Source organism: Coloeus monedula, assembly GCF_965178545.1.
Source record: "Coloeus monedula genome assembly, chromosome: 5".
NCBI lineage: Eukaryota > Metazoa > Chordata > Aves > Passeriformes > Corvidae > Coloeus > Coloeus monedula.
Window position 1 is genome coordinate 61,998,022 of NC_138785.1, and position 144,179 is coordinate 62,142,200.

Here is a 144,179-nt window from a genome sequence, read left to right on the forward strand (position 1 = left end):
AAAAAATTTATTAACAATTGCATTGTGACAAACAAAGTACCTGAATTGTCAGGAGTTGGCATAAATCAGAAAAAAAATTATTTTTCCCCTCAGAAGAGCAATAGTACATTATGAAGATAGGAACAAAGAAAGTAGATGTTAACAAAGAAAAGAGTATATCTTGCAGAAGAAGACTTTGGTGAGAGAGATTAAAAATAATAGAGGGCTTGGTTCTCAGCCAGACAAAAGTTCAGTGGAGAATTAAGGTGTACTTACAGCAGCCTGATAAAGGAGTGAGCCCTGGCTTTTCTGGGCTTCTAAAAAGGAATCAGATGTGAAGGGTGAACAGAAAGATCGTTGCATTTTGGAAAGGGAACCATTTCTAAATGATCTTTACTTTCTTGTTCCTATCCTGAGAATAAAAATAAATAGAATATTAAAAACTCCATCCAAAGTCTGTTTCTGTTCATCTGCTTGTTTACATCAGTCATCTCTGAACCCAAGATCATCAATAAATGAGAAAATTCAAATTTTAAAGAAGACAGTGTCAGTTTGAGGGGTTGCTAGTAGACCTGGGGATGGGTAATTGGCTCAAGGACTCTTGTGCCTCAGGTGGAATCTGGAGGCAGGATTGTTATTTGGTAAAACAAGTGCTCTGAGCCTGAGGGGTCTGAAATTTTCTGAGGGGTTGGTGGTAGTATCTTCTTAAGGAATATTCAGCTGGGAAGCTCATCCAGAATATTGAAAGGCTTACCTGGAGACCTGACATAACAGTAATCTCCTTGTAATATTTTCAATGACTTGGAGAAATGTTACACTGTCCCATTAGGCTGAAAAGTATAGTTCCTAAATATTTTTCATTTTTATCTTGATGTTTTCAGAGCCAAATGAAGTTAAAGTAACAGGCAGGAAATTGTAGGACTCAACCATAATTTGAATTCTGCAAATGAAAACTGAAGTTATATTTCCCAGAATAAATTGTAACACTTATATAATGCAAAATCTAAAAATCCATTATATAATGTAATATATAAGTGAATTGTATACTTTAATATTGATTAGACTTGCAACACATGATTGCAATTATATATTAAAATATGAAATTTATTGCCATATACAAAATATAATGAAGTATTAAGCCATAGAAAATTATAAATCTAGAGAATCTGACATGCTAAAATGCTGTACCCAACTGCCACAACTTGCAGGCTATTCCACAAGGGATTTTTTACCTTAATTGATAAAAACCCAATGAGAATGAATTAGATACTTTATTAATCAGTAATTTGCAAAATCTAGAGGGGAAGTCTATTATCCGCTATTTAATAAGACCTTGATGATAACTGTGACCTCCATAAAGTTCCAGTCCCAAAACACTCTCAGACAAAGTCCTGATATCTTCCCTCAAAGGTGAAGGACTGTGCTTAGTTTTAATCTGGAAATAGGAGATGAAGGCCAGCTACAGTCTGTATTTGTTATCTCATGGAAAAGTACAATTGAGGAATCACTTTTTATGAAGTAGAAGCTCAAGTGTAATTTGAGTGTATGGCTGTTGATGTCAAAGGGAAGAATTTCATATAAAAGGAAGTCATGACACTGCAAGCAAATTTTATGGTTTTATTGTCCATAAAATGGGGCCAAAATATTTACATAAAAACAAAGCACTAACTCTTTTTATATACATTTCAATGTATAAATGTTGTCATTTCCTATTTTTCTCACCTTGAGCTCTATTACATGAATGTTTTGTTGGACAATTTATAATATTAAGTATATTTTATGTTCTGGCAAAATCTTTTGATCCCACAGCAATTAGTCATACACCTTGTATCTTAACCTGTTATCTAGAATATTTCATCTACTAATAGCTGTGTTTGGAAGGCTGTTACCAGAAGGACAATAGATGACATAGAAATCTAGCTTTATACAAAAGAGATGTGTGTTATTCTTGTTATGCAATAACAGCAAGCAAGACTTGACTCAACTAAAACTGTTTTGCTTGCATGGTGACTATAATTCTGAAGTGATACATTTGACGATCAAAGGGCTGGAAAATCTGACCTGTGAGGAAAGACTGAAGGAGTTAGACCTTTTCTCCCTGGAAAAGGGAAGATTCAGGGAAGAGCTTCCCCACAGAATTTCAGTTTTAAAGCATGGCTACAAAGAGGGCAGAGGATCTCCCTTCTCAAGGACGCACACAGAGAAGAAAAGGGGCAAGGTATACCAGTTATTCCAGAGCAGGTTTCCATATAAGAAAGAAATCTTTTACGGCAAGTACAATCAATCATGGGAACAACTTCCCCATGTGGTAGAGTTCTCTTCACTGGAGGTTTTCAAGGTGCAAATGAGCAGGATGCTAGACAATCTGATCACAGCTCCCTTTTCCATGAAAGGCTGCATCAGACAGTGTTCTGATGTCCCTTCCAGCCTGGGCTGTTCTGTGATTCTCAAAAATTACCTTTTTGTAAAAAAAACCTCCTGGTGTTCAATTTAATTTTCAATGTGTTTGAAAGTTCCTGGGCAATACGAGTGAAAGATACATATCTACAGGTATTTTTATTTCCAAAACTGTCATTCAGAAAAATGTAACAGACTAAAAAGATCAGAGATTCATAAAGCCAAAAGGCACTATGAATAAAGACATATTAAGACTACTAATGCAAAGTCAAGGCTGGAGGGAAACTGAATATTTGTACTGTAGAATTGAAGCAGTATATGATTTTACAGCTGAAGACTAAAACATAGTACATATATAAAAACATCACCCAGGAATGTAAGTGGTACATTACCTTCTGAGGCTGAGTAATTGAGTATTTTACCTTGCAATCATAAGGTATAGGTGAGGTGAGGGAGAGAATGGACAGTCCTTATTCTTCTACATCAATGCTTCTTCTGTATGGGCAATTTCTTCCAAATCTTTGCGTTTATCATCCAGGAAAGATAAAAGAAAAAGGGAGAGAGTGGTTCCCTTGGATCCTCGTCCTCCTGTGCATTTTGGACATTAAAATGAGTGAATGCACCACTAACACTGTCAGCTCTGACTTCACCAGGCAAGTAGCCCAGCCAGCCCATAGCAACAGCATGGGGGTTTTAGGGAACTGCAGGTATTTCCAGCCTGATAATCACATTAACTTGTGCCTATATTTTCTTAGAAACATCTAAGATTATGTGCAACATAAGAACAATTACATTTCTAGTAAACATGTTTTCTTATATCTTTACAGATGCTGAGTCTGACTAACCAGTCTGAGTTCTAGAAGGAAGTGAATACCACGACAGATGTGCTTACAAAGTGCCCTAATATCCAATGAGTCACATGTACAGATCATCATGGGAAATTATCACCTCTCAATCATGGCTCTTAAACACAAAAACTATGCCACTTGGCCTGTATGGATAAGAAGTGCATTTAAAGAATGAAGGAGATCCATGTGTAAGCAAGACACTGAAGTAAGTCGAAGGATGACTATGATTTACTCATAGATGGAAGCAGCCTGCACAGACTGAAAACACAGGTGTGTGAAGTTTAGACAATGTTTCCTAGCATAATCTTCCACAGTTTTCCTACTTTGCCTCTATTGTTAAGGGAAAAATCAGATGTGTTACTCTGCATGCTGCATGAGAAGAGATCTCTCCCTGGAGCAGAAAACAGATCTTCATGAAACAGAGACATCCCTTTCTGAGAGGAAAACAAAGGAAAAAAAATAGCGTATGTGCACTGACAGCACCAAAGAAAATTAATGTGTGTTCACAAGAGGCCGAGGAAGGATGCCAAGGATTTCTCTAGTTTGTGCAGACACCAATACTCTGAGGCTTCAAGTGAACCACCCAAGCTATTTTCTGACAAACCAGGAGAAATCCAACATACACAAACCAGAGGAGCAGGATTTGAAAAGAGCCCAAATGGAAACTCAGAATCTCTGTTATTTTCTCACGTTTTAAGAGTTCATGGTATGCTGTTACATTTCCACATGACACTCTTCTCAAGAGGTGTTAGGGTGGTCTTTAATGAATAGTAGGCATTTATTCTGGCTTATACTTCAAATTTGAACAAAAGCCTATTTCTTAATCTGAGGGTCATATTTCCACCTTTGGCTTTCATTTCGCTTTTTTTTCACATGTTGAATTTTACTCTTTTTTTTTGAGAGACTCTGATTTTGAGGTTGAACTTTTTTTTTTTATGCGCCCAAAAGAGACACTTTGAGCTAGAAATGCATGAGAGGTCAGTTAAGTGCTCATAGCCTTTAAGCCTCTGTCCAGTTAGTCCAGTATGGCATGATAGTGAATATTAGAATTATGGACTTTCCAATTTCTATTCCTCAGTTTCCTCATCTCTAAACAAGGTTTGTTGATAAGGGTACAATTATTCATGTACTTAAATTACACATAAATAAGTGTCTAATATATGCATAATCTCTCAGCCTGTATATTTCTTGAATTTAAAAGGTACTTGGAGGTTCACTATAAGTTCGTTTCTGTCAGACGGAGAAGTCTCCCCTCAATTCTGCATTGTTATACACAAAATCAAAATATTGGTGCTGGCAAGCTGCTGGCTGAAAAGCACAGTGCTGTAAGGTAGCTGAGACACCAGGGACCTCAGCTGCTCTGCAGTACAGAGGAGAAATGAGCATTTTCAAATTACAGAGCAGTTTGGGGATGGCAGTAGAAGGAACGGAGCCTCTGAAGGCAAGAAAGCTGCCTGTGGGCAGAGAGGGAAGGAAAGGGGAGATGGGTAATTAAGAACCAAGTGAGAAAGATTAGAGAACCATGGGAGTCCTCCTGAGCAGAGGGCATTGGGCAGCCAAGAGGGCCATCATCCCAGCTTCTTGCTTGTCACAGAATCAGGTAAGTTGGAAAAGACCCTTAAGATCGTTGGGATCAAGGATTGCTGGGTAATACTATATTAGAAAAGTCAGGAATTCAGTGGATAGGACTCTTCCTACACATTTGTGATATGTTGGTGCCCAGATCCAGGGAAGGATAGAGATGAAGATATGAAAGAAATATTAAAAGTAGCTGGACTAGACAGAGAAGACTAAAAACACAAATAGCAGGAAAGAAAAGATAATGACTAATAACCTTCCAATTGAGTAAGCTAGATAATCACAAGAGTAAACCAGAAATAGGCTTGTATTAGGGTGGAAAAGATCTTGTCTTTCTTTCTGTGAGCTGCTCCAGCTTGTCATCTATATAGTCAAAATAACTTTTAATATTAAAAGAATTAATCGTCATTATCTAACTCCAACATTCAGACCATTTCTAACCCTTTACCACAGGCTACCTTTACAGACTGTACCAATAGCTGACTTTATCTGCAATGCAGCCACGCTACAAAATGGAGCAGAAACAAAGCATTACTTAAGGTCATGGAATGCATGTCGTGTTTAAAATTTATCAAAAACATGTCAAACACAGTTAAATCTATAGGAACTGGTAACTCTAATCTTCAGTCCCCTTTTGCCCAAACCCAATTGGGCTGAAGTTTGTTGGCAGAGGATTGTATTTTTGTGGTTTGTCTAATAAATAGACGAACTGATACTTCTGTCTTTTGGATTACAAAATCATGTGGAAAATAAATATCAGCTTGAGATAAACATCCTGATCCTTCGTCTCCTACATTTTAAAGAGCTTTCTAGTTCAAACATATGATTGAATCACTTACTACTAGAATAATTTTGTGAGTTGCCTGGAATTAACTCCTCAAACTACTGACTTGATGATGGCTATGGTGGCTAAAAGAGAGTTCTGAAATTTTCACTTCGTCTTGGCAAAGTTCAAGATAAAAAGAAAATATCACCAGGAGACTACTTGTTTTAGGCAAATCATGTATGACAGAAAAAAACAAAACAAAGTATGATAGGCAGAATATGTTTCGAAGAATGGAACCTGGGAATAGACAATAAATTAACCACTTCTTGCAAATGTGGGAAGTTCCTATGACATTGAGCTTTACGTATGTATTAGCCAGAAATCCAGCTGCTCAAAGTCCAATGGAGAATGACAAATAGCCTGAAGTACTCTGTGGCTGTAATGTGTTTTCCTCAATACTGGACTTGACTTCTACACTTAATCAAAAATAGTTAAGATTTGCTTATGTTTTATCCTCATGCTAATCACTGACTAGAGATTTGGACTGGAACTACAGGAGGCAGTTGTCAATATGAAAATGTCTTCATTGGTTTTATTAGTCTCAATGCTTTTTTGGTCTCTATATACAGGAAAAGACCTAGAATAAAGTGAAGTACACCCATCAGACAGCACTTTTGGTAGTATAATTTATTTCCTTAAGGGAATTTGTATAATTTATTTAAAGGCTAGGTCTATTAAAATTGTTTTGTCATACAATCATGGAAAAATTTAGGCTGGAAGGGACCTCTGGGCTTCACCTAGGCCAGATTTCTGGAGTAGCAGTATGAAACTAACTTCAATGCTAAAATAGGTTTCTCAGAATCTTCACTGGGTACATCTTTAAATCAACCATTGTGAATATTATCTATACAACCAGAATTTCCCTTTCTGCTTCAGAGAAGAGATTGTTCATGTCCTTTCTTGCCTCCCCCTACATCATGAAGTGGAAGACAGTGTTTAAATTCACTCCTAAGCCTCTGCTTCTCCAGAATGAACTCCCTCAGGCTCTGCCTCTGTGTTGGATGTTCCAATACCCCGAGCAGCTTCTGAGCTTCCATCCATCTGCACATCCCTCTCTCATCCCAGGGGACCCACAGCTTGACAGGGTATTGCAGAGGCAGCACTGCAAATGCCAAATCATCCATTATCATGTCCCTTTGACTTACTGCCGAGGCTGCCACTAGTGTTTCTCCTGTAATCACTTTTTAAGACCTACATTCGCTCATATAGAAATCTCTTTGAATTCTAAAGAATTAAACTAAAAAATTATTTAGAAGATCTCAGAGATAAAATTTTTCTTGGGAATCTAATTTGGGAATTTCTCTAGATTGTGTGAGTTTAAAGATCTGTATTTCTATCTCAGAGTAGCTAAATCCCTACCCTAAACTAATGCTGAAATATAAGCGGTATTATGAAAGAAATCAGGAATAACTTATCATGTTTCTAAAGACAAATGACAAACCATTTCTTATACCGCTTTTCTTGCCTAATTTTGTTTTGTTTGGAATCAGAGAATTTTTGAATAAAAGGCAAAATCTTATGTTGTTTTTTCTTTAAATTGAATTTAATTCATATGATATTGTAATTTTTTTTTCGATAGCAATATGTGTAGGAAAATGCTCAAGGAAATTGTTCCATTTTTCCCAACAGCCACAAAAGTGTGAATGTTTCCCTTAGAGTGGGGTTGAGTTCTTCCCCTTCCAGGAACAACTGAGCAGAGGAATGCAGCTGAACAGCTTTACTTAATTAGTCAGTTTATCTGAACTAAGGATGGACTAACACTCTTAGAACAAACAGTATAAAAGAGGGTTGGCAGTGATGAAGAAGAAAAACTGAAGACTTGTTGAAAGAATGAGCAAGAAAATAAATTTCAGCCTGAATTAACACCTTAGTAAGTAGAATAATATATATTTTAAAACCCTTGCTTTTTACCCATATATCTGTGTATTTTACAAGCTGGGATGTTGAATTGGGGCATTCTGAGCTAGTTAAGAGAAGAGTGTAAGTGTGTCAGGGGAGGTGGGTGGTTTGTGCCCTCTTCACCTGTATACATGTGCATAGATACACGTTGCATAGATAGTGATCTGTTTAAAGCTTGTATGACCAGACTCCTTATGAGTTGACTAATACTGCCTTCTTACAATAACTTGGATGTCTCCATATATATATTTTTGTCTCATATTTTAATTTTAATTTTATTGGATTAATTTATTTGATTTGTGTATTTTTTTTAACATATGTACTATAATTATCTTGGCGCACATCAGATTCCAGGTCTTTCTCCCATTTGTACGTCCATCTTCAGATCCATTAATCCATTATTCATTCTGTTCAGATAACTCAGGATATATCTTCTAGGCCAAAAAAAGCAACATTTCTAAGTGATGGTAAACTACTTTTTTAATTTTTATTTCATTTTATTTTATTTATAACATACCTTAAAACTATGAAAAGTTTAAGTTCCTTTACCTGCCTACAGCACTCGCACAACTTCCAGAAATATTCTTTTCCTTTGGATATCTTTCTAATTACTATCACTGCTGAATAACCAATACTATGGTTGTTTGAATTAGTCATAAGAACCCCAGAAGTGCCATCCTTTGAGAGAGATAAATAACCACAATTTATTCTTGAATAAAACTTAGCATTTGCCATAAATTCCCAGAGGCATATTTGTATTTCACAAAATCTTAGTACATCACACGGTGCAAAATGGAACATATTTATTAGCATAGTCTAGTCTAGTACTGCTACCTCTTACATTAGCATGTATTTAGTAGGATCAGAGAAGACTGTTAGAAAGGAATTTCTCATGCAAGACTAAACTCTGGTTTAGGGGTAGATATGTTTCCTAAGAAGTAGAATGAACAACAAACAGTGCAAATACTAATAGGAGCAGAAATATCTGTTAAATGGATGTTGCATTATGAAATAATGGATGTAGCTTGTGCTTTTTACATTTTCAAGTAAATATTTGTGCACAGTTCATATGGTTCTTGAAATAGAAAACAAGTTAATTTTAAAGGCCAGGTCTTCAATTGTTCAAAAGGTAACCATTATACACTGAAAACAAGTTTAGGCTTTTACTTATCTTCCAGGGTTCCTAGTTATCTTCTTCTCCTTGGTCTGTACTCCAGGATTAAGTATGTCTTGTTCTGGTTCAGCATTAAGTTTGGATATATACAGAAAAAGATTCCCTGTGGAAAATAAGAACACATGGTTGGACTGCAGATATACGTGAGTGAATATTGAAGCCCATGAATGTCTTCATTTCTTCAAAGTTTTTTTCTCTGGATTAAATTCTTGTGCGTTTCCACAGAGAAGTCATTCTGGTACAGGAGTCATCAAGTGCACCAGCACACTGTCTCTGGAGAGCAGAGATTAATCACTGGGTTGAATACCTGATATTTTTTTCAGCTGTGGCTTGTGTCCTCCTAGGATATACCTAAGCTCAGTTTACTTGACCAGTGAGGTTTTAGGAGCCCTTGATCCTTACCCTACTAGCTCAAGATTTTCACCACATTGTCTTGTCAGTAGGAAAACTCCTTAAGACTTATTTCAGTGCAGTCTGTCCACAGCCTATTTTTTCCAATCTGCAGCTACTTCTGCAGTGACTGTAGGAGCACAGTGGTGAGACTCCTGCACCCGCACAGAGAGCTGCTACAAACCCCCAGCCCAGTGTGGTGGGTGAGGTCTCAGGTCTGGTTGTGTCCTGTGCCCTGCCCCACATGCAGCTCTGTGGACACTGGGCTGCTGTGGGCTGCTATGCCTAGCACTGGCTTTTGTCTCTGAGCCAGCTTGGAGACTCTCCACTCTAATCTCCTCTAAATCCGGCTCCAGGGTGGAATGACGATCACTTGGTGGCTGCAGATTAACAAGATTATATAGGGGGTTATTAGGCATATTGGGTTAAATTCAACACAGGACTTGAATGGAATTGGAAGATTCAAAATTGACTTTATAAAGTTAAGCTAAACTTTATTTTAAACTCAGTTGTGTGAACTGTATAGCCCTAAACACTGTAGGCAACTCTGTAATTGTCTGCTGTTTCTGCAGTGACCATAGTGCTTGGTTTGGGCTGAGGTGATAGAAATAGTCTCAACTAGGAATCTGCTCTGAGCACACTGAAAAGGTCTCTAAGCAGGTGCATTTACTGCATGCCTCAATGCAGCAGCTAGGACTAGACCTGACAAAAAGAGGCAGCCATGGGCCTGAGCTGGAGGAGTGGCTTCAGTGACCTCTTCACTCCAGTGACTTCCAAAGGCTTGCTGACCCCAAGACGCAGGTTGTCGGCTGCTCTTGAGTGGCTGAAGGGATTAAGACTGCATCAAGCTGCAAAAATCACACTTTCTTTAACCCTGTGTGGTGAGGGTGACTCCAAGACTCTGAACCTTGCTCTGTACTGGAGTGCCGAGAGCACTTATGCCACAGCCTCAGGCTTTCTCTTGGCTATACTTTTTTCCCTAGCAAACCTCATGTTCATTGCTGCACACTCAGTACCATTTTTCAGGACAGGTTACGGCAGTGCCTTTCCAAGTCTCCACTAGTCTGAGCCTGATCTATAGAAACTAGAGGAATGGGACTGATTCTCCTTATGCTACCTAAGAGACTGAAGCAGTTTCCTACTTCCTAATGCTGTTACAGGGGATTAGAGTTGCATTGCTAGAAATGTTAACACCGTAAATTCATAGGGGAAAAACAAATAGGCAGTGGGTGTTAGTCTGTTCCCACAAAGAATGGCTGCTGGTATTGTCTTCACAGCAGGTTTCTGAGCTGTAAATCTCTGAAGCTATAAGTATGTCGTGGTTACAAGGGACAAACTCATCAGCACACCCCGTGACTCACTGTCCATGTTATATGTCTTTCTTTAAAGCATTTTCATAGTACTGAGATGAAAACTCCTCAGAAAACTCCTCATGGGTCAGCCCTAGTCTTGAAAACTAACTGTTCAGTACTTTCTGAAACACCTCACTGATGTTTTAGAATGACCCCGTACTGTGGTAGTCAGAAAGTTGCAGCAGAAGAAGATGCAAGTGTATTGCATGACTGACTAACTAGGACTTACCCTTTCTTCTTTTGTTTGTTTTTCTCATGTTATTTTCTTCACCCCAAGTGTGCGGTTAACTCCCTACTCTTTATCTACTGGATAGTGAAGCAGAATGCCAAACCTGAGTTTTGTAGTCACTACTGTGTAAATATTTAATATCAATGATAATGGTTCTTTGGGAAAAAAGGGTGTATCACCCATAAGTGTTACTGGCACTGCTATTACAGTCTCCTGGATCCAAGCCAGGAGGTCTGGCAGATGGTAGAGGAAGCAGACTTAGACCCTTAAGTGAGGTACTAATGTAAATACAACAGTGTGTCCTCTGTCAGTGCCTATTCAAGCACTGTGTGGTCACTTTGACTGGGTGGTGCTGTGTCTGAGGATGCTGCTGTGATAATTGTGAACCCAAGGCTGAGTGCCAGTAAAGTTCATGTGGAGAAAGATACTGGTTTGAAAAGAGTTCTGAGAAAAACAACTAGATTCTGGAGTCAGCTTCAAATTTACTTAATTTATTATCATCCATGTGACCAAAGATGAAAAATGCAGAATTTCTTAGACGTGTTAATTCTTTAAATATTCAGCTCATGTGTTCTTCAGAATGCTCTGTAAGGTAAGAGCGAATGAAAAACAGCAAGTACTGGACTGGGTATTTCAATAAATAATAATTCTGTACTAATGTATTAAAACTTAATTTAAAATACCTGTTCCTTTTTTTTCTTAGCCTAAAGGCCCTCTTAAGACAGGTGTTATTGTCTTTTACAGGGTTTTGTTGCAGTAAAACAGACTGTCTGACATGAAAACTGATGAAATGAAGAAAATAAATGCTTGTTTCTCTGAGGACTAACCTCACTGATCTTTCTTCTTTCAACTTTATTCTAGTACAATTAGTGGCTTAATATTCAGGCAACAGATTAGCTTATCTGCTGTGTATTCCTTCCACCATCAGCTGAATTTGTTCCTTATGTACTATTCAGCGTCTTCCCTCCTGAGGAAGTTAAGGCTAAGTACTTATCACCCCAATGCAGGGAGTGAATGTGCAGGGCATAGGAAGAGCCTTCTTGAGGAACAGAGAGGTGTGTCTCATGATGCATTTGGTTACTGTACACAGGAGGGACAGAGTGAGCCCTGAGCAGCCTCTACCCCATTAGGAGGGCAATCATGCTTCCCATCAGCCATGCACTGACTGAAATTCCACTTGCAGACAGAGGGGTTGGCTGTTTTCACTAAGACTGGCCAGAGCCCTTTCTGCTCACTGGGAGGGAAGGAAGAGGTTCTTCACTTTCTCACCCTTAGTCTTGAGTGCCAGCACAGCAGAGGATGCCCAGCAACCTCCCCTCTCTTTACTGATTCACAGAAGGTTTGTTTCTATGGGGAATCTTCTGATTGAGAGGAGTGTGTGTGTGTATCGCAGCTTTTATCTTCTGGAGGAACAGTTCTGTAACTATGGCATTCCTTGGAGGCAAAAAAATTCTTTAGTGCTTTCTTTAATTGATGTAAGTGTAGATTAATCATATGCTAACTTGGCAAGTGACTTTATTAAAAACCATTTCTGTCTTCAAGCACAGTAAAAAGCTCATTTAAAAAAGGAAACAAAAATTCATGGGGAATTTCAGCTCCTTGTGTTGTAAACTTGGGGTCTGGCATAAGTGTTCTAACCAATATACGAGGGAAAAGTCTTGCAACAGTAAGATCTAAAGAAAAGGTATAGTGGTTTCTTAGAGTGTGTAGTAATTTATGTGGAAACTTGTAACAGATAGATAGGGACTCTTGTACCCCTGTTTGTGTATAAGAGGGATGATCAAATATTTATGTTAATGGGAATTTTTCAGTTGATCTTATGGCATCTACTCTGAGTCTAAATACATTCTGAAAACTGTGAAGGATGTTTTCTTTGCACCATATCCTTCTTAACAAAATAAATTAAGGCATTCCTTACTCAGCCAAGGGTCCTAGTTCTGTTTTACATATGTTACTTATGGTGATGCAATTCCGGGGGCAAAGAATTACGCTGATCTCCTGAAAACAGTGGAAAGTACTGTAGGCTTAAGTTGAGGTTGTAATCTTGTATCTTTTTTTATCCATTATCTTTTTGAGTCCAAAGGTAGAAAAAAGCCATTCACAGAAAGCACCCTTTGCTTAGATACACAGTGTGAAAGGCAAACAAAGATCACAGACTGCCTCAAGTCTTTCAAGAACATCAGAAAAACAAACACATCCATTTTTAATAACCTTCAGAGTTAACTTATTTGGAATAAATTTTCACTTCAAGATTTTTGAGAAGAACAATACCCAACACCTGTAAAATACTCTCCTCCTGCAAGCACTTTTTGGATCATCCATCCTCAGAGGTAGGAGACAATAACTGGCAATACCGTAGACTTTCTTACCTGCTTGCTTTGAATTTTGTTTCTATGTTTCTGTTCTAATGGTTCTAACATTCTGTGGTCTAACTGGTTGTCCCCAGACTTCTGGAGAGCTACATTATGACTAAATCACCAAAATACTTTATTTGGAAGAGCTAAAAATTCCCCTTCCACTAAATCATAGAATTCAAAACTCTAAGGCTGAAAAAATGGAAGTTAGGAAGGTCAAGAACCTATTTTGACAGTGAGTACTTCCCTCTTGTACAGGTAGACTATTCTAGTGAATGTATTTAATGATAATTATAGGAGGATGAATCAAAATATATATAAAATATGTATAAAATCCAAATCCTTTAGTCTCAAATACTGTGATGGTTGGTCTGACTTGCTCAGTCTCACTGTCAGGGAACTGGAGAGCCAGCTGATGTCAGGGTCTGCATGCAGCCCTGTTTGCTCCTGAAGCAACTTGATACTTCCCAGGCTCCTAGTCCAGACTGGACTGATTCTCTCCCTATAAGCCCCTGTTCTTCTCTCACTAACCTCATATTTCTCATTCTTCCCTTCCTTTATTCCTACACAGATAAAGGGTTCTGTTCCTCTGCCTGAAGGTGAGACTTGCTCTGTGTTGCTCAATCACAGTGCTGAGAGGGTAGGGGTAAAAGAGGAGGAAGCAGGTGGCTGTATGGAGAAAACAAACAATGGGGGAAAATCTGCTTCTCAGTTTTCATAATCCGGGGTATGTGTGGTGGTGTAGTGGGTTTTGTTTTTTTCTGTTTTGTTCTCCAAAACAAAACTTTCTAAATAGCACTATGCTGAAACATGGAGCAGACCCGCCTATCCATCGCCACATCCTAAACACCTGGTTATCTCTGGGTACTGCAGGGATGTATGCTTCCCTGTGAGCATCATGTCATAGTAACAAAAAGTCAGATTAGAGGTTCTATAATTTCTGTATATGTATAGGTACAGCAAGTCACTGAAGACTAATCTTCAGTCCTTCTTCATATTAAAAAAGTGGCTGATAAGAAATAGGAATTAACTTCCTATCTCTGCTGCAGGCTATAATCCAAACTGCTTAAAGACAGTCTCTATTTCTGGATTTCCAGTCAGACAAAACTAGTCCATGAATGAGAAAGAAGAAAATGGACAAGTAATGGAACAAGGGGTTTTCCTTCTTTTCCCCAGTGCACTGGAACAGAGGAATCCTACCAAGGGATACGGCTCTCTCAGAGCTTTGTCTTAGCAGACAGAAGTTGTTCCTCATTCCTAAATTGTGTGTTATGGTAGAGGGGGCAATGAGGCTTTTGGCTCTTATTAGACTTTTACTAGGAAGAAATTTTATGAACAAACATCATAGACAATAGGTAGAAGGAAAAAAAGTAGAGATTTGTTTAGAAAGGGAGTTGTCAAATCAGTTTTCTCTAATTGAGAAAGGATTTTGAGGTGCGCCACAGAGTTCAGAGAAGATGTTTATTACTGTTCCATTACTTTATTACTGCCTCTTAGTTTACAAACTGGCAAGGTTTTTTGTGGTCATACAACAATGATACATTTTAATTTAAGTTTAAAAGAAAGAACAAATAGGTAATATTGGAAGCTACCTGGATTTCCAGCTGAAAAAAACCCCTTCAGATTCTGTAATAGGAAGCTATTCCAGTACAAATCTTTTTGATTGCAAACTGTTTTTAAAAGGATTTAAAAAAACCCTATTTGAGCTCTTGAGCAAGTGAAGCAGATAAAATGAGATCATAACAAAGAGCCAGGAAAATTTGAAGTGAATGGTATCAACTCCTAGACTTGGACAAGGGGTTTGGAGTTATTTTACACTGCCACAGAAACCAAGTCATTTAATTTCATGCAAAACCACCTAACAGTAACCTTGAGGAGACGAAACTGTAGTTAAAAGCTGTCAGTATTTCAAGGCAATACCTGCAAACATGAAAGAACATGTAGAGAAGAGGGCAACTTGAAAGAAAGTCACAGCTGGATTCCTCTCTCCTTGAATTTTTGAAAAAAAAGTTAAGCCACATGTGATCAAAAGCTGTGAGATCTTCTCAGTCTCCTTGCCACTCTCATGGTATCCCTTGCATTGCTTTTATATCTACAAGATCCCTCACTGTGAACTCCAAGTATTTCCTTGGGAATTTGGATAGAACAATAAGCATCAGTAGTTCAGATCACTTCAGCTTAGAGACAACAGAGAATTAGGATAGGTTTGGATGGTCACTGTCCAAATGCAGTAGAAGTCTTCTCCTCCATGTTTGCTTTCATGTACAGCTTACCACAACAGAAGTGTAGATCCAAGGAGTAAGATCCAAGAAGTAATATCACATGTAATCTGCTGTCTCTAAAATCTGTGGTCAGTCAGAGATTGACAAACAAAACACAAACAAGTCTTGATTTGTCCAGTGAGGGCTGTGGTTTCTGTGTAACAATCTGCCTAGGTAACTATGAGTCAGAGCAAAGGTGTACACATAAATGTGGTGCAATCTAACCTCTGATTTGAGAGATTACCTTGTCCTTGGTATATCCTATCCCACAAAGGATATTAGATCTTAATCAGCTGATGTAGGTCAGGACAGAGGTCACTTAATGAGGTCTGAATGCCGTAGAGCCTGGTATGGTACACAGCCTTTGGCTGTTGTATCTGTTGTAGATTTTGGGGTGAAGAATGAGCATAAGGTAATGTCCCCATAAAGAGACGAGGAACAGCATAGTCTGTATTAATTCCAAGGAATTAAATTACTTACACACAGAGAAAGGAGTTGAAGAGTTAAAACTAGGGTTTCAACCAAAATTGAAGCTGGGATAATTGCAAACAGCAGGATATTGCAGCAGTGCTTTGCACCTGGAGGGAAACAAATATTAATCAAAATGATCAAGAGACAAATCCAGCCATGAGGATGGGGGGGGCCATGAGGCAGAACCGAGCCTCAGATGACTTGTTATGGCCTTGCACAAATAGGAGGAAAGGCAAGATGGGGACAGCAGCTTAATGAGGTCATGAATGAATTTCATGCTTTAACTAAATCATTTGAGGGGAAGTTATAGAAAAAGAAGAACAGGAGAATGAATGAAGAAGATCACAAAAATTTTCCAAATTTCTGCTTCAAGAGAACAGCAAAATCTCTTATATCTGCAGAACGTAGCATTTACCCTACTTTGCTGCCTTGAGGACTGTTGAGAGCATATCAAACTAGAGCTGACACCAGCATTTAACCATTTCAAGCAGTTAGATATATTGAGGGTACTCCATGAAAATAGCATATATGTTCGTAGTGTATGAGCTTATGTGTCCACCCAATGCAGCTTTGATGGCAGCTACTGTGGAGAGAAAAGTTGCTATGGTATGTCATCATTTTCCTTCCTTTGAGAGAGTAAGAATTCATACAGGAGTAAGAGAAGCTACATTAAATATTTGCCTATCTTATTCTGGCACACCAGCTGTTTCTTACAGCCTGGAGAGAAGCTGTAAGCCTCTTTTGCAACAGTGATTACACAAGTCAGTTTTTTACTGTTCCTGCTTCCCTGCATTACGCTTTTGCAGTCTAATGAAACAATCAGGTAAGTTTCCAGCTGTTAATTAACTGCATGTGAATTGATTTTTTCCCTTTTAGGGAAGAAGTGGAAATATCAAACAGAGTCTGTACTAACTAGGAAAACACCGCCATGAGTTTCAGTTTAGACAAATTCATGGTGTTTCCATCTTCTGTGGTGATTCTTCTCTCAACATCTGTTAAAATCTTGAGTACAAAGTTGGAAAAACTGAATGCAGTGGCATTATTATCATGTTTGCTTGCAGATTATCAGTTTGCTCTCATGCAGCTGATAAAACAGTAATGGTTCTATTTAAATGTCATACCATTTGTTGATAATCAGTTATTAAACCACACGGTGGATATTTGCTCTACGTATTTCTGCAGAACACCATATTACACCTATTAAACTGTTTAGTCTGAAGCTTAAGTGCCGCACAGAAGATTCTATCAGGGACAGGATTAATTATGTTGTCTTCATCTCGCTAATTGATATATGACGTTTTATGGAACATCAATAAACTGTTTTAGAATTAACTATCTATGGAGTAGACCTCATTGATGCATTTCATACTGGAGAGTTTTATGTTCACAGTTTAGCTGTCATGAGGGTGGGGAGAAGAAGAAGAGAAAATGTACATAAGACCAGAGGAGGATTTTACTATACCTATTGCTAAAAGCTCTCAGTTCCTATAAGACACATCTGTTTCTGCTGCTACAGTTATCTGCCTGGCTGACCTCTTGTTTTTGACCAGACCTAGTTCTCACTAATTGAGAATCCACTCTATTTTATAAAATAAATGAGAGGGAAAAGGTTAATCAGTTTGCCTATTTTCCTTGCGCCCCTCCGTAGTGAGATTTGTGAATAATGGCGTTACAGCAGATTGTGGGGGTCCAGAGCACACTCAGCATTTATGACGTGCACAAACCTTTGCTGTGCAATGTCAGTGAACAAAAAACACTCTCAAAGCCTGATGTGCACACTCTCCTCTTGGAGAGAGGTTGGGCAGGGGGAAAAAGGGAGCAGGCATGCCAGACACTGGTGATATGTAACACCCTGAGGGATTGTATTCCTCAACCACAAAGACCAGGCAAGTAAAAAATCTCTATATTTTTCTCAATTACAATATTTATTTTTCCAGGACTTTAGGCATAGATGGTCAGAAACATGTGGCCCTCTCCTCCAAAGACTCTACAAACCTGTTGTATCACAACTGAAGTAGAAACAGCATAAGCAATCATCAAATAAGATGGGAGTGAAGGGGAGAGAATTTTAATCAAATGTTTTATGAAGTGGAAATAAACAACTGATCAAGGAATTTCATTTCAGGAATCTTGAGGGGATGAAAAATATGCAGAAAAAAGAAATTAATTAAATATTGTCCCAAAGGCAAACTAATAACTCAAAGTAGTCTGATAAAAGTCCAGTCTTCTTCAAGATGTTCTTGGCTTCCTCCGCTCTTCACTTCCTATTCTCAGCTTCTTGCTCTAAGAGGATATTTACATTGAGGACTCTACCAGCAAGAGGCTGCCTTTGTAGGCTGTAGTGCTCCATTATGTTGATAATTCCCCTTTGCTGGCTCTGATGCCCTGCTTCTCCCTGTCCTGGAGCATCTGGCTCCAGCTCGGGTTTGTCTCTGCACTGAGTGTCTCTTGCACCAGTTCCTGACACTACTGCTCAGGGAAAAAAGGTGAAGAATTTTACCGAAACAGACATTTCCTGTCCGGAACAATTCCTTTCTAAAATAAACACACCACAACATTACTGATGGAGGACAAACCTAAGGCTGAGGTTGCCTGTTACAGCATTAGATGAGGGGAGATTCCTTGAGCACTTTGGGGAGATTATGGCACTCAACCACACTGGTGTTTTTGTTTGAATTTTAGTAAACTGGGATTGTGTTCTGGCTTGTAAAGCAGAGTAGTTTTGGAGCATGTGAACTGGATGTCTTGTAAAGTTTAGGAAAACAAGAACTGTTTTAGTGACTAATATAGATACAACCTGTGAGGTATAATTGCTTGATGCAGCACAGTAGGAGTGTGCTCAGGGAACCAAGCCGAAAATGTAGGAATGTACATGTAAACCAGCACAATTTCACTTGGGAAGGGTATGGTTGATAAGTCTCACAATGAAAGAATTAGGGAAATTCCAGGTGAATAATCAGAAAATAAAATTGACAACCTGACATATGGACCCTGTCAAACTCATCACCACAGGAAGCTGGAACAAAAAGTATAAATAAATGGAGAAGTGACACAGGAAAATGGAAAGTGGACCCAAATACATACTCTAAACTAGGAAGTTGTTAAAAAACCCATTAGTAGAATCTGGATGCATAAACTTTCTTTGTTTCTCATTGCTTGACTAGTCAGCACTAGCCATTATAAGATGTGGCTCTGGGGCTGGACCCAAGTGAGTGCTGGCAAGTTTCATGGAAGTGAGGCTGTTTGTGTAATTGTCTACCCCTTGCAAAGGTTCTCCAAGGAAAGGACAACTTGAGGAAAAGGACACATGTCCTTTCTAAGTTAGCATACTTAGTCCAACATCCATAATTTCTGTCCTTCTCTGCATCTGCTGTGAGAGTAAATGTCCATTAGAGGATCTACTGCTAGTCGCAGTCTGAAACAGTATCAGTATGAGGACTCCTTTATCAAGATTCATTTTAATGTTTTTCTTGTTTTGTCTGCCTCAGAGAACTCAACTGTCAGCTTTCTAAGACTATTCACAATGGTTTCAGGATCTTCAAAAAAACCCCTACATGTTAGTCCATTACTGTGCATTTATTAAGGGTTTTTCTACTTTAATATGCATGTATAAGGAATTCATTTTTTCTGTCAATTAATGCACAAAGTGACCTTCTACAGCTCTTTGCAATCAGCTTCAGATTTGAGTGTCCCTAGTACGCTGTAATGCAAACTTTCTGCTCGCATTTGCCCTCCTTTTCGAAATAACTCAAAAATAGGTAGAGAAATACAATTCTCAGATAGCCATATTGTAATGCATTGCTCTTTCATTTAATGGAATTAATTTGACACAGAAGTAGCTCAATTCAGCAGTATGACCAAGATCCTGTTTAGCATGGTGCTTTAGCACCTGCATAACTTGTTTTTGTGCTTAGAGAGCATTTACTCGTATCCTATACTGGTCTGGAACAGTGAATTACCTTTCAAGTAACAAAGTCACAGGAAGTAATTAACCACTGATTTTCATTACAACCATAAATGGGAGGTAAGGGGATCTATAACCAAAACTCTGCTCTGAAGTTACCAATTATTTTAATAATATCTTGTGGAATAAGATGATGACTTTGAATATTCTTCTCAATGGCTTAGTATGTGCTACCTATAGATTCCTGCTTCTGTTCTCAGGTTAATGTTTTATTAATTGACAACATAAGTCTTAACATGAAAGTAATGCCCCTTGAACCAACAGCAAAGTGGAATGCAATAACAGTGTCATTACAGGACTTTTTAGCCATACATGGCATGAGTCATGCACTTGGACATAATTCAGTCACTATCACACCCATTTCATATACTTGGAAATAAAACTAGGAACAGTCTCACTGTTAGTGACTAACCTTATGTCAGTGTTCTTGCTTTCACGTACTAGTTTACACCATGAAATTACAGTTGCTTGTTCAGTTTTCAAACCTTTAACAGCAAGAGTGGGCAGAGGTCAACTCTGACAGAACTTTTAAGACAGTATTTAAGACTGAAGAGACCAAAAGGTTCCTACAATGGGAAATGCTTGAGTACATGGGAAGCAGAAAAGCTGGAATGCAGTAGCTGTCAGTAGCAACCCAAACAGAGGATATTGGGCTATATAAGATGTTATACAAATTTATGGCTTGGGAGGTTTGTGTTGCCCAAGAAGCTGTGCACACATCTGTCTGGACGCTTGTGCGGTTCCAGAGTAGACTATCATAGTATCATAGAATCATTTAGGTTGGAAAAGACCTAAGAGTCATAAGGTCCCTCCTAAGCCTCCTTTTCTCCAGGATAAACAACGTCTGTTCCCTCAGCCACTCCTCATGAGAGGAGCTCCTGTCTCTTCATCAGCTCTGTTGCCCTCCTCTGATTTTGCTCCAGCCCCTCAATGTCCTTCCTGAACTGAGGGTCCTGGAACTGAACATAGGATTCCAGATGTGGCCTCACCAGTGCTGAGTACAGGGAGAGGATCCCTGCTCTAGCCCTATTCTTTCTCTCCATAGGAATATCTGGACCCAAAATTATGGTTTTCAGTCAATGTCCTTTTATTTCATAAAATGAGAAAAAGGATATTTTATTCACTCAAAATTACAGTGACTTTAATTTAATTTCTAATATCTTCCTAGGATATGCTGTTCTGCATACATAAACAGTGACGTTTACTGCAGAAAACTTGTTTTACAATTTGACCACAACTGAAGCAAAGATGATCTTCCTTTATGGAGAATTCCTTTTGCTGTCACTAGTGCTAACCAGCTGAGAGAGCACTACTTTTGACAAGTAAAGATACTGTACTAAATGTTTGCAGTATCTTCTACCTCCCTTTCTAGACATCCCAGCTCAAATGACTCCAGTTTTCAGAGAAGGAAAACATGGAACAGAAACATTGCTCAAAGTATTGTTTATTGACAAAGAGGAAATACACCTTAGATCCACTAAGAATTTACTGTTAACTGTGAGCCTGTTTCTATAACTGAGATTTTAAGACTCTCACTATTAGTCCAGATGTACTTATTACAGAGAAAGAGAGAACAACAACACAGTCAGCAGTGTTACCTGTACACTGCTCAGATCCTCCTCCTCTCCCTAGCATTGCATTTGTCCATCCCCTGCTCCTACCAAGGCTGACAGTTTCACCCTGGTGGGGGGTAGGTTATGACAATCACCTGCACCTCAAAGTCCTTTGGGGTTTTTTGCCTGCAACTCCACAGCTTCTGAATTTACTATATAATGGTATCTTTTATGCATGTTTGATATTATTTCTTTGACAATTTCTTTGTTTGACTGGCAGTCACCTGGTAGCTGTGATCAGGCTCAGCCAGAAGCCCAACCTTCCCTGGTGATGAGGCAGGTCTGGGGTTCAGGTGTGAACTGAAGTCACCAAGTCAGGGGCAGATACAGCCTGTCATCAACAGGCAAGTCCACAGTAACAAGGCAGGTCTGAGTCTGAACCGCAAAGTCAGACCCATAGTCAGGGTAAAGGTCTGGATCAGTTTTACCTGGACTGAGGACAGCAGCTGAGAACATCCCTTAGCGTGGAGGGAAGGTGGAGGGGAGTCCCTGCTGTTCCCAGAGGCTCTCCTCCCTGCTGGCTGCTGTGAGCTGCTGATAATGGTAATAACTAACAGACTTTGATCCCAGTATCTTTTGAAATGCAAAGCAGGCACTTCAGCCACCAGCCTTTCCAGGGTTTCATAAGCCTTGGCAACGTAAGGGAGTTTCGTATATTTACGTTCATGTAATTGAAACTTACTGAGTGTGACAAAGCATTTTTGTACCATTTCTTAAACTACAAAAAAAAAGACATTTAAATGCCCCTGGAAAGCACAGCTAAAGCTGAGAGAGGAGGGAGGACCTACCTTGCTAGCTTTTTCTTTCATTCCCCAGTTCCTCAAAGTGGGAGAAAAGCACATATGTCCAAAACATGCAGAATATTACTATATTTACATATCAAGATTTAATTACACAAACTAAGGTAGTGCTACATGAAAGCCAATTTTTGTATTACATTACCTACCCCTACTTTTAGAGGGGAATATTTTGATAAAATCTCCCTGCCTTCAAGAGAATAAATGGCAAACCACTGCTTGCCAGGTTTCATGAATCTGAGAATGGGACAATAACTTTTTACATAAATATCTCTGATTATTTTTAGTCCCTAAATGAAGAAAAATGAAATATCAAACCTAAAATGACAGCTAGACAAACTAAAAGGGTTTTGTACCCTGAAGCAAAGCTGGAATTGGGGTTGTTTAAAATAGCTGGACAGGTTGGATAGGGCAAAGTCTGGCAAAGTTTATTTTCCTAGCTTGATTTCCAGGACTGACTTTCACAAGAAAGTAACATGAGTGTATATTTCTACCCTGGGCTTGCTCTGCATCCTTTTTAGGCACATTCAGCCTTGCAAGGAATGTGTGTACTCCAGGCTCAAGCAGTGCTTGCTGCTCTCAGGGGACTGGAGCCTTGCAACTCAAGTTTTGAGCAAGCTAGTGACTGGCTGAGATTGCAATGTATGCAAAGGCATTTTGATTCTTTCCTCTCCACAGAGATCAAGAGTAATGTCTAAGGTTAGAAGAAGTCATTATACAAATGAGGATGATCTTTGAGTTGGAACACAGCTTTGTCTGTAGGGTTGGCAATTCAACTGATCTTTCAAAAAGATCACCAGTTCTCCTCTGAAGATTTCAAGAGAAGTAGTAAACAATTCCTGCGTGTAATAACACTGCTCAAATATATTTGCCTCGGAAATTTTGAAATATTCTTAAGTGTTCAACCAAAAGGAACTCAGATGCTGGGTACTCTGCCTTCAGGATTGAGTCCAAATTTCCCAGCCAAGGAGGGCTTCATTTTGTGGCATCACCCTTCTTTATAACACAAATTACTTTAAAAATATTTCCTTTCCACCTGGCGTGAACCTGTACAAAGCAGTGGCTCTGGTCTTACCTCAGGGCATGACCTTACAACATAAAAGTCTCCACTTGTCAATATTTAATTCAACATTTACTAAATGGTACATAGATGCTAGGATGATTTCACTGGAAATAACTTTGCAAAGATTTAACTAGCTTTACTCTACATGGAGGGTAGTGTTGGAAATAACCCTAACATAATAAAAACATTAAACTCATGGCTCATAAGACTTTTCCTCAATGATGACGTACCAGACTTGCATGTGTACATAGGAAAAAATGGTTAAAACAACACTAGTGGCCATCACAGCAAAGGGTAATTATTAACCACTTTTTCTTGCAAAATACCTGGAAAATACTTTGCTGTAGCTGATCCAATGAACTGTTATATAAAATCAACAAAACCTACTTTTATTTATTCAATATTCTTGTTCTGTTCCCCCCAAATCTGTTTGAACTCCTTGTACTGATACCTAAGTATTTGGAACTCTGAGGTTTTTAGGATGAAAGGACTGCTAAATAAAAATGGTCAGTGTCCTGGCTTTTCTCTCAGAACCGTGGTTTTAGCAGTGCAGGAAGCAGTGCATTTTCATAAAGGACATGCAGCCATAAAAAGACACCAAATTCCAGTTTTGGTGATTTGACTAAATGAGAAGCTAGATGTTTTCATTTTCACTAGCAAAATATTTATGCACATGGTCAATTTTCCTATGGAATTAGCTTTAAAACTGCTTTGCCAGATCAGAACATTTTTATAGACCAAAATCTTAGCATCAGTTTGAGCCTGCATTTCCAAAGGGGCTTATCTGCATACAAACCAACTACATCTTTATGTGTGAATGAGCATTCACACATACAGCTGCAGAACATTCTCTGGTTATCACGTTTTCTGTAGCATTTGTGATTCCAGCTACCTAAAATTAAAAAAATCGTGGCAAACATTAAATTAAAATTTCACAAACCTCTGTCTGAATAGTTGCTTTGTAAGCTTTAACATAGGCTTGCTTGTAAATATTCTATTTTTTCTGTTCTGTTTATGAATTCTGTCTTGTGTGGTACCTAACAAAGAAATTAATATTTTGTTTGTGCTATTTCTTGGTCATGTCTGTGTAAGTTGCCCTTGAGATGGTTTTTTTGTATTCTGGCTCAGGATGAAACAGGCCAAACTAATAAACCTGAATCTAAATCTTGGGAAAACTTGGATCAAAGTTGTCTAGTCTGAAAGGATTAGTTTTATCATAGAATGAGCTGCTCTTCAATGATCATTGAATTAATGCTCTTTGAAGATGCGCGTGTCCAAAGCATACATAACTAAATAAAATTTGATTTATAATGTAGCAGTGCCAACCTTATAGCCCTTCTTGCTATTTTCCTGTCCTTATGTTAATCATGGAACATGCTGAGTAACAAGTCCTTCCCGCAAATGACAGATGCTACAAGGAAGTAGCGCATCTTGGTTTTAGTTTTCGTAACCTAATCGCCTGGGATTAATTAAAAAGTGATAAAGATTTCAGTTAAAATGTATATTATTTGAAATGCAAATTTAATGTATATAGGTCTGGAAGGTATCATGTCTCACTTGTACCTGAGATACAAGATTTGCTTGAAATTCACCTGTCTGCTCCCTCATTCTCACTCCAGAGAATGAATCTCCTATTTTCTTTTAGTCACCATGTTACAGAGGGCTAAAGTAGAAGACTGTATTTCCTGTTAACTGTAAGATATTGGATTCCAAGTCTAAAGACACTTTTACATAAAATGTGCTAGGGGAGACATCTTAAGGAGAACATCTTTCTTGTTGTTCAGAAGTGGTGTTTTCATGGATTAGCATCTTGTAACTGAAGAAGAATGTCTACGTTAAGATGAAGTAAATCTGATGCTAATATCTTTTGAGAACCTCAGCAAGGTTTATGTAACAGGGCCAGAGGTGATCCGTAGGAGCTGCCAGAACAATCACAACCTGAAACAAAAACCAAGCTCCACATGCTCAATAATCCCACTGCCCCCAAAAGAACAAGGTTACTTCAAATCCCAGCCAGAGTTTACATTTTCAGCCAACTCACATCGGTACAGCTCCTTCTCTACCTAACACATCTTGGATACCTCAGCGTCTGCAAGTTTAGGAATAGTCCAACTAAATTACCTATCAAGGTCCTTAGGAAAATACAGATGAGACTGATTTAACATACCTTGAATTTTCAAAGAAAGCAATACCTGTATGAGCAGGGAAAAGCCAAAGTTGATAGCACCTTTTCATAATGGAGTGTTCTTATCTCTCTTAGCTTTGGGATATAAGAAACTTATAACAAAGTCAGAACTGCTACACCCTTGTCCTGTCCCATATTTTGTTCAATTTTTAAACTAACACTGATATGGAGCTCCTCTCTATGGCACAAAGCCAGAAGAGCAGACAAGGTAAATCTTTTTTATTAACTACTGAGAGGTCAAATACTGTACAGTATGTTCTGTGCAGTACTGTCCCAGCCTTCTATAATCTTGCAAAGGGGTGACTCCTTGCAAGTACCACACATCATCTCGCTCAGGTATTGGCCCAAGACATCACTGTTAAAAGCTATTTACATCTCAGGTATTGGCCCAAGACATCACTGTTAAAAGCTATTTACAGCACATGGAATGCTGTGGGTGTTCCTCAGTATGGTCACTTGTAATCAGGTAAAAGTATAAGAATGCAAGTCTTAGCCTTAGGCACTTGCATTTCAAATGTCTAATGGTTCAAATACGGGAAGCAAAGCTTTTTCACGGTTTGTGGCATCTGAAACAAAGACTTCTTGTAGGGTATCATAGCCATACAAGGCAGTTTGTTTTCTATTGGGTAAAAAGAGACATTGGACAAATTCCAGCTGAAGTGTCATACTATTCTTTGTTTTTACTGTTAATTATTTATTACTTCTGAAAATGTATAAAAGAGTCAAATCTGCCTTTACATTTAATTCAATGGCTTACTTGTCCCTGTTATAGAGAAGAAAGCAGCAGTACCAATTCTGAAGAGGGCTGCTTCTGAACTGCACTGAACTTCACTGCAAGCAAAGAATACTTCAGATAAGCGGTGAGTAGCATCTAGAAGTTGGACTTGACACTTTGCAGCAAATTTGGCAATGTTCTCAAGGGGCTGACTTGGGGAGGGAAGAATAGATTTATCTCGGTATAAACCAATGTTGTGAAATTTATAAACAAATAATTTCCTGTGCTAGCCAAGTACTCAGCTTCTATGTAAGTAGTCATTAAATCTGAAATCTGTCTTCCTCTCCTAGAGTAACACATTTCTATGGAAAATAGCTTTAATTTTCACCAGAATTCATAGAAGGAAATCCACCAAAACTCAACAATAACCCACAACAGAACACTTCACTTTAAGATAGAAACTCAATCTTTCCGCTTCTCAGTATAAGAGACCAGATTGTGACTTGTATGAAATATTGAAAGGCAGACACAATAACTCATCATTTTGTAAAGGCACTTTAGGATGGATACTACAGGTACAGGAAAAAAATAGACATATATATTTTTTACCACTATGTTAACTGATTACTTACTAGACAGGTATTTATGGAAGCTGGGGTGTCTACAGTATTTGGGAATAACTTTTTCTAAATAGTTCAGTACCATAGGAATGCTCTGTGTCAAGCTAGTGTCACACCCCACCTGATTCCATCAAAGGTATTTTAATATTGGGGCTGCTAGACATTTTTCATAAACAGTATAGGAAACATTGACTTGTACAGTCTCATTTGAATCAGAAGAAATCTAGTTTAACAAAACTACTTGAGAAGAAAAGAATCCCTCCAGTGTTTAATGGAGTTCCAGTGTACCTATTTTCACCATATAGTTATGTCACTTATCAGGATCTAACACATAAACTGTTACTGTTTTGGGAACACAGAAACTCAAAATAAGTTCTTCACTTTGGATGCTCTAATTAATAGATCTTTTAATTAATCAGTGGTGGATTTCTTCTATGTGAGTGTGTATGTGTGCTTTACAGTACCAGGGAGAGGAGCACATTCATTGCAGTACACACCATAAACTAGTCACAGAAGCATTTGGCTTGAAACACAGGGAAGTCCTCAGCTTCAGTCATTTCAGCCCCATTTTTGAAAGGCACAAGCAAGCAGCCATAGAAAACTTCTGCTATAGTTGAGTAGAAAAAAGATAGCAGCACACAGCCTATGGGTTAGAAGTGAGATGCAAAACTTTTCTCCTCCATGCTCTTTTACCAGAGTTTTATTGCTGAATCAAAAAAAAAAAAAAAAAAAAAAGAGTCTTTTGAAACACGGACTTATTTCCAGCACACAGCCTAGCAAACCAAGGTAGTTAGATTGGGCACTTTTGCTTCCTAAAGGCAAAAATGACTAGATGTCAGTCTATCATGGATGATAAGACTTACTGAGTCTGTCTGGGTTATTTTTACATAGATGTGCTTTCCAAAGCTTTGCCATTCACACCTTACCGTGATGTTGTCCCTCTTGGTACTTCCTGCTTTTAAAAGAAGGCAAACTATTCTGTGCTACAGTTGAAAGAGGTGTGCCCTGAGGGGTCAAAAGTCCTTTCCATCCCTGAGAGGTCGTACTAGTTATAATTACAAGCAAATTTTGTCACCTGGAGGCTGCTCTTCCACATTTTCCCTCTCCATAGTAGTGCAATGTTGACATAGACATTACTTTTCTATGGAGATAATATGATTTTGTAGTTGGGAGACAGATAGGGAAGCTGTGCATGCCCATCATGAGGAATTTGTGACAGCAGAATCTTTTATATCACAGATAAACTGCTTCAAGCTTGTTTGTGTTTTGCTTTGGGTGGAGTGACCAGGGCTTTGATGTAAGTCCACACTCACCTGATCAAGATGGCAAATGGGCCCTCACTGGCCACTGAACCTTATGCTCAGACTGGACAGCAATAATGAATCTAGTCCAGGTTTTATACACTTGTTAGTCTGGCTTGGTGTTATCAGCTTTTCTGAGGTGGTTATCTCCTTGGTGATGCAACACTTCAAAGTTGCTGCATCATAAACTGCTTTCCAGCCTGCATTGCTCAATGGCATCATCATATTAGCAAATATGGCTGTTTAAAATCTTAGTTCACCTGAACTTTGCATATTTGCTTCTTCTGAACATGACAGCTTTCCAACAGCTTTTCTTTTTTCTGACTCGCAGTCAGTAAATGAAAGCTGAATGTTCAATAGAAGTTCAGAACTAAACCTGGATTACAGTAGGTTTATTCATACCTCTCCCAAGTCAGTTTGCTACGTCAGTCAAAATGTTCCTTTTTTTGTGAGCTGCTGAGCCTTCCTTGCCAAGGCTAACAATTCACAGGACTCAGCTGGACTGCATGTCCTACCAATGAACTCAACCCATACATTGCTAAATAAACTGTTGGATAAGTAGATAAGCAAATTGTAGCTGAAATGGAAGATGCCCCCTGGCCTGACATAAATGAGCCTTTCCTGGTTTGTGAGTTGCCTCCTGACTAACTGTACAAGCTATGGAGCAGAAAAATCTAATCCTCTGTGACAAAGAAAAAATAATGAATTAATATCATTGGATCGACAGCTTGAGTAACTTTACCTAGTACTTCCTTCAGAGGGAAGGAATACACTTTTTCACACTATCTATTAAAATTTTTCAGTGAATGGTAAACAACTGCATCAGAGCAAATGTGAGCCTTTCATTCCCCTAAGTGGATCATCACTTCCTTAGATTTTGTCAAACACTGCAATCCAAAGATCAGGTTTCTGCTTGCTGTAATCATGTCTCTCTTCCCTGCACACAAGTCAATAAGATGCAAAAATAACACTGAAAAATCCATGTGGGATTTCAGTCACTTCTCTTCCATTCCCAGTCTGGATTTCTTATTTTTTGAATCAACTAGAATGTCTGTTCTGGATATGGCAACATTCCTTTTGCTACAGTCAAGTCAATGTATTAAAAAAGTAAAAGAGTAAAATAGTAAGACCTGAACTATAGGAAGGATAGATCAGTCTGAACACTTCCACTGATGGTGCACTGCTAGCAATTAAACTTTCCAGACACATCTTAAAATGTTTTAAAGATGTTCTGAAAAAAACTCAGCCACATAAAAATAAGAGCAGTGAGGGAAGGCAGACACAAGTTATCCCTGCCGATGATTAGCTGTGAGGTTATGTCTCCTTAGATGCTTAGCAGATTGTTTCTGACTGTGTTGTTTCTCTTTCAGTGCTATGACCCATATACTCTTTATCTTGTCAGCTCTTAAATTCCAGTTTGATGATGCTTTGTTTGTGCTCTGTCAGAACCTTCATTAATTTAATTATCCACATTACCCATGTATGAAATCTGTATGGGATGTGGGAGCTTCAGTGAACAGGTCATGACATTATTTTTCATATACTTGTTAAATGTGGATAGGACAGGAGAACTGCTTGATAAGACTAACCCTCTCTCCTATAAAGTGAAATACATTTCCATGAAAGCTCTTTTTGAAGAATAATTTAGCAGGCATTGACTAAGGCCCTTTGAAGTGGAGGAAAAAGATGTTGTTTGCAGGTTGTTAGTATTGACTGCACTGGTAAGTAGAGAGGGAAGAAGGTAACTTTTCTGGTACTTCTAGGACGCTGTTACATCTCTAGTTTCTCTCACTTGAAAGCTCAGACTGATTACTTGGAACCACCTGATATAATGGCCCCAGTACTGCCAAAGTCTCATAGAACTGATTTAATCTTAAAAACCTCTTGTGTGTGTGATGGACTCAACACTCCAGTGTGCTGTTTCACCAAACTGCCTGTTACCCCCCATGTCTTATAGCTCACTGTGTTGTGTACTCTTGCCTGGAAGACAGCTTGTATTCAGGACTGGATCTATCATTATCATAATGGCCATGTCAGCAAAAAATCTTGAAATGTGCTGTCATCTCAAGATGCCAAAGCAGAAGAACACAGTAACTCATGCTCCAAATTAACTGAACAAATGGGCAGACTGCCCAAGAACATACAATGAAACACCGTGTAAATATCAGATCCTCTCTGAAACACCAGAATACAGTTTAGTTTCTTAATAAATTAAAATGCCCTTTAAAATTATTAAAGTACATACGGTGACGTATAGGCAAGAATTTGCTTGACACAACAGTAAATAACTGGACGACTCCTTCACAAATGTGCAATGACCTAGCTAGTATAAGGTCTAATATTCATTAGAATCACACCAACAATTAATCCAAATGCCCTGCCTGGAACCCAGCCATAGTAATGTAGTTCCACCTGACTGACTAAACTTCTTTTGTAGTTGCAGTGGGTCTGTTGTTCCTGCTCTAATAGTGACAGCATGCCTACCAAAGAGCCTGTATATTTATCCCCTCCTGAACAGTAGCACAACTTTCTCTTCTTTTCTTCCAGCTATTAGTTAACAAGGTAACAGAATGGAGAACAAACAGCAAAGCAATGGCGTGATGAAAGCAAATAATGCAGTGAAGAAGAAAGTGGTGAGTGAATTAATCAAATCTTCTGTCAAGACATTTGTTTGCTATTTGGGGACTGGAGGTAGAAAATAATTATTTGGAACCTATATGAATACTTACCTCTTATTTTGAGTAGCATATGTTTAGTTTCTATAAGTTACCAAGAGTGATTGCAAAGGGTCAAAAATGGTGAGTGGGTTAAGGTGAGAAATTATGTACATCTTAATCACATCTAGCCATATTATCACATCTTATTTGTATTTGAGTATGAACTGAACTACTCACACTTATTTAACATGAAATGAAACAAAAGAAAACAGAGGTATCTGATTCATCTCAAATACAGTCTGGGTATTCCAGGGCTTGATTCTCCTGACTTGACTCTTTTACTTCTTATGACAATTCAAATAGATTATAAATGTTGTACGGATCATCCATCAACATCCACAATAATTTAACACGTTAATGAGTAGCATCTGGCTTTCTATTCAAACATCGGTCATCTTGATCTGAGCCAACACTGCAAAGTTGCTGCATCATAAACTGCCTTCCAGCCTGCATTGCTCAATGGCATTTACTATGTCTTTGGGAGCTCTAAGCTAGTTCTGGGGTATGTAGCATATCAGATGTGAAAACAGCTCAGATTTACACCAGTATTAGCTACAGTCACCTGGGAACAATTCCCAGATGCACTTAATACTCTTCATTGCCAATTAGAAGGTGTCATTTAACTCTTAGTATTTCAAAATTCCCTGCTTGTAAGTAGGTACCTTCAAACATAATAGCTGAAAGCTTTTATCTTCCCCAGGTGGCATGTCTAATCCCCATCCCTTACACGGCAGTAGTGTGGCATGTCAGATCTAAACCTCCTAAGGCTGTGGAAACATCCTTAACATCTTAATTGGCTACAAGTCTTGTGGTAACTTGACTTTCCAGCCTCGGCATCACGGGAAAAGTCTTCCCCACCTCAGTCTAGAGTCTTGCTCATAGAAAGGATGCCCAGGTCTCCAGTCGGGACTGCGGCAGTGCCCTCCCGCAAGCCGTGGTCCCCCAGCCCCAGTGCCGTTCGGCGGGAGGGTCACGATGGACACCGAGTCGTGACATTCCCCTGCCCTACCTACGCTGCTGGGTAAACCCCTGAGGAGGGACGGGGCCTGTCGGGCAGCCCCAGGCACGGCGGCGGGCGGGTACATTCTCCTAAGTTATGTGCGAGCACGCACAGAAGTGAGCTCGTGTTCCCCCACCACCCGAGCCCTGCCCGCAGCCCCGGGCACAGGCTCCGTCCCCTCCCGGGAGCCGCGTCCTCCCGCGGCCGGGGCAGGGGCAGGGGCAGGGCGGCCGCGCCCCCGGCCACCCCCGAGCGCCCGGCACGGCCCCGCCGCCCCCCGGCCGCGCCCCCGCGGAGCCCCGCGCTGCCCCGGAGATGCGCGGCTGCTGCGCGCGTGCGGCGGCGGCGGCATGGACGGAGCGGCCGAGCCCGAGGCGGACACGCTGGTCAAGCGGGGAGCGGGGAGCGGCGGCCGCGCCCGCCGGGGCGTAAGTAGCGCGGGGCATCTTTCCGCGCTGCGGGAATGCCCGCAGCCCTTTCCGCGGAGCGGGAGCGAGCCCGGCAGCGCGGGCGGGGAAGCTTGGCCTGCGCTGCCCGCGCCTCGGGGAGGATTAACGGGAGAGGGGGTGATTCGGATCCTCTCTGGCGTAGTGGGGAGGGAGGGACGCGGGGCTGGTGCACGAAGGCTGCGGGAGCCGGAGTAACAGCCCGGGGCTCCTCCGAGAGCCAGGCGGATCTCAGGTTGCACAGCCCTTCCCCGCTCGGAAAGTTGTTGGTGCAGATGCCGGGGAGGCCGGCGGTGGGCAGAGCTAAAAATACGGCAGCCGCCGAGCCGGGACCCGGAGGATGGGCGGGGGGCAGCGCGGGGCCGGTGTGCCCGGCCGGGGAGCGCAGCCGCCGCCGCCGCGGGTGAAGCGCCGGCCGGCGGGAGCAGAGCAAGGAGAGGGCGCGGCTGCTGCTTCCTCGCTGCTCCCCAGGACCACCCGTATTGGCGAGCTCTCAGGGGAAGGGCAGAGCCGGGGAGAGAGGGACGGAGGTTTTCCTTCATCTCCCGCAGCCCCGAGGGCAGAGCAGCCGGAGGGCGCCGGGTACGCGGGCACCTGCCGGGAGCGCCCGGGTTGGGCGGGACCTGGGTCCCATTAAGGATATCCCCGGTAAGGTGCTCCAGAGTCCACCTTTCCTGTGTCAATAGAAAGTCTTAGCAATATCTATTTTAAAAGATTAAACTTCCTTATGCATGCATGCAGTATTTACCACTAACAATTGTGTTTCATTTTAGTCTGAGGAGGGGGCTATAACTACCCAAAGTACAGTACTCTAAACTGTGTTTTGAAAACTGAAGTGCAAACTGAAATGAAAACTGTCATGCATTAAATAAAAAAAATAAAAAAAGACAATTTAGACAATTTGAGACTCATGGTAGCCAGCTCAAATATTGCATTGCATACTGAACAAGGACTGGAGTTGAGAAAAGCATCTGCAAAGCACAGTGCCCTGGGATCTGTGATTAGACCAAAAATGTGGGCTTTGACAAGTAAGCAGTCCTCGGGTATCTGCAGATCTTTTTTGTGAACTGACATGCAGCTTTCCTGACTGAACACTTATTGCTGTGGTGATGGCCACAAATTCCTGCCCTTGGGCTGACAGCAGTGACACATGAGCACTCTCATGGCCGTGAAGCCAAGGAGCACCTATGAAGGAGGCATGGTTGCCTTCTTGTTTCCTGGCAATTGTAAAAGACACTGTGGGGTTGTGCTTCTCTTTCCTTTCCTTTTACTAGTGTTGCCACAGTGTTAATATTTTTTTGAGCAACAGTTTGAATTTTTTTTCACATTCTTTCTTCATTGTGCTTTCATCTTTATCTGGTGTTGCTGATGCCTGAGCAAATATTTAAAATAGTGAATGAGGAGACAGGTCATGGAGAAGTTGAAGTTTATGTTCCAAGTTCCAAAACCTCTGAATTGAGTGAGCCTGAGGTTTTCTGCAGCAGCCCATATACTTAAAAATTTCATGGTATTGAATAAGTTTCTAAACCCAGCTATTACAGTTTGAGGTTTCCTAAGCACTTCTGTGATTTGCCCTGCATTGTCTTCCACTTAGCCTCATGCACATATAATGCCTGTGCTGAAAGGTTTATGCATTCATTAATGTTTTTAATAACAATTAGGCTATATGTTCCAAATAATTTTGCTTGCAGAATTTTTCTGATGGGTCTAATGTTGTTAGAGTAGAAGCCTTTAGAAATATTGCATCAAGATTACTGCATAACACTTAGGAACTCACGCGTATTGTTTGTGAGCCCTTTGGGAGCAGCCTGGTAGACCACCAGCAATATTCCCCCTAGCATCATTCATTCAGAGTAGTAGGAATTTCTTCTAAGTGCAGGAATGCTTGTGCATAGCAGAGAAATAATAAGCACCTAACATGAAGTATTATCATCGGAGGTTAAATAAAGCTTTATGTCAAGTTTCTATGTTTTGCTAACAAAGTAATGGTGCAAACTGTGTGTGTGTGGCAGGCTGATTTTAAGAAGCTGGCTAATAATAATAAATTGTGTTTGGCTTATGTAATGATCTCAACGGGATATATTTCTTACACAAGGCTTTTCGCCTGCTGCACACTTTCTCCTGGCTTGACCAAAAACAGGCTGGTTAATGAACTGTGTAATCTCTTAAAAGGTTCCCACATCATGTGGAAGAAGTTAAAAACACTCAGCCATCCCACAGGCTGCATTTTGAATGTTCAGGGCTGGCAGCTACGAGCATGGCAGACCCCACATGTGCTGGGTTGTACAGAGTGATCCCCACCCTGGCACCTGGGTATCTTATCCTTTCTCCACGGGTCACAGTGAGTCTATGCCAACAGTGTGGCACAGGAGCTCTGGCACATGCCAGTAGCCACGGTGTGTTCTCCTGCCCTGCTGAGCCTGCAGGGCTGGTGGAGCTCGTTCCAGTCTACTGTCACTGCTGCTATTCCATGTGCCAGCTACACAAACCTCCCTCATGCCCCAGACCTTTACTTTCCAAAGCGAACACACAGTTTCGTGCAGTTGACAGAAAGCATTGACTCATTAACCTGTTGTGGTCTGGAGTGATATAACTGAAGCTGAATTTCTTAGGCCTGCTTAAGCAGGTCTTCCTCCTTTTGAAAAGATTGAGGCTTCAGTGAATGAGGAGGCTGAGCATAAATGGCAGTGAGCTGTGCTTGAAATTCTAAATTCTTATCATGGTTGTATTTTACATTGAAAACATTAAAAAGACATCAATTTTAACCCATTCCGAGTTGTCTTTCATTATCTACAAAGTGATGTTTGCAATTGACCAGCCATCAAAACACTAACTTCAATGTCTCTTGGGAATGGCTGGCAGTGGTCTCTTCTGCCACAATCTGTAACCCAGCAGGAGAACCGAGTCACAGAAGGTAATACTGGAGAAGGTGGAAAGGACCCTGAAATGCAAAATCTCTTAAATCAAAGCAGTTCTACCTTTCATTCAACAGCTGATGTGGAAGAAGAAATTGCTTGCAGAGGTGGGCTGAAAAAGCCTATGAGGAGAATGAGGGGAGGAGACCTGAGGAGGGAGAGGTACAGGTGTGTCAGCGGGAAAAAGTGCAAAAGTGTCTCCACTGGAGAGTGTGTGTGTCAACAAGTTACTGTTGGAAACTTGCATTTGGGTTACAAAACCTAGTTTGTGGGCATCATTTTAATTTTTTTGTCACAATTTCATTAATCCTTATGGCAGTGGGGGGCACACCATCTCATGAGTTTTTATTCAAGTCAGATCTATCCACAGACCTATTGTATCACATATATGCTACTTCTTACTTCACTGTGTTAGTGATATACTGTCAACAATTTCCTTGGCTGAGATTATGCTTCCCCCCCAGCATTTTACTTTTTGGTGTGGGGGCAGGCAGAATGCTTGCAGCAGAACTCTGTGATGTTGAAAGAAGTTCAGATGTTCACTTATGTCTCTGTAGATGTTAACTGAGGAGCTGTCACTTCAAATTTAATGTTTCTCAGATTCAGCAAAGGGAAGTGTTTCAGGCTGTTATTCTGCAGCAAGGACATCTGCCTGCAGAAGCTACGGAAGATAGCTAAGGAGTGTTTAAAAGCTGAGGTACATTAATTTTGAGTGTACTAACAACGGCTGCATCTTTTCTTTGTTTTTCAGAATTGGTCTGGGAGTCTTATTGTAGCCTCTTTAACTGGTGCTTTTGGGTCGTCTTTTCTCTATGGTTACAATCTGTCGGTGGTGAACGCTCCTGCCGGGGTAAGTGACTGACTAAAGTGGAATTTAATATCAGCAGAGGGCAGCCTTGTCCAGCTATTGTGCTCCTCAGCATCCAGCCTTAATAGCCCTCCTGATTACATAGCAGAAGGGGATTAAATCTCATATACTAACTTTCCTTTGCCCATAACCTCCTTTCTGCTCCCCATTAGGTTTTCACATAAATTCAGTAGCTGTCAGAGAGCTAAACGCTGCTGTTGAAGTGAAAGGGTGCATGTGGTTTGCTTCTCAGTCTCCCAGGCCCAGGTTAATCCTAAATCTTCTTGCACATTTTTATGTGAAAAAGTATTTTTAATATCTGACTGGTGAGTATTTGGTAGCTGCATGCACATGTAGCAACTTCTGTTCATGTCATTCAATTCTAGATGGTTGCCCAACATTTCATTCCCACTGTAGTGATATTATAACTAATGCTTCTGGTTTCCTCCTAAATAATGGGCCTCTTCTTCTGTGCTTTGTTGTGATGCCTTGTTTGGTTCTGAACTCTGAACTTCTGGGTTGACCATCTATTGCCTGAAACTTGTGGGATAGATTTGATGAACAGAGCACTGTGAAATCAGTATAAAAAATTTGTGGGGATTTCATTAAAATATCAGTTATTACAAATGGAAATATGAACATTTTGTTTTTACACTGGCTGTCTAGAGACCCTCAATTCAGTCAAGGACAGCAGTAAGCAATTCAGTGGAGTTGCAAGCAACACTATTTTGAAAAGTAGCTAATAAATATTTGGAATTAACTGTGGAAATTCCATTTCAAAATAGTTCTTTTCCAAAGCTAGCTCCTTCTCTCATGAAATTTTTGTAGGCTAGATTGCCACCTAGGCAGGTTTTTTGTGTTAAAGATGGATGCAATATTTATGCAAATAATGAAAGAGGCATATTTTTTTAAATTTATGTTTCATATGTGAATTTTATTTGATAAACTGTTGACCCAAAGGACTAGGAAGAGACTCAGACAATAGAAATTTTTAATTACTTGCTTCATAACTTCTGGGAGTTTTATCCAAGTTCCTGGTGTTTTATATACTGATAATTTAAGCTTGGATAAATTGGATGTTAATGTACCATGACATGTCCAGGCATCACTTCACCTTGCAGTCATCAGAGGATAAACATGGCTTGGAAAAAAATCAGCAAGAAGCTGTAATTTTGTGTGCAATGGTATCGATTGGCCTGATGGTAAAAATCCTTCCTGCACTGCCTTGGGGCTCTCAACAGAGCAGTGAGAATAAGCTGATTTCTAAACTTTTAAGTACCATTTTAAAAATGGACTGTCCTGGTAGTGAGAGCTCTCCTGTCACTTTCTGCAGGAGTGAGGGAAAGAAAGGATGATAGGATGTGCTCCTTGGCAACACTCAGACAGTTCTCTTTGAACCATGTGATAGATTACAGTGGTGATCAGAGTGTGCGTGGGTAGGTTGAAAATGCAATCCAGTGACAGATGCTAAATTCCAGGTGTTGTGCTTAATAATACTTCCAGGATTGTCTGGTTTTGCTTGAAATCTTTAGTGTGGCTTTTGGACTGAAACTGGGCACTATGTGAATGGCTTTGGCCATACCATTACAGGTATGCATGAAGTGTCCCTTGGTGTTTCAGTGTTTGATTGAGAACTTTGTATCTTTCTTATTCATGTTAAGCCATACATTAGCTAGGGATAAGGAGTAATCCTACTGGCAAGGAAGTTGTGTAGTTCAAGAATAAAATACCACTTTGTCCTCTGGCCCTCTCTCCACCTCCAGGATTAGTGTGTGTCATCCATTTGCCTACAACAGACCACTTTCCTGTCCCTGTCCCTGGAGCTGGTCCCAGTGACTAGGTTGAAGGGAAGAGCATAGGCCGAGGTAATGGCCATGGTGGGGAGCAGTGAGCCTTACCAAAGCTGTGCTTCTTGCAGCACAAGAAAAGGAACCTTTGCTCCATCTGTTTTTTCCTGTATGTTACTAAATCAGTCTGCTGCAACATGACCCTTTGGGAATACTGATGTGAGATGACTGAGAAATGCCAAAGCAGAGCATCTTGTAGCTGTAGGTAACAGCAGCCTTGTAAGAGGTTATACTGGGAGTGCAGAAATTCCTACAAGTTGTAAGCTGAGTTTCACTTACAAACTTGGTAGGATGAATAACTTCTTGTGGTGACATGTAGCTTACAGCCGACACTGCCAGATGTCCTTCTCTCTGTGGGATGCTGGGTGTCTTCTGCCCCTGTTTACTTCAGTACAATTCCTCTTGATGCTGAAGTCCTCCAAACTTAGAGAAGGACTGCATGATCCTTTGAGAAGTAGTGGAAAAAGGCTTGATAATGACTGTTGAATAAAACACAGGATGTTTCCAGGATCCTGGAATGAGCATGTCAGTAGGATGACTGCACTGATGGAGTGAGGGAAGTTAATTTAAGACTTGTGTCCATTGTTGTAAATTCTTGTGTCCATTTTCCTTCTTTTTGATACAAATTGTGTCAGCTCATCAAACCACAGGGGGATTCTCCTATAGTTCTCACTGATGAACTTTAGTTCAGGTCATCTCGTGAGGCAGTTAGTCTAAATTCCTGATTGTTTCAAGGGGGAAATAAGCTGCACATCCTCTGTTCAGAGCTGAGATTGCTTCCCACTCAGTTCCCTGTAGTTCTGTGGGAAAGAGCATGGCCCATCACAGGTATTATTCTCTGAGAAACCCAGAATTACAAGTCTCCAAGGGCTTGTTCAAAGAGTTATCAGAATTTATTAAAAACATATGGGAGCGTTTGGCAGGAAGAAGACAAAAGATTTAATTGAATACAAGTTGAAGCTGTCTTATTCTGAGCCGAATTTCTACAGTTCATTTAATGGACCAATTGTGGGCAATGCCTGTGGAACAATGGTGTGCTTTGTGCTCTGTGCGGGAAGCAAAGGCCCTGCTACTTTCTGCTTTGCAGCCCTTGCCCTCTTCCTGCAGGAGGCTGCAGCTCTGAGTTCCTATGGCACAAACATACAGCCTGCTGTGACAGCTGGTTCAGTAGCTGTCACTGTGTGTGAATGACCTCTGTAACTATGGGTAAGACAAGGAAAATATTCCCCTTGTATTTAAAATTTATCCATTAGATTAATATATATAAAAACCTATATATTTTCCTTATATTCCTCTTATCTTTCTCACCCTAGCACTACTATCATAATGAATGCAGGCAGTCAAGAAAATAATATACTGATATCAGTCAGCTACCATTTTTTGGTGGTCTTTATGGGCTAAAATTTTTGTATACAAGTTTATGCCTTTAGTGTTATTGAGATACCTGGTCTAAATCCCAAAGGAGCCTTTCCACAGAATTCAATGGATTCAAATCCAGTGGATTTATTCTACCAGGTTTGTTTTGTTTCATGTGCATCTCCTGAAAATGTCTGTTTTATTAGCTTCCTATTTATTGGCAAGGGGAATCCAGAGAGAGGTGCTGGTACGTGTCAGAACATCCATCTACCTGTTACTAGTGAGCGTTGTAGTTTGTACTTTCTTTTCTTGAATATTTGCAGTTATTTGATGACTCCTTGTAAATAACTAAGCTGAGGAAATTAGTCATAACACAAGGGAAGAGTAATTTACATACTATTTTTAGCCAATATCACTAACAAGAAATGCTAATGGTGTTCCAAAAGTGCTTTCTCTTAATATCCATTACTGTCAGAAATTAATTTCAAATAGACAAGAAGGTGTCTGAATCTAAATATATCTGAGTATTGGTGTTAAAAAACTAAGGTGTTACTATTTGGTTTAATGGCAGATTCATTTGGAATCTCATTGTGAGACATCTAAGTCATTCAAGCACCAAATTGACTTTTCTTCTTCCTTTTTTTTAAAAGTTGTTGGGTTTTTTTGTTTGTTTTTTTTTAAGGGTTTTTCTTTTCCTGCCTGTTTAGGAACATTTAAGATAGGATGGGAGAAATAACCCTGTTCTCCTTTTAACTCAGGGCACAAGAAGTTTACTAGAAACTTGATAGATGGAAGACAGGAAATTGTATATTCTACCTTCGGCTTTCTTAGTTACTTTGCAGATGGAGAGGTGATGATTCAAACTAAAAGCCCTCAAATTGAGTATTTCATGTGTCCAAGGCCAGACATTAGGTAAAGTTTGAAATTCCTAGTTTGAACAGGGAAAATGTAGTGGCTTATAATGCTGAGTACTGTCCCAGGATAATTTAGGAGCTGTTACATTCTGAAGGAAATTGGAGAAGAATCTGGAAAAAAGGGCCAAGATTAAACTTTTGATACTGTAGAGCTTCAGAGCTTTTCCCAAGTGTGTTGTGCCCTTCTCCTGTGGCGACTGCAACTGCCTGGTACTATATCCTCACCAGAGCATCAGGCACGACGGTGGCATTTCCTTAGTTTCGAAATGGGAGCAGCATAAAAACAAAGAAGCTTGACTAAATAGCAAGTAAATAGGTGATGTCTCTGCAGGAAATACAGAGAGCATGTTAAGATGCTGTCTTGGAACTATCTTTACCCTTTAAAAAGATGAAGAACTTGGTGTAACTAAACATCAGGGAAGGGAAGCTGTTAGTAGGCATCCTTCAAAAACCTGCAACTGTGCTCATGTGAGGAAAGCAGAAGAGTGTAAACTTTGGCAGATTAAAGGCTAAAGAATGATCTAGTCCCAGACATTCATGTCTACCTGTGGGGCTTTTTCCCCACCTTGTTTGTGACCACCTTGTAGTTAAATGTTTATATGCTTGGACTGATTCAGTTAGTTTTATTGAAGTTGTATCTATAAATGAAGCCCTATTTTTTGGAGGAGGGAGACAGAAGAGCAAGGGTGATTCCTGCAAGCAAGCTACTGGGTTTTTTTTGGTCTTTAATTCTGTTTCTCTGAGTTGTATTCTTAGAATGTGGTTTTTTTTTTTTTACACTTATTTTTATTATGTATTTTCTTTCAGTATATCAAGAAGTTTTACAATGAAACTTGGGAGAGGAGATATGGCTTCTCTGTGGATGAAGGCACACTGACACTCCTCTGGTCCATAACTGTTTCTATTTTTGCCATTGGTGGCCTTGTGGGTGCCATTATTGTTACGCCAATTGTGAAGTTCTTTGGAAGGTAAGAGTTTTGGAAAAGTTGCATTTTTTAAAGTAGTTTCTCACTTAGTCTCTCTAGAAGGTTTTACTTTTATTTAAAAACAAATCAATCTTTGAATTATGGAAACTTACTGTGCATCATTTGAGTCACAGAAACCATTTGCTCTGAATGGGCAGTGGGTTGAGATGCCAAAGGAAAATACCATAAAATAGAAAAGATTTCACAAAGGACTGGCAGATTCTTGTTTCATGAGTCTACTGAATACCTTCCTGTAAACAAACCAACCCGTCCATGTATCTCATTTGCTTCTTAACAGCATTTGTTGTCATATGGTAATAAAAATATACTCTTTTTTCCATCCTTGTGTCAACTTAAAGTACAGTTTGAAGAACTGGACTAGGATGAAATTCACATATGGTCTTCCCCAAGAAGCAGGGGATGCCATCCACATTCTGTACAGTGAAGTATTTGACCAAGTCTTGACCAAAGAGTATATGAGTATTTTAGGAATGTTTACGCTGATGTGTGTTTACAATTTTGCTGCAGGTACTAACTAGGTATTTCTGTAAATTTTTGTGCCATAGAGTCTTTCAAAGAGAATTTTAAGGGTAATTTATAATTTGTCTATATTTAGAAGGGCATGAAAAAAACCCCATCATTGTAGCATTCATACTAACTGCTCATTTAGATTTTCCTTAATTGTGAATTCAATATTATTTGATGTTTTTTGGTCAGTTAAATCACAGGAGAACATCATCATGGAGGCTTAAGTATAAGAATAAACCTCCAGTGTTCTTATTTTTCTGTTTCACATTTTCACTATTTTCATTAGATTGTACTTTCCTAGGTCTATTTTTCATTCTCCCAACTTGTCCATATCTCATTTTTCATCTCCAAGAGTGTATTTTCAGGTTCTTCCATTTCATGCTTACGGTAAGTCAGTATTCCTAGATGTTACCCATTCTTCATGAATTTATTTTGTCACTTCAGCACTTGATCTTCAAATCTTAAATATTTTACATAGTCACATTATTATTTTTTTAATGTTTTCAATTTCTTGTGAAAAACCATACATTTGGCTTTAACACATTTGTTAGAAATAAACTGTGCCTGACTCAGACTGATTAATTCCCAGAATATTTCTGAATCATTATTAAAATAAAGTGAAATTAAAATGGGTTCACAGAAGGCTTGAATTTTCAGTGACAAGTAGAACAGCTTTGTGAACAGGTTTGTTAAAGTGGTGGCTGATCTCTGTCATAGACACACCACTTTTATTGGAGCTGGTCAGATTTCCAGGGCAAACCTTTACACTTGCAGACTCTGCCCCTGTTTATTATGTTTATTTCCATTAAGCCATGAAAACAGCTCTGTCATAGATACAGTAGATGGGTGCTGGAGCAGAGATGGGAAGGGGCTGTGTGAATAAAGGCTGCTCACCAAAGAGTGGTCATTGAGTTTGCTGTTCACACTGCAGTGTGTTTGTCTGGTCTAGGAACCAGACTGACACATCATTATGGTAATTGAGGAGCACATTGTGAAATGTTGGCAGAACAATAAAACACTTTGCTGTTAAATTGCTCAAGTGTAGGTTGGAGGGCTGAGTGTATGATGAAGCTGAGCTCCATTTACACAGACACAGAAAAATGAGCTAAGGGGGATTAAAAGCATTAGTCAGAAATAATGTATGACTTTAAAAGAACACTTTTGAATCATATTGCTGTAAGGGTAAAAACATAAATTCCAAATTACTGGATTCCTAGGCCCTATTTTCTTCAAGAGACATGTAGAGTAATTTTTTGAAAGGGAACCTTCATCCGCATAAACATAATTCCCATGTTCAGATGTGACTTTGACACTTCACAATTTAAATTCTTCTCTTCTAATTAAGGGAGTCTGCTGTTGTTTATCCTGAGCACCCAAAACAATATGCTCAAGGGATTGTTTAGGTCACATCACAACAGGGTCCTCTCCTTCCTCTTGGTACCACAGCCAGTGGTCACTCTCAGTTCCTTCAGTGAGAGAAAGGACAGCGCAAGGGGTTGGAGTCAGTGTGCAGCAACTTCTCTGTGCCATTCCTTGCTCCTCACTCCTCCTGTGCTCCAGCGTGGGTCCCCATGGACCACAGTCCCTCTGGGGACGTCCCTGCTCAGGTCTGGATCGCCCTCTCCTCCACTGGCCTGGTTATGCCCTCTCTCTATCTCCTCACAGAAGCCACCCTTGCAGCCTCTTCACTTCCAAAACCTTGCCACAGACACCACTTTTTATAGTAACATCCTAAACAGCATGTTTTCTTGTTTTCATTTCCTTTTTAGCCTGCCAAAGCCTTTGTTTTTATCGTGCTTAGTTAGGCTGTGCTTTTCTCTTCTCAGCTGCATAGTATAGGGGTTTGCTGGCCAATCTTTTCTCAAGAAAATATGTATTTTGTAGTTTTTATTTAAATTAAGGGAGAAAAAAGTAGCATCTTCAGATGAGTGTATAAGACTTGTTTGACCTGAATGAACATTTTGTTTCCGTTTTTGACATTATTTATATCACTTCAGCCATCTCTGAGTGTATATCCATTTGAAAAATCTGTTTCAGATAGTACAATCATCACTCTTGACAGTTATGTTGTACAAACTTTAAATGAATTGTACCTCCTTTTTCAATCTTCAAGCCATGCTATTCATTCAGTGTTCAAAACTCACTAGAAAGCAGAAGGAGTAATTAAAAACACAAGTATTAAAAATATTCCATTTCAAAAATGCATTCATCTGTTGTGAGATGTTGGGTGACTTATCCAATGGGTGTGAGATTTCCAGTTGATACTTGCATGTTGAAAAGAATGAGAACTGGGGGTCAGTTTGTCACCTGCTCTAGAAAGAAAAGAGGTAGACAGCCTTCCCGGTCATTCCTCTTCTTTTAAATTAATGGGTCCCTCAAACTTGAGCAGAAAGTTCTGAGAGATGAAAACTGAAAGGAGTTAAGCTGTTGGCAAATGAGAAATTTAGATGTTTTGAAAATTTTAAAATATATTTTCGTTATTTTGTTTGTATTTTAAACTAAGTAATAATTTGCCATAAAGAATATTTATTTTATTTGAAAAAAAAATTAATGTTTAACTGTTAGAGAATGAAATCATTTTAAAAGTGGGGAAGAAATACATAAATCTATACTTTGGTTAATTCCAACAATTTTTAGAAAAGGGTTGATTTTTACTACTTGAATGAGGTCAAATATTTTTTCTAACTCTACAAGTAGGAAATAATTTTCCCCAATGTAGGTTTTTAATATCAAGGATTTAAGGATGAATTACAATGACATTGATAATGTCACAGTTGAGAAGTTCTCAAAGTGGCAAAAACTGTATGTAGCATTAAAGTGCCTGTAGTTATAACAGCTTATTGCTATTTGAGATATACTCTTTATTTTCTCCATACAGACATCTATCCAGAGTGTGCTTATTTATATTCATGTACAGACCCTCAGGCCTGGCACTTGGGTTTTTAGGATGCATAGGACAGCTCCTTGCTGTGCTTTTGAAGTACAGCTCTTTAGTTATCTATGTTATGTTTTCTTCTAAATTGTGGTATAGGTTTGAGACTGTATCCACTTGGGTACAGTGCTGTTTCTCAGAACTCTACACAACATCTAAGAGTTTAGTTTGTAAGGCACTTTTTATTTATAGATATTTAAGAATAATAGCTTAGTGTGCTTCTAATATAACTCGATTTAACTGCCATGATGCTGGTTTCTACCTAAACCATCTTTGCCTTTTAGGAAATGCACATTGCTGCTCAATAACGTGTTTGCAGTGGCAGCTGCACTGTTGATGTCCCTGTCCTTGCTGGCAGGGTCCTTTGAAATGCTCATACTGGGCCGCATTATCATGGGTGTTGATGCAGGTAAGCTTTGGTCACACTCCACATGTCTGACGTGCTTGTGCCGTGCAGAAACTTTCTCCTCTTCCCCAGTTAGAACATGCTTTGCATTAAAGAGGCATTCCAGGGACTAGCTGTAGCCACTCTGATTTCACTGGGGCAAAATGGCACACTGAGGGCTGGAGGATCTGACGTTTGGAGGAGACACTGGAATGGATGCTCGCTGCTGCTAACAATGCTGGTTGTTCCCCCACCTTTCCTATTCCAGCTCTGGCAGAGTGTATTTGTTTCCATTCCATGGAAATCCCTTGGCTAGGAGATTCTATTCTGCTAATTTAACAGTGCTTGTTGCTGTGTGTTTAGAAGTTGTTGGATCCCATGCTAATACCTGCAGGACTAAGGAAGGTTTGGTACCTCATCAATTGCTCCTAGCAGTTTGAAAGTAAACCATGGAGGCACTGCAGCACCAGAATAATCCTGCAGCTAGAAGGAAGGGTCTCTGCTAATTTTTATCTCAGATTATCACCAAACAACCAAACTTCTGGAGCTGTGCAAACATTGTCATTGTACTGACCAGGGTCATGCTTTTTTTTTTTCCTGGCTTTAAGCAGCATTCCAGCTCGTTTTATGCCTATTGTGAAGAGTTCATTGCAGCTGTAAGCCTGTATTGAGAGGAACATCTGCTAATACTGTTTACAGTAAAAACACTTCATCTGACAATGTCTGCTCTGTCTGACTGACGCACAGGGGTTTTTTTATCTTCCCCACACCAGTGCTAGCATGATTTTGCTTGCTTTGGGATGAGCAAAATCTCCTGGAGATTCTCATCTCTGAGTAATCTTTGGTGCTCCACTTCAAAAACCAGCCTACACACATCGCTGCAGATCTGTAACAGATAATCAATCCCATAGTTATTAAATGGTGTGAGAGTAATTAGACATGGAGGGAAAATAATTCATGTTATCTGTGGATAGATGTAATTCTGTTCCTTGTGTGTTTTTATGCCACCCTTGTGAGCAGATTACCACTCAGACTCCTTTCAATAGAAATTTGTTGCATACCTGGAATAATGAAAAGTATTGACTTAATATATGGGGTTTGTTCTTCCTTTGTAGGCATTTCCTTAAGTGCCCTTCCCATGTATTTGAGTGAAATATCTCCTAAGGAAATCCGTGGTTCATTGGGTCAGGTCACAGCAATTTTCATTTGCATTGGTGTTTTCACTGGTCAAGTTTTGGGGCTGCCAGAAATATTTGGGCAAGTAAGTATTTAACCGACCTTTTCTGTCAAAGAACACAAGCATGCTCTAAGTGTCATATTTTCATGTTTTGACTGGATTATTTACAAAAGTGGAAAACAGAGAGTTTTTTTTTGTTTTGAAGCCCTTTAAAAAATCATTTTCCTCCATGTCTTCTAAAAGCATGTGCTAAAAGTGTGCCTAAGTTTGGTAGATGTGCCCAGCAGTTTCACCAGCTCGAGTGTCTTATGTGTCCGTATGCAGGTCCCCTTCTCCCCCTTTCTTGATGTACATCTATTTTTGCTAGTTTCTGGTTTCTTTGAGCACCATGGAAATGCTTAAGAGTTTTTATATTAACGATTTCTAAGTTTTCAATGTGAAATAGAACTGAAAAAGCCCTGGTTAGAGTATGAGAACCTGAATAGGAAAACTCTTGCTTAGTGATTATAATGTTCCTTGTAATGCAGACCTGCTTTTAGACTAAGTGATAGAAGCACAGAGTTAGCACACAGCTTTATGGAAAGATTATCTATTCAGATAAGAGGCTGTCTTGCTGTCATAGGCTGAGATTAACTTGGTGGCCACTGGATGTCATCATTACTCTGAATAAATGAACTCGAGTTTTGTTCAGGCTGGCACTTGGAAATACAGAATCACATCACAGGTAAGGTTGGAAGGAACCACAGTAGTCATCTGATCCAACCAGGTACTTTCCATTCAGAGATGAGTCTTCAAGGCAGTGTGGAGGAAATGTCTGCAGAAATCCTCTCACAATGAAATTTGAACTCAGAATCCCTTCTGACAGCCAGAAAAAGTAGTAAACAGTTGAAAAGTGAGAGGAGCTTGTCCTTTGTCCATCCAAATGCAACTCCTTTGTAATGATACTGTCCTCCCTGCCACTTTTATTTTTGTCTGACCAGCTTTCTTATTCTGTTGAGCTCTCCTGAAGGCAAATGATTTGATTCAATTCACCCCTTATTGAAGGATAAATTTCTCCCCTGCCCATTCAAAGCAACAGATTTTAGGAAAAAAACTTAAAATGGCTTTTATTGTGTAGCTTCTACAGATGTGCCTTCTCTTGCCTTGGAAGCCAGTCTGCTACAAAGAGTATGAAATGTCAAGAGGCCTATTCAATTGCTTAGATGCAAATTCTTATTCCTTGATTTCAGCTTGTTCTTGCTGATTTTATTTCTTTTCTTGCTTTCCTTTCATCCCCATTACTGCTGCTACCAAATTATGGAGGTAACGTTTCTGCCTCTACAACCTGCTTTAGTGTGAAGTTAATTAATATCGTGCCATTAAAGATCAACATTAATTTATGGAAGAAGAAATATGCTTTATCTGTAGAATTAGTAATTTTCAAGATGGGTAACATGAGCATGTAAAAGGAGCAAAACTTTGGCTGATGTGAATTACAATATTTCCAGCCAATTTATTGGAGCAGCTTGAATATTCTAGTTGGGTATGTGGGTGGGTTTTTTGTTTTAATTTCTCTTGGTTTTACTCAAGCCGTGATTTTCTTGCCTAGCTGTGTGGGGTTCCCATTGAAACTCCTTCAGTGGGATTATTTTGTTGCTCTGTAGTTGTTTATTTCTTATCAAAATTTGTTGTAAATAATACCAGTGACAAATACTTGTCTTCTGTCATGGTTTCATGAGTTTTTTGCTAAGCTCTGTCATGTATCTATCACTTGTAAATTGAACAAATGTCTAACCTCTAAAGAGGTTATTAGCCATAGTATCTAAGCATTGATGGATTTGAAGAAAGGAGGAACAAAAACAGAGCTGGACATCTTTCTGGAAGAGACTCTTTGAACCAGGAATGGACATGAGAAGGGCTGTTGGCATGGATGAGGTCTTGTCTTGTTAGAGGAGGTAACAGCACTGTTGTTTGTGTGGTCAAGTAAAGGAAGGGAGAGGAACTGACTGCACCGTGCCAGCACAAGAAAGAGACCTGCAGAAGGAACAGAATGGGTTAATCTCAAGGACAGTATGGCTACAAGAATGACTTTTTATAAATATTGCGTGAATAATTGCATGCTGAAATTCATCAGAGTGATGTTAGGAACAGACTTCCGGTTGAAGTAACTTGAGCAGAAAATTTAAATTTTAAATTGGAGCTTGATGTATTTATGTGGATTATATGAGGTTGTTGCCTTCAGTGCTTCTGTAGAAGTCTCTCCACAGAAAAGGAAAGTGTTTATGTTGACTGTGGGGCATAGTGCTAACAAGCATTTATTAACAACCTAAGTGATGATTTCAACTGTTATCAAGTTCAAAAGTGTCGCTTTAAATGCAGAATTGTGATAAAAATAGCTCTGAAGCAATGAGTATTACTTGAGGCAATTCAAAAGTCCTTACTGCTTCTTGTATCACGTAGGTTAAGCAGCTCTAAAATGATTTTTTAGTGACCTTTTATTGGTCAAGGTGCAGCAGAAGGCATGTGGGCAGCCCCAGGTGCAGTGCTGAGGGGCAGTGGTCAGCTCTGGCTGGGTTACTTGCTTAAGGCTGGTGGGCTGTTTCCTATTCCTTCAGCTTTCCCAAGCTTTCTACTGGAAGTGCTGAGGGTTGTCAATCCTCTCATTTCCTTCTAATACCTTTTAATGCCAGTTCTGTCAATTTATTCGCATTATTCTTTTGATCAACTGTTATTTATTCCTTAGTACTTTTCTGTTTCTTTTTTATTTCCACCACTTACTATGGTGCACTTCCTTTCTCCTCCCCCCATCCCTTGTGATCTTTGTGTTTCAGGTTAAACTTCACCTCCTCTAGCAACACAAGATCTTTAATCTCTTTCTCACCCTGTAAGCCTTCCTCAGGAAAAGTTCTTGGTTTAAATTCGAACCTAGGAGAACAAGATTATACAGCTAACCCAGATGAAATTATACTTTTAAAAATATACTTATATTAAATATTTCCTGGTTTTCCTGGAAATGTTTTGACTGAAGTATTGCAGAAATGCATTTAATTATTTTCTGTGTCCTGCTGTATTGACATGAACTAGACAAATATGACTATGTCCAATTTTTAAATTATAGTATAAAACAGCAAATGCAACAAAAAAATTCCAATCTAATAAAGATTGTAACACCTAATTACAGGCAATTTTTTTGATTCTGAATATATAGAATTTTATCATAGTTGTCTCCAAAGGTACCAATTTTAGAATGTGTTTTTTTAGTATGCAGTGCTTATCAAGAGTGATTATTTGAAGGAGAAAATCTGCAGTTGTGACAACAGCCTTCTGCTGCAGTGACTTGATAATTTTACTTGCTTTCCACAGTCCTAATTCCCTCCCATCCAACAAATCCAAGCAATGCTTTTTATCCAAAATTCTGATTTTATAGGTCTCAACCTATGAGAAACCATATCTGCTAAGTCTCTACTGAGGTTTAGGAAGTTCTACAATGGTAAAGCGGGCTGGTGATCAGAGTGCAGAGCTCAATGACTTTGTGTGCTGATGACCTGCTTCTCCTCACCAGCCCAACTGCTGAGAGCTCTGAGCTTATTTTCACGTGCTGGCATCTTGTGTTCTATAAGCCAGAGTCCTTAATTCTTCAGGAAGCTATGGCATCTGTAGATGACACCTTGGTGCAGACCCACAGGTGTGCAAAGATATTGTCTGCTGTAATGCAGGCACTGAATTATTGCTACTGGAGACATGATTATTTAATTCAGGCCATTTTTAGTTGTATAGCATGTGCAGCTTTCCATATATCTGACTGAAGGAAAAACAGATAATAAGATAAGGACAAACCATCTTAGACCTGTCACTTCTTCAAACACTGCCCTTCAGCTGTTTCCTTTCTCTCTGTTCCTGTGATTCTGCTATTCAATCACACAGCCCATTTTTCCTGACAGAACAAAGGCCAGTGCACTGTCAGCTTCAGTTTTGAGAGTAAAAATTTACACTTACTGTCTTGGGTGAATACTGTCTGGCCTGATTCTGATATTCCGTGTAACTTTAGATATCTCTCTAGCTAACTCATCTAGCTCCTCCTGCGTGAAATGTCGTGCTCCACAGGTTTTCCTTTGCATGGTAACATCTTTTAAACCTTGTAAACTATCAGAATGTCTATTCTATTGCTTCATTTTGTTTAATGAAGGTGGGTTTTAATCTTTCCTTAAACTATAGAGGATTTAGTTCCTGAATACATTTGCAGTAGTCATGATGTTCTTATTTTCAATATATGTTGAGCTTCATTATCTCCTTTATCTGTGTGTCAGTACGGGAAAGGAGAGGAAAAAAATGTTTCACAGTATGTATATGTATTCAGAACAGGTAAAGCTGAAACAGTTGCCTGTTGACATGCTTTCCTCAGGCTTCTGCTTCCAGCCCCTTTTCCTGTGCGTGGTGTGTAAGGCTTTGCCAAGCTGCTGTTGTTTTCCCTGAGTTGGCCCAGGTGGCTGGCCAGGTCTGGCTGCTTCTCTGACTGAACAGCTGTTTGCCATAGGTACACCAATGGGAAAACAGAAAGGTTTTTTTGTTTACTTCAGCAACCCTATTTTATACACTTCAAGTGTTTCTAGGTCATGCACCCAGGAGCTTGTCTAACTACATGGGTACGCTGTTTCACAGTGGATAGTATGTTACCCTAAAAACTTTGCTGTGCTTGCAGCCTAAGACTTACCAGAGCAACACTTTCTGAATGAATCCTATTACTGTGCAAGCGTTTCAGAGAAAAGGGGTGGGGGGGGATGTAGACTAAACAGAAAAAAGTCAAATTCCTGATGTCTCCATCTCTTGAGTGTTGCAAGTAGATTTGGTCCTTCTGTTTTAGAGTGTAATCAAGCAATACAAGGTACAGGAGCGAGAAGCAATGATCAGATTTGGGAAGTGGCTTCTTGAGGAGAAAAGTCAGGGTTAAACAGCTCTTACCGGTAACCCCATGCTGGGGAAACACTCAAAGCAATATAAAACGAAGTACACCAGAGAAGATTCAGAATTTATCTTGAAGTGGCATGCTGTCTTTTCTAGACTCTTCTCAATCTTTCTTTAAAAACATTTGGAATTTGTTGCAAAACTGTTGTGTACGTGGTTACAGGAACAAACATATTATAGCAGGTGGTGGGGTCTGAGGCTGCGACCCAGCAAGAGATGACCGGTCCGGGGAGATGGTCCCGAAAGGAATCGTCTGCCCAAGGTCCGGTGTCTTCCTCTCAGCTGCTGGCAGAGGAGCCCTTGCAGAAGCTATCAGCTCTTTAGTGATATCAGCTCATGATTTCAGCTCAGCTCTGCAGGGCAGCCTCTAGGCCAAACCAGACCGGAGAGAGAGACGAGAAGACCCGTATGGCTGGTTCCGCATGAAGGTAGCTTTATTGGGGGTTCCCTCCGGCGAAGGGAAGGCCAGGGACGAGCTCTGTTCCTACAGAGGCGAACTGGTCTTTTATAGGGATACAGGGGATCAGCAAGGGGACCAATGGGTTACAGAGGGTCTGGGATAGACCAATGGGTTACAGAAAGATCTGCATAGGGTCTCCCAAAGGATTGTAGGTCTACTTTTCCTCACCATGACTCAAAAGTCCTTTCCAGGGAGTCCTGCTGGGCGATTGCGAAATCTCTTATCTCAGCAGACATCCCTCCAGGGCAGTGGCTGGGCATATCCCACACAAACATTATTAATTCAATGTTGTCTTTGTCATAGAAGAAGCATGAATTAGTCTAATTACACTTTTTTGAGGCTTTTTAGCAGCTTAAATGCATATTTGGCTAGAGACTATCTGTTTTTAAAATGGGATTTAGCTGAAAATAGGTTTGTGAGACATGGTGACACTGGACAAACTGTCCTTCCACAATTCATTATTTTAGCAAAGAAATTTTGCTACTGATATAAATATCAATATCAATTTCTGCAGCAAATTGAGCTAAATTTGGAAAAGGACCAATGAACTCCATAGACACTGTACTATATGTACAGTAAGGTAACATCTCTGTGATGAGTCCCATTCAAGTTAGTTTTTTACACAAGTGAACCTTGCTGAGGAACAGCTGTGATAAAACTAAAAACTTCTGTAGATGCTGTGTTAAACTCTAATTTTCTTTACTAGACCTCTTAAAAATTATGTATTTGATGTGACAGATAACTGTGTATTTAGGAAAGTTTATACAGGAATTTTTCATTTTTCTTTACCAAGATCTTTTAAAGTATTCCTTCACTTGCATGAAAATAGACAGTGATGGAATAGGTTGTACAGCCTGTGCAGTTGAAGGCTGTTCTGAAAATAAGCTTTGATTTTACTTGTCAAAGCTTCATTTTCAGAGTGATTTTTCCCTTGTTTTTCTTTTTTTTAACTGATCCTTCTTCCTAAGACTCTTGACTCAGATCCAATGATTCCTTAAAAACTGTCAGTAAATTATAGATGAGTAGAGAAAACAATTCTGAATTGCTCTAGGGACCTGCAGCCTGCAGGTCCACATCAATGACAAAATGGTGTGTTGAAGATGCTCTGGAAATGAATCTGACACATTAGAGTGGTAACACAAAGTATGCATCAACCAGTTTCTCTATATTTTTCTGTGAGCTCTTTCATTCTGTATGTTTATCTTCTCCTTGAGCCATGATAGTGACTATAGTTAAAGATATTCTTTGAAATACAAGTGAGAATTTCAGTGTATAGAACAGAGAGCTCTTGCAGCAGTAAGAGACAGGTGAGCTCTTGCAGCTTCATGCAGAATCTTGGAAATTAAAGCAGCTTATGCCTTATGCTGTCTACAGAATATAAAATGGTGTTTGTATTTTCCATTAGAGTAGGACAAATGCATCCACTAGTTTAACATTTTCCAGGATCACTTGAAATTCTAAAGTGTCCTGTTTGTGATAATTTCAAACATCTGGCTGTGTAGAATAAAAAACCCCACAACATCTTCATTCTGCCTAGTTATATTCTAGAAATATAATGAACTGAAGCAAAGTCTAGTTTGGAAGCCAGTAATTAGTGGTGTAGCCCAGAGTCCAGTCCTGTTCAGCATCTTCACTGATGCCCTGGACGGTGATGGAGCTGTTTGTATCTGTAGAAACATGCTGCTTTGTGGAGCCTGTTTTAGTATATTAATTACTAATTCTTAGTGAGTTCTTAAAAGCAAAAGTTAGTGTAGTACTTGGGAAAAATAACATAGGAATTTGTCTCATCAGCTCTGGTTCCCAGTTATGGGGGTTCTTGATCAGGATTTGTCTAAGTTTATAACAAGAGTTTGAGGAAGTGGTCTCATACTCCTGGAAACTGTTCTGCTACTGAGTCAGGCTTGCAAAAGGTGACTCCAAGTTACCCTAGTCCCTGCTAATTCACTGGACTGCTGAGCTTGTAAAAACACAGAAGAAAAGCTGCTTTATATTCTTGTAGTAAAATACAAAACTCTGAATGAAAAGCTAAAGCCTTCCCTGAAGAGTGTTTTAAAACCTCTGCTAAGGATACAGGAGACACATTGGTGCTTGTAAGCAGCTGTTCAAATCCTTAAGGGGCTGATATCACTAAGAAGAACTCAGAGAAACGCCCAGGAAGGAAGGAAGGAAGGAAGGAAGGAAGGAAGGAAGGAAGGAAGGAAGGAAGGAAGGAAGGAAGGAAGGAAGGAAGGAAGTTTCAGTGCTTATAGTGCTTATTCAGGCAGTCACTAATTTCAGCAGGTGTTCTGCACTTCCTGCAAACTGCTACCAGACATGCCAATTAAGAATTGCTCAAGGCAGTGATTTTGAAGATGGCAATCCTTTTTCAAATATTTTCAGTTCTCTTCCTTTCTAGCAATGAGACATTTCCATCCTCTTTACACAGTAACATATAAGGCACGAAGTTTCTTACTGCTAAAGCAATTTCCAAGCCTTCCATCAAGACACATTTCAATATAAGCTGCGAGTTGCATATCAGGGACTTGAAGGTCACCTCATCCAAGGGTTGGTTGATCCAACCGAGGGAAGATGCTGTGCAGGCACCAGACACAGCTTTGGTGGTGCTGATAAAAGTATAGAAATGCTGCCAGGACCCTCTGGGTTGTTGCATATTCATAGCTCAATAGCACCCATGGGAAGAGGTCTAGTCTGTTATACCAGCCCTGCTGGGGGAATGTGGTGTGTGTTGATATATTTCTAATGGAGACATTAAGTGAGGTATTTTGTTTATATCTATTGTGGATTGGCTGAGATTATGTATTTACTGGAAATTATAAATCAACTTTTTATTGGTTCCCTGAGACAGACACAACAGTATTTATTCATCCCTTTTCTGTACAGAACTCATTAAGTAATGCATGGGAAAACAGCTGTGTGTCTTCATACTTGCAAATGAGTTTCAGTCCATTAAAGTTTTGCTGTGAGGCTTCAGTTCCTGAAGTTTAACAACACATGGTTGATTGGCCATATGTAGTATTGAAATGTTGCTGTTTTGCATTTGGGAAGGAGAACATCCTACAGGAGAGGAGTTGTCTGCAAATGGAATTGTGGTTATAGAAGCAAGATCACTATGGAGATAGATACATAATTTAGACTCAGCATTGAACAAAAGACTTAATGGCAGAGCATCTAATGTTGGGATGCGAGTTTATCATCAGTGAGGATTGTTACTCATAGACAGTGAACCAGTCCTCACCTGACTCTTGAGAAGATTTCTATGTAGCTGTTCTGTGCTTAATTGGGTCAGTTGGAAAAGTAGTAGACAAGCTTTCCTGGAAAGATGTCCTTCAACGGATGTGAAGGAAAAAAAGACACCAAACACCATGGAGGCTGATAGCAGTTGCTTAAAATTTGCCAGAAAATTTTCTCCTTATCCACTGAAACATAGTTAACACATGTAACTGAACTTAGAGCATGTGTTTTTACTAACGTTTAAAGTATGACTTTCTGTTACTTTATCAGACTTAAAAAGGTGAGTTTTTCAATTATTGTAGCTGACCTAATAACAAGCAGCATCTCTCTATAAAACTCACTTTACCCTCTGTATGTTGGACTCTGCTTCAGATGTTTACAAGCAAGTGAACATTTCAGATTTCCCTGTTTCCTTAATGCTTGAGTATTTGATAATATTTACAAATATGTTATTAAGCAATAAATCTAAAACAATTTGACCTGTGACTTCCTTCCAAGAGTGTTTCACACGCTGGGGAGATAAGCACCACTTAAACCTTTTTGAAGGTCCTAGATGATTAACATTTCCATTTTACTTTCCATTATACATTGTCGAACCATCCATTATTGCAAATTCATGTCCTAATATGCAAATTTGTCCTTTACAAATTAGCTATTAATGCTGTGGTAAGTTGGTCAAGCATTGTAAGATAGCATGCTGTCATCATATTGAGTAGGAGGGTGTGTTTTCTAGACTCGAATGTCTTTGCTTTTGAAACTGATGGCAAAAGGAAAAAAACTGGGAGGTATATTCTTGATTAATATTTTGAGGGATTTTTTAAACTGGAAGTAAATGTCAAATAAAAATGAGTTTGTTTTGTTTTTTTTTTTTAATCTGAACCAGATTTGTTGTCATTAAAAAATGTTAAGATTAAATATTCAACCATTTTAGTTGTTTTTAAAACAACAAACATGCTTTGTGTATTTTTACGCTGATTTTTCTCTTTAACTTGATACAACTTAGTCTAACTTCTGTAACTTCAGTTTGGCAAAATATAACCACATAAAAAAAGATTTGTGTCTAATGCAGTTTCTAGACACCCTGGAGCACTTCTCTTCATCTCCCATTGCAGTCCCAAAAGCACGCAGGTCTCTGGAGTCATATGTGTTGCATCTGCCAGTCCCACAGAAACATCTGAGGTACCCAAGGGCTCAGAATGATAGTATGTGCTCATGTTTGAAAAACTGAATCTTATCCTCCTTAATTATTTTCATTTATTATTTTGTATTTTGTTATTTATTGAAGTTAACCTGAGTCTAAATGCATTGCTGAAAGGAAGTTCTGTCAGAAGTTTTGCCTAGCTCCAGCATAGCTCTATTTCTTCCTGAAGAAGCTCAAGGATATATGCTGGCTGCTGATAACAATCCCATTTGAAAGCTCACCATTTCCCATTGCTTTTCTCTGAAATTTTTACTTCTCTTGGAGATGAATGAGCAATGAAGACAAATTATGCCATGTAAGTGTGCAGTAAAAAGCTAGTTGTTACTCCAATAAAAAGCTGGGTAAAAAACCATCTGGGGAACTTGTAATGAACACTTTAATTCTCCCTCTCAGTGAGTACATGATCTAACATACCATTTAGTGAAGAAAAAATCATGGGATGAAGACACCAGACACTTTCAAGGCTGTTTTAAGTACTGATTCAAAGGCCATGTACTCAGTAATAAAAATTTCCTGCTGACTTCTGTGAGTTTTACATCAGACTTGTACAGCCTTGAGTCTGGTAGCCTTCTGTACTGATAATTACCTGGGAAGATACTGATACTTGAGTAAACTTCTTGTCACAGGTACACCTGTACTAGTGACCTGTAAAAATACACATCTGGGTGCAGAACAGATGTGAAATACACATATTATCTGGCTTGCCTCTGTTTTAAACAGGAAGGTCAGCAATTTATAACTGTTATTGAAATGTATTTTGACAAACTGGGTTACAGAAATGATCATGCAAAGAGAAAATTGTATCCAGTAAGGATGTGAGATCAGCATACTCTGCATCCAGAGGAGGTTGTAGAGCAGTGTCTGAGGGATACAAAGAAGGTAAGAGGAAGGCAGTTGTTCTGCACCTTACTTGAGTAGCTGCTCTGAAGCCTGAGATGTAGAAGTTCTCTTTTCTCAGCTGCCTCATGATCATCACCACTGTGCCGTACCCTTGACTAAAGGAAGAAAAGACAGGTCTAAAGCTAAGAAATTAGTTCCATCTCAGTGCTTTTTCAGTCCTTAGCCCCAGGCCAAAGTGGTTGTCCTTTACTTTTAGGAGTGTTTTATGTGGTATGGTAGCAGATTAACAGAGAAATGCTGAACTTGTGCAGTATTCTCGGCTTTACATGCATAAATAAGTTTACCCAGTCTGTTCTGAGAAGGGATACAAATTTTTTTTGTGTGGCAAATGCAGTATTTCTGATATGCATTTTTTGTGCCAAGTCTCTACAAGAAAGGACAAAATTCAAATGCTTGAATATAAGCACATAGTATCATCTTGATGCCCTATGGTACCTTATGTGTCCCTGTGGAACTGGCAGATGTGACACAATATCACAGAGACCTGCATCCTTCTGCAGCTGCAGCAGGAGGGTGAGGCTAGATGCTTCAGGACATCTAAAAATTAGACTAGATGTAATTCTTTCTGTCTGTGTGTGTGATTATATTTTTCCAAACTAAAATTTTTAAAGTGTTCCTGCTTCTTATAGAAACATAAGAAGAAGAGTACCAAATCACTATTTCCTGGATGTTTTGAGTATCTTGCATTGGATGCAAGAGGCTTTTGTCTCTTTGTTCCCCACATACAAAATGGGTAAAATATGCCATTTTACATGAGAAATTTAACAAAAAGGTAATTTCTGTTTATAAGTTGTTCAGCACTGTAGTAAACTCATCAGAACCCCTTCCTCAAGGAATTAGCTCCAGAAAGAATACTTAAATGGTAACTATTTAATAGTGACTAGTAAATAGACCTGCTCACTGGGGGATCACAGTTCATCCTGTGCACTGAATGTTAAAAAGAGGGAATGAGCATTTATTTTGATATCACCTCCCTCACATTTCAAGCAGTAGAGGTAACCAAGACCTTGACAGTTCTGTGAGGCAGCATGGTGGTTACACAAGGAAGCAGAGCAGGGCTGGGATCCTCTGGGCAGTGTCCTGTGCTACCCCATGTCCAGGCAGAGCCTAGGAGAAGGTGTTTGGGGTGTGGGCATTTCCCTGTGGCTCTAGAATGGACAGGAGACAGGATGTGGGAAGCTTGCCTGGGAGCAGTTAGGGTCAGGGTGCTCAATGGGACATGGGGATCTCTACAGCACAGAAACCCAAACCCTGGGGAGAGAGCAAACAAGGAGCCTGACTGTGTAATAGTGGCTGAGACTCAGTTGGGAATGGGGAGTGGGATCTATGTCCAGATTATGCTTTTAAAATAAATACATAAATAAATAAATATAATCTATTTATTAAACTGAAGGAGAGGTTTAGCACAGATGTTAGGAAGAAATTCTTCACTGTGAGAGTGGTGAGACACTGGACCAGACTGCCCAGAGAAGCTGTGGATGCACCAGCCCCAGAAGTGTTCAAGGCCAGGGTGAATGGGGCTCTGAGCAGCCTGGGATAGTGGAAGGTGTCCCTGCCCATAGCAGGGGATTGGAACAAGGTGATCTTTGAGGTCTCTGCCAACCTAAACCATTCTATGTTTCTCTGTGTCTGTGAAATTATTTAGAGAGAAACAGAGAGAGTGAAGCCTGTCACAGTTGCATCTTTCCTTACTCAGTCTTTTTGATCCTGTTATCCATCTCATACTGGGATATTTAACTGGCTGCAACAGATGTTTCAAAAAGTGAGTGCCCACGTCCAGGGCAGTTCAGGACTTCTTCCCTCCTCTGTTGCATGACCCTGCAAACAATTTAGTTCCCCCGTTAAAATTTACCTATGCGTACATTGTTAACCTGTTTGGTGTTGAGAGCGTCTTCACATTTTATCAAAATCTTCCTAATTGCTGAAAAGATAAAATGTAACTGGTGCTTAAATAGATAATCGAGTTTGGTATGGACAGTTCATCTGTCAGCAGTGCCTGTTGACATTTCCCCATGTCACTTTCTTTTCCACTTTTTGATGGTTACAGTAAGTTCCACTTTCTGCATTTTAGCTGATGATTTTCTGACATGGCAACATTTTCTTTACTGTATTCCAATGCACCTTAATCTTGTCTCATTCACAGCTGATAAATCCATGCCATGCTTTATCCCCCTCCCTTCTGCCTGATCGTCTGCCTCTACAGCTTTGCACTTTATTACATCAACCTTTGAATGAGTCTGTGGTTGTCAAACTTGCTCTACTATTTAACTGTCTTCTGTAAATACATCAAAGCCAGGTTTTTCAGGCTCTAGCCTAAGCAAATATCCATAATGTGACAGTTTAAAATTAAAATTTTACCGTCTTGACATGTTTTTTGTACCAATTCTGAGCAGGTAATAAAATCAGGTCCCCTGTAATTAAAATATTTAATGCTCTTATAAGTTCTTCCTGAAATAAAATGGGATGTAGGTTTTTTTCTTATCTCCCAGTAGTGCCTGTGTGCTTCTCTTTACTGCTGACAATTGAGGCAAAGTGTTTTAAGTGTCTTCTAAGTCACCTATAGTGTCTTTTGCCTTTAGCTTATTACTGCTTTTGAGCACTGTGCCAGTATATGTCCTTCTGTATTCCTTCCGAAAGAGGTTATTAAACCCTTCTTTTCCCTGCTTCTCTTAGTTCTCTTTGTAGGGTCTAGTTCAGCCTCATTTCCAGCCATTTTAATGAATCCTTTAAACTTACATTAGCCCTACTATTCCTTTTCTGTAGTGGGAGGAAGGAGTTAAAATTCTATAATATAAATTAAGAGGAAAGCAAGTAGAACACACGCTTATAATGTTGAATAGACATGAAATCTTTTGAAATGGATGGAGAAGTTTCCATTGGCTTCAGTGACTTACTGATTCATGCCAAAATGGCAAGTGGGAGCATATTTATGAGTGTTTACCTTAAGGTTTTAAAAGGTAGCATGATGAAAAGTAAAATAGAAATCTTTAATAGAGGAAATAAAGGACACTCGGTGTCTTATGTGACAAAAATAGAGGGCTTTTCATTATAGTAGCAGGGCTTGCTATTTATTGTGAAGGGTGAGTTCAGAGTCTTGTTCACAACTTTTTCAAAATAACACTTTCAGAAGGGTTATTTGTGATCAATGGGACCAACTGATAAACCATACACTATAGGAGACTTTAAAAGGAGTGTAAGCTTATTCCATGGAAGTCTCCACAACTGGGGAGATTGCTGATAATAACAGTTTACTAAGAATATTTTTTCTGTTAAAAATTCTCCTTGACATTGTGGAAAAAAACCTACAGAAAATATGCTGTGCTGATCAAGAGTAAGATTTTTATTTGGAAATATTTTCAAAAATTCTAACACCCCATAAATTTTTTATATGGTACATAGCAAACATATTTATATTACAGGAAATCATTCCAGGCAGATATGGAATGAAGGTGACAAGTTATACTGCCTGTTCTCCTGTTATTCTTTACAAATCAGTACCTGGTTTGATTATGTGATTATTGACTGGTTTTAAAGTCTTAACCTTAGTTTTCTAGTTTTTAAAATAAGATTTGGGCTTATCTGTCTATAAACAGTATTAAATACTTTTGATTCACCTGCATTAAGTAAAGTTTTCCACTCAGTTGGAAAAAAAAATAAAAAAGGAATGAAGAAGTAGGGTCTTGAAGACTTCATGGTAATACAGGCTCTTAGGATGACCGATTACCTCAAGTTTTAAATTGTTTGCAAAAACACTTTCTCATGCTGTTTTCCCATCCCAGGAGAAGTTTTTAAAAACACCTCTCTCACCTAAAAGGGCAAGGGAAAAATTTGGCTAGGAGATACCCCACCCATTATTTCTGGAGTTATTTAGTTATCTTGGGGCCCATTTCATGTTTGAGGTGTGGATTACATACCATACCATGCAGCAAATGGTGCTTTAGGCCTTGCTGAAGTGGGAGAATGGAAAATAAAAACTGTCAACAGAAAAAAGTTTGGGGGCTTGGCCCTTGAGTAAGATGATCTGAGGGGAAGTGTTCAAAGTACTTACTAAGCTCAGGAGGAACACATCACTCTGGTGACAGATTCAATACTTGGAATGATGAAAAATCACAGTGTTTCCCATCAAAACTATTTTTCTTCCAGGTGGGAGAATATTACTGACTCCTGTTTGCATCCATTTGCAGGAATCTCGGTGGCCTTTCTTATTTGGAGCAATTATTGTTCCATCATTGATACAAGCTGCGATTCTGCCTTTTCTTCCTGAAAGTCCTCGGTACCTCCTACTTGAAAAGCATAACACAAGCAAGGCAGAAAAAGGTATGATATGTTACTTGTAGCAAAGGGGGTTCATTGTACAGATGCAGGCTGGAGATACCTAATTCTGATACCACACTAAAAGCAGATTATTCCAGTTGGAGAGATTCCTTGGCAATAATTTTTCTCACATTTTTGTTTGTCTCTGTATGTGTAAATATAACAGTAGCTTCCAAGTTTTTTTTAAATTAAATTTTCCAGCAAGGTAAGTTATATAGTATTACACATGGTGATACAGACCTAACCAAATCATCCTGCTGTTGTGTGCCAGCTACACTTTGCAGGGTTCATTTGGAAATGAAAGGTGGTTTCAGTCATTGTGACTCTCCCTTATCTACAGTCTCTGCTATAATAAAAACAGCAATTTTGGTTTTTTCCCAGTAGTCACTGGGTTTGACCCTGTGCTTCTGTAACTCAATAATTTTGTAGATCTAATAAAAACCCCACCTATCTGTTTAACTGAAAATTTACAGTGCTTCCATATTGCTTCAGCTTCACAGACACAGAATACTTTGTTTTTACTTTAGATCTAAGTATAAAACTATTCGCTTGCATGATCACAGTTGCTGCATTCTCCATCCCAGTGAATTTACTATATCCCAATACAGCTGAGAGAATGTTGAAAATTTGGTTTTGCTTATTATAAGGACACATTAAAAACAGGAGTGTACAAAGAAAGAGTCTGATTATAATACCAAAATATCAAACATAACTGCTTTACAAACTATTCTTAAAAACTTTGTTTGAATACAACCCTTAACATTTTCAGTCATGAACTAGTTGCTTGCAAAATAACTTGTAAAGTGTGTATCAACACCTGAAATACAAATTTAATAATCTTTTAACATGGAATTAATGCAACTCTATCCTGTTGCTTCTATTATGAAACCAAAAATAGGGCTTTTTTGTTCTGAAGAGCCCTCTGAAAGAGAAATAACACACTACTGAAGAGACTCCCATGTTGTCTCAGTTTGGTGTTGAAGAGAGTCAGCAGAGTTTTGAGGAGGCAGAGAACAGCTTTTCCAAGGACTGTGAAGGAAAGGGCTGCCCTGTCATCTGTGGTCAGAGCACCCAGCAGGGATGCAGGACCCAGCTTGGGTTCACTGTTGGGTGGAAACTTCTGCAGCATCATGGCTGGGCAGGGAAGAAATGCCTTTGGGTGCCAAGTTTAAACTGGCTCCTTTCTGCCTGATAAAACTCTAGATATATTTCCAGAGCTATGGCTGGCAAAGAGTCTGCATCTGCAATGCTATTGCATAATGTCACACTTGCTATGAGGAACTATTGAAAATCCTGCTACAGTACCTGGAAACCTCAGCAGTGACAGTGAAACTGGACCTCTCATAGGTAGAGTTTAAAAGTTAGAAAACATGGCAGTAAATTAATGCCACCTGCCTTTAAATTCACACCATTTACTGGTAATGTGCCAACTGCAGTCGGGGATATTTTCAGCATACATGCTCTGAAAATAATTTGAAATCTAATCCAGAGGCATTGGAGGTAGGTTTTGGAGTAGAAGGCATCAGGAGAGCAGTTTCCAGGGGAAATGAGCTTTAGCAGTTGGCTTGCTGATTACAAGAAAATGGCTTTCATGAGCCACCCTAAGGACTATAAATCTAGATACTCTGAGAAAAAAGAGACAACTGATATAAAAAGCTTTTCAAAGTAACTGCTTGTCAATACACGCTTCTTGATTTTATTAATTCTAAAAGAAAATTCTAAATTCTGAAATAATTGTAGTACAGAGTGTAACTCATTTTGAGTGTAGCCTACAGTGGAATTCACAAAATAGGAGGGTGAATCAACAATTAAGACATATCACCTGGATATTCCCATTGTCAGCAGAAATGGGGGAGGAAAAGTCTAAGTATTAAGGAGACTGGAGGAGATGTGATTTATTAAAATGCCCTTCTGCTTGTAAGTCATATCATGACAAAGCGGAATTCTTCATTTTAATGATGACTACAGAAATGTTTTTGAATTATTTGCCTCTTAGCTTAAATCTGCATAATAGTATTGGAAATTTGCAACTCTTTCTACTGACTAAACCCCTTTTCTTTCCTTTAATGGATCAAGGCTATTCACGCAAATATATATTTTACTGTGGATTATACCTTGTCAGAGAAATACAAAGCTATTATTTGCAAAAGGTCTGCTGTATTTAAAGCAGATGACTACATCAGTCTTTATGAAATACTCTGAAGTGTGCATGTATGTCAAAGTCCCTAAAATGGAGCTGACAACATTAATCTTCCGAATAGTTTTAGAGCGATAATATCCAGTGAGATAATGTAGGTCATTGAGTTTCCACAAGTTTTGCCCCTGCTTTCATGCTCTTCTTTTCTTCTCTGTCTCAGGAGATAACCAGACTGTAACTACCAAAATACAAATGGTGTCAATCTCTTTTCTGGCTGATGTCTTTAAGGGGCAAATAAGAGACTGAGAGAAGGGGAAGGACCAAAATGAGTTGTGTAAACAATGAAGAAAAGAAGGAATGAGGGTAGAGGGTTAGAGCAGAGGGGCATAATGTGCAAGCCTAAACCACACCACCATGAGAGAAGCTATTCTTTGGGGCACAGGGGCAGTGATGCCTCAAATGAGTGAGGTCTCCTGTGCCCCATTTGCAGGGTTTTACCCCGTCCCCTGCTTTCCCCTTCCCTGCAGTGCAGGTGGTGCACACTGTGGGTGGCTGAGCCAATGTCTGCCCGATCAGATATCCGGACACCCTGTCTGATTGCTGTTGTCTGCTGCCAAAAGCAGCACTGACAGATGAGCTCAACTCATCTTCCTGGAGGTCACCAACCTGTATCCGACCTCTGGGACCCAAAGGAAATGAACTATGTCTCGTATTCCTGTCTCACTGCTGAATGTGGATGAACTGATCCATGTATTCTGGCGAGAGAACAGTCCACTGGAATAACAGCATCATCTGTAAACCTGCTTTGCCCAAGAAGCTAAGACTGGTAATGAAGCAAGGGCAGAACCATCCCAGCTCCTCTCCCAGGTCCCACAACTAATATTCCTCTCATTTGATAAGAATAGAAGGGAAGAAAATGCCCAGCATTTAAGTGGTGTGATCCTTCATAAGCATGGCCAGACAGCAGAAGAGACATGGGTATTTAAGTGGTTAAGAGAAGGACTTTGGAAGGAGATTGTGGGAATGAAGAGTGACAGGGATAGAAACAGGAAGAAAAAGAAAAATCTGCTGCTATAATTACATCAGACAGTTTACCATCCAAGTTCTAGAACAGTAAGACACGGATCTTGAATTAGCTGTCTATTAGTTGCAGGCCAAGTGCACCGCTGATCTGTGAGTATCACAATGATGTAATATAAATAAAATCAGTAGTAGTGATAAAATGGAACATTTGTTATGACTAACAACATAGGTTATAAACACTTTCAGTTGGAGAGTTGAGGTGTCTTTTTGAAGCGCCCTGTTACAAGGTGGAACCTTGCATTTTCTATGCAGCTACAGTAGCAGGTCATGTAAATCAATAATGGAAGTCAGCTGGTATCCCAGCTTGCCAGAGAACAAGAATATTGTTATGTCTTAAGGGTCAAACAACTTGGATAAAATGTCACAGCAACATCTGCTGGTGACATACAAAATCTGTTCATCTAGTATATTCAGTCATACATAAAAGTCCCATGGTTATGAAAGAAACATTACAAAAGGTATACTGAGAAGCTTAGATTTAAATTTTTAGGAAGGTGGATTAGAGTTGATACCTTTTCATGTGACAAAAGAGCAAGGCCACTCCTGATTTAAAAAAGCAGGTAGCCAATTTTTTACAAAGCCCTTCAGGGGGTCCATGTGGGCAGGAGATGTATGAAACCCAAAGTTACAGCAGGAGCAAGTTACTGCAAATCCAGTCATTAAAATGAAGTTGTTATGACTGACAACAAGGATCTATATGATTAATTTTTGTTTCTCTGTGAGTTTTGTGTGTCTGTAAGCATTATAAACTATTCTTATTGGAAAGGAAGAGACAGGCATGACTACTACACTTGCCAGCTTATGATAAAGGCTTCATCTCAGATGTTTGTCTGCCAAAAGCTGGAGTGATTGTGGTGTGACTGATTTGTTTTTAAACTTTTCTTAAACCTCCTGTATTTACAAAGGATATTGGGTTCATTGGATCTTTAATACAACTCCGTTTACCAGTTCTTGTGTTATTTTAGGGTGGCATGCATATGGTCTTTTTGCCTGTACATCTTGGCTAGTGTCAGGTGAACCTGAGCAGGCCTTTTGATGATCTGTGAAACCAGACATACAAACAGGTAAAGAGGTAATCCTTAACTGGATAAAAACTCAAAAAAGGCCTGTGTGTTCTTTACTTAGAAGAAGAGGGAGATGACACATGGGAAAAGCCTAAAGTCATTTGCTTGCAGTTATATCTCACTGAGACTTTTTCTTAAATTTTGCTATGCTTCATGCTAGTAGGTAACCAATATTTTGCTAGATTTAAAAAGCATTATTACATTTAAATCTCTTTTAACAAGATACACCTGAATTATTCTTTCTGGATATTTGGTACTTTAATAAAATTAGTTTATATGAAAATAACTATTTGTTTGTTTTGTAAATTATTTTTGTGTTGACATGGAGTTATTACAGGGAAATGTCTACTGTTTTCAACAGTGGCAAAAGAAGATGTTGTTTTAGCAGAATTTAGACAAAGGTGTGTGTGTCAGTGTGATAATGGATTTAATATAATTAATCATCAGGGAAGTGAATATGTCCATGGGAAACAGATGACAATAATACTCCTGCAACTTATTTTAATTTTTTTGTTGTTTCTTTTAAAGGATAAGCCCAACCAACCTGTGAGCACTTGTCTCTTTTTCTGCCCCCTCTTGCCTGGTGCTGCCTTTATTCTGGAAACCACACAAAAGCATTTTGATCCTTCAAAATTTCTTCTCAAAGTTCACATGCTAATTCTGTCGATAATAACTGCTCTCTTTGCATGGTCCTGGAAGTGCTACCGTGGAAAAAGAATTAGTAAATCCCCATGTAGCTGAGGTCTTGAGTGACCATCTTCAGTTAATTTAAAGGCCTGATTTGTTTTAAAGATGGTAACAACTGATTTTTTTTCAGATCTTTGAAGCTCTTTCAGAGGTTCAACTTCACTTGGCTGAGATGAATAAAAACTGGTGGTGTAAATGGAAGGGTTTCTTGACTTCTTTCTTCTTGACTGGAACCATCCAGTTCTTTTCCTATTTATAAAGGCAGTATTCCAACTTTTGAAGGCTGAGCTTCTATAACCTTCTGATCCATGGGAATTAAATAGTAATCTGGGAAGGTTTAAAAGTTTCTAGAACTGAAACTCCTTAGATGGTTTTAAGTGTTACATGAAAATAAGGCTTCTCTATGGCAAGAAAAGCCAGTCACGGAGGGAAATGAGTCACTGCAGTGAGGAGAGGAATGACTGCTGTGCTTCTCAGTGCCAGTAATGCCAGGGTTTAGAAAGTAAAATTAATAAACTGAACATCATGTATTGAAAGACTTTTGAGTTTTCCTATCTCCTTGCTAATGCAGAATTTATTTCTACATTAATTGTATATAAAATTGAAATTCTTGTGGTACCAAAAAACTGGTAATGGAATAAAATTAAAGACATGCTGAGTAGCAGGAAAATGTTTTTCCAAGAAGGTTGGGTGATGTCTATTCAAAACTATGCATGTATAGCACAGTAATTTCTTAGCATTTCTTGACTTGTTGGTAATTTTAAGTATCCATCAAAGCTGCCTAGTGGCATTTACATCTCTTTACTTAATGCCATGGAGGAGAGAAAAAGAAATCAGGTGTCTATTTTTTCCTGCCTTGTGCTTGGCAATTTTGGTAATTGCAGTTTTTTAGTTCCTGGTCCCTCTAGAAATACAGCAAGCTCCCTTGTGCAAAAAAGACAGATTGCTCTCTTTTTACTTGACTGCACCTATATTTTTGACTTGTGTGCCCTAAATGCTGAGGATTCTAAGGACAGGAAAAATAAAGAAAATTGTGCACTGACCTAATATGCACTGATAAACCAGATGCTTAAAAATCTGAGATAATCCTTCCAAGGAAGACTCTGGTGATATATGTCTGGTTGTTCTCATCTTTACCTGAATTTTTCTTGATCAATGTTCTAATAGTACTGAGGAAAGTGTAATTTCAGCACGAGACATCAACTTGAACATTGTTCTAATTTAACATTTCTTATCACTATCTTTAAATACGTCATACTCATTAAAATGAGTGTTTAGCGTGTTATTTATTTTAAAATGGGCAATGGTAAAGGGCAAAACTGAGCAGCTTAAAGTTTGGGTTCTGAGATCTGAATTTGTTTTTTCATTTGTGATTGTACAGCCTGTGTGAAAAGATAAATCTTGTGCTGTTTCTGAGAGATTTAAAAATTCTGACCTCTCCTCTCACAAGAGAGAAACTGGTTATCAGAATATATGAATGTTATGAATTAACAGCCAGAGGTGGTTCTCCCCTTAAAAAAAGCATCCTTCTTGTTAAGCAGAACCATGTGGGGCACATTAAAATGCAATAGAAGTGCTAAGTGCCTCAGAAAATCTTGGCCCAGAGCTCAAAATAGTTCCCTGCACCACCAGACTGGGAGCCAGGCAGAATGTGCAGTCTTGTGCATTCACCAAAGTGACAGAGAGGGATGCTCTGGGGAGGCCACCAGTCCATTTGTGTGACCTATCCCTCACAACACTGAAATGCTGCTAACTGGCCTTTTCACTTCCTGGGTAAAGATAAAATTTTGTAACTTCAAAATCTAAATAGAATCTGGCTGTAATAACCATGGCTAGTCAGTACTTCTAGTTTCTTTGACTATCCAAGTGCTTTTTATGATCCAAAGGTGTGTAAACATACTGAAATATGTGGTCGTTTATTTATAGGCAGTGTTATACAAAGCTGTGGATAAGAAAAATTGATTTGGCTCTTAGGTGAACTAAATGAACTTATTCATTTAATAAAAATAACAATTTTAAGTGTCCTGCTGTGTAAAGGATTGTTTTGAGTGTTAGCATCCTACTGGGTCACAAAGCCTTGTTGCGGGGGTGTGTGTAATGTCATTGTTTCTCTGCAGTCGTTCTGAGATGATGAGCATTTTAAACATCTCTTAAAATGCCAGCCCCTGGGGTATGTTCATTAGATTGAGACAGAGGTATCATCTGCATAGACAGTATCTGTAAAACAATGTTGGTGGAGACACATCATGTCCAGCAGGAGGTATCTGTTTGTATCTTAGACGAGGTGTGAGCTGGAAAGCCTATATTATTCACAGTGGAAGGATATTTCAGTAAGCTATCAATGTGCAATACTAAATGGTGTCTTTTTGGGGATGTGAGATTGGTTGGTTGCTTGCTTACATTGGTCATGTAAATTTGTTCCCATGTCTCCAGCATTGGCAGATATAAAATCTTGAACAGCTCTGGGTAATTACTGCTAATGTTAACCACCTTGAAAAAGAGAATTCTTGTCTATGTGCTAGTAAAAACAAGAGGTAATATGAAGAATAATAGCCATTCCTTTCAAATGTCTGTCTTTTCTTGGTTTCCAGACTTATATGCATTTTTACATCTTGTTACTTCTCTATCCAATCTATCTCCAGCAATGAGGTCAGCTATATCGTGAGGCTGCAAAAGTAGCCAAGTCAAATAATGATTTTCAGAGCTGCTTTGGTATTAAATGTTTTCAAGTTACACAGGGTTTTCACTCTGCACTGGACCTTAGGCTATATTATATACAAAATAATATGAGAGATCTTGTAGGGAGACAAATAGTTTATATTTTTGTTGCAGTTTCTGAACCCAATAGCAGAGATGAACCAGATCACATCCAGAGCAGAATGATATTCTTGGCAGAAGAATAATTAAGTTGTAGCCCATGTATGTCTCCTGTTTGTGCCAAACATTTCTGTTTTAAAGAAGCAAGATATTTATAAATGCATACAGTGTCAGGTGTCTGGCCTAACGTATGTATCCTCTCTTGGTAGCATTTCAGAGATTCCTTGGCAAAGATGACGTGTCTCATGAAATAGAAGAAGTTTTGGCAGAGTCTCGAGTCCAAAGAAACACCAAGATGGTGTCGATTCTTCAGCTCCTGAGAACCCGCGCTGTGCGATGGCAGATTGTGACCGTGGTCGTCACCATGGGCTGCTACCAGCTCTGTGGGCTAAATGCTGTAAGTGTCCTTCTTCAGGTCATGGCATCTCACAGGGTTTGGGCTATACCATTCACTAGCCTCTATGACTTTCCTTTTTTGGTTGTTTATTACTGGTAATGACTTTGTGAGAGCAGCGTGTGGGAAGATCCACAGAGATCTGTATTGTTTGGGGTTTTTTAAACAAAAAAATTGGAAGGGAAGCCATGTTGTGTTAATTTTGAAGGAATACATGAAAAGGTAGAAGAGATTAGCAAAGAAAGAGCATGCAGCTTTCACTTCTGATTACTCAGATTCTTCGTTTCTGGATATGCCCCATGCTTATTCAGAGTTTTTTCAGTAGACATTTCAGCTTGGATTGGTTCTATTCTGTACTTATAGAAGTCAGCAAAAGTTCCTGTAAGTGATTTCAAGAGGTCACACCTCGTGATTGATTTGTTATTGCCTCAATATTCCTGTCTTGGAAAGTGAAGAAAAGAGGAAAAAGACATAAAACAGTCAGTAGCAATTTGGATTGACCATTATTGTGTCTGAAGCTAATGGATATCAGAAGTCTCCTTTTCCATCTGTCTGAGCCTATTGCTTCAACTATGAGAGGATCACAGGACAGTTTAGGTTGGAAGATCCCTCCACCTGGTCCAAGCCCTTGCTCAGAGCAGGAATGACTTCAGGGTTGGCTCAGGCTACTGAGGGGTTTGTGCAATTGACTTTTAAACATATTCAAGGGTGAAGAGGGTAGAACCTTCCTGGGCAACCTCTGCCAGGTGTTTACACCACTTACATTGCAAAAAGTGTTTTCTTTACATCCAGCCAGAGCTATCCTGGCTGCAGCTTGTGACATCTGACTGAGATGCTTTATGCTGCACAAAAGAAGTATTCTCATTAAGCACCTGAAAGGGAAAGGGTTTTTTTTCATAGTTCAAAGGTATTACTGGCTTATAGATATGAAAAGCAACGTTCTTGCTGCTGCAAGGAATTCTCACTGTGGCTCTGCAGCACAGGCCAGCTAGATTTTCTCCCCAGGTCTATGTGCTTTTGTATCTATGAACACTAGCTCTGGCTTATCTCAGGTATCTCTATAGCTTTAAAACTCCAAATAGAAGGTAATTTGTCCGAGATCATTTAAAATATTAATGCAATTGGAATTCTGGAATCTAAAAGCTTTTTACAAAATACTAGGAGGGAATTAGAAGAGTTTTTTCATCCTGTGGGGTAAACTATAATAACATATGTAAAGGTAGTGTTTTCTCCTAATGGTAGGATTTCTGCATTAATGACAGGTTATTTTATTCCTCATTGTGGATACACTTTTGAGAAAAAAGCCAGAATTACCTTGTCATTCAGTCTTTTTAAGATTTGTCAGCACATAAGGGAAATAAAAAGACACTTATAGTAATATACAGACTGTTCAAATAATGGAACACATTGCCTAAAAAAAAAGGTCACAGATAAATTTTCAGGGGAAATGGAAGAGTTTTTTGACTTTGAGGACACTTAATGGTTGATAAAAATTCTCCAGTATTCTGTGGCAAAACAAAGCCACACTCTCACGGCTTGAGTGAGGGTGTGGGGAGATAGTCAGACATTTCCAGTCGAAAATGGATGCCAGTTACTTAAAAGTGTCATTGGATGGCCACTTTCTGAAAATATGCTTCAGAAAAACTGTCTCTGTCAGGAAACTTGTGTGTTGAGTTGGCTGTTTCAAGCCTCTTCCTTTTTTATTATTCCTTTGTTTCTCCTCCCATGCAACGTCTCCAAACATGAAAAAAAATTATTCACACAAAAATTGTGTTCTAAAATGCATTAGTTAAACAGTTGTTAGTAATAGTTAATAATTCAACCAAGAAAATTAAAAGAGAGGTCAAGAGAAATAACTGGACCACTTGATTAAGAGACCAGGCTTTGAAAACTTGTGTCTTTTGCTTGGCTTTCCTGGCTGGCGCTGCTCAAGTCACCTGAAGCTCCAAGATGAGAGGTGTTGGGGTGTGACAGATGCTGGTGAACCTGGGTCTTGTTTAGCCTGAGTGCATCTGAACCAACGTGCTGGGTGTGAGCCAGCATCAGTAAGGTTTAACCAGCAGGGAACCTCCTTCTAACTCATTTGCTTTGTCTGTACTGCCCTGTTAGTCAGTCTGGTCTTTTCCACAACTACCATCTGGACAGGGCATATGGGAAAGTTGGGATTCCTTCAGGCGAGAGTCTCAGGTCATTCTCCAGGGAAATTGCCAACTGGCAGATTTCTGTAATCATCCTGCTGGTATCTGAGAACACTTGCTTCTTTTTAATGATTTTACTTCACATGAAAATTTATTTTGCTTAAAAACTGTACATTTGTTTGTTTCCACATGGAACAGAAGTCATGGTGAAGCTCTGCTCATGTTCATGTTTTTAATTACAACAAAATACCAGACAGTCTGACCTAAATTGACATAAATAAATTATTTTCTATTAGTCTCTTTTACTCTGCTAACATTTATCTGATACATATAAGCCATAATAAATTTATTTCTCTTCCGCCATTTTATCTCAGTTCTAAAGAAGTCACAAAACTACAGTGAAGTTTTCACTGGTGAAGTTTATACTTTTTCATGTCAAGGAATGCACTGTAAGACATATTACTATAAGGGAGTCATTTCCAAAGTGGGATGCCTAGGCTTCTGTAAGGTCTGTTCTTAAGGCTGTATTTTGGGTGCAAAGAAATTATGCTGGGAATGGATCTGTGGAACAAAGCATGTTTTCAATATGCAAAGGGTCTGTCATGGTGTGCACTTCACTGCTGGTGTGGAGAGCACCAGGTAGTGTAGGAAGGAGTGAGTACACAGTGTGCCACACAGTCTGTGTCTCTGCTGTTGCCCATTTAGTTTTGAGCCTTCTGCACCATTTTCCACAGCTCTTTCATTCAAAAACCTTTAGCCTGATCATTAGCTAATTTTCTTAGCTGATGAAATCACTAGCTAACAAAAAGCATGTTAGAAAAATAACTTTAGTGAAATTAGAAAAGTGATCATTAGCCTAGTAAGTATGCCTAATAAATTTGCCGATGTTTTTTCTCTCTTTAATGGTACACAGGCTGAAAAACATTCACTGTTTTGAAAAATGTACATTTTGTTAATTTTTACCCTAATTTATTTTTGTGCTGCTACAGAGAGTAATAAATCTGTGAATTTCATCCTGGTTTTGCTCTGCCAGTTTTTTAATCTTACCATCAGTGGTCAGTCATGCACTTGCAAAACATCTTATGCTCTTGTTGTTGTGTTTTGACAGATTTTATTCATGAGTTAACAGCTTTAGTGGCTCTTTGGCCCCTTTCTTCTTTTTTAAGTTGTGCATACTTGCAATATCTCTGTCATTTTTAGATCTAGCTGCTATACAAAACTGATATCAAGGATGAAATGCCTAGATTACATTTTTCTAACTTTACTGCACTAAATCAATCTTGTAACTTGTAATATGAAGAATAAAATTATTTTTATCACAGTTTTTGTGCTACTTTGATCTCCTTATATACTGTGTAGGTATATGGGAAGTCAATACATTGTCAGAGTACTGGGTCCCCAAAAAATTATCAGTGGGCATAAACATTTCAGAGGGAACAGGGAGCTGATACTTGGTTTTGTTTGTCTGTGCTGTGTGTCAGCAGGGTAATGAACAATTAACACCAGCATGTGCTACCCAAAGGCAGGTTACTTCATATAGAGAAGTTTGTTGCTATTATTTCTTGTCACTGTTCTGGTGTTGCTGGTGAAAGCTGATGTGCCAGCAGTAGGCATAAGTCTTCAGTCAGTTTCTCTTTATCTGTAAGGTGATAAGGTGACTTTTTACTCCTCAGTGTGTCATTGGGGTTTATGTAATAAGAGTTGGATTTTCTTTGACCTGGGGCAAGCAGCTTTGATGAAGGGCTAGTTGGGAATTTAGAATTTTTTTTTTTTTACAAAACTGCTGAGCTCGTTTCTTAATAAACAGATGTAGCATGTTCATAATATGCCAGCAGGCAGCAGGGTTTTCCTCTTGCAATCATAACACTTCCATCCATCTGACAAGCCCTTTATTTAGCAGTGTGTGCCCTGTTAGGGCTTGTACCATGGAGAGCATATGGGAAGAAATATCACTGCTACCTTAATGTTTAGTGCCATCATTATCCAGGGCTTTGAGTTTTGTTCTCACAGATAAATTACCTGTGGTTTAGAATCTTTTTCTTTTGATAATCAGTTATTTCAATCATTTTTCATTTTTTCCACTAGATCAATTATCTTTTTGTCTCCCCTTCTTGCTCCCTTTGGCAGCCAAAATCTTTGGCTAGTTCTTTCCTGTCACCATGAGTCAAATATGAATATTACATGGTTTTCAAACACAGTTGATATGAATGGGACTCTGATGCTTACCAAACTTGCTATTTTAGAATGTTGTCACTATATATTCTCTGCCTGGATATTGTCACTGCTGGATATAGTTTTACTGACAAAACATGATTGACTTCCTCTAGGCTATACAACCTGTGTTTCTGTCCATTAGAGACAGATACTTCTAGCCTATGGTTAATTTCAGCCTAAAAAGAGTGTTTTACTTTTCCCCAAGCATTTTTAATCTTAAAAGTATCTTTTCTTTCTGTGGATAATAAAGAGAGATTAGGGGGATGTCTTGATTGCGGATGTCCACACTCCAGTGAGGTTAAAGCAGAAATAACCTCACACCTTCTGTCCAAAAACAAGCATCCTTTTCAGTGCCTCTCAACATCTCGTTCCTGTTCTCTCCTGTGTTGTTACATGCTATTGAAGTATTCCATTAAGCTACACAAACCTGCTTGCTAAGCCACACAAAACCTATTTTTATCCTCTTGTTCAAGCTTAAAGTGAGTTTCTTTGATTTACTCCTAAAGTGAATAAAGCTAAATTGAGTTAAGCTGTTTGTAATTCTTCCTGGGTCTCCAAGTGGAGTTACAGCAACGCTGTGTCTCATCCACCTGGAATTTGCACCTTCCCTTCATTTGTTGTCCTGTGTGGCCCTCGGTCATTTGGGAATGCTCAGAGTTTTAGCAAGTTTTGCCTTGAGTACATTAGATGGCTGAACTGAATACCAATATATTTTAGTTCAACATATAATGATTAATAACTCATTTTATTCTCTCTGATACAGATCTGGTACTACACAAACAACATCTTTAGTGAATCTGGGATCAATCATGAAACAATCCCCTACGTTACACTAAGTACTGGTGCTGTTGAGACTCTGGCTGCTGTTTTTTCTGTAAGTATGGTTATAAAAAATCCATTAGCATGCTTGATATTTAAATTTTATTAGATTTTATTTTCTTACATAGGTTAAAATATAAAAAGAATAATATATTTATTAAGTGTAATGGTTGATTAAGCAATTCAAAATATTATTTCTAATTTTAATCCTAAACCAAATTTTTGTCTTGGGCTGCTTTTTTTAAGATGCTCTTAAATTTTAGTTCCATAAAAGGAACAGAAAATTTGGTATGTCCTGAAGTGCTTTATATGGATGAAGAGGAAGAAGGCAGAAATAGCAAGGGCCAAAGTTTATTAAGTGGTAACTCATAAATCATTTCACCTGGTAGAACAACCTTACCTGGTAGCAGTTTATTCACATCTCAGAGTTTTCTCGTGTGCCTGCTGGGAAGCGGGCAGTGTTGTTTGGAGAAGGCTCAGGCACAGTACAGCTACATGTGTTCAGTGTGGCTGGCAGAAACAGCCACTCAGGGAGGTGGAAGAGTAATACCAGCCTGCTAGAACAAGGAGTCCCATGTGGTGTTAAATTCTGCTGCCTTAGGACAAATCCTTTCCTAATACGTGAGCTCCAGGGCAGGTCCTTTGCTCTGCTCTGAATGTAGAAAAAGATGTTAATAGAAAAACTTATCCATGCACAATTTTTTCTTTCCTATTTCAAAATGGAAAAGTTGACTATGAAAAAAAATACACTAAATGAGCAAACTAAATCTCCAAGTTTTAGTAGGTGATTACACAATTAATTGCTAAAGGAAATACATTTATATTTGCACTGCAATAAATAAGAAACAATGGGAGAACTCTTAGGAATGGAAAGTTGCAAAGGAGCAAGCACTCTTTTCTTCCTTTGTTAGAATTTTTTCTTCATGTATTCTATACCAACTGTATTTGCACAATACTGAACACAGCAGCAAGCATTTTTAAATGTCAAAAGAATGAATAAAAAATCCTTTTCAGTGGTAGGGCAACTACTTGTGACCTACAAAATGTTAAACTAAATCCAGCTATCAAGTATGTTTTCTTATAGTCTCGGACATAAGGACCCTACAGGGTCACAAATATCTTCTTCTGATGTTTGTGATTTTCCACAAATCTGTCTTTGGCTAAATCATCTTTTTTTCTTTTTTCTTTTTTTTTAATTAAAGAGACTTTAATTTTATGACTCTTTTTAATAGGTAGAAAAAGAGAAATATGAAAGTCCCTACCTCTTACAGTTTCTTCTTTGTGATACTGCACACACGCTTCTTTGTCTAAGATATATGGAAAAATAATAATGATAATTCTGCCACTGTTTTAAGTGAAGAACACGCCTCTTTTATTAGAAAACAGATGATAATTACATGGAGATGATTCCATGATATTAAAGCCTTTCTATAAATACGGTCTGTTATCTTTTCAATTCCTTCTGTGCTGTCAGTTTATGGGGCTTATTCAGAGCACTCTCTTCATACAAATGAGGTGGATGTGTGTGCTTTGGCTCCTGCTATGTGTGGTAATGTTTTGTACTCAATAAGAGGGCTTTTAATACTTCTTCTGTTAATGCTACCTGCTGTGCCTTTGGAAATGCTGACATATTGATATCTCTGGTTCCTTCCAATTTCTCAGTTCAAGACATGCTGCTTTTTAGACTTAATTTTATTTCCTTAATCTTCATAAATGTTTTGTTGCAGTTGTTTAAAGGAACAACAGCATGAATTTAGCCTTCCACTTGAAGGTTTTGCAGCTTATTTATTCGAGTGACTTCCTCTCAAGTTTTTCATGCCTAGCGATGTGGACACGGGATTCCTCCCACTCCCAGCCTCTCCCAATGTCTCCTTTTGCCATTTTAAAAAAATCTGTTTCACAGTCTTAAATGTTAAGCCAGGTGCATGCCTTCTGTCCTATTCAGGGAAGAAACGGAAGAAAGCAAGAAGAGAGCTTAATTTTCCTGGTGTTTTTTATTATGTTGTGTTTGTTAGCAGAAACCAGTTTTTACTGACAAAAAACTCCAGGATTTCAGTAGAGGTAATCAGTTATAGAGGTATAGTTTCTTTCCTCATAAATGAAATAGCAATTGGAGAGGTCCCCTAGAAATCATGTACCATCTGTGATCATTATGCATAAATTAAGTGGTCATGAGATTGAGCCTCAGTAAGAGTACTTGGGTATTGATGACCTCCATTGATGAGACCCATATGAATACCAAAGGGAAACAGTGAAATAGATGTATTTCACAGAGAAACAAAGTAATATTTAGGAGATAAAATACTGAAACTGAAAAATTTTGAAAGCCTTGCTTTAATGCGTCTCTTGGGAGCAGCAGCACAATACTAATAATATTGATGTGGTCCATGAGGAAAGGCAATTAATATCCCATCCTTTTTATAGCCTCAGACTGTGTTGCCTCAGATCTTGATATGCCCTCTTGTAGCATGCTTTGCCTACAGCTCCATCCCTCTTGCTCTCCAGCAAAAGCCATATAAACAAGATATTGAAAGATTGACTCTTGTGCATCATCGTTTTCCTTTCATTCACATAATTTGGCTGCAACTCCCATTTACACAAATGTTTCCTAATTTACTTCATGAAATATGTGTGTTCTAGCATTGTGTACCTGATGCCCTGGCTTCTCTCTAGGGAGACAATATAAACTTTCTGTACATTTTTTGGTTAATGATAGAGAATTCCACCCATTGTACTGAACACGGATTTGATTTAGAAGACTGGCTAGACAATTTCTTTTTAGTGAGGGTGTCCATTAATTTCAGTTTGCTTTTGAAGTTTTGTATTCTCTGGAATGAAATATTGAATGGATTTACTACTCATCGACGTGTTACAGCAGTAAGTTACCTAATCTGATGCAATTCTTTGAAGCAGGATGGAATACATTTAAATAATTCTCAGTGTTTATTAGAAGTCTGTTCTGCAACTTCTGAAGTAAGTGCCTACCACAAGTTTAGCTATTCTTCAGTAAGATTAATTACTGTTACTATTTTCTAATTTTTAATGATTCAAGTTAATTTTAGTTGTTGTCTTACTCTTAGTGGGCAAAGAGAACAAATTTCCAGTGCCTTTCTTTAGCACAAGAGTAGGGTGAATGGAAAGGGAGACAGAAGTAAATGTCTGAAAGGATTCCTTCCCTCCTCCATGAAGCCAGCATAGAATAAAAGGGAATGTTATTCAAATTAAGCATCCCACATCCAATTTTGCCATCTGTGGCACCACATTTGGGTTTCTTATAATGTTCACAGGAAGACTAGATGTGACTATACTGAGAAGACTGTGCCCTAAGTATTTCCCATAGGGTGATGCATGAAGGTGTTACTAAAAGCCTGTGACAGAGACAAGCTGTGTGAAGCCTGGAATGAGTTAAAACACATTGCAGTACTAGGCCATAAAAGAATGTAGGAAATTCTTTTCATTATCACACAGAAGTCAGGCAAGCCAGCATTATTTAGTGAGATTAATTCAGTCAGCTTCAGGATGCCAGGAGAAAGGGCTCTTAGACTTGTTCTGCATTTGTTTTACTGTCAATAGATCTCAACACAGAAGGAGAGATTCCCTGCTCAGGGCATGGCAAATCTTAAATCAAGGGTATTCCAGATGCTTCCATAGGTGATCTCATCTCCAACACATTTCCTCCAGGGTTTCCAAAGGATGATGAAAGATATCTCCACTGAAACTCTGGGTCCAGTGTGGTAAGAAGAGAAAGAAATATATTCCAGTAACAGCCAGTCTTAGCTAGTGAAAACAATGGGGTGACAAATAGTAGAATCTCAAGGGTTCCTAGGAAGTTATGTTAGAATCTGACTTTTAGTAGACTTTTAATGCAGTCCCATGTGACATTGCTCACACTGAGTCAGACTCCGCCTTCACCCACCCATAATTCCCAGTAGGACCTAAGTAGAGACAGCAAGAATGGGGCAAACATGGCATTTCCCCCTCTTTCTCCCCTCACCGATAAGCAGTTGCTCAAGGATTACCAGAATTTGAAGGTAATATTTTGGTCTGTAATAGCCCAGATAGAGCCAGCTGTAGAAAAGAGACTGGGCAAGCAGCATCTCAGATCATGGCGTTTGTCAATGGCCAGAGGCATCTGGGCATATTTTCACTGCAGGGTGGACTCAGAGTGAGACTGTGTTAATGCACACTGTCTTAATCCACAACTGATCCACAGGATTGCTTTTAGGTAAAGACATTATTCCTTTTAATTGTTTTAATACACATGGGCTTTTGTATAGACAAGGACTGCATGTGTTGAAGTAACCATGTAGTGCCTTCCAGGAGAGTAAGTCTCATCATGAAGGTTTGCCTTACAACACCCCTCCTAAGACCCAAGGTGCACATGGTTAAAGCTGCATTTATGTAGCACAAGTTCTTGTGAGGATATATTCAGAAATTGAAACTTTTAAAGATGTATCTCCTGCTGTTGAAGATTAAAAGCATTGGGTTTGAGTAATTCTTTTATCAATCTATTCAGGATGATCTGCATAGGGGCATTCAAATACCATCATTTGAAAATAAAACATCAGCCACAATAAGCTGTCACAGATCAAGGCTGAGATCTAGTCTGGCTTTTATAGCATAAACATGACAGCTTAATGCTTTTAACAACTAAATCATCAACAGAAGGAGCTTTGCTTCAGAAATATTTACAGTTTATTGGAGGGACAGAATAGGAATAAGGAAATGGATGGTTTTGTGCCGCCCTAGGGGCTGTTGCCAAGCACTGCTGAAGCAAATGGGGCTGGCTGAGATGAGTCCTTGCATGGGCTGCATCTTGGCCGTGCTGCTCTGGCAGACATTGAGATGGAGAGCATCATTAGTGAATAGAAAATTTCACTGCCAAGTGAAGCTGATTAAGGATGCCTCACTGCAAAATACTTCAGACTGAGCTTAGAAATTTGGCAATTAATTCCATGCTTTACTGAGAGTAATCTTTAGACAGGTACCTGCAGAAGATGTGTAAGATCTTATCCAGTCATGGCTTTAATACAGATACAGGCAAATTGATGTGAGAGCCTTGTAGGCAGAGATTTTTTTAGGGCTGTGCTTATGTGGCCAAAGTTGATGCTAGGCCTCTAAATTTCAGTTTAGATACTTAAATACAATACCCCCTTTTTTATTTTAAAATGAATAATTCATACAGTAGACTAATGGATTTACATCAAAATATGAATCAAAAACCCCAGTTTAGAATTCTCAGTCTGCTGTTCCTCTCCTTTTCCTGGGTACAAGATACTACACATTGTGTGATAAAGTGATATAAATTAGGTTATCTATTTTATTCCTGATATTTAAAATAGAAATAACACAGTGTTAGCTTGCTATGTTAAGTCTGAATCTAGTCATAGTCTTACTCAGGCCTTTATCCAAAATACATGAGAAAAAAGGTGTGGCTATCCTTGACATTAACTTATAGAGCTAACTTCTTCACAGAGCTGAGACATCAAGAAAACCTGATAGGGTTTGCTTAGTATAATTTAGGGTCAGGATAGAAGTAGGGAATAGTATTCAGTGACCTCCTGTTTGGACTGTAGGACTCGCTTGCACATTTTTTTTTTATCCAGAGAAGCTTGTCTGATCTATTTTAATGCACTCTGCTTTCATTATGTCAGCCCTGGTATCTGCAGCTGACTCAAGTGAAAAGGTTGACATTTGCTTCTTTAACTTTATTCACAAGTGTTTCCTGACAGACAAAAGCAAGCTGTGTGAACCATTGATGTAGTTTGTATATCAGTTGTCTTTTTATCACCAAATGTTTGTGTCAAGAGAATTTTGGTTGCAATATTTTTTACACATTTTCAGTAATTTCAGCTGTGTTAATCATCATGACTGGGTATAGGTTTCTACAAACAAATATTTATGATCACACATAAACAAGTATCAGCCTGCACAGCTTGGCACATAACTCAGGTGTTATCACAGGAAACAGCTGTAATGTTCTTCTTTTGTATATACTTGAGCATATACTGGATTTCTTGTTATTTCAGTTATTCTACTGTACAGTATATTTTGACTTGCTGTAGATCTTCAATAGGTAACAGTTACCAGTGCATAGCAGTGGAGCGTTCAGATCTATAAATACTTGGAAACTGGTGAATCATCTTCCACTTCTTATGAGTCATAAGCATCTTAGTGGGTTTTGCAATTTAACAAGCTTTGGATTTGTATAATCATAACTAAAAAATTAAGTTATTGTCTGTTTATAACTGCAAAACCAGCATTGTTTTCACCAGGGAAACTTGCTATTATGGAAGACCTAATCCAAACTGTCCTTCCTGCCTGGAATTTGTTTTGCAAGTGAAAACTATATACCACATTTTTCCCATGTTTTGTATGAGAGGCATCTATGAACTTTTTCCCTCTAAGAGAAACATCATCCCTTACCCCATTTTAATGTAAAACCCCTCAGCTGTGGAACAACAAGATTGTTTGATCATGACCATTAATCCAGCATTGAAAAAAATAAGAGAAATAGCACAGTATGTCAAATTAGATGTGCAGCATTTATTGCTGAACATGTAATTCATGCCAAATTACATACGAAACATCTGTTGCAGAAGTCTCTTGCAGAAGTTGCAGAAGAGGGGTCTTAGACAGACCTATCAAATAAATTTTCAGCCCTCAAAGCCATAAAAGTTGTCTCTTGGTTCAGTGTATGTGTGGTCACATGTGTTTGCAGGATGGATTCATTAATCATAATGGAAAATACCTGCCATCTTGTAGAGGTTTCGACAGTGAAGCAGTTGCAATTTTGAAACATTTGGACCTCATAAAATCTTACTAACAGGAGTGCAGGTCTTTTTAAAATTCCATAATTCTACTGTGGAAGCTGTGGAAATTGTCCAAATTTGTATATTTCACATTTAAAGAAATAAAGAATGCAAAATCTTGCCACAGAGCGGCTTTCAGTGATCTGCAGCATCACAGTGCATATCTGGTGGGGAAGTTCAGCTCAGGGTACAACATCAACATGTGTTTAGGACAGACAAGCCTGTCCTAAAAAGTACTGGTGAACCCCACACAGAGGAAGAAGCACTTGCCTCTCAAGGCATTTCGTCCCTGGGTATCTCTGTACTTTTCTTTAACACATTTCTTCTAGATGCTCACAGTGGAGTGGTGTGTTGTTTCCCAGAATTAAGGGTATTATTCCAGTTTTCATTTTAGTTGCCCAATTTATCTTTTCCTCAAAGGACATGTAGAAGATGGCTTTCAGTCTCCAGTAAATAATGATATGGCAAACAGTTTTGTGATTCCTACTTTAACTTATTTGAAGTGATACATTTAAATCTTCATAAAATTATTTTATTTTTCTCATAAGAAAGCCAACTGTAAATAGTAATTTTAGTAGTTATCAACATGAAAAGTACATCAGCTGTTATGACAAAATACGTATCAGCCTATTTTAATGAGTCAGACTAGCAAAGGGTTTCATGTTACAGCTTTTTAAGAAATTCTTCATTGTGTTTTTCTCTAGCAGATAACTATTCCAATTTTGTGATTTATAATCAGGTGTTAAATATAAATTCAAAATGGGTGTAACTGCACAAGTATCAGCATTAAACTCACCTGTCTGAGCAAAGTTTTCTGCTGCACGGATTTATTTTGTTTGGATATTCTAATTACACTAACTATCCAAAATTACGCTTAAATGCTTATTCTAAGTTTGAAAAAAAAGAAATTTAAAATCAAATTTAGTTTAACTGAGATATAATCTATGCTAAAAAGATTTAAATCTCAATTTTTAAATGTTTTAAGCTTAAATTCAGAGAGATGTTGAAATTAGGAAATAGTCAAAACGCACAAGCAGGAGACTATAATTATCTTCAACATACTGAAATTTAAAAAAACAAATTGTAAGAACATTGTCATAGAAATTAATGCATATTTTTAAGCCATTAAATCAATGTACAATTTTTTTGGTGGTCTCAGATAAGGATACCATGCTGACTTGTTTTTTCAAGGAGGTTGAATTTTGTAAACATAAATGTGAGCTCAATTATGAACATGTCATAGTTTATCAATAGCGTAAAATCAAACTTCATGGTTTTAGTTTTGATGTTCTTATTTACTAGGAGAACATGTTTCATGGTCCAAGTTCTTCAGTGCTTTATCAAGAAAGTTAAATGCCACTTTTTGTTTTCCAGGGCTTAGTTATTGAGCGACTTGGACGCAGACCTCTTCTCATTGGAGGCTTTGGGCTGATGATTGTCTTCTTCTCAGTACTCACCGTCTCCCTGACTTTACAGGTAACACTAGGGTCACTATATATTTTTACTCTCTCTTTTACCAATCTTAAACATGCTAGATACTGGTTTGTCTCAAGATGCCTAGATAAGCCAATCCTTTTAATCAGTTTGGCCTAAGGATTGAAAGGTCGCATACTAATTTATGAATCTGTTTGCTTCAAAGCTTTTGCATTAAAAAACTGCAGAGACTTTCTCACATTCTCACATTCAGACTCCTAAAATCAAAGATTTATGTATATCATGAACTATTATGAAGACAATTTTACCCATGAGTAAATAGTTTACCCATATTCTGTGGGTTTATCTTTGTTTGTAATTCACGCTGAGATTTCTTTCATATTTTATATGTCATCACTGTTTTAGGTTTGGATTTTTTTTTTCCCCAGTGGTGGAATATTTCCATGTTTGCGTAATTTTACTTTTTAGATTCCATCTACGTAAGATACAGTTTGTTTGTGCTCCTAAGGAATTTTAAGAAGTAAAACTGACATTTGCAATGGCATGGATTTGGGTGGTGTTTCATCGAGGTGTTTTCCTGTTGGTTTTCATTCATGTGTGGTGCCATTAATCTGACTTTCAAATCTTGTTTCTTGCTTGAAGAGAGTCAGTAAGTCAGGCTGACTGGCAGGTCTGTGCTACACCATTGCAGTTTTATTTGATTTACCTGTATCTACAGCACAATAAAGGTTTACTTCACACACCTGCCAGGACAGCTGTAAGACAGCTCTCCTCCAGAAGAGAGGTGTTATTGCATATTCAGTATGCCCAGTGAAAAATTCCCTTCCAGATCTTTTAAAGCCAAGCTGGGTGTGTGAGGACCTTCAGTTGTTTTAAATCCCTGAAGTCTGCATGCCTTTCAGTTTTACCTCCTTTCAAAAGGGTCTCAATGTGTTAAGTATTAGAGATTTGCTTTGAACAAAGGACCAGGGTGCAAACAGGCTTAGAGGAATTTATATCTATTTGCACCTTCTCTTTCCCAGAGACCTTGGATTTGCTTCCAGACAAGAACTCCAGATTGTATTAATTTTGAAATATTTACAACCCTTTTGGTTAATCTTAATGCCCCGGAGACCGCAGTTTCCACATAATTAAGGGAATAACACAGCCTAGAAGAGAAAGAGCATCAGAAAATGGGGGCTTTTCCTTAACATTGAAAAAAAAAATTGCTTTCTTTAGCAAGAGTATTTTTACGGTGCCACTCAAGGTGGTTATAGTACACTTACATATATCTTAGAAAATTTTCAAAAATAGTAAAATTCTAATAAAAATATCATTCACACTTTGCTGAGGGGAAACCCCACCTGTTGGAGAGAGAAAGAAATGAGTATCCAAATTTTTTTCTCATCTATTAGTATTAGAATCAAGCATTCACATACATGATCAAGAAACAGTGTCCTGCAAACTCCACAGGAATTGCTCTTTGAATTTCAAGTTCATGATATTTAGAGGTCTCAGTAGAGAAAAATCTACTTAGAAGTAGAAGAAAGATAGCACACATGGCCTTCCTTGTCTGCAAAATCAGATTATGGCTGAAAATCCTATGCTTTGCCAAGGTTCAGATGCCTGATCCTCCTACCAAATGTCAGCCTGTCCTGTCTTCAACCAAGTCTTTGACTGGTGAACTCTGAAGCTCTGTGGGCCATCCTAGATGCTCTTTTTAAACATGATTGAAATACCTGAGGAGGATGGAGGTGCTGAATGCGTTCCAGGCTGGCTTGACCTTTAGCACAAGAAGCTGTGAATTTTTAGAGTTCGGACTCTGTGGTACACAAGCTTGTCTAGTGTTTCTCTACAAAGATTTCACAGACACCAAGGCCTTTAAATACAATCTAATAAGGTCCTACAGAAATACAGTGATTTTCTAAAGTAAACTCAGACTAAATTCTGAAATAGATTAAGAATCATGGAAAACACTATCTATTGTCTTTGAGTTTTTAAAAATATTTGTAAACATACAATATGCTTAAAATTAATGTCTTTTGTCTACCCAGAACAGTGTGCACTGGCTTCCTTACCTCAGTATATTTTGCATCCTTGCAATCATTGCATCGTTCTGCATTGGACCAGGTATGTCTATATATATTTTTTCATGTTTCTTTGTGTATCAAAGGACAAGTGTTTTTGCACTGGCACTATGTTAGCAAATCACTTGTACAAAACTTCACTTTGGCTGTAAACCAGAAAGTAAGACTTGTTCCCTTGAGTTTTTGGAGGTTTTTTTAAGCACCATTTATTGCCTCTTTTTCTTTGTAAGGAGTTTCACATTAAACATTAATCAGCTGTTTATACGTCTCCACCACTAAAGTGGTCTAATTGATTGATCGTGGTTTATTTGGGAAAATAAAGACTTGCTGATGTTTGATGTGACTCTAATGAAATACTGCTGTAATTCCATGGATCTTCTTTTGAAAAGCTGAGGAAAAAATATGCTGCTTTAGAGAAAAATGGGGAGAAGACCAAGATACTTCTTTTCCCCTTATTTCTAGGAAAAGAGATTGTCAATAATTTCTGTGCAACATACAGTGAAAATACTGAAAAAAAAATTAGCAATCTCTTTGTCCTTCTGTAAGGACAAATTTCAGGTTCCGCTAAGTTCACTGTACTGCTGACATGTTTCTTAGAGTGAGATGGGGGACCGGGGGGATGTTAAAAAATTCTGTGGAATTGAATTTTAAATACCTTAGGAATGTCAAATATTGACTTGAAACTTCTTTAAAAATTTCCTTCTAGTGTTTTAAGTGGCTCAGAGAGTTTAAGTGCAGCTACTTGCAACATCTTTTAAAATCTCTGTTGAAACAGACTGAAGTTTTTTCCCCATTATAGATATGTTCCATCTATTTTTAGAACCTGTAAATCAGTATGTTCTTACATGTCATGTCTTCAACATGTGAAGATTAACCCTCTGCTTTTCTCCTTCACCTCACCATTCTTCAAAATGGAAAAATGGATTCTGCTGTTCTTCATTTAGCTTCTTTCTCTTTATTGATGTTATTCAGGATTTGTGTTGTACTTTGCAATCTATTTTGAGCAAAGTATCTGCAGATACATTGTGGACAAAAAGCTTTTTTTAATATTTCTAGCTTGCTTTCTACAGAAGTTCATTAAAATTAAAGCTTCTGTTGTGTTTTTCACTGTGCTCAGTGCTGTTAAAGCCAAACATTCATAATGTACCAGTAGCTACCTAGTTGGCCTCTTCACCTTTCCTCTGTGTGTTCAAACATTTGTCATATGTGAGAATAGTGGGAGTATCTCGGTAGTACATAATACTGAATTGCTTTTAATGAAAATCTTGGTAATTGACTCTTCAGCTGTTAAGAAGCTGTGAAGAATCATATTCTGATATCTCTGCAAATCAATAGAAATATTTTAGTTGACTTTAATGGAGGCAGATTTATCTTCAGTGAAACTTCTCTATTCCATTTTGAGGGGCTTAAGAGATTTGAACTACTTTCCTACCTTTTAGCTGGGCAACTTTCGTTATTAGTAATGCTTTAATATGATTAAATGAGAAGAGAACACATGCTTTTTGTTCTGAACAAGAAGTGCAACATCAACTTTGCACCCACTGCTTTTTGTATCACAAGGCACAACTCAATAGTTGAGTGCAATTACTGTGTCAGGTTTTGTCTGCCCTTCCTTGTACAGGAAAGACGTCAATAACCTGTGACAAGTCCACTGGAGAGTCACCATGTCAGTGTCAGGAGACCTGTGAGAAGGGACTGGGTGAACTGGACTATTTCAGCCTGAGAGGAGACAGCTTTGAGGACCTAAGAGCAGTGCCACTACCTATGAGCAGGGTGTTGCAATGGCAGAGCCAGTCTCCTGTTGCTGCACGGCGAGGTGCTTGAGAGACAGAATGCAGGTGTTGAAACAAGAAAGATGCAGAGAGAGTGTAAGGAAAAGCTTTTTGCTTCTAGGCAGTCAAGCAGGCTACCAAGGATATTGAGTCCTTAATTATTACACAAAGATCAAAACTGGATGGTTTTTACTTCTGTTTTTCTCCATTACAGTGGCTGTAGGGAAGTGTCCAGAGAAAATACGAACAGGGCAAGTAGGTGAGACATTTTTTGAGAACCAGTGTACATTCTTTTCAGCTTAGGGTCTTTCTGAGGCATAGCTTCTCACTCTTTCTTAGTCTTCCATGGATTTGCTAATTCTCTGTCTGAAACAACAAAATTTTAGCATTCTTTGGCAAAGAAAACTACATTTACCATCTTTCACGCACACATCCTTTGTTATTCTTTGTGTGATACCCTCTAAGTCTCACAGAAACAAAGCAATTGAGCCTCTTCCTCCTTTTCAACTTTTTTGTGATCTTGTAAACTTTTACCTTATCAATGCAGATTTTTCTGGAATGAAGAGGTATTTCTTATTGCCACCTTCTCAGCTATATTTTATGACACCCCTTTAGCAGGAAAATTTCACACTTTAGTGTTCTTTTGTAGCACTCTGATGGTTTAATGAGACAAGATTGAAGTTCAGGAAAAACTTTCCCACCTTTCTGGTAAGAAAAGAGGTTTTCCCCGAGAAAATTAAAATATATTCTTTATTGTAAAGCTGCATATTTTTTATACTTTTAGCCTTTTATAGAAGTATTGCCATTCATTTGTGTTGCTTAACAGGGACTACTGTCAATCGTCAGCATCTTAATTCCTCCTGTAGTTACACTACAAACACAAGGTCTTAAGCTAGGATGAATTTAGTTTATGTTCATTGAGATATTGGTACTTGGAAAAGTCATCCCATCTGAAGATAACAAATAGCATGAGGATCTGAGCTTATAAAAATAACTGCTTTAACTTTCTAGAGCATAAAATTGCCTTTAAAGCCACATTTTCTCTCTTGTTAGAGCACCTATTACCTTCTTGATAGCTTAGATGGCGTGTAAACCATTTTCTGATAGCATATGCATGAGTCCCATCTGCTCCTTTACAGCAAGGGTGAGCTGTTACTATAAACTGAGGAGGGAGATTTTTGTTACATTTTTCCGAACACAGCTTTTCAGCTTGCAGATATTTTTGAGGACTGAAACAGTAATGCTAACAACAGGAATGTTCAGGCATGTGTGCTGTTTGGTACCTCATCATTTTTGTCAAAAGACAAACAGCAGAAAGCTTTCACTTTCTAAAAAGTAAAGGTTTAGTCAATCTGTGATCTGAAAGAAAATTACCCTTCAAAAATTGCTTATTGTTCTATATATTAGGGAGCCAGATTCTATAGACTGCTGGTCCAGACAGGTGCTTCACTGTGCCTATTTGGTTAATTATAGGCCAGTTAAGATATTTGCTGGACCTGAAATAAATATAGGACGCATTTAAAATGAAGAATTGTCATCCAGCAAAGAGTGGATAGAAAAAACTGAGGGGATTTTTTCTGACTCCTAAGGAGACAAAAAAGCAAAAAGCCAAAAAACAACTGAGAAAACAAATCAGAGAAAAAAAGTAAACATTTTCAGGATGTCCAGAGAGCATTTGTGCTGTTCAAGTTATGCATCATGAGTAAACGCACTGATTTGCAATGCCTTTACAGAACGGGTGAATAATGTGCAGATTCTTGGAAATTTGGATAGTGATAGACAGGCTTAGGTACATGTGAAATGTCTTCCTTCCTTAATTTTGCCTTAGTTAATATTTAAGAAAAAAGGAAAAACTAGGATTTATTCCCACTTTCTCAGTTAAACCTGTGTGGCTGCCTCTTCCTGGACTGAACACTCATGTTCAACTGTCCCTGCAGAATCAATCTCTTTAAAGAAAGATAGTCTAAAATATGACTTAAACAGAAAAAAGAGAAGGTTCTGCTTATTTTTAGCTATTTTTTTGAATTCCCCATTCACCCATTGTGCCTTCACAACAGTTTCTGTGCCAGCAAGTGACTTTTGATTTTAGAGGGAGAATTGAAAAATATGCATTGTAGTTTTAGAAAACCTGCTGGAGATCATCCCCTTTTACCCACCAGCCAAATAGTTTAAAAAACAAACAAACAAACAAACACCCGGAAACTGACCTAGAATGTGTTCCATTCAGTTTCCTGACTTGCCTGCAGGGATGTTGACCCCACTTGTCAGTGGGTCTGTCATGCATTTTGGGATGAGGGGCTTGCAGGTTTCGAAGTTTTTCCGATTTACATAAAACAATTAAATCTTCATCCTCCCAACCAGAGAATGGCTTTTCTGCCACCTGTCAACATGTGTCAGATAGTAGAACATATGGAGAAAAAAACTGATTAACTGATTAATTGGGGATTACAGCAACGTTGGCATGAAGTTCCAGATAATTTTCCTAATGAAAATAAGTGTAATAAAGAGACAGTCAAGACCTGGAGGACTTGGAAACCTGGCATAAAACATTTCCATGCATTATCTTTGTACAAAGTTATTTATTGGTATTTCTTCCTTAGAAGCACATTCTGTTTAAATGTAACACCTTTCTATCCAGTTTTAATAAGCGGAGAAAGCATTGCTGCAGAGAAAGGACAGGAAACTATGGTGGGGGAGGTTAGGTGTGATGCTTGCCTTTAAATGGAAGGATGGGAGGAGGTAGATTGTTTTGATAAAATATCTAGCTTTGAAGCAATCTTCTTTTACCACCTTCTTTCAGAAATTGAGCAAGTATTGTTGCTTTCAAATCTCTGCAAATTTGCTGGCTCTGGAAACATGGTGCACTGGAGCACTGGGCTTATTTTACCACTGGAAATTATTAGAAATAACCCCAGACCCTGTTGTGCAGTAAGATCTGTAAAAACTGCTTGTGTAGCACAAACGTGTTGCCCACCCTTTGACCACTGCCTCTGGGAGGGAGATCAGGCAAGTGTGGGCACAGGAAGGCATGTGGTAAGGTTCCTTCTTCCAAAGAGTTCTTTGGAGTCCTTTGGAAAGAAAAGTTGCCTTTTATTACAACAAGAAGTAATACTCATGGAAGTTCCAGAAATCTGAGTTGATTTTATATCCATTGCCTGCTCATGATAACTCAAGCCATCTTTGTGCTGGAAATCCATGCTGTTTTGGTGGCACTTCAAGTTTGAGATTAGTGATTTTGTTGAAATCTTTTGCATTTTTCCCCTTTCTAAGAATGGGACATATATGCCTGCATGACTTAGAGAGAAAAACGGGCTTTGAAACTCAGAACAGCGTGAGGATTTAAGGATATCTGAAAAATGCCAGTTAGCTAAGGAAGAATATAAGAATAATATCTCTAAGTATCACGTGAAAGACTTCCACATAGCTGATGATATTTTATCTAAGTAATTTGAAAAATTGCTTTATATAAACACTCTGTATGCACATTCTTTTACACGTTTTCTTAAAGACCTAATACATCATACTGTCACGCATTGTGTCTCTGAATTGTAATGTGAAAAATGCTCATTGTGTTGTCAGGAGTCTTGTCATCATTTTTGAGATGACTTAGAGCTGAATGTTGAAGCACAAAACTGCTCATCTAGCAGTAGCACAGAAGGGCTGCAAAGAAGGGCTACCATGAAGATGAAGAAAATAGATTTTTATATGGAAATATACAGAATAATTTCATAGTGTCTAACAGAAAAGGCTGAGAATATAATTTCTAAGAACACAGGCCAAAGGGAAAATAACACTGAGAAGGAAGAATAATCTGAAGGCAAGTGTTGCTGCAGAAAATAGCAACAAAGACACTAAACTGAGGTGCTATCTAGCCATGAATAAATTTAGAATACAATTTGGGAAAAAATTCCTAACTACTTCAGGAGCCAAGATCTGTATCAGCTTCTCAATAGAAACAGCAAATGGAGAAATGGAACAAACATATTCTATAAATTAAATGCTGCCTGAAACAACTAAGGATTGTATTTGAACCAGATGATCTAATACGATCCTGGATTCCTTTATCTTCAAGTCTTGTGTCCTTCATTTATCTCAAAGTGAGATGCTTGATCCTCTGTATAAAGTCTTACCTTATTTCCACCTGTCTAATAGCCCCCAGTTTCTGCAAAGATGCACATGTGGCCAGAGGGATTTTCTAGCTGCTCACTGCAATAAAATGCAACCCATGACTTAATTTCTGTCAATAACTGCTATTTTTAAATCAGAGGCACTAGAGGGAAGAAAGCAGGAGTCTCTGGCTGAGTCTTACACAGTGGCTTCAGGCATTCTGACTTTACTGCCTTACGCCACGTAACATCTTAGAAGTAGTTATTCTGGTCTTTAACACTGTAAGTATTTCTGTGGACAAGTAGCATTTCCCTACAGGAGTCCTGCTGAGTTCAGTGGAGCATGGATAAGGCTGAATTTAGTGTGATCAAACATGAGCCTCTGGGATTTTACTTAAATTCCTACTTTTAAAATAGGTTTCTATTTAGTATGTGTAAGGATGACAAAATCAGATCAGTGGTATGTTTCCAGTCACACTCTGATCACTGGAAAGAGAAATCAGTAAAATTCAAACTCAGATGAATTTGAAAAAAACCAGTAATTTTATAGCAGCAAAATCTTCATTTTTTGATTGTTAAATTTTGTATAACAACTGCATTTTCAGATGCAGCTGAGAAATATCAACAAACCAGACCATTCCGGAAAAATATTTCACTTATGCTTGTCTCTTTTTGGAGAGTTTTATAATATTTGTCATGGTTTATGGAATGTGAGTGAAGTCTCTCCTAGCACAGCTTATACAAGGAATACAACTGAATACAATTTTAAATTGACATTTTAAAGGAAACAAAAGAAAACTCAGAGGAAATCATTGCTATGGCCTGAGGTGTATCAAAGATACTTTGGTATTTAAACTTTAAATCAGTCCATGCTTTTACCCTGAATGCCAGTGTGCAGTTGTATTGACAGTAGAGCTGTTGTCATAAAAGGGTCACTTTGAAAGTCATGAGGTTTGTGCAGTCTGAAATGTCATGAGTGAAGAAAATAAAAATCAGCTCTTGGATGTGAAACACAACCAAAGGTGTGATAGCACTTACGTAGACATAAAGTTAGTGTAATGAAAGGCAGCATCAATATTATTGCCTGAAAGAGGCATTTACAGAAGCTTTGTGTGATGTTTTAGCTTCTCCACTTTGAGTGGGATGTAAAAACTTCTAACACTCATGGCCTCCCACAGAGGCATTATGCCAGTCCACTTTGAGAGAGAGTTTGAGCTTGCTTGAGCAGAAAAAAAAACATTCTCTGTACTCTCTGATGATAAGAGGAAACAAACTCATGTTCTTCTAAATTTAGTTAAAAAGTAGTAGATTTGAAAGGTTAGGTTAATTTTCAAATTTTTTTTTTATTCTATAAACTAGAAGCCTTTACAGCAGATAAGCATTCTTTGATAATGCCAAGTAGTTCCTCATTGGATATGGAGAGTATTTGTGCAGAAATAACCTTTAGTTTTCCCAGGTATTTAAGAAAAGGCTTGGTTTGTTGATAGTTGTAAGGCTTTTGTGGGCACAACAGCAGAATTAAAATATGCTGCATAAATTAAATGATTACATATTCCAAATGTGAGTTATGGTTCAGTTCAGAAACTTGTAATAACCTGGAGGCAGTACATACCAGTCTCAGTTGAAGATTTCCTGAGACCCCTGGCTCCATCCCCTGCCTTGTTGTAAACTTCCTTGCTGTGGACTGCCATCCATCCAAAGCAAGTCTCCTTAGAATTGGTGTTTTGTCCTCCCAGCTGCAGCCATCACGGCCTGCCTTGTCAATGCCATTGCTTTAATTTGTGTGGGCTGAAGCACAGCTGTGGGAGGGCTCATTTACCTTTCCTTTTCTGCTTTTCTCTAGCAATAGTAAAATGCTCCTGGGGGCAGGAGTATTTTCATCTTCTTCTACCAAGTCAAGTAGTTGAGAACTGATCTTTTGATTACCTTTGAGTGAATAAACTGATTTTTTAGGCTGTTAAGAAATAATAATTGCTTTCAATATTCACTGAATTTTTTGGGGGGGACGATAGCATGCCCCTTGAATATATTAAATACAATGTCATTCAACATATATTTTGGGGTTAATACTTTTTTGTGTTTGATTTGAATTCTTCTCTCTTAAAGAGCAGCATAGAGAAAACGTGTAGCTTTTAACAGTTCTGTAGCAGAAGCGATTTCAATTCTTTATAATTACTGGCACTTCTAAAGACAAATGAACCCCTAGTATTTGAAAGGTAATTGTATCTGTTGAATAAAGGAATTGCTGGAGGTGACACCTGGAGTTCTCACCAGTAAGAAAACTTATGAACTTTATCCCGCTAACAATAGATTTTACAAATTGTCTTAATTGAAGCTTTCAAAATGTGAATGCTTTGACACTTGACAGCACTCCTCCTACCTGAACTAGCAGCTTTTCCTGAATGATCATTAATTACCTGTTGATGGCTCACAACTCCAACCCTGAAGAAATTTACTGCTGCAAAAATGCACCCATGTGTTTTAGAGGTTCATGTAACCATGAAAAAAAATTTATTCAAAAGCTGTGTAAGTGACCTAGGTACATTATTCAGAATAATAGGGATTGGATATGAAAAGCCTAGTAAAAAAATACACTGGCTTTTTTCTGTGAATTTTTTATAAAATACTTATACATGCAAAAGTGCAAGCTAATAAATATATAGAACAGTAGATGTAGAATTAATGAATATAAGGCAATAAAAATATTTTATTTTCTTATGCCCAGGCACAATGCACAGCAAAGTTTTCTGTTCATCTCATCTGTTTCTGACTAAGCTCCATGGCTAAGATTTAGATGCAGAAGGTTATTAGTTTGATGTTGCAATGAACACTGCTCTGGGGTCCAGACAGTGTTTCTTGGTTGCCAATGCAATGCATAGAAAGATGAATAAACACCAGTAACAGACTCTCAGAGGAAAAGGATAGGTCAAAAGGAGAACTGCATGAACAAGGGTAGTCAGTGTCAGTTTGACCAAGCAAAGAGTCAAAGCAGTTCCTTCTTTTAAATCTCCAGATATTATCTGTCCTACTCCAGAAACTTCACTTTTTTGGAAACACTGAGGTGTGGCTCTGGTGACCTCTTTCTGAGTTTCATCAGAAAGAAGGCTTTTATTGTTCATCAGAGCAAGACTGTTACTGTCTTCAGCTGGTACTTCTAGTCAAAGTGCATCTTCTGACTCACTCTTCCTTTTCCTTTCTGTTTGTCAGCAATCAGATGTTGCAATTTGTTATATTTGCTTTGGTTATTGGCCACAGTAAGGAAAAAACATTTTTTTTATTTTCTTACATTCATTAGTTCTACAACTACTGTTCCTCATGCCTTGTCTACCACTCTGTGGTAGCAACCAATTTCTTTAATTACTGGCATTTGAGGCCATGTGTCCTAAAAACTTCAACAGTTTCCAGAAATCATAAACAGTGAAGACATGGTCTGTTACCCATCTTAAACAGGAGAAGGACAGAGAGAACTCTTCAGTCCCAGCTTCTCTGGAAATCTGGCCCATTGTTTTTACTGTTGGGGTCCTTCAGGATGAATGCACCTATACAATGTCATAATTTTGCATTGCTAGTATGAATAATTTATTTGTTAAAATATTTCAGGAGGAAAGCCTGACATGCCACACCAAGTTTTCAAGACTGTTTTAGCTTGCAGGTTCAGAACCAGCAGCACTTTGTGCTAATGTTCTGTCAGCCTGAATTCCTGACAGGAAATCATGGTTGATGGTTTTATATTTCTTTCAGAAGATTATTGTAGAAGTAATAAGCCTAGAATAGATAGGGGTTGGGGTTTTTTCTTCTTTTCAGTCCTCATACAATGCTGGGACTGTAAGAATATTTCTCTTACCTAGGACTGAGCAGAGTTATGAGTCTTTAATTCGAGTGTTTCCATACTACTGCCACCTGTGTAGTGGATGAATATGTAAGGGATGCTTATGTGCTTTTATTAAAGTAAAAACTCTCTCATCATTGTTCTCATCATTGAGATAATTAGTTTTAGCAATGTAATATGAACAGAAGTGCCTAATCATCATTGTTACAGAGAACAATTATAAATTTAATTCTATCATATAGACTCATAGCTCATTAAAAGAAAATTTTCTTTACATTCAAATAGAACAGAAAGTTGGGCTATAATTAAGGTTGTGATGTTACAAAGTGGATCTGAAGACCATTTACATAAGTTGAGTGTATTTTTTAATTGCATTTTGTTCTTTGGTAGATATGCAGCATTGCAACTGTGAAGCAAAAAGAAACGTTGCCAAGAACCAGAGTAGAAACTTAATACTGAGGTTCAGTTTTTACAAACAAAAGCCAACACCAAAAAAAAAAAATCAAACAGCAACAATAACAGAAATAAATAGAATTAAAATAAACAGAAATAGATAAACAGAAATAAAAAATAAACCCTCACCAAATTTCCCAATAGACTGAAATCATTACCAAAGTCCAAAAAACAAACATATTTATTTTGCTCAGAATTTTTCAGAATGGCCTACATACTGCTGGTTTGTTGTATGATAAAAAAAGAAAAAAAATTAAATTAAAGTAATAAATTAAAATAAATTAAAAGTTAAATATATTCCTCAGTTTACAGCCAACAGTTGTATTTCAAAGGGAATAGTTATAACTCATCTAAAGAAAAATATCTTAAAAGTATTGAATTTATTTGGATTAATCAGTTGCATGATAAGTGTTTTACCTTCATCGAACAAATATTCAGAGAAAAAATTATTCAGTCAGTAACAGATTGCTCATAAAATTCTGCTTGTGTGCACTGACTTATGGAAGTAAAAATTATAGGAAAATGCACTAACTAATATTTAAGAGGGGGAGAATTTCACTGAAGAGGAAATTATCAGATAGTTCAAATAAGGATACTCTTGTGTCTTTTTTGCAGGGAATATCTGCTGTAGAACTAGTTACCTAAGTGGAACTAGAAAGCATTTTGTGTGATCTATTATATTTTATGTAATAGCCTTGTTGTTGTATGTCAATCATTTTCGTGTAAATTCCCTGAGAACCAAGAAATAACATTTCAACTACTGGTGTTAGAACCGAGTGAATCAATATTTTTGTTCTGCACTGGTTCTTAGTTTGTTTTATTTACCCTGAATGATATGGGTTGCCTTCCACCAACAAAGTTCAGAATACCTCCAGAACTGGCTTTCTAAATGCTTTTGGAATAGCAGGTTTTATATAGATGTTAAATCAAACACCAGTTCATCAATGCAAAAAGTCTTTCACACAATATTGCATTAAAAACTAGTCCTTTAATAATTATAAATACTAATTCTATAATACTGGAGTTTGCAAGGTTTTGTATTATTCGTGTGTTTTAGTTTGGTTTTATAGTTTGCATTTTTGCTTTGCCATAGACTGATAGCTTTAAATGTTTTTTTACTCAAGTGGTGTTTAATCTAAGGCAGAAAAGATTCAAATGGTGCAAATTAATGTGGTTAATGAACTATACCCTCTTCTACAAACAAAGAACCTGTTTTACTTAGTTATCCTGTGGAGAAGAGCTGCAGAGAGCTAGAAAAGTCTGTAGCATGAAACTGTGACTCAGAACACCTCTGTCACACCTTCTGTTCCCAGTTCTCTCAGCAGGATTAGCTGGGAATATAGCTGTCATATCTGACTGTAATGTCATATTTGGTGGGGTATTGTTCAATCAAATACAAAGTGCAAGTTAAAATAATCTAACAGGTGACAGAACACCTCTATAAAAATTGAGCTATGTATTTTGCTAAATTCTTATTCTATCTGTAGGCCTACAGAAATGGAAGAAACTCAGTAGCTGCATTGCATCTCTCACTAGCAGTATTCCTGAAATATACTTTCCCATGGGTTTTGTTGCACATTTTGAGGGGGTTTTGCTCATTGGTTAGGTTGGGCTTTTTTTGTTTATTTCTTTGTTTATTTGGTGTTTTTTAACAACTAAGGTCTGTGTAGAAACTAACAGCCTTTTGCTCTCTCACTGAAGAATATTAGGGTTTTTTTCCAGCACTTATCTTCCAGGATTTTTACCTCACGTCCACTGCTTCTGTCCCACAGTTGCTCTCTCTCTCGAGCCCTTGAATTGCAAATAGCAAAACCTTTCATTGAGACAGCATTTTGTCCCCCAACCCTATTAGAATATATCAGTCTTCCCTGCATGCCTTGCCTTGCAGATAAAAGCCATTTTCATTGATCATCTCTAGAGCTGCACAGACTCCTTTTTCCCCCCCAAAAAAGAATATTGTTACAGGGTAGTTTTCTGTTTTCTCAGAACACTTCCCTTTGAAGATTCATTGTCTCAAAGCATGGAGTTGGAAAGTCTGGGAGCTCTTGCCCTAATCAGGCTCTCAGGATTCCCAGACTCCCCCCTGTATGGGCAGAATTTGGAGTGCTGAGTCATGCAGGAGGCTGGGTGGCCATGGATGGTCCTCCTGGCGGGGCTGGAAACCCTCTGGTTGCCATGGGGCCACTGCCTGAACACACAAGGGTTTGGCTTGGGTGGGTATTGAAAGATGAGCTTCTAGCTCAGGGAGAGAGTTCCTTTTAGTGGTTCTTAGGGCACAAAATTTCTGTCACCTTTAGAGGTGATTTACCACTGTAATAAATCTCCTGATTTGTATTAAGCATTTATTCTGGTAACAGTCTTATTTCATAAATTATATATATAGCCATAACATGAATTCCCAGTTAGGTACTCGATAAAAACAGAATGTGAAGTTCAGCATTTTCCTTTCTTTCTCATGTTTTCTGTATTCAGATTTTTGCACTGACTCCTGTAATTTCTGCTAAGCAGTATTTATTCATAACTGCTCACTGAACAAAGCAGCAAATATGTGCACTTAATTTTTCCTAAGAAAATTGATACTTGTGCAAATTTAAATATATGTTTGAAAATCTATAGCATGGATACCAAGAATATTTTTTTCTGTTCTAATGTTCCAATTTCATGCATAAAAGAGTACTGGGTTGAGAGTCTGGATTTTTACCAGCACATGACATTGATTCTATGTATAACTTGACTAATTACAGAGATAAATGAATAAAGAACACAGATACAGAGGTATTTATGCATGTCTAATTGTGTCATGTGGGTTTAATCTAGTTTCATTAAACAGTTTATTGATATACAAGTCCTCCAGTAAGACGTATGTAGTTTGCAACAGATGTAGGATCCTAACACCTATAACAATCTTTCTTTACTAGGACTGCAGTATGTTAAGAGTTCTTCCATTATGTTCACTGCAATGGTGAAAAGAAAAAAGTATTAGAAATTAGAAATATTATGGAAATTAGAAATTTCCATAACACTGTAATTATGTGGTCAATGCATTACCTATTAAAATTCATGTCTGGAAGATATCTTGCTGAAAAACTCCTACAGGAAATCCTAATATACGTTTTTTTGTTTTATGATCAGAACTAAAATAAAGCTGTTTCACCAAAAATTGTTTGGAAAGCCTTCCAGGGAAAAAGACAATGCCAGGTTCATCCTCCATCAGAAAGATCATCAGGAAGGTTTCTTGTGAATTATTTCACTCACATTCAGATATGTGTTAAAGTTGAAAAACTCATGACAAAGTATTTAAAGACTATTCCAAAAATACAGTGGTTTTGTTGGATTGCTTTTCGCAGTGGTTTCCAAGCTTCCATGTTTGAGCACAGGCTAGTACACACCCATCTGGCCTCGTGATTATAGAGGGTACCCTGCAGAGACTGACTCTGAGAAGTGGTTGGTAAGATGCCACAGTGTTGTGATCTCTGCTCAGATCCAACTTAGAGCAGCCAAAGCATAATACAGCTTCCTTCAGCCCCAGGCACTCAGATTTGTATCTCAAAGAACAGTGAGTTCCAGGAGAAAGGGTGTCCTTGAGCACATCTCTGACACCTTGAAATGGTTGAGGATGGAATCCTGGGGCTATAGGCTCAGCTGATCTCAGGTGCCTTTACTCACTGTGAATTTAAGGCTTTACAGTTTTCCTTCAGCTCTCCCAGAATTCTTTTTCACTTCACTCAGTTGCAGAGTGTGTCCTTCACAGTGGTGTGGCCCTTGGCAGGCATTCACATGTCCTCCTCTTCGTCCTCGTAAGGTCAAGTCTGTGCTCTTCCAGGCCTGTGGCAATAGACAGCAGTGACCTGACTTCATTGCACTTCTTGTGCCTGACCTGTCTTTCACATAACTCACGTACCACTTTTCAGGCCCCTTGGTTCCTCCCTGACTCTTTTAAGTCATCCCTCTACAGAAGCTGACTTTCTCTGTTTTGTGATGCTGTGGATATGCTTCTGTACATCATGAGAAAGCTGGGAAGTCTGTCAGTGCCACCCTTCCCATTTCTCCACAGAATTCTTGAAAGTTAGTGATAATCAATATGTTCTTAGAAATTAAATTGGAATTTCAAGCAACCTTTTCCAAGATAGTGCCCACGCATTTTTATTTCCATAACACTTATGCTTTCTGATAGGTTTCTGTCCTTTTTTACTTTTTTTTTGCCTCTGGCTTTTTTCCTCTCTTGTACAATGTGTGTTTTTCCAAATGCTGTTTCCAGCAGCATGTTTTATTATACTGATGAGAACAGCAACACCTCTGTAGATTGTCCTACAGCAAAGGCATGACAGAATAAATGATCATAAATAAGTCATCTTACATGATTTTTTTATTTCCAGTCCTTCAGTTCCTCTCTCCAAGGGGTAAGTGTCCTGACAAACTACTGCCTCATATGGCATTTGAGACCCAAACCAGGTGCTGACAGAACAGGTGTTATTGCTGCCATTTGAACACAAATCTCAAGGGTATGATAGAATGGCCACTGAAAGCCATCAAGCATTGATAGACCCCGTATTGCTTGAATTTTGTAAAGTTATGCATGTTTGGATACTTCATGTTCAAACTCCTGCTGGGAGAGGTTACTTTTTTTAGTCACAGAATTCTACTACGTATGTCTTGTAGAGAGATACAAAGCTGCAGTTTGGATGGCTTAAACTCTCCATATGTCAGTTTCCTGTGTATAAATTAGGAGTAAATAAATTTATTTGCTCTCTGCTTTTTTGGTGTAATTTATACTGGCAGTCTTTGGCACAGAAAGTTCAGTTGAAGGCTTTGCTATCACTTTAGATATGTTCTCACAAAAAGTCACACTAGCTCATGATGGAGAGTAGCTGTTTGCTGCATCACATTGTCTTTCTTTTATGCACATATTCATGGTTTCTTGCATCTGGAAGAGATTGAGCATGAGGGGCTACATAAGGATGCATCTCTATAATGCACTTAGAGATATATTCATAAGTGTCCAGGGGTAAAGGTAGTGCGAAAGATTAGCACATAGATCAAGGAAAGATGTGCAAGGAGAAGACCCAGTGGATGGACAAGCCTTTGGTGGTGTTTTCTTATTAATTTATATATATTTTAGAAGTCAGTTTTGATATAGAGGTTTTTGAAAGCAAATATATGTATAAATATGATTTTTGCTTGTTTACACTAGCTTGTTAAAATGCTTAAAACAGAGGACAGACTTACATACAGTATGTGCTTATATGAGTCTTGACTACAAATCTAAATGGTGAGACAGGTAACACCAGCACACATGAGGACCTAGAAACTGGTAGGAGCAAAATACTGATGTTGATGATTTTACAGTTCTTCAAACTGTAATGAAATAATTCTGCAAGTAGATACATGTCTAATGTGTAACATTAACTGAATTAGTAGCTGACCAGCAAATAAAATCCATATTTTATTCTCTAGAAATAAAAGTATTTCTATTGAAATATCCAATGAGAATGAAGGAAGCCAAAGATCATGAATTGAGACTTTCAACTACTAGACAGCTACTCCCTGGGGGTTACTGTCAGGCCAGCAATATGCCAGTGCTGTACAAAATAGTCTACTGCCTAGGTGGAAGGAAACCTGAGTGACAAATGTGGTATTCAACTGAGCTTGTTCTTATGGAGGTCAGAGTCCTTGGCTGATGGGAGAAATAGACCTTGCCAGAAATGTTGGCAATATCTGGTAAGAGAATGTATTAAATAAGCATCAATGGCAAGTATACTCTTAGGGAAGCAAATTTTTTGTATTTTTTACTGCTGAAATAAAGTGGGTAATAATTATAAAAAAAATAGGTGTTAGTCTCTTTGGAGCCATCTTTCAACTATTAAGGTGTAAATGTATTTTGGAGTATATCTGAATTTTCAGAATGTCAAGCATTTTAGTAGAAACAATCATTCTTATTTTTAATAAACAGCCTGTCACATGGTACTCTGGAAGCTGTCGTGTGGATTTCCTGCTCTGTTACCTGCTTGCCACCCTGAAAAAGAATGTAAAACAGGAGATGTGATGGCATGAAAGAAAGAAGTGTCGCTTCTCTAAAATATGATTTTGACAAATCTGTCTCAGGAGGCCCTGCAGAGAGCTGCAGAGCAGTGCTAGTCATGGAGGTGTGTGGCTCGCTCATCCCTGCTGATGGGAGGGAGACTTAACTAAAACCACTGCCTTGTTGGACCCCATTTCAGGTGGGATTCCCTTTGTCCTCACTGGAGAGTTCTTCCAGCAGTCACAGAGGCCGGCCGCATTCATGATAGCTGGGACAGTCAACTGGCTCTCCAACTTCGCAGTGGGACTGCTCTTCCCTTTCATCCAGGTACTCAACACCCTTGATAATTGATATGCTGTGATATTGTTGGTATAGAAGGATATATGACATTTGAGAAGAAATTTCAGGTAATAATAAACGTCCTATTATTGAAGCCAATGACATTCCTACCATGTTTGTGATACAGATCAGTTGTGAAACCCACCTGTCTCCTTGCTGGAATGTGTTGGAAAAAACTGGCCTGCAATAGAAAAAGTACTGTAACCATGGACAACCCTCAATGGCAAGTTCCCCCCAGGAGTGTTTCAGCTATGCAGGCTGATGGTTTTGTCTGGGTTCGCAGTCACTGATGGAGATTGTCCCTGCCTCTTTCTTCAGGCATTAGGATACCCATCATCTGGTTTACCCTATGCTTTGAGAATCCATATTAATCTCATGGGGGAATAGATGCACCTCCCTCCATAAGCTTGGCTTAATGGCTCTTTTTCTTTCAACTTCTGTCAGGTTTTTGTCTTCTTTAGCTGGTTCCTTCTTGCTGCAGCTTAATTACTACATGGATTAATCTGTTCCTGTCCCAGCTTCCCCAGGCTCCCATAAGCTTTGTTTTTATGGATTGCTTGGCTGCACTAGTCACATGGAGGACAGTTTGATCAAGAGCTGTCTGAAAACTGGGGTTTATACTTAAACAAGATAAGTTTATTTTCAAAAAAAAATTGTAAAAAGAAAACTAAAAGTTCAACATAGAACCACACTCTCCTGCTCTGATCCTAAGACAACTTCAACACTATTTATATGTTGTTGTATGGCAAAAAGGCTTCAAGCAGCTTCTAATTAAAAAACAAGGTGAGGTTCTTTTCTTGATCATGAACCTCCCCCAGGGATGGTCTGCACTCTCTGGAGCTCACACTGAAGCTGATTTCTTCATCTCAGGAGTTGAAACACAGCTGATCAGTCCCCTGACTGGCCATGTCCAACCTCTTAAAAGAGCCATCCTGCTCCACAGAAAATAGTTTAAGACTGAAGCTCACAACTACAGGGCAAAATAAAGAAGTCTTAGGTTTTCATTTTTTAAACACACAGAGAAAAATAATAGGGGCAGAGGAAAGGTACAGGGAGAGTAAAACCTCTAGGCCACTTGGAGGTCCTCACACCCAGGAGAGAGATTTTGGATTGGTCTTCAAATCATTGCTGAGGAAGACATTTGAGTAACAATCCCTGCTGCTGTTTGTGCCTTCTTGCAACAGAAAATTAATTGATTCTGCAATACCACATGCCTAACAGTATTTGGAGATACAGTAAAATTATCATACTCTAAGACTTTATATATTTCTTTTTCATTTGACAAGTATAACTGCTTTTACTTTATAGTACTCTTTTAAATTATCTATATGAGGTAGTTTATGGGAGAACTTGAAAGCCTTATAAAGTCTGACCCATGATCTAAGTTTGACACTTAATTTAAAATTTCTTCTAACAGGGACAAATCTTTAGTAGTTTTGATTACTTGGATCGGCTTCAAAAGTCAGGATGATTATAAAGTCTGATCTTTCCAAACTCTGTACATTTACTAACATTAACTGCAATTACACTACTTGGTCTTCTTTTCATGCTTACTGAAATTGATGAGTGTTTTCTACCAGTTTCATGGTGAAGGCCTTTACAGCTTAGACACTCTCAGGTGAGATTTTCAAAAGGATGTAGAGACATAATTCCTTTTCCACGGAGGTTGTTAGAACATTTACTGAATGATAGAAAGAATTGGACAATTCCCTTTTGAAAACCAAACCTGGTCCAGGAGGCAGCCCCAACTCATCCAGCAAATGGATACTTCTGTGTGGTTTAATAGCTTTTTCTTCCAGAAGATGGGGAGTGACTATTTAAGTTGCATTAGACCCTCCCTTCCAGCCCAGCTGGCCAGGCACTTCTGGTTCCACCCCCTGCCTCCATGGCAGCTGGGCAGGGACAGAAAAAAAGATCTCAAACCTAGGGGCATTTAATCGGAATATTTTTATTTGTTGTGGTTTGGTTTTTTTAAATTATCCAGAGACATTTAGAGAATAATCCCATTTCTCCAAAATTGCAGTTTCTGCCTCCTGCACAAAACTGGGGATTACCCTGAGCTCTGGTCAGCTGTCAGATCTGAATTCATGCAACCCAGGACACTCCCTACTTGTTTTGCTAATCCTACCTGAGAGATCACCTGCTGAAAACTGTTTAAAAGGACCCTCAGTAAATTCAAATCAAAAGTCAAGCTACATTCTCTAATTTTCCATGTGCATATTAAAGCTTTTTAAGTGATTTAGTATGCATCCGTATAAATTTGCTGTAGCCTTGGAGAATTTATCATTGCATGTCATAAAAGTATCCTGTTGTGTGATTACAAAATTATCCAGTTTAGTTTTAATGAAGATAAATTATATTTCCATCTTAATGGGGTTATTGGGTTTTTTCTTCTTTCAAAGAAAAGAGAAATAAAAAAGAGAAAAAGCTTAGAATTTGCGTCTAAAGATGAAAGCAGTGTTACTCAGACTTTGATTTTTAAAGCTTTTTCACAAGATCAAACTAGAACATCTCCTCTTTCCCAAGCTTTAACTTTTTTCCTATTTCGGTCAACCTTATTCTCAAAATTCAGTTTATGAGTCACCTCTTTCTTCACAGAAAGACAATATCCTCTTCTTAGCTCATTTTATAAACCAGAACTAGGAAAAAATATCTTTAAAATATCTTCACAGGATGAATACATCATCCTGTCTGTGTATTTAAATACTAACCTGATTGCTTGAGAAACAGCAGCCACTTTTTAGCCTTGGTGTGCTTCTACAAAATTATCCCAAACATTTGGGAAACAAATCTGGTAACTTTAGAGTTAGTAAAAATATCAACCAGTTTTCCAAATGTCACTAATTAACTAACTTGAATGACTAGATTTTTGCCCTTCAACCATCTGTAGATAAATATAATCAAAGAGTGGCATGAGTCATACATTAAAATGTATGGATGAGATTGAAAAGCTAGTATAAAAATCAATTCTTGACAAATTAAAAAAAAAAAAAATTGAATGTAGCTTCTCTTCCACCTCATTACTCATACCTATTTGAGGTGATGAAATGTGAACAGGGACCCAGTAAATCAGAAATTAGAATGTATATATATGTGGAAATGGGTGCAATGAGCTGAAGCAGGCACAGGGAACAATAAACCAGCAGAAAAGTATATTATCTAAAAAAAAGTATATTATCTAAAGTATAATCTAAATAATGTATAAAATAATAATAAAAGTATAGTCTAAAAGGCTGGAAAACTTCTGGTGCTTTAGAATAGGCTTGTGTTAACATAATACTCTTCATTAGCATTAAGTTTGCACGGATAGATTTCAGTAATCAAATGGTGTAGCAGGACCTTAAATTACATGTTATCTAGGAAAAGTTTCTGTTTACTTTTTGTAATGCATTGTGTAAATACAAATAATTATTAAACATTAATAATTAGCAAATAATTTCACAACATGCTATTTTCATTATATCCTGATGCATTTTTTTGTCATATTTCAAGTTGTTCTATTAGATTGCTATGAGGCACTTAAAGTCTATATGGTAAATTAGTATTATACTGTAGGACAACATAACAGATTTCTCCAGAAGTTTTCTGTCATAACAATTTCTCTTTCTGGAAGACTGTGCAAAGTCTTTTTTTGATGTCAAAGTCACATTGTATATTCAGTACATATTCAAGAAATATTTATATTGCTATGTATTTTATTTTATATTTTTAATTTTCAAGAACAGCTCATCTTCAGACTTTCCTCCTTATGCAAATGTTTCCAACAGGCAGGGATTTCAAAGGAATACCCAGTTATTATCACAGAAAAACTGATTTTACTCTTAACTGGGGTTTGACCACAATAATCTGGTTGGATCTGTGATCCAGGTGAAGCTCTGTATCATATGGGATAAAGGTGCTACGAGCCTTGAAGCCTTAGTTTAGATTGCTTACTAGTACAATGCAAAGACTTGTATGTGTGTTTATTTTTCTCCCTTTAGAAACTAATTTATTTGTGCCTGTGAAGTAATACTTCTGGGTCATTATACTTGCTTCTGGAGGGTCTGTTTTACTTCTACTCTATTTCTTCCTTATATTTACACTAGAGATTTTCTTTCTCATGCCTCAAGATTCATTTCTCAGCAAGATTGTCTTTTGGTTGTCCTCATTATTTCCTTACTGTGTAATAGTATCCCTTGACTTTTTCTATTACTCAGCACAAGGATTTCAATGACATAGGTGTGCACAGAAAGTTATTCATAGTTTCCCTCAGCCAAACTATTTTAAGCTTCTTGAAATAAATTGGATGTTTCATGTAATGACAGTGTCCCTGTATTAAGGGAAATGGCTAAAGTTCCCCTCAAAGATGAGAAAATGAAATGTGGGCTATCTGAGGGTTAGATGTGCTTATCTTAATTAAAAGCAACCCACTTCAGGGATACAATATAAGGATCTGTTAAATTTTTATGAGGAAATAGTGAGTGTGTGAGGGTCATGGCTGAAATTGCAGTTCATGTCTAAAAATGCCTCCATTTTTTACTTAGGAATTCTGTTTCATACATTATACTTTAGTGCTCTGTCCTTCTTCATTGTCCTGCACTTTCAGCAGAACTTTAAATTATGTCTGGAACAGAAGGGTAAAGGGTAAAGGACACAAGCTCTTATCCATTCGTTTCACTGGGTTATATCAGTTTAAATAGTTTGAAAGTGAAGTTACCAGTTTGAAAGTGAAGTCAAATGTCTACATGAATAACAGTTTTTCTGCTGATCAATTTTGTAAGACATAAAACCATTATCATTTGACCTCACCACTCAAAACGCCAGTTTGACCCACATCTCATGATGCTAATCTTCATGTCGATTTCCAAATGCAAGAACCCACTGCTAGTGTCAAGGGCTGTGACTTTGCAAGTTGAGAATTTAGAATCACATTTGGCATTTGCTGGAAAGAGCCAGAAGTTCTATTTTACAAACATTAATGTGTTAAGTTTGTTAAATTGATTCAGAATTTGTTCATTTGCTCATTCATTTTGCTGTATCTGCCCTAGAATATTTAGTTTCCTGTTTCCAGTATCACAGTCCTGCTTAGAATTTAACCTTTGCAACAGAGCGTTTTAAGTAAGTAAGCAACCATCATTAAATAACATGTAATGATGTTCCTCTCAACTACTTTTAGATTCCTCCAGACTATGGTGTTCACAGCATGTAAGCTATTAACAGGAAGACTGTTCTCAGCTGGACTACTTCAAAAGTGGCAAATTGTACAGGTTTTTTAATTTAAAACAGAATTCTGATAATTACAATGATAGGTTTTTTATTTTTTTCAGTTTACTTTTTAGCTTCAAAAAAATGAGCTCTTTTGCTCATTCATTTTGGGCACACAAAGTTCATAGTGCTAAAAATTAAGTATTCTTTAGTATTTCATTTAAATGGTGGGGGGAGGAAATGCCTGTACATTCTCTCTAATGTGTATAGCTGCCCCTCACTAAAGCTGGGGATATGTTTGTTCACCTCTTTGCTTAAGAAAATGTGACAAAGCTGCACCTACTTATTCATACAGCTCACTTATGCAGCTCTATCTCATCCTCAAAGTTGGGCTTAATTGCTTGCCATGCCTGGGATCTGTTTGGGGGGAATTGCCTGAATACTTCAACTTTGATTCTTTTTTGAGGGAATTGCATGCACGTCTTAGGTAAATCACTTCTTGGTTTTCCATTTTTTTTTCCACAAATACAAACCCTTGATCATCTGCAGAAAAGAGAAGACAAAAATGAGTAATTCAGGATTCAGCTGGCCAGAATTTGCAGAAATGTTGTTTTTGAAATAGCCTCATTAGAAAGTGGTATGAAAATAGAAGGTGATGCACTTAAAGGTTTATGCTTAACTATTAAATATCCTGTATAAAAATAGTCCTCACCAGCCCTGAAAAATCCAAAGTAAATCCTGCTTGAAGAGGTTTTATTAGTCTGCTGACTAAGCAGGTGCTTCCCTCAGGAGATTGCATCAATAAGTGTGTCTGCTGTTCTTTTACCCTCCCCTGTACACTAACGAGGGCAGATGACCTTCAGTAACCCCCAGAAGGTCTGGCCCTTCAAGGATCCTCGCCTGTGTATCTGCCCTTGGCTCTGAATGGATATCTATCAAGAGGCAGCACTGTTATTATTTAGGAAACCACCCAAAACTCTGCTCAACTTTGAACCTTGGATGTTCCTGCAGGAGGTTATGTTTAAGGAAATGCTAAGGGAAAACAGCTGTGAAGCACAGGCTGTTGTAGTGCTTTGTTCTGACTTCCTGCTGACCTTTGGGTTTCTAACTGTGCACATAAAAGCCTGGCTTCAGGTATTGCTAAGGGAACCTTTTCCTGGCTCTGGCAAGCCTGACTGGTGTTGGGGGTGGGGAAGCAGCTTTGTGAAGGTGGCAGTGTGTTCTGAACCTGAGCAGTATGTGCAGGCAGTGTGAAGAGGCCAGCATCAGTGGATGTGTCAGTGGGATGTGGATGGGGCTGGCTTGGTGCTTCCTGCATGGCCAGGATTGCTGCTGCTGCTGCTGCTGCTTGAAGCAGAGTGTGAGTCAGTAACCTGTCCTTATGTGAGAAAACAAAGAACTACAGAAACCACATACTTTCCTTGAAATTTTTCTCTATTTACTTAGAACTTCCATTCAGAATTGACTTGCTTTTACTTCTTCTCCTGATGTTCCCTTCCTCTTTTAGCTGCCCCTTCTAGCTGTTCAGAGGTGGTGTATTTTGATAAGGAGTCAAGCTACTCTTCCAGTGGATACAAGTATTCAAGTTTTTGAACACGGGCTTCTTTCCCATGTAGTAGCTCACAAAGAATATAAAAAATATTTGCCTTTTCAATTTTATAATATATGTTGTTATTATTCTTTTATCATTGACAATGCACATAACCCTGAACAATCTTGAGGCCATCCATGTCTGTTGGCCCAAATACCCAGAGTTGCAGAGAATCTGTGCTCTGTCACCAAAGACTTTATTTGAAGTTATTCCTCAGGTTTTTACTCCCACCCCAGCCTAAGAGAAGCAATACTCTGGGGTTTTACTTCTAGAGTTAGCAGCAGCAGGCTCATCTCTAGCAAGTTGGAAAGAATAAAACAGCAAAGAACAATTAGCTAGGGATTAGCTAGGAGACTATGGTGGTTACAGATAGTGAGGGATACAAGTTTCATGGACATAATATAAAAACTACCCAATATAAAGAAAAGAAAGTACAATAATCTTGTGGAAAAAAGACAGATCCAGTTTCCTGGCAGATCTATCAATACCTTTTCTGTAGCAGCCATTGTTCAATAGCTCAGCCTTTACTGGTTTTCCATCACATTATCTCACCTTCTAGATCCCCTGATGGGCACGTCAGATACATTTTGGCCAATCTATTGCTTGTTCCACCTCTCAGATCTTTCCTCCAGCACAAGGCAATTCAAAAGACATCAGAAACAGATAAAAATGATTTAAACATCTAGGCTGAACTGTATCCCACCCATGTCCCACTAAAGGTTTTTATTGAGTTGGGATTTGTGACTTAACATTTTCCTCCCCCTTTATCCTGTATTTCTGTCCTACATCCTTTATCAGTGTACAGTGCAGGTAGAAGGTTTCATGCTTATAATGAGTAATTTAATTAACATGTGATGTTCTTCAGTGCCAAATGCAAGTTTGGGTGATATGAATTGAACTCTGGATGAGTTACAAAAGGTTTATGAATGAGTGGTTTTCTTCCCCGTGAGTGTAAAATAATAACCAGCTTTAAGGAAATATTATGACTGAAGAATGGCTGGTGACAAAAGGGCTTTTTGTGGTCACCCTGCAGTGTTCCTATCTGGGAATTATGGGCCTGTGGGACAAATCCTGCAGGACACAAGTGCAGCCTTGTATAAGCCCTACAAAACCCACTTGTAGGATTTATAAAAAAATTTAATTTTTAGTTTATTCTCTCTGAAACTTCAGTTGAAGGTCCTTGAGGGCTACTTCTTAAGGGATTGCAGAAATTAAGAAGAGTACGATTATTAACAATAAATATAAAAAACATTATGTAAAATAATTGCAAATAAAACATGCACTCATGAGTGTTTAGTTCAATTACAACAGGTTTACAGAGACATGAGTCAAAGATAATAAGCACTAATTTATTTAGCTCATGGATAGCAAAGAAATAAAGAGGAATAAGAAAGGTGGGACAAAGTTGTGGCTGCACCACCAAGAAATGCAGGTAACTTATTACATTTGGTTGCCAGGTTTATTCATATGAAGCATTAATGGTTCTTTTTCATCCTGGAGAGTATTTAATTCAGTAAAATTAAAAAAAAATTAAAAACATGATTCTGGATTGAAACTCTGCCATTCAGCTGAACAACAATTACAAATGCAGAAGATCCAGATGTAAAATTTAAATTCTTAGTATGACAGGATGATTTATGAGGCACTGCAACATTATTTTCTCCTGTCTACTATATCTGCTGGTTTCTGCCTCTGTATAAGCTTGGAAGTTCTATCTGTTCCACGGCGGAATATTTCCCCCCTGCATCACCCATGCAGTTTGACTTGTGATTGTCAAGTTGCTCAGGACTTCATGCTTCTAGGATTTAATGAAAAAACATTGGTGATCTCTGGAGTCCATCAACAATATTAGAGAATGCACTTGCCAGCTTTTCCTATTACAGGCAGGATTTGAAGCACTGAACTAGGTAATGAATTATCCTCAGAAACAGAGAGCATTGTAAATAGGCAGGCTGGCAGTCAGCCATGGTATTAAAAAGCAGCTGCAGGAAAGGGTTTTTTCCATTTTTTCTTTCTTGTTCCACACAGGAATTGATGTTCTTCTTGCACAACATGCATGATGTATAATGACCAAGTGAAACATAAAAATAGTTCTAGGAATTGCATACACCTTGAGCACTCAAAGCACTGGTGTGACTAACGATGATGAGAGTGTACTACAAAAATGTGCAAAATCAGGGTTGCAGCATTGTCTGGTTCTGTCTTACTTCAGTTACATACCCTTAATGGCATCTATAAATATGTATGTTTAGGAAGGCAGGTCTGCTTCCTCTGCCCTCAGTGGTTTTCCCTGGGGTAACCTCAGCCTTGCAGCACCTAAGGTGGTGTGTGAGGAGTCTGGCTCTCCTTGGGTTTGCTGTTCATGACTTCACACAAGGCACCACAGAAAGGTCGCCTTATTTTTGAAGTTGCAAATACACTTTCTGGTTTAATTTAGCCTTGTTAATAAAAGAAAATCCAAAAATTTGGGTTCATTGGATGTTTGAGAGTGTAAATCAATAGAGGAGGAAGGGAGGTTTCCTCAAAGGTTCCAAGTGGCTTGCCTGGAGCCATAATGTCAAAGCTCTTCAAAGTTCAATAAAAGCGCAGATGGCAATATTGTAATTATCAAATGGTTTTTCACAACTGTACTGTTGAAAGGTAACCAATAGCTGTAAAATTATCTAACAATCACCAGGCAAGAAATACTTACGTTTCAGTGAAGTACAGCTCCTGCTGGCTGGTTGGAGCCTTTTTAACCAATTTATAAACAAACTTCTTTAAATATACTCTCTTTATATTTGCAGTGAAGTAAAATCCATAACATTCAAGTATGGTCTGTACTTTGCATTCCCTTAACTAACTCTTACATTTTCTAGCATGAAAAGAAATGCATTTTATGGATTTTTTTCTCCTGCTGTGAACTCCCATAACCATATGAGTGATAACAAATGTGTGCCATTTGGGTTTCTTCCTCATTTATTTTGCAAATCTCAAAGACTCTAACTGCTGTGATGAAGGCACCCGTGGCTATGGCAGGTTTTCCATGGGTTGTGTAGAGGTGTACAGCACTGCTAAAGCATGCCTCAGTTTCTGTACCTTGGAGCTGGGAGCTGGTGGGTAGAACAGCCCAGTGAAACATCTGCCTGGTTTCCAGAAACCCCGGGCAGTGCCAGGCTCAGTCAGCACAGTGCAGGAGCCCTGCTGCCACCTGCTCTCCCCGAGCTGCCTCAGCTCAGTCTGGTGTCTCCAGCACTGCCCAGACTGCAGCTCTGCACCTTTGCCAGGAACCTGCTTTGCTGTAGACAGGCCACAGGCAGTGTTGGAAGAACCAAAATTCATGCATTTTTATGAACTTCTCATCACTCTGACTAGCAATGAGTGCCAGCATGTACTGTACTTGGTTAAAAATTGCTCCATACACCCTGTTTTTTCTTTCAAACAATTCCTGCCTTTCTTATGATTTTTTTTCTCTTTTATAAATGACCATCTCCTCTGTTTTCTATTCACAGGCTGGTTTACAGACCTACTGCTTCCTAGTGTTTGCTGGCATCTGCTTTGCAGGAGCAACCTACCTGTTTTTTGTCCTGCCTGAAACAAAAAATAAGACATTTCATGAGATCAGCCAAGCGTTTGCCAAAAGGAATAAAGTAACTTTAGAAATGCAAGAGATGAAGCACTACCCGGGGGAGAAGAATTCAAGTGAAGAGCAAGACTCAAACTTCACCTCTTCAGTCGACAATGGCAAAACCAAAAAAGGGATTGTGTAAACCCAGGATGCTCTTTCAGGGGATGGGGGAAAACGTGCTCTTTTCATTTATAGCAGTGCACAACATGTATATTTTATGACATCATGAACTGCTTCCCTCTTGAAAATGTTCTAAGTGAGTATGGGTGAACTCATGAGCAACTGGGGTAATGGTTGAGACAATGAGGGGCGGGAGGAGTGGCAACTGCTAAAATACATGAGATGGAGTTTCCTTGGCACCTGCGAAGCATGTGCTGTGGTGAATGGGGTGGGGAATATAGACTTAGAGAAGGGAAGTGGCAGTGAGGAGCCACGGTTGTGAGTAGCAGCTGGCTAAGCACCCCTGTGTGCTCACAGGGAGGTGTCCATCCTCTCTCCGTGAGGAGGCAGGGAAAAGGGAAGAGATCGCAGTGGGGGTGTGCTGAGAAGCAAACCTGAAATGGCACCAGAATGTATTTCTCCACATTTCCCAAGATGTCCTTTAAGCTGCCCATGAGAACTGAGATGACTCTCCCCTGACCTCCGATTCCCTTTCCAGCTATTCTGGCTTTCAGTTGCACTGTTTGGATATCTCCCACCTTCCCACAAATGGGCAGCTCTGGGTCCTGATGAGTTTCCTTGTCTCACTTGCAAATCCTGACTCACTAGTAATAGAGCTGTCTCTAGCTTCTGGGTTTGTTGGCACTGCATTTCTCTGGAGATACATATTAATATAATTTTATTTTTTAAGAATGAACTTAGAAGCTTTCATATGAAAAGAAAACTAAACCTCATGTTGAAATGAGAGAACTCTGATGGTATATGTAGGGTATACTATTAAAATAAAAATTCAAACAATTAAGTGTTCCAAGGGCTGGGATTTTTTAAATTTGTTTGTTTGTTGATTGCTTTTCTTTTCAAATTCCTTTTAAAACAAGTCTTAAGAGCCCAAATTTCCCTGAGCCCTGATAACTGTTAGTTCTTAACTCTCAGATCTCTGCATAGGAATTTGGGTGCCTATTTCTTGCTTAAACATTAATTTTTATTTTGGCATTAGATTCTGAAGCACCGGGCCTAGTTCACATTAATAAGTTTCTAAGCTGTCCAAAGCTTTATAAAACCGTTTGATTTCTTGAGAGGAAGACTCAGCAGGCTCTCAGTGGTTCAGCGAACAATTCATGGGATTTTTTTCTTAATGAACATCATCTTTACAGTTTGTAATTTTGATAACAGTTTTTCTTGATCCCTCTAGGTACCTGGATGCTGAGGGGTAATAAGAACTTTTAAGTTAAATATCTGTTTTATAAGAAAATCAGTAAGCTTAGAGCTGCTCTCAGTTAGGAGAAAGACACAAGAAGAAAGTGCAGCGTGTAGGTAGAGTCAACTGCTTCCACAAGTTAAGTTTACTGATCTAGAAATTCATGCATTTGGAGCATTTCTTTTGAGAAAATTTACATACATATTCATATATGTATGCATATGTGAATATATATATTCCAAGTATAGATATATATTAATATTCAATGGATTAATATTAGTGGCTTTAAGGTGAAAGAGGGTAGATAGAGATTGGATATTAGGAAGAAATTTTTTACTGTGAGGGTGCTGAGGCACAGAAACAGGTTGCCCAGAGAAGCTGTGGCTGCCCCATCCCTGAAATTGTTCAAGTCCAGATTGGATAGGACTTTGAGCAACCTGGTCTACTGGAAGGTGTCCTTGCCTATGGTAGAGGATTGGAACAAGATGAACTTTAAGGTGCCTTCCAATCCAGGCTATCCTTAATTCTGTGATTTGTATTCATATATATACACACACAATAGATAATTATTTTCCAGTATCTGGGCGGGGGGGTGTTTGTATTTCTCCAAGTGATAAGCTGGTTTTTGTTTTGTTCTACACTGTAAATTACACTGTAAATTAAAATCAGAGATCCTAATGTTCAGCTGTTACTACTAATTTATGTATATGGTTTTATACTGTGATTTATTTGTACGTGGCTTATTTACTGCAGCTATTGTAAGCTGACCTAATAGAGCAATTTCACTACTAGGTAATAGACAAAAAATTGATGGGTGCTTTTATGCTAGAATTTATGCTTTTTTTACTGAGATAGAGTACAGCAGTAGAAAATGAAATATATATGAGAAAGAGAATTAAGAATGAAAAATTAAAATTTATGGGTTTGGTGCTACTATTAAGAAAGAGAGTGAAGCAGGATTGCACCCACTGCCAGTCATAAATGGAAGCTAATCAAATACTGTGGAGAAAACTGAAGAAAAATGCTATTTTAATAAGTGATTACTTGTAAAATTATATATGTAGTAAATGAAAATATTACCTTTCAGTGCCTTTAGTTCCCTATTCCATGTGTTACATGAGGCTTGCTGAGTGATTGGCTATGTAAACCACGAGTGCGAATGCCAGCCCTCCAGACAATTTTAAGAAAAATTTCTTCTTTTTTGCCTGCAGGGCAAGACTGGCAAATTCAGACCCCTTCATTCAGACTGGGAATTACCTTATTTTGTATTTAGGGCTACTAACATGGTATGATGAGATCTGCTTTGAGCCAAGGTGACAAGATTGGAAACCAATATTATTAGAATGAGAAGAATTCAGCATTTAGTGCTTTTCATTAATGTACATTATTGACACTGTTGAAAATGTTACCATTGAATAACTTTGATTAAACATCATGCTGACCTAATAAAGCATTTGTATCAGAAGTTAGGACTACTGCAACAAAATAAAATCATCTTACAGCTGCCTACAGTTGCATTTGGAGCCCGGCTCTGAATGCATAGGTAAAGGTGTCTTGATAGAATTTCCTATCACAGCTCAGGGGGCTTGTACAGCATTAACAGCAAGGGGCCATGTTTTCACTTCTGCAATCTCATTTCCCACCTCTTGTCCTACCTGAGATGGGCACACACTTTCTGTGTGGCTGCAAAAAGCTGCTACAGACTGGGTATGTTGTGGGACAAGGGTTCCATATCTCACCAGATTTTTGTTGCCATCCATGTTAAAAGCAATTCCAGGCCAAGCTAGTGCTTTGTTCACTGGCCAGGGAAGTGTCCTCTGCCTTGGGCTGTGGGAGTTTCAGACGTGCCAGTACTTCATTAACTTTGTCATCTCTGACCCTAATGAGAGTTTTGTGTTGGTCTTGAAGTTGTTCCATAAAGTTTTTTCCATTGTTACGCTGCTATAGTTTCTTCAGCCATGAGAGGACAAAATGGAAGATATCCCAAATTTGTCATTTTTCTTTTTGAATGTATCAAATTGTCTATAGCCTGTGTGTTTGTCAGCAAGTGTTGTGTGGTGCCACATTCCCTTTTCCTGTCTGACATGGGGGTGAGGTACTGTGAGGTGGTGTTTGTATGGGTACCACAAGTCTGTGTGATCAACTATGTCTGTGCACAGTGACTGCAGAATAAACCTTTGGAATAAAATATAAATGATGTGGGTTTTGTTTTGGGTAAATCTGAACCTCCTCACCTGCATGTTTCAGTTCCCTGGGGTTTTGTATGTCCCACCACAAGACTGTTCAATCCTACATCTGGATGGCCCAAGTCATTGTGAACTCTGCAGTTGGGTGGTAGGGAGTTATGGGAAGAAAATGGTCCCTGAAATTGTATACATTTTTAAGCATTATTTATATTTTGATTCTCAAATTAGATTCCACACTTCATTCTTTTATATGTTTATACTGGGGTTTAGAAATAAAAACACAGCTAAGAGTGTGAGGAAAATTATTTAAACTGGATAGTGGTAGTAATAACTGTTAATGAGAATTGTTGAAACTGGTGAGGCTTTTTGCAGAAAATTGTCATTTGAAAAGGATGAGTTTGAGTTGCTACAGTTCTACTTTCTGATGAGAAATTCAGTCAAGTGACTATTTCTGCTACAAGGATATGCAAAAATGTTGAATTTCCTACTTGAGGTTTTGAAGCCAATTTTCACTACACAAGTATCTGCTTTCTAGTGGGGGAAGATATGAGTAATAATCCATATGGGATAATTTTCATCTTCAGAGTAAAGGTTTTTTTAAAAAGTAAAGAATATCCACTCCAATACCAATGCTGAAATTTGCTTTCTTTCATTTGACTATTTTTATGTGCTTTTCCTTACAGACATCACCATATAAACTATTGGAGCTCACATCACCTCACACAGCAGGAAGAACAAATCCAAGAAAAGCATTCTTAGGAAACGCCTGTGGACATTTTCTTTCAGTCTAACTTAAGTAAACAGAGTTCAGATAAGATCTAAAAGCCTGAAATACATAGACCCAAACTGCAGCAGGTTTGTTAATGTAAATACTCAAGCAGTTGAAACATTCAGGTTTGAGTCCATACTTAATTCTCTTTGCAAGTGATTTTAATTGAAAGTGAGCTCTGTGGAAAGGTGAATTTCATGGCAAACACTTGGTACTTGGACTCCTAATCAAGTTATCACAGCTCAGTAAGCAATCATGCATAACCTGAGTCACTAGAGCCCTCTTCCTTGCAGGCTAAGCTGCATTAACTCTGCTTTTTCCATGACCTAAGAGAAACACAGGCAGTGGATAATCGAGCTGTTTCTTGAGATGTTCCTCCTAAAGCTTCACTACAGTTAAACTCTTTTAAGTTTGCATTTCGAGTTTAAAAAAAAAAAGGTACAGAAGAAGAGCTTTCAGGAGACATTTACACAGGAGTAGTGAATTCAACACGAATCTTCTCCAGTGGTATAAATGTACCCAAGAAGACATGGTATGCAGACAGGAATTCTAAGCTTGGGAAACCCAGCACATTTTTATTTTCTTTAGATAGTAAACCAGTGGCTTATTTTATCAGTCTAGGAAAATAATGGTATTATTCAGACGCTGCAAAAGCACTGATCTGATGCTTTTCTTCTGAGCTTGGGAACAGGGGGTGGGCTGGTTGGTTGGCTGAAGATTTGATGGAGGTTTTTTTAAGAGAACATTAGTAGTCTGGCTCATACACCAAAGCAGAGTACCAAGAATGAGACTGCTGGAGTTGGTTGTGTTAAGATTTTTCCCAAATGTAAAAACCCAAATACAACTCTGTCAGACCCTTGAAACACAATCCATTAGGAGCATGATCTTGCAAATATAGGCGATAATTTGTCTGCTGCTGTGTAAGCTCCATTCAGAGACATTGATTTTTGTTTCATTTTCTATTGGTCCTCTCAGTTAAAAAAGTCAGTAAAGCTAAATATGATGCTCACCTCTACATTTGTTCCATCTTTTTTTTCTGATTTGTTCCACCCAATTACATAAAAATTTTTACAGTTCACATTTGAAAATCAGAAAGCAGCAGTCACTTAGGAAAAGCAAACATGCCAAATATTACATAAGTGATAAATACAATTTTCTCTACAGACTGACATTTTCAAAGATGAATTCAAGAGTTAATCCCTTAAACCCAAATTTCATATAATTTCATCTCTTTGAATTAAACTCTACTGTCTATGTATATGCATATGTGTATATATAAAGTGACTTTTATGCTATCCCATGGAAAAAGTTCAGCACCTTTAATTCTTATACATAAAATAAATTGGACCGTTTGGGTATTATATCAAGTCGTGAATTGGACAGGTCAGACACACTGGGATTCAAACACCTGCATTAACAAACTTAGCTAAAGTTTGCATCATTTTAGGTTTGGAAAAGTTGTCTTGCAAGGCTGTCTCCTTTGGCCTTAGATTTTTCATTTTCCACTTTTCTAAACTGCTAGGTAGAGGCTGCTCTGCTAATTTGCTTAAAGTTATTTTGAGGCATCAAAGGAGAACATCAAAACTCTTTTCATCCAACTAGAGAACAATTTGTTTTGAAGACCCCCAAGAAGCAGATATATTAGCATCGTGCTCAGGCTGGGCCAAGCTAAATATACTCTGCCAGGATCTAGTGATGCATTTTGTACACCAGAATCTCTCAGGCTTTCAGTGGGGAGGTCTCATTGCCATCCCTCCCTTTTTTTCCCTCTTCTGTCCCCACCTTCCTCAAGTCTTATTTATTTATGTATTTATTTATGTATTTATTTATCAGGTAGTGCGGGAGTTTCCCCACTTCTATTTGACTCTGGGTCAGGAAATAGTGCTCACTGCAACTTGTAAGAATTGTGAGAGCATGTCTGAGCAATGATCCAGAAAAGCATCAGCTTGTGTCCACATTTTATCTGTACATCTCAAAAGAAGGCGAAAGTGTGATCTAATGGCCAGCTCCTTAGAGAAATTTCTTAGCTCTTATTAGCTATAGCTTTTATTTCTGGTGCCTAACCTAAATATGAAAGTTATCACAAATTTAAATATCTATTCCTATAAAAATTCATTAATTTTAATTTGTGCTAATGAAATATACAGCTTTGGTTATGCATTTCTGAACTTTTCTATTACCTTTAAATTAATTTTTAATTGCTGATTGAATAGGTGTCATGTACTGAAAAATAAGCCATCTGTCTTGCATCCTGTTTTTCTTGGCCATGTTTAAGTTTTCTAATGCAATATTAGTTAAGAATAATTTGTAATATTAGATTTTTTTTGTGATGTCCACTGTTATCTCTTTGGCCTTTTGTTTTCTTTGATTATTATTGCAAAATGGGCAGTGCTTTTACTGTTGTCTCAGAGTGACACCTCAGATGCCTACCTATGTTTTAGACTAATTAAATCAACAGCAGCAATGTCTAAACGACTCGGATGATTTCTCAGACACAGATTTCATCTGTCAGCAGCTGCTCAGTCACAAACTCTGAGTTTCTTCCACCTTCCTTGTGGTTTCATTGCTCATGGCCTCTCTAAACCTATAAAAGAAGTTTAAAAGTGCAGCTGTAGCAGTCTGCAAGAGAGCCGTGGTTGGATAGTGCCACCCTTTCATCCCACCGAGAGGTGCCCCACCTCCTTTCTGCCTCTTGAGACTCTTTCACTTCTTAGTCGATGAAAATGCTGTTTCTAAAGATGTGTTGGCACACCTCATCCTGGAGCATGCCAGCACAAGAGGCAAAGCACAGTCCATGTCAGGGGAAGGTGGGGATAGACAAGGGAAGAGAAGACAACGAGACCTCCCCACTGAAAGCCTGAAAGATTCTGGTGTACAAAATGCATCACTAGATCCTGGCAGAGTATATTTAGCTTGGCCCAGCCTGAGCACGATGCTAATACATCTGCTTCTTGGGGGTCTTCAAAACAAATTGTTCTCTAGTTGGATGAAAAGAGTTTTGATGTTCTCCTTTGATGCCTCAAAATAACTTTAAGCAAATTAGCATATAGGTCTCACATTGTTTCAAAAAAAAAACCCCAAACCCCAAGCTGTAAATTGTTTCCATACAAGGGAGTTTTCAGATTAAATTTGAAACATTGTGCCTAGCAATAACCATTAGGAAATGGTGTGCTGAATGTTTTAGTTCTTTTAAAAGCTTTGCTACATTTTATTAACTCAGTTTTTCACAGCTGTTACTTGGTAGAAGTTTCAGCCTCTTCTCATTGTTCACAGCCTTGGTTAATAAGAATGAGAAATGAATGTGAGTAAGACAGAAAAAAACCTGTAACAATTCAACAACAGAAGGAGCATTCTGGCAAGCTTGTCTGCTTGCTATGAACCAGGACAGCTGGCTCTGATTATTTAAAATCCTAAAAACGTAATCAGTAGGTTTTCTAAATATTCTCAGACTATTCACTGAATGGGGTCAGCTTTGTACTCCAAAGTACTGACTTGAAGAGCTGGAGTCCAAGCGGAGTAGGTGACGTCGGCACTGGGAATGTAGGTGGTGTTGAAGAGATGATCACTCTGGAATTCAAAATTGTTCCCAGCTCTAAGGCAATTTTTGGTTTAAATTTAGAAATGACAGAAAATTGTAACACATCATACATGCTTCCACTGACATTAAGTTACTCAATACTACTTAAAAATCAGATTTTGAAGGCAAAGACATTTCTTTTATATTTGAAATGAAAAACATTGACAATCTTTTCTTCTGTATATAATATTAGATCATGAACACCTGTTTTATGGCCACTTTTGATCAGTTATACCGTGAACAGCTTCACCAGGCAAACAGTAGAAAGCTCTTTCCAGCTCCACTTGACAATGTGATGTCTTTTAAATTGCTCATATTTCAGAATCAAAAGAAAAATGCCAAAATAGGCAAATATTAAAGCCATTCAGTTCTGGAGCTCCAGACCATAGTTCCTGGAGAGGTTTTACTGTTAAATATTGCAGGTGGGATCTGAGGCAGATAACGCTTGGCATTTTACCCTGCCATCACAGGCCAGGATTTCACTCAAAAACCTTTACACAGCACTGAATATTCACTTAAATGCTTTCAGTGGTGAGAAAATTATTGGTAAGCAACACAAATGAAAGCTAGTGATAAGATTAAAAATTAGCAGGACTGGGTGCTTGTTCAGGAAACAGCAGATACTACCAATCTCCCCAGTGTGTGGTCCTATAGATTTATTGTGGAGCTAATAATACTATTGTAGAGCAGGATACTACTGCTGCCACCCAAGAAAAGTGAAATTAAAACCATCTCTACAAGTTGCTTTCTGCTTTGAGAATCTGCTCAGCAGGAATTAGTACAATGACCAAATTTGCCCTGGGTGTTTATCTGCAATATTTTATCTGACCTACATGCACAACTCAACAAGCCTGTGATCTGCCCTCCTTAGAGCTGATTGGGTTGGACCGAGCTCCTACACAGTGTCACTGCTGGCAGCAGGTCACAGATCCATTCCCTCTCCTTCAGCCTGGCAGAAGTGCTTGGTTTAGTCCTTTCACAGTTATTTAAAGGACAAAATTCTTACAATTTATTGAGATGATACATGACAAATGCCTAATCTGCTCTATGACATTTTGTGCTTCATATTTATGAAACTTAATAGTTGCTTTATTCTGTAATTTTTGGTGTTCTCTTCATTTGTATATGTGTCCTTCACAGCAAAAGAACTCCAGCCCTTGCCACTTCCCGAGCTTTAGAAACCTTGCATTATAAAACAAAAAAATAATCTGCATGGTATTTATTTAATAATCATCAAATAATATTTTCACAACTCCTTTCAAAGTCTATGCTTTTGTCAGCAGGACAATAGCTAGGGGGTTATCAGACAAAAAAGATGAATCAGCACAAGAACAAATGTCATAAAAGTTCACAAAGGTGTTGAAGCTGGAAGAGTTCCTCTTCGTCCAGCTGCCACTGTCCTGGAAGGATCCAGCTCTCCTGCTGGACATCTCTGGGGGCTGCAAGGCTCCTACAACAGCAGGAGAAGGAACAGCACCACTCTTCCTCTCTGTATTCTGTTTATGTTTCCAACAGCTTCTCAGAAAAAAAGCAAACTGTGAAGAGGATGTGAGAAGCAGAAATAGCAGCAAAATGCCAGGCTCTGCCCAGGCTCTGCCAGCTGACCCTTCAACCTAAGGTGCATCCTTAGCACATTAGATTTAACACACAGCACAGACGCCTACAAACATTTCCAGCCCAAGGAAAAATCACTACTTGGAAAAAAATATGGGTAATGCTCAAAAGTTGGGTTTTCTTCAGGTTTGACAGCCCACTGACAATGACACTGCAATCATATGCCACTTTGGTTAGACCTCACTGTTATTTGGTGGAGCAAGTAGAGTTCTGTCACTGTGGTGACTAATGACTGCATCAGATGTATCCTGGTGCAAAACAGAAGGAAAAACATATAGTAGATAGCTAGATATTAGTCAGCTAGTCCTTGTATACATTCAAGAGTATGAAGACTGCTCACAGACTTTAAACATCTTCTGCTGTTATGATGGTAGTTGATTTTTTGAAATAATGATTTTCAGATAATTGCTCTTTCCAAATGTTTCTTCTGCAATAAATTCAAATAATAGTTACGTGCAGAGAAATAAGCACCTCAGACCCAAGGAAAATCTTGCCTAGGGGTCAATAGTGCAGCTATATGATTCATTCCCAAAATTACATGTGCAGAGATCTTTTTATTCAAAAGGGGGAATATATACAAAAATGTCCTTTCATTTTAATAATTGTATTCAGGTACTAAATCCATTCCCAGAATAATGGAAATCATATGCAGCATAGAGGAATAATTATACACATATTTGCATGCAGAGTTCTTTAAACGTAGATGCTTATATATATATATGTATATATACAGAGACATGTATATAATACAACTTTATGTGCTGTACAACACTAAATTTTTTTCTATTTCTGATAGCAGTAATTCAGTAAGCTGTATGTCCTGCACATGTGGATCATGTATGTCTTTTTAAAATTGCACAAACTGAAGCACTTCTCCAAACCAGTTCACAGATTTATAAATTATTTATGTATCTGTCAAGAGTTTAGTGATTTGCTTTCCTTAGTTAGAAAGGAGAAGTTATATAAATCATCACTGGAATAATTCTAGTCCTTCAAATAAAAATGCAACTGTGTACAATTAGTGAAGAGGGATTCCAAGTCCCTGCTGGTTTGGCTTTTTCTACATTCACTCCCAGTTATTGATGGAAAGTTTGTAATATCTGTGTACTTCTGTGTGAGCTGTCTGTGCAAATCCAGGGCTAAAAAACAATAAAAAATAACAATGGGCAAATAATAGCTCTTGCAGAACTTAGAGTGGCTTAAAAAGCCACTGAAACTAAGTCTTTGTGAGTTATTTTCAGTCAAGTCCTACACAGAGCATGTTCAATTACTCTCACACAGCTTAACTAGCAGCTTTGAATGCCTCATGAATTTTTATGATCTTGTTAATACTGAAGTAGTGGAGTCCTTTCTATATTGCTTAGTTTATATTGGCAGTAGAATGGGGACTTATATTAATCTATTGATGCCTGCAACTTTTTATGTGCTCCAGCAAAATGTGCATAGAAAATAACTTGTGTGATAACATAGATTCAGAGTCTTTGGGGCTTGGCAGCTAAAGCCTGGTTTTATACATGACAAGAGGGCTCAGGTACAGTAAAACATTTTTAAATTTAGTCTTCAAAGCAAAGCCCACTGTTTTTGAACAAACTGGAACTTTTCTCCTAGTTTGAATTTGCCAGTCAGTTTTACAGCTGCTCAGTGGGTGGTCTCAGCCTGCCTGACCAGGTCAAAATCCTGGCTCCTGATGAGTGTTTTCAGGGGAACTGCTAAGGGTATGGAGGGGAAAAAACCACATTATTCGGCCTACAAATTGACTCCACCTCAAAATGACACCAAGCCATTGGGAACATACTTTCTCTTAGTCTTCTTTTAAGCACAATTCTCATGGCACCTTCGCTCCCCCCATGGTTCCAGCCCACTCTTCATACTACACATCAGTTCCATTGTTTTCTTTTATAGGCTTATACATCACTGGTGCAAACAGCGTTTTTCAGGTCTACGGTCCTGCAGGCTTTTGATGAAAATGGTGATTTTCACTCAGTCTTCAAGCCCACCACAGGTGTGTGTTTGAGCCACTGCTCAGGGTTCATAGGGAGGCGCAGTTCAGTCCTGCAGGTCCCAAACCAAAGCTGCACTGATGCAAAATGAAACCGATCCACAGAACCCAACAAGTATGGAATCTTTTATGTTGGAAAACACCTCTAAGACCACAAAGTGCCACCCTTAACCCAGCACTGCCAGGTCCAACACTAAACTTGGCACATTTACATTACCTCCAAGGTGATTACATTAAATACCTCCAAGGATGATGACTCTACCGCTTCCCTGACAACCCTTTGGAACAGGCTGCCCAGGGAAGCAGCTGAGTCTCATCTCACAGGTTTTGAGGAAGAAAGTTTTTTGGTGCTGGCAGGAATCAGCCTCTGAAGGCTGAAAGAACCAGGGCTCAGCATAAAGAAATCTACCACACAGAGAAAAGCCACATATATAAGAGATTTCTGCAGAAATGCAAGACATAAACTGTGTTCTTGCTGGATTCAACAAGAACTAGTGGGGTTCAATAGCAATTCTTTTTATTTTTATACCAGTAAGGTCAGCATGACCGTAGAGAAGGTGTCTGTGGGAGCTGGGGCAGGTTTTTCTCTGGTTGTGCTAAGGAATAAATTATAGAATGGTGGCTTAAATGCAATTAATCCCTCTCTAACAAGGCACTAGGCTACTTCTATGGTCCTCCCATGGCCTTTTGCAATAGTATTTTGGTGCTCACAGGTTCCAACTTCTGAGCTAAATCATTGGCAATGTGATACAAGACAGGATAAAACCTTTATCACAAGACTATGAACAGCCAGAAACAACATAGTGAGCACTAACATAATAACAATGCACACACAGGTGTTTCTAACTCCACGTGGAATAATCTGTGCCTCAGGTCCCTTCATATTTTTCTCTTTTTCCACACTATAATCAAAGCCTTTCAGTGCAATTTTATTAACTGACAGAATACAAGAGATAATTGTTGAATCTTTGAGTGACTTCACCCAGAAAAGCCTATCTCCTGTTAATCCATATATTTCTGTCTCCAGCAGAAGGATGCTGTATAGATGAGAGGCTTTTTATTTGCTCAGAACTTACTTTACCCTGAAATTGTTTTACAGTGCAGCAGAGAAAAAGCCATAGCCATACTGAGTGTATCACTTCTAGATAATAGCACTGCAAAATGTGTCTACCTTCTCTTGTCCATATCCATTTTCCACATTATCCACAGAGCCAGGATTTAATTGTGCTCCCCCTGGCTGATGGAAAAAGTCCAAAAAAGGAAATCAATAGAAATCAGAAAAAGTTTTAATTAGCATCTAAAATTCAAAATGCTACATGTATCGATCTGGAAAGTCTCTAGTAATTACACCTGAGCATCACAATATAGAAATACCACAACACTCAGTTACACTGTGCTTTAAAGTCATGTGGCAAAAAAAAAAAATAAAGTTGCTGCTAAACAATTTTATTCTCTTGGCTCAACTTCAGTGGAAGCAGTGATTTGTGTTGATATTCTGGAGCAGGAGATTCCAGTTTGTGTAGTCTGGACGGAACCAGTGGGTGGTGTAAATATGCTTCTCATCAAGGCAGCGTGGTTAAATGAAGGAATAAGCTCTACCATAGCCCATCGAGAATTTTCCAGGCGCCTTACTGGGCACTGGAACTTGTTAGACACAAGTTAATCTTCCCAAATGAGTCACAAGAATATACACTCACACAATACCATGTTGAAAGTAAACAGAAAATGGAGTCTCTTCAGTATATACTCCAACTCCCAACATCTGCTCCACAATAAATGTAGACTGCTCAGTTGCTGAGTATTAGTCTTTTCATGAGCAGAGAAATCACCTTTGAATAGCTGACTATCTACTTCCAGTACTTACATAATGTTTTACCTTAAATAGCTCTCTTGGAAGAGAGACACCCTGTGCAGTACATTTTAAAGATCACCTTTCAACAGCATCAACTGACATCATCGTGGTCATGGTTATAATGTCTGTCTCGGGGTGAGCTGTGCTCCGTGACCTCTCTCAGCACCTCAGGTGTCACTGTGGCAGTGGCTAACCTCACATGGCAAGCAATGGACTTGTAGTGCTGCAAGATCTACTGCAACAGTAAAGGGTGAAACATGCCTGCAGGGAGGTTGGGAAAACTCAGGGACCCATCTTGCAGATGCTGCTCGTCCTGCTCTGAGAGCAGAGCTGTGGGACTCCCAAGGAGCTGCTTCATCTCCACTCATTGTCTGCTGAAGGTCGTTTTGTCCCATCAGAGAGGGCACTTGGAGTCATTGGGAGATCTGATGGGTCTTCCCCTTACAGAGATGGACAGATGAGGCTGAGAGGAGGCAGGAAAAAACTGGCCATGCGTATCACAGCCACAGTGCTTCTGAGGAGCAGAATAAAACCAAATGCAGCACAGACTGCAGTGGCAGCAGCAGCTTGAGGTAGAAAGGACTCTGCATGACTCTGGTCCCACTCTTAACCAGGAGCACAGCACCCCACTAGGACACACAAGCAGGGAGAGAGGAGACCTCTAACATCACCAACTTACTTTTTTCCATGTAAATTTCACCATAATGCTCTCTCAGGCTCTATAAGTCACTGATGCAGGTATATTATTACATGCTCAATTGTAGATGACATTCAAAGCCAGAACCCCCCTCAGTGCCAGTGACCCGTGGGGGAGAAGGGGCCTTCTATCTCTGTACTGCCATGTCTTTCCACTATTACAGCTATAAAAGGCATTTTGAAGTGCTACAGTGGTAAATCCACACTTTATGGCCCGTGTCTCATCCTGGGCAGTTACAACTTATCTAAAACATCTGAATGACTGAAGAACTACAGGAAAAAAACAAAAAAACAACTGAAACAACTTTGACTGTATAAAGAAAACAGAGGACACCTAAAATCAGGGCAGTGGCCTGAGTTTTACTGCTCATGAAATCTAAAAGCACTTATCTACCAGTATAAGAAAAAAAAGGGCTAGTTTTAAAATTGTTCCCTCCCATCCAGAGCCCATATCCCACTATTGGACTCACACTTCTTGTGCTCACTTCATCCACTCCTCACAGAACGACACTAGTGACTGGCAATGTTTAATTAGTTGGACTTTTTCTTTTTTAAAATACTGGTGATAAAGGACAGAATTTTCAAGACACCTTGAAATGCATGTGAGCAATAACAGAAGTGGCTAGATTTTGACATGAAATGAGTATGGCAAGTTGGGCCATGAACATCTTTAAAAAGGGTTACTCTGTCAGCACCTGAGCACTGGGAAAAGGTCTGCAAGCATGAAGAGTTTGAAATCTGTCTCTTCTAAATTACTCAAAATAATTTTTTAATTTTATGGTTTGAGTTGATCTTTAAGGAAGTAAACTCAAGTGCCAGCTTTTTGCAGCAAAGTTCTGGCAGCTATCAAAACTGCCTCATTCAAATTTCTGTCCAACTGCTCAGTAATCTAATAATCACCTTCCAATTTTACAGGTTACACAAATTACTTTAAAATAGGAAGATATGACAGACAGGGAGAGAAATGAACCTGAGAATTATCTAAATTATTCTTTCCCTGTCTATCTTGACATTGCCTGGCGTTTCAGAGATACCAGGGTTGCTGGAGTAACACATTTAATCACTTTGTGCCAGGAATATCAGGCTGGATAGCTGATAAATGTGTGGAGCTTGCAGAAAGATTGCGAAAAATAAGTACTACCTGGATGCCATGGTGATAAGTGAATGATTGTATTACATTTCTTCCCACCAAAATATTGCCCCAGCTGCAACCAGGGCTGCATGCAGGCCTTTGTTTCCAGTCACATAATTAAATTTTAGATCAATAATTTAAAAAACAAAAAGAAAAGAAGAAAAAAATAGTATTTTCCTGAAGTAAAAACAATCCTCTAAATTCTTCTGAGACTCTAACTGCTGTTGTGCCTATGTAAGTTTGCATATATTGGCCCTGGATGATATCACTATAATGGTGATAAAGTCCTGGTCTTTTACATTCCAAGAAGAAATGTAAATTTTATGCTAAGGTGAGATGTAAAAAACCAAAACTCTCCTGATAACAGAGGGTTTTTATAGGGGGAAAAGACTTACAGGCTTTCCAAGGCACTGAGAGACATCCACAAAGGCTGCCCTTATTGCTGGGGTAGCCTGCCTCCTGCCTGCTACTCAGATTGTGTCCTAGGAAGTCCTTCCCTCCCTTGGCTATACAGCAGCCAAGAACATGAGCCCCACCAGGTAAAAGTGAGCCTTTTTTTTTATTAAAACTGCCTCACAAAGGGATATGCATTGTGTGGTAAGTGTAGGCCACCACAAAGCAAGGAGGTACAGCCCCTCCTCAGCAATTTCTACTGAAATTGGTGTCAAAAGATCAAACCTACACAGACCAGCTGATTAATGAGCACTTGGCCTTGCATGGGTAGCAGCCATGCCCATGTTTGAACAGACCTGTAGGAACCCCTGTCCCATCCTGATCTGAGCAGGAGCTTTATTCATGGCCTGACAGTTCAGCCCAGCCACAGTGAGATGAGCTGGGAGAGAGGATCCCAACTCCAGCATCTGCTCCCATGCTCCTGAGCAACCTGGTCTAGTGGAAGCCCTGCCCACAGGAGTGGGGTTGGAGCTAGATGATCTTTAAGGTTCCTTCCAATTCAAGCCTTTCTATGATTCTGTTTTTTCCATGTACTGTGTTCTTCAAATTAATACAGACTTTATCCAGATGTCATTTTTTTTCTTCCTGGATCTTTTAGTTGATTCTTAATCTTAATCAAGCTCTGTTGATTCTGTCAAAAGCAGACACTAAAGTGTAATGGTAATTATTGCAAGATGATCAAACTATTCAGTGCACAAGTTTTCTGGTTTTCAGGAAAAACCATCTCCATCTACTTATGGAATTTATCTAAATGTGATTTTAAAACAATTTGGCAAAGGAATAATTAGTATTTTTTCCACAATTATCAAAATCCCTTTTCTACTATAATGTGATTTTCGGTGAACATCAATAAATAAGCAAGAATGAAATGAGTGAGTATTTGAGTGAGGTATGTTAGAATATGTGGACATGTCCTGTTAACAGAGTTGAAATTTTTGGGATCAGGCCCTATGAACCTGTGTTTGCTTGGTCCCTTTTCCTTCCCTCTTCTAACATCCCAGAACATGTAAATTTTTTCCTATCTTTTTAAAGTTGAAAAAAATCATAGAATCATGGAATGGTTTGGGTTGGACAGGACCTTCAAGATCATCTTGTTCCAACCCCCTGCCATGTGCAGGGACACCTTTCACTAGTCCAGGTTTACTCAAAGCCCCATGCAGCCTGGCCTTGAACTCTTCCAGGGATGAGGCGTCCACAGCTTTTCTGGGCAACCTGTCCCAGTGCCTCACCACCCTCACATGAATTTCTTCCTAATATCTAATGTAAACATGCCCTCTTTCAGCTTAAAATCATTTCTCCTTGTCCTATCACTGTATCTTTAATCTATTTTAAAGTGTTCCTGGGAGTAAGTCAACTTAAATCTGACACCTATTTGCATCCACACAGCACTATTCCAAACTCTGGGACTCTGATCCTGTATCCTGGTCCCATGTTCCTGGAAAACCAACATTCAAGTATTTGAGAGCTAGAGACTGTTTAAAAATTAGGGTATGCATTGGATTAATGTACACACAGGCCTTGAAACACCTGAAATAAACTGACATCCCAGCATTTCCAAGCTACTTCAGATGTAACAGCCAGGTATCTGGAACTGATTTCATTGTAGAATTACAGCTGCCAGAAAAAAACCCATATTTTTCTATCATTTCATACACCATCTTATAGAATGTAATCAATGCTCACTATGGTCTACAATTTATTACCTACAAAGTCGTGAATTTAACTCCCAAAGCACACCCTGTTACTACACAATATGACACAAGTAATTTCTGGAATTGTTCTCCTGTCCTTTAGGATTAAATTCAATGTTAGTAAATTCCTCATATGCTTCAAAACAAAAACTGTGTAAAAGATGGTAAATGCTGCAGCTTGGCCCAAATCCATTCCTAAAATAATAAACAAAGGCAAAATTTATTGTGCATTGGAAACTACTTTTCAGATCACTTCAGATAGGACATTCTGTTGTGCCAGAAAAGGAGATAAATGTCTCCCTTAATGTATATCTCTCTCTTCACTCCAGCAGAGCAGCAGGTTATATTTGAGCTCTAGAGGACACCATCACATTGCCCCTCTTGTTGGTAAAGATATTAGCCACTAAATTTGTTCTCAAACTAGTCAGTATTTATCAGGTGTTGTCCAAAGCCTGACATTAAATGAAGGTCTGCACACAAGTACTGTATAACTCTTAATTTTCCCTTTTCTTGCAGAGACAGGATTTGTATTTCAACAGAAATTCTAATTCTAACAGGTGATATTCATAGCAGCTGCCTAGTCTCTAGTGGAAGCCTCCTGCCATACATCAGTGCACACTGACTGCTCCTCCACACAGTCTTCCAGCAAAGCTGCTGGTGGGACCCCCTGCCACTGCTGCCTCTGCTCCTGGTCCACAGCAGGGAATCCTCCTGGCTGCACAGCTTCCAAGCACACATCTTCCTGCAAATCCCACTGGATCAGGTGGCAACAGGGGTGCACAGAGGAATGGCACCCATGTCAGTGAGACAGTCCAAAAAATAATAATATTCCTTATGTTCTCTGGCAGTTGAGCCTATAAATCAAAAGGGAACATGCCCAGACATTCTAAACTTACAGTTGTCTAGCACTGAATCACTACAGAGGTCCTGGCTCAGTTTTGGCCCATGCTGACCAGCAGCCTCCCAAAAACTTCCCAGGCAAAGTCTGGGAGTTGGGAACAGCCAAGGACCATTCCTGATGAACGGTTTCTCATTTGTCTGTAATTTCCTACAGAAGAGCAATGTGATGAGTTCATGCATCTAGGTAATAGGTCAAATTTCCCCACTTTTTGGAGAAAATGTTTCTGTGTTACATCATCGTATCTCAGCAAAATGTTATGCAAAACTTTCTGTTGGGGTTCTGGGTGCTGTCCTATACATGTTGCAGAAATCTCCACTGCAACAACTTTATGCAGTTTTTTGTTTGGTTTTTTTCGGGTTTTTTCAACATGGATTAGGAAAATAGAAAAAAATGCCCGGTTCGTAATCATCAATATTTTCCTATTCTCTTGTCCTTAAAAATTTTCCACTGGGTACAGATTCCTATAGGACACAAAGCTCATTGACAGTAAAACTGCTTTTCTTAGACACTTCCATGCACCTTCTGAAATAACAGCTGATGCCCCAGTGACCAGAGACAGGGTAAAGACAGTTGTCCAAGCACAGTACCACAGTTTGAGTGTGAGGAGAGCCACCCTTCAGTTCACACATTTTTCATACTGTACTCAAGTTCCCTAAAAGACAACTGCCTTAATTCTTTGTGATCGTTAAATGGAAGGAGATGACTCATTTTGAACTAGCAAAAAAAACAAGAAAGAAAAATGCCAAAGTTCCCAAGTTCAGCATTCCAAAAATTACTTTCAATTTGACAAGCATGAGTGGAATAGCTCTTCACCAGACTTTGAACTGCAGCTCTGCTTAGCTCAGGAGCAGCAAAGCACAGGTCAGGCCAGTGAAATACGCAATGGAGAGCAAAACAGAGAACTGACAAGGCATTTGCCTTCACAGAAGAAAAGGAGAGGAATCATTCTGACATAAATCTAAAAAACCAGATGAGCATTTTCTTTTCAACAGGAATAAAAGAGGGGTAGTACACCATTCAGTCTGCTCCCTAGGAGCAAAGCTGCTGTCATTCTCCAGAGTATCTCCAATGGTGCATAAATCAAAATCCTGAAAGCAAAATGAGATGATCCATCTCTCAGATGGGCATCTGTCTTGCTGACAGCAACACAGAGTAACCAGTTACATTCCTGGAGAAGGTATTCTGAGGAAACAGACTTCTAAGTAACCTATCAGCAGTTAAAGGTACTGTCTGGCTACAGTGAAGTTTTCTACAGCTTGTAAGATGTGGTATCCTCTCAAGCCCTTACTCAAATTATTACATTCCTATATTTCTGAAAGCCATGATGTGGAAGGATCACCTTTCCAAGAACATTTCCGTGTTTGATTTCAACACCCTGGTAAAGAAAAAACTTCTTTTCTAGAAAGGTGAGTTTACACTCCTAGAGGGATGTTACATTAGTGCTCAGGGGTAGCAAAATAAAGCATACACATTTTGGGCAGAAACAAGCACAGCTTTGAAGCAGGAATGCAACCCAGCATCAATCAGTTTGGGTGGGTACAGTGGGCATGCACTTTTGGTTCCACAAGCCCAAAAGGATGAGATGTGGAAGAACATAGGAAGTTATCTGAAATATCCTAAAACAATCTAACAGGTAAAAAGCTGTAAGTAGAATTATGTAATAAATATAGTTTACTGGCCCTCTGGGCATTTTTGTCTTCACTTACTAATCTATCTTCCAATGCGACCATCGTTAACATTTCGAAATGTCAGCAGCTTTCAAAGAACCATTGTGTCTTTCAAAATGAGTAGCTTAAAAAAAACATCTTTCCCAAAGTTCATTAGTAATGCACAGCTGTTGCAGTAGTTGATGCCTCATGGTGATGAGGTGGAGAAACTGTGAGCTAGCACAATTTTATTTTATCTTAAATTGGAGGAACCATCCCATGAAGGCTCACTGCAGGTTAAGGACAGCTGCCCAAGCTAGAGAAGTCAAGCTGAGGGATGGCCCTCCTTGTTGCAAGCATAGCAGTGAACAAGGGACCAAGGACAAAGAATTTGCAGAGAGCTTCATTAAGGAAAGTTTTGCATGGATGAGAACAGCTCCAGAGCAAGTGAGTGAATGACATGATGACAACTAGATACACAGATGTATTTTTTTCCCAAATATCATAAAACCCTGTGATATGGGGAAGGACAGCAAAATGTACACAAACAGGAATCTAGTGAGCTCTTCTTTTAGCCTCTCCACAATCCCAGGCTGAAAATTCATGCAGTTGTACACAGCCAAGTGGTATTTTGTAAAACAGGGTAGAGAAAGGAAACCTTTTTACGAGGTATATGTCTTCTGTCAATTGCCTGTTATGGAGCAGACCTACCTGGGAAGGTAAGTCATGAACTTATGTTTTCTCCATCCTTGGCTGAGCAGCATCTACAGCTGCTTAGGGGTCAGCTTAACAGCTTTAAAGGAAAAGAGAGTAGGTTTGGACTAGATATTAGGAATAAATTCAGCAACAATTCCATACCGCTTAGCCATGGCTTGAAACATTCTGAAGATCAAAAATTCCAACCACAGCTGCAAAAATTTGAATCATATAAGGATTTACTAATGGCCAGCACCTGAATATAAAACATTCAGGCCAGCCAGAAGCCAGCATCCAAGCAGGAAAGCCACACCTGAGCTGCTGTGGTCTAAGGCCACTGATGAACTTCAGTGCCCCCATGTGAGGGAACACAGCCTGACCTCCAGGCTGAAATACCAAGAAACAGGTGTCTGGCTTCCATGCTCTGGGAGGACTCCCCAAAAGGGATACACAAAAAGCCCCCAGCACATAGAAGAGAGCTGTCCAGAGCTGGTGCCAAGCACATGTTCTTGTATTGAAGCACAGACCTCAATTCTGGACTGTAAGATGGGTGATGTGCTTTCAAGCTTTGGGGTCCAGAGACTGAGTCTGCTGGGAATGTGGCAAAGAGCTCCTCCAAGTTCATTCCCTTCTCTCCCTCTCACCTGTCATAGAGAAACCTGGTTAAAGCACATAAAGCAGACCTGGATTTATTGCTTTACTTTTGTGTGAGACAGGATGTTTAAATTTCAACGTCCCAGAACAAATTCAGACAAAGTTGCTTAGCCTTTCTTCAACATTGCTAAGGCTTCTGGGGGCATACTCCAGGTGTCTTTTTGATCTCTACCTCTTCAAATTAAAGGAAAAAATGTGTCTTTCTAGCCCTAACTAGGAATTGGTGTGTTGCCAGCTCTGCAGTTGAGATCATTACTCAAACCTGACAATCATGAGAGAGAAAAATCACCTTCTAGTCTAGGGGAAGCTGGGATGGTGAAAAAGAAATCAAATTTCATCACTAGTCTCTCTACCTTTCTATTTCACCTCCCTTTCCCACATAGCTGTGATAACTGCTAACATATTTCCTTGCTAATTGCCCAGAAGGGTGAGTTTACTTTTATTCTTGTCAAAAGAAAATTATAGTAATTTTCAATTACTCACTTGATAAGTTTCCTTCTTAGTTTCTTACCTCCTGTGCATGAACATCCTCTCCAATATCCCCCTGTCTTCCTCCACACTCTTCCTTGTCTGCAAGTGAGCCCCCTGGCAATGCCAATCCAACAGCGAGTCCTTTGACTGGGGGCCAGGCTCCCCTCTCTCCCATTCCTCCCTCCTTCCTCCAACCTCCTTCACCTCCTCACTGGCCAAGGGCATATCCTTAATTTACACTGAAGATACTTTAGGAAAAAGAATCACACTGATCTCAAAGCCACAGCCAGTCCTGTGTTGTGCCAAACAGCAGCCGTGCCTGCAGCCACAGGACCAAGGTCAGGGTGATGGCGCTCATGTAAAATTACCAAGGTTTGGGAATGTTTGCAAGCCTCACCTTTAGGGTAGCATCCTGCAATTGCTTCCATTTTTCAGAAGTTCCTGCCACGGAACATGGCCTTTTTTTTTTCAGTAGAAACCCAAAAAAATAGACATGAATTAAAAATTCATGAGTTTTTCTATCCTGGCTGCTGCTGCTTTTTTTTTTTTTTAGAACCAGTGTGGGATTTACCAGATATATATATATGTGAGGTGTGTAGTCCACTCCTTGTTTGCACTTCACTGTGAAGCTGCATGATTGCATAGGATGTCTGACCCTGGTCTCACCTGGTCTCCTCTGCCCCTGATACTGCACTAAAACACGTGATTTACCTCCTCTACTGTTCAGTAAACTCACGCACAGTGACAGCTACAGAGTGACCAACAGGTAAGGGGAAAACAATTGTATTCATCCTGTGTCATTTTTAGCTGAATATGAAAGAAAATTTTGAAAATAATTTTTCACTTGGGTTTGAAATGGATATCTGAAAAAATAGCTTCTAAATAAGAACAAATGTAGCTTAATAGAGTGGTGAATCAAATCACTGAAAGAAATAGAGATTTCTTTTTGTTACAATGATAATTCCACTGCCATTATGTATCTCTCAATGCATGATTGAAGGCAATACTCAGACAAATGACATCACTAAAGACATAATAATGACCCATAAATTTGGGGCATATTCAAAAACTTGAATTTCATCAGAACATCCATGCAAACAGCAAATTTTTCAAATCAGCCTACCTTCATCTTGCTATTTCCACCTACAAAAGACACTAGTCATCAGCTCTTCCCTTTCTCAGTTTCTTTTTCTTTTTAAGGCAAGTTTCCAGTTCTGGCAAGCCACTGAGCTAAGATTAGACACACTGTGGTACAAGCAGGAAAGTGGCAGGGCCATTATTGCCCACAAAGAACCGGCAGGGAACAGGTCCCAGAAGCTCATGGTGAGAGACGCTGTGCCCTGCCCACCCCAGTCACCGCTGCCTGTGCCTGAGGATGGGGGGATGGGGGTGCAAGCCGATTTCATACAGCTCCCTGGGCTTGGGACCATCCCCAGCTGCAAATGCACCTACTTTTTTTGTGGGGGAGGAAAAGAGCTAGGGGAAATAAAATGCTGCTGATGGAATTTCCTAACTATTTGGCAATCGACTGGAAAAATACAAATTACTTTAGATGCATCTGAGTGAAATATTTATACTTGAATCCACACATTTCAATGTCTTGTTTGGAGTCCGAGTAATTATGATTTGGGTTATGAGGAGAGGAGAGGAGAGGAGAGGAGAGGAGAGGAGAGGAGAGGAGAGGAGAGGAGAGGAGAGGAGAGGAGAGGAGAGGAGAGGAGAGGAGAGGAGAGGAGAGGAGAGGAGAGGAGAGGAGAGGAGAGGAGAGGAGAGGAGAGGAGAGGAGAGGAGAGGAGAACAACTTCTAGACTCATCAGATCTCAGCTGTCAGCTGCACCCCCAAATCTGTAGATACATGACAAGTTCACTTTTGTCATACATCACCACAGATTTGTCCTAAGAAGGGTATGGAAATTAAAACCCCACTCAGTCACAAAACTAGTGAGTTACTCCTACTAGAGCAGGATGCTGCAGTTACTCTTTCGTTGTTGTAGTTACCTCCAAATTTTAACACTGAAATAAATAGTGTTCCACACTTTAATTGTGGGAAGGCAGACAAGAGTTGCCCTTTGCGAGGAGCCGCACTCCTCGCTGCTGCCGCACACATACGGCTGCTGGACGGGGCTCCTGCCCCTCACGCACCCGCCGGAGCCGGGCGGGGCTCCCATGCAGCGCCGTCTGCAGCAAGTCCTGCCATTTAACAGCATCGGTTTGCTTCGTAAGCCTAATACTTCAATTTTTCCCTGCTAAACCCTGCAGCTATAAACCTCCAGGCAAGGAAAGAACGCTGGCTGAAGAAGATTTTTTAATGGCATGTTGTCTGCACAGCACTGGCTCAAATAGTTAATGATGTATGGGGGCATTAAATAAAACTTGGTATTCTCTTTTAACCAGCCTTTCATCCCCTAGATGTATAATTTAAAAAATAACTTCAATGTTTTCCCAGATCTGCATAGGACAATGTAGTTACTCTCAAAACTTTTCCATTAGATTGAAAATACCTGGAAAAAGAAGACAATGCTCTGTTCAACCTCTCTGAGTTGAATCAGTGAGTCAAACTGTCTGAACCACGTTTCCTGCTTCACTTTGGGGTGGTTTTTTTTGTTTTCTGTCTCTTCCTGCTGCTTTGTTATCAACTAATGATTCCTAATAATCTATTGCAAATTTACACCTGTGCTTTTACTGAGCCAGTACATTAAGATGGTGTAAAAGTGCCATAATTCACCTCTGAATCAGGCCTGCAGTGGGCACAAGATACTTTACATAAACTAGGGAGGCAGAACTGTGGTAGAGCACAGGTTCTGCACAAGAGCTATGACAGCCATAAACAACTCCACAGTAAAGTGTAACTGAAAATTTGGAACCATTTCCTTTAAAAGCACAGGAGCTCACAAATACACTAGACTGGGAGGTTTTGGTCTCTTTGTGGTGTGACATAGGAAATAGGGAAGCATAAGGTGAAACAGAAAGGCAGTAAAGCAAAGGCTGATGACAGGAACTAATTCTTCAAACAGTTTGGCATCCTCATATTTGAAAGGGAAATTGTAGTGAACTTCTAAGACCAAGTGGTATATTTACAAAATCTGCAGCGATATCTAAAGTTAGTTACAGCTGTAGAGGAATCACTGCTCACCAGGGCTACCAGCACAGCACTATTTGTAGCAGGTGGTGATATCTTTTATCCTCAGTGACAGAGACTTTCAAGTGTTCACACATTGCTTCACTGGATACAGAGGCAAAATACTTCAGACTTAAAGTAGGGGTTTTATTCCCAGAAGTTTGACTGTTATTGTATCAGTTAGATGGAACATATCGTAGCTTTTTGGGGATTTATAATACCCAATGACAACAAAAATCAGGGATGGAGTATAAAACATCATGCCTCAGACACCAGTATTTTAAACAGAATTTAACAAGGAGCAGCTATAGAAAAGGAAATGCCTTCATTTTGAGCTACAATATTTGAAAGGGTTAGAAAAATTGTGCACACAACTTACCAAGGGTAACAATTCCTTTTGTCTGGGATTTCAGTGCAAAATCTTCCTGAAGACATCAGCAATCTCCCTCCCCAGTCCAGGAAAGAATTATCAGCTCATTGCCAAAATATCTTCAATACCAGACTGGCAGACAGGACATAAACTTCCCTAACTCTGGAAAAAACTAACACTTCACCACACCCACGTTAGGGCTTATTAAAAGTTTGACAAGTGACATTTAAGTCACTTTTTGGTGCTTTTCCTCCACTTCTCCCTGTAGGAAGAACTTCATGCTGTGGGAGTACAATGATTTATCTTACACAGGTCACTCAATGGACTTCATTGATCCTCTAATCACTAACCATGTCTGGATTTCAACCAGAGACCAAATACGGAGATATTTTGTATAATCCACCTTCTTAGGTATTTTGTGTTACTGTATGAAATATTGGCTAAGAGGTGGGAGTGGGAGGAAGCAGCTGAGGCTGAAATGAAGCCAGAAAGCAATCCAATTACTGCTTGCTAAGCCTAGAATATTTTTTGTTGGGCTTTTCTTTTTTCCTTTAATTTTTTAAGTGTAGGTTTGTCAGCCTGGACATCTCATCTTTCCTTCTAATCAAATTCAGAGGTTTAACAGTTGGAAGGAAATTAGGCCAGTGGTGTGCACAACATGGGCTGCACAGCAAAGTAGTCAAGGGTACAAAAGCATTACAATTTCCATTTAGGCGTCAGTTTTGGAAAATCAAAAATGAGTGGAAGTTATGGCATGGGAATACCAGACAACTATTTATATCAAGGACTTTATATCTGGACTGGGCCTTTGAGCAGGTGGGAACCGTGTCTGGGCTAAGCTTTTCAAAGCTCACCAGGACCCTCTGAGCTCTGTCCACTGGTGGAGGAGAGCTGGAGTGAGAATTGCTGCCAAAGTTAGTCTGGGTTTGAGCTGCCCCCAAGCCTGTCCTTGGAGGAAGGAGATACACAGCTGTAGCCAGTTCAAGAAAAGCCAGTCTTGCATAGGGTACTGGGACCACAAATTGTTAAGTCTTTGTGTAGCTATACACTTTGTCTTATATTTCATCCTTCTTTCCTGTATTATCTTTTTGTGTACGTATATTCTAACTTACAAAGATGGGAACTGGCCATAATATGTTGCTCATCCTGTAGAGAAGGCAAAAAGGGGTCACATGAAAAGACATTTCCACTGTTCAGAGCCTTCATAGATACAATTTGAGTCCACAGTGCAGGCAGGTATTGCAGGTCCCATCACCTCCAACAGAGTCAGAGACTTCACTGAATAGATGAGAGCAGCAGGAACTTCATAACCTGACACCAGCAACACATGAGATCTCCAAGGGCTCAGGAAAGTGTGCTCCTCTTTTCTCACAGAACAGATTCTTAAAGGGATATAGTCTGGCTCCAGTACTGGACAGAACAACCCTGATGGACCTTGAATGTTCCATCCTCACATCAGTCACAGGTCAGTTGCAGGTAAGCCAGAAAACCAATTCCAGTCTGGCCTGAGATCATCACTGCTTGCCAACTAGAAAGAATGCACAAAGAGGGGTTTTCATATGACCTGGAAGCTCTTGATTTGAACACAGAATGAGACATGCAGAAATAAGTCTCCTCTGAATCTGGAGTTCCACCCCAGGGAAAAGTAATTTGTGAAGGAAAATTCCCAGCAAAGAATCCTTTCTAGCTGTTGTAGGTGAAAGAAGAAAATTCAGTTTGAACACTGACAGGCTACAGAAAACTGGTATGGAGAACCAGTGTCTGAATCCAAACTTTTGACTCTCAAACAGAAGTCTGCTACTGCAACCAATGCAGACAGAGAGATTTTGGTAACACCTGGACTGAACTAAAGTGCCACATCCCAAATCCTCCAGTAATAAAGAAGTGCAAACCAGTCACCAATTGGCTGATCATGTAATGTGCTTCTGCACATAAACCATGGTGTTTGGGGTCCTGGAAAGCAGAGGCAATGCAGAAAAGTAGGGTTCCCAAAATGAAGTCATCTTGGAAAGACGAAGGGAGCCCAGAGAGAAGAAAGCTGAGGTCTTGGCTAGAGGAAAGATCTGGAAAGTATGTTTCTTCCAGCTACTGATGAGCAACTCCCTAAGGAGATTATTTGTCGCTTTCAGGAAAGTTTACCCTATCTAATGAAGTAGGAAAAAACATTTCCTCCTGTACCAAACAAATGTCTCTAGTGCTCCAGCTAATAAGCTTAGAAAGAAAGGAGAGGAAGAGTGAGAGGGAAAGGGAGAGGGAGAGGAGAGACAATTTTAGAATGGCAGTCATTCCTTTTAAATCAGCTTCACCACTGAATGATCTGTCCTAGTAGATTAAAGTTATAAAGTTTGTATTGCTGCCATCACTGTGTTCATTCCATTTGCTTTTATACACAAGGCACTGAAGCATACTATCTTTTAAAAAAGCAACTGAAAGTCAGCTGTGCCTCTTTGAGTCACAAAATAAACCTCTCAGCCCAGAAATGTGAAGTTAAGGGCATCTTTTAGGTTCCCCAAGGCTGCCTGAATGCTGTGCAAAGAGGCATTGATGTAACACAATCTGTTCTTTGGCCAGCTCAGACTGGGGAGCACATCACATAGGATGGTCCTCATTTTACATCCATTTGTCCCAGCGCTGCAAAATCCTACTCCAGGGTGTTTTAATAACATGAATCATTGCAGCAGTATGTGGGAGGCAGTGGTTTGCTTCAGCTTACTGTGGGAGAAGATAAAGCAGATGCTGAACCAGGTGATGCTCACAAGTGAGAAGGAATGGTCCTGCCCCATCTGAATTTACAAAGTCTTCCACTTTGTACATACACACTTAGGCTGCATTTAAAATCTCATCCAGCTGGGATCCAGATTCATCTGCAACATCTACAAGTGTGCTTGGGTAAATACATCTGTAACCTAGAAGGTATTAAAGTGCTTGCATTTCAATTTACATGGAATTTAGGTGCCTAAGATCAGGACAACAGTCTTGAAAAAATCTCACTTCCACACCCAGATGATTTTTAAGGCAATATTGTCTCCATATGCCTTAAGCTGGGCCATCACATACACCACATTGGTCTTCATTTTTGTTGAGACATCTTCCCACCAGCTCTGGCACCTGCAGACCAGGTGTTCCTGCACTGCTCCCAATTGATTTACTGAGCACACTCAGAACCTGACATTTAGCTTAACTCAGAAACATCCAGTAAGGAGAGTTTTTTGCAATGTGTATCACACTCTAGTGGTTAAGAGATTCTGCTGAAAACAGATCAAGCTTCTGCAACCTCCAAGGAGAGCTGCTGAGCAGCAGGGTGAGCAGGGGCATTGTCTCCCCTTCTCAAACCTGGGGCACTACTGGCGTGTGCACCAATCCAGGAGTGCAGGTTTGAGTTATTGAGCTTTACCTAGTGCAGGTCTTCACGATAGCATGAGAATATATTCAAGCAGAGGTATCATCACCTCACTTGCAAACAGCATATAAGCAAAACATTTAAATTTTGGAGTTTGCTCTGCAGACCTCTGCAGTTCTTACCATCACCTGGATATTCTGAAAGAAGCTACTAGAAGATTTAAAAAAAAAGACACATTCTGCAAAGATGTAAAACATCATGAGCATTACTACATTATATACTAAAATTTTCCTATTAGATGATATATACTTATTTCCATGATTTAAATATATCATGTAAATGATATATACATATTTATGTATGAAGTTAAGCTTTCTATCTCTTAGGCCCATTTCCAGCTGTCCTATCACTGTACAAAACTATCTTTATTCAACAGGCAAAAAATAGTAGAACTTAGTATCTCTATATTTGAAAAATAATATTGCTAATACTTCCATTTAGCAGAAAGCAGAGCCCCCACATGCTTTGTACTTACACGTTGGCAGATTTAGGCTTGAATCACTAAGCATTACCTCCATATCATCATGTTACAAGTCATCACAGATCAGCTTTTCACAATAAATATATGCATTTAATACACAACACCAGATTTTGACTATGTTCCTTATACACCTTAATTGCACAGATTAAAGAAATCTTGGTACTGACATACTGAGGCCCATTTTACCTGAGATTTCAAATAGGCACCTTCAGAAATTTTCTGGAAGACAGACTTCCTTCCAGCAATCCAGCAGGATCAACTTCTAAAATGCTCTAGCATCATACAGAGAAAACAGCACCATGCAGTGCAGCACAGCCCTCTCTGCTCTCCTCTCCTTGAGAAAGTATTCCTTGCAGGATAATGTAGGGTGTTGCTGTGGAAGTTATTTTCCATTGTACCACAATGGAATAAATGTGACAGCTCTTCATCTGCTGCACACAGTAGACAGACACTTGAGTTGCACCTGTTTAATGATAAAATGCAGTAGCACTACTGAAGTTATTCAGGAGTGGCAGGAGGGGATTGCACAGAGCAGGAGAGTCTGTGAATCCTGGAGGTGGACAGGACTCTCAGCCCTTCTCCATCGGCTTCCCCATGCAAATCTCACCCATCTCTGTACAGCCCCCCTGAGGCCCACAAGCCCTTAGGGATAGTCCCTGCCCTGGCCCCATCCTGACCCCTTCCAGTCCCCTTTCAGCTACTTGCTCCAAAACCTACTGACCTCTATTTTCATCCCTGCCTCAGCCACTGGGCACCCTATCAGTTCTTCCTGCTCCCTTGCCTTCTTCAACCACCACATTTGTGGATTCTAACTCCTTCTTAAATTCTCTCCCTCCCTTCTACCCACCTGTTTTCTTTCCTGTGCTCAGACAGAGCTCTGCTATTGCCAGGATTTTCAGTCCTGCCACTTCGTCCAGTGCTGCTGAGCTGGTCCTGAAATTTGCACTTTTATATCTCATTTGACCTATGAAACCCTGACTATCTAGAAATATTATTTTTTAAGAGAGAGACATTATTTGAATTATCAAATTGTTTAATACAGAAAATACTTCTACCTAAGAAGCCATTTAACATTCAGATACTGTCTTACCTCAATTGAATGTTTGGAGATTATGCAAAACATTTTATCTTCTGATGAAGCAGAAATTCTTTGCAGACTGTGAAGAAGTTTGCATCTTTGTTTTACTGAACCAGAAAGACAAAAGTGTTAATATACATTGTTGAGAGACTTTCAGAAGTACTTATAAATAACCTCCTTTTCTTGCTGTCTCAGAATGCTTATAGATAAAGATTGATTAGCAAATCATTATAAAGCTGCTTTGAATATAAAATAGTTGAAAGAAATTTGCTCTCGTAAGTTTCATCTGGGAACACTATGTACTAGTATTTTATTCTTATTTATTAATGAAAGATAATAAAATTTAAAGACCCAATTTGTTTCTTCTGGGTGAATTTGTGCATTTTGCCTTTATAGAGAGAAAATTATATTTAATTACCCTATAAATATGATTGAATAGCTTTTTTAATATAAATAAAAGAACCTATATATGCAAGCATATAAAAATCAAATGCATATACTTTTCACAATGAAAATATTCAGCCTTTATTTCTATAAAAGCCAAAAAATTAAACCTCTTGTAGAAAAAGTTCCATTACCTCTATGTCTAATACTGACCCATTCTCACTTTGTATTATCAAGCAAAATCCCCAAGAGCTTTTAAAAATATCTATTTACTATTTCCCTCTAAATTATGGGTTTGGTGAATAATCTTGTTTTGAGAATGGAAATGTTGCTCAGGAAGAAAACCACAACTAACAACAGCAACAAAAAGACTGATAAGATTCCCTTTGGGCAGAGAAATAATGTAATTTAAGTGTAGCTTGAGGTAGTTCCAGATTTGGTAACAAGGTACCAAGGAGCAAACTCCATGCCAGGAGCTTCTGTTCATCAAAGGAGACTAATTATATCAGGTCAACAGAGAAAGCAAAATGTCAAGGCCAAAGGATAGAAACTTAGATTTTTAATTTTACTGAAGATCTTTCAGATTGGAAAAATTAGGTCAGAGGGTAAAAGCAAGCACACTGAACTTCCTGGTTAATATTTTATTCATGGGACATTTTCAAAACTGCATCAGGTGAGCTGCAGACCAGACTTCCCCAATTCCTCAGAAGAAACCAAGCTCAGGCTGTGGTCAAGGCTCATCTCAGCTATGTGATTACCAGGGCCTCTGGAAAAACCATATGAAATTAGGATTGGATCTCTTCAACTCAATATTGGGCCCCTAAACTATGACCTACGTGCAGCTCAGACACCAAAGCCCCGAGCAGCTCTCGCAGCCACATCCGTTCAAGCCACAGCCAGGCCCCAGCTACCCTGGAGAGGCCAAGCCAAGCAGATCTCATTTGAAACCACTTTTTTCAGAGCATAACCTCAGGAAAGAAAATGTGGTTTCCCTTTTATGTAGCAACCTAAAAACATCCGCTGTTTAAAAAGTTCAGATTTCCTATGCATCACATTCAGATTTGGAGCATCTATCTTGGGAGCAAGGGGTCTACCAAGGAGCAGGCATTCGTGGAGGGTGAGGTTCTTGTGTGTCAGGAATGGCCCCCTGCCCTGCAGTCCCCTGCACCAGCTGGCTGACACCAGATCGATTTCATGCAAACTGAACCCATCTGCATGTGCTTTTGCCACTTCTTTCCTTGTTTCAGACCTCCCTCCTAATCAGCAGATTAATAGTAGAAGGTTCAGAGCTTTCCAGCTTCTTTTGTTAGCAATGAGAGTGCAGTACTCAATACAAACAAGTATTTGCTGTTAACTGCAGGGAATAATTCACAGGAAGAAATTTTTTTCACAGACTGGAATTTTTTATTAATTTTTTATGATTACTGCATAGTATTTGGCAAATCTCATAAATGTGACTGTGATGGCTATGATATAAAGATTAAGTCCATAAAAGTATTTATCCTCCTTAAATAACTATCTGTCCACTATAAATATTACTGACTCTTATCTCCACTTACAAGAACTGATTTAGACACAAAACAATACAAAATCATCTTGCAAATTTTCTATTAAACTAAACTATCCTTAGTTAGTTAGGGAGAGATAGCAGGTCCTCTGAGAAAAACAGTTCATCATCTGCTTCAGATTATATTATTTGTATTTCCACTCTTGACACACCTAATGCAATTAACTGTTCACTACCATCAACTGCAACAATACCACTGCAACAATAAACAAAAGGCTGAAGAAAGAGACACATCTTTGATGCCCCATTAACAGGAATATCCTCGTTTATAGTTTATTTTGTGTATACATCATTGCTTTTAAACCATAAGTATACCCTTACCTTGGAAAACAATTTAAACTTGGAGGGGTAAAATTCTGTCAATAAACACATAGTGAAACTTGGAGGGGTAAAATTCTGTTAATAAACACATAGTGCACTATGTAGTTAA

At 38.9% G+C, this 144,179-nt stretch overlaps 1 protein-coding gene across 1 annotated transcript; it reads left to right on the top strand.

The window, feature by feature from the left end:
• Window positions 1-32,083: 32,083 nt before the first annotated feature.
• On the top strand, window positions 32,084-111,799 carry SLC2A9 (solute carrier family 2 member 9; the record flags this gene model as incomplete). The annotated part of the gene is made up of 12 exons (XM_082281785.1): window positions 32,084-32,161; window positions 35,846-35,944; window positions 40,866-41,026; window positions 44,768-44,892; window positions 45,984-46,129; window positions 60,963-61,095; window positions 69,090-69,277; window positions 74,390-74,500; window positions 82,632-82,733; window positions 84,725-84,800; window positions 101,136-101,263; window positions 111,542-111,799. The coding sequence occupies 12 exons, from the start codon at window positions 32,084-32,086 to the stop codon at window positions 111,797-111,799; spliced, it is 1,605 nt and encodes a 534-aa protein (XP_082137911.1).
• Window positions 111,800-144,179: the final 32,380 nt, after the last annotated feature.